Source organism: Hyla sarda, chromosome 2 (assembly GCF_029499605.1).
Source record: "Hyla sarda isolate aHylSar1 chromosome 2, aHylSar1.hap1, whole genome shotgun sequence".
Classification (NCBI taxonomy): domain Eukaryota; kingdom Metazoa; phylum Chordata; class Amphibia; order Anura; family Hylidae; genus Hyla; species Hyla sarda.
The window spans coordinates 2,639,648-2,770,468 of NC_079190.1; the positions used below are offsets into that span (position 1 = coordinate 2,639,648).

Sequence of the window (130,821 nt, forward strand, 5' to 3'; positions counted from 1 at the left end):
TCATAGACTATAGAGGAGAGAGGACACAGACATGACACCATGTGATAACCTCATAGACTATAGAGGAGAGAGGACACAGACATGACACCATGTGATAACCTCATAGACTATAGAGGAGAGAGGACACAGACATGACACCATGTGATAACCTCATAGACTATAGAGGAGAGAGGACACAGACATGACACCATGTGATAACCTCATAGACTATAGAGGAGAGAGGACACAGACATGACACCATGTGATAACCTCATAGACTATAGAGGAGAGAGGACACAGACATGACACCATGTGATAACCTCATAGACTATAGAGGAGAGAGGACACAGACATGACACCATGTGATAACCTCATAGACTATAGAGGAGAGAGGACACAGACATGACACCATGTGATAACCTCATAGACTATAGAGGAGAGAGGACACAGACATGACACCATGTGATAACCCCATAGACTATAGAGGAGAGAGGACACAGACATGACACCATGTGATAACCCCATAGACTATAGAGGAGAGAGAGGACACAGACATGACACCATGTGATAACCCCATAGACTATAGAGGAGAGAGGACACAGACATGACACCATGTGATAACCTCATAGACTATAGAGGAGAGAGGACACAGACATGACACCATGTGATAACCTCATAGACTATAGAGGAGAGAGGACACAGACATGACACCATGTGATAACCCCATAGACTATAGAGGAGAGAGGACACAGACATGACACCATGTGATAACCCCATAGACTATAGAGGAGAGAGGACACAGACATGACACCATGTGATAACCCCATAGACTATAGAGGAGAGAGGACACAGACATGACACCATGTGATAACCTCATAGACTATAGAGGAGAGAGGACACAGACATGACACCATGTGATAACCTCATAGACTATAGAGGAGAGAGGACACAGACATGACACCATGTGATAACCTCATAGACTATAGAGGAGAGAGGACACAGACATGACACCATGTGATAACCCCATAGACTATAGAGGAGAGAGGACACAGACATGACACCATGTGATAACCTCATAGACTATAGAGGAGAGAGGACACAGACATGACACCATGTGATAACCTCATAGACTATAGAGGAGAGAGGACACAGACATGACACCATGTGATAACCTCATAGACTATAGAGGAGAGAGGACACAGACATGACACCATGTGATAACCTCATAGACTATAGAGGAGAGAGAGGACACAGACATGACACCATGTGATAACCTCATAGACTATAGAGGAGAGAGGACACAGACATGACACCATGTGATAACCTCATAGACTATAGAGGAGAGAGAGACACAGACATGACACCATGTGATAACCTCATAGACTATAGAGGAGAGAGGACACAGACATGACACCATGTGATAACCCTCATAGACTATAGAGGAGAGAGGACACAGACATGACACCATGTGATAACCTCATAGACTATAGAGGAGAGAGGACACAGACATGACACCATGTGATAACCTCATAGACTATAGAGGAGAGAGGACACAGACATGACACCATGTGATAACCTCATAGACTATAGAGGAGAGAGGACACAGACATGACACCATGTGATAACCCCATAGACTATAGAGGAGAGAGGACACAGACATGACACCATGTGATAACCTCATAGACTATAGAGGAGAGAGGACACAGACATGACACCATGTGATAACCTCATAGACTATAGAGGATAGAGGACACAGACATGACACCATGTGATAACCCCATAGACTATAGAGGAGAGAGGACACAGACATGACACCATGTGATAACCCCATAGACTATAGAGGAGAGAGGACACAGACATGACACCATGTGATAACCTCATAGACTATAGAGGAGAGAGGACACAGACATGACACCATGTGATAACCTCATAGACTATAGAGGATAGAGGACACAGACATGACACCATGTGATAACCCCATAGACTATAGAGGAGAGAGGACACAGACATGACACCATGTGATAACCCCATAGACTATAGAGGAGAGAGAGGACACAGACATGACACCATGTGATAACCCCATAGACTATAGAGGAGAGAGGACACAGACATGACACCATGTGATAACCTCATAGACTATAGAGGAGAGAGGACACAGACATGACACCATGTGATAACCCCATAGACTATAGAGAGAGAGAGGACACAGACATGACACCATGTGATAACCCCATAGACTATAGAGGAGAGAGAGGACACAGACATGACTCCATGTGATAACCTCATAGACTATAGAGGAGAGAGGACACAGACATGACACCATGTGATAACCTCATAGACTATAGAGGAGAGAGGACACAGACATGACACCATGTGATAACCCCATAGACTATAGAGGAGAGAGGACACAGACATGACACCATGTGATAACCCATAGACTATAGAGGAGAGAGGACACAGACATGACACCATGTGATAACCTCATAGACTATAGAGGAGAGAGGACACAGACATGACACCATGTGATAACCTCATAGACTATAGAGGAGAGAGGACACAGACATGACACCATGTGATAACCTCATAGACTATAGAGGAGAGAGGACACAGACATGACACCATGTGATAACCCCATAGACTATAGAAGAGAGAGAGGACACAGACATGACACCATGTGATAACCTCATAGACTATAGAGGAGAGAGGACACAGACATGACACCATGTGATAACCTCATAGACTATAGAGGAGAGAGGACACAGACATGACACCATGTGATAACCTCATAGACTATAGAGGAGAGAGGACACAGACATGACACCATGTGATAACCTCATAGACTATAGAGGAGAGAGAGGACACAGACATGACACCATGTGATAACCTCATATACTATAGAGGATAGAGGACACAGACATGACACCATGTGAAAACCTCATAGACTATAGAGGAGAGAGAAGACACAGACATGACACCATGTGATAACCTCATAGACTATAGAGGAGAGAGGAGACAGACATGACACCATGTGATAACCCCATAGACTATAGAGGAGAGAGGACACAGACATGACACCATGTGATAACCTCATAGACTATAGAGGAGAGAGGACACAGACATGACACCATGTGATAACCTCATAGACTATAGAGGAGAGAGGACACAGACATGACACCATGTGATAACCTCATAGACTATAGAGGAGAGAGGACACAGACATGACACCATGTGATAACCTCATATACTATAGAGGATAGAGGACACAGACATGACACCATGTGATAACCCCATAGACTATAGAGGAGAGAGAAGACACAGACATGACACCATGTGATAACCCCATAGACTATAGAGGAGAGAGGACACAGACATGACACCATGTGATAACCTCATAGACTATAGAGGAGAGAGGACACAGACATGACACCATGTGATAACCTCATAGACTATAGAGGAGAGAGGACACAGACATGACACCATGTGATAACCTCATAGACTATAGAGGAGAGAGGACACAGACATGACACCATGTGATAACCTCATAGACTATAGAGGAGAGAGGACACAGACATGACACCATGTGATAACCTCATAGACTATAGAGGAGAGAGGACACAGACATGACACCATGTGATAACCCCATAGACTATAGAAGAGAGAGAGGACACAGACATGACACCATGTGATAACCTCATAGACTATAGAGGAGAGAGGACACAGACATGACACCATGTGATAACCCCATAGACTATAGAAGAGAGAGAGGACACAGACATGACACCATGTGATAACCTCATAGACTATAGAGGAGAGAGGACACAGACATGACACCATGTGATAACCTCATAGACTATAGAGGAGAGAGGACACAGACATGACACCATGTGATAACCTCATAGACTATAGAGGAGAGAGGACACAGACATGACACCATGTGATAACCTCATAGACTATAGAGGAGAGAGAGGACACAGACATGACACCATGTGATAACCTCATATACTATAGAGGATAGAGGACACAGACATGACACCATGTGAAAACCTCATAGACTATAGAGGAGAGAGAGGACACAGACATGACACCATGTGATAACCCCATAGACTATAGAGGAGAGAGGACACAGACATGACACCATGTGATAACCTCATAGACTATAGAGGAGAGAGGACACAGACATGACACCATGTGATAACCTCATAGACTATAGAGGAGAGAGGACACAGACATGACACCATGTGATAACCTCATAGACTATAGAGGAGAGAGGACACAGACATGACACCATGTGATAACCTCATAGACTATAGAGGAGAGAGGACACAGACATGACACCATGTGATAACCTCATAGACTATAGAGGAGAGAGGACACAGACATGACACCATGTGATAACCTCATAGACTATAGAGGAGAGAGGACACAGACATGACACCATGTGATAACCTCATAGACTATAGAGGATAGAGGACACAGACATGACACCATATGATAACCTCATAGACTATAGAGGAGAGAGAGGACACAGACATGACACCATGTGATAACCTCATAGACTATAGAGGAAGAGAGGACACAGACATGACACCATGTGATAACCTCATAGACTATAGAGGAGAGAGGACACAGACATGACACCATGTGATAACCTCATAGACTATAGAGGAGAGAGGACACAGACATGACACCATGTGATAACCTCATAGACTATAGAGGAGAGAGGACACAGATATGACACCATGTGATAACCTCATAGACTATAGAGGAGAGAGGACACAGACATGACACCATGTGATAACCCCATAGACTATAGAGGAGAGAGGACACAGACATGACACCATGTGATAACCCCATAGACTACAGAGGAGAGAGGACACAGACATGACACCATGTGATAACCTCATAGACGATAGAGGAGAGAGGACACAGACATGACACCATGTGATAACCCCATAGACTATAGAGGAGAGAAGGACACAGACATGACACCATGTGATAACCTCATAGACTATAGAGGAGAGAGGACACAGACATGACACCATGTGATAACCCCATAGACTATAGAGGAGAGAGGACACAGACATGACACCATGTGATAACCTCATAGACTATAGAGGAGAGAGGACACAGACATGACACCATGTGATAACCTCATAGACTACAGAGGAGAGAGGACACAGACATGACACCATGTGATAACCTCATAGACTATAGAGGAGAGAGGACACAGACATGACACCATGTGATAACCCCATAGACTATAGAGGATAGAGGACACAGACATGACACCATGTGATAACCCCATAGACTATAGAGGAGAGAGGACACAGACATGACACCATGTGATAACCTCATAGACTATAGAGGAGAGAGGACACAGACATGACACCATGTGATAACCTCATAGACTATAGAGGAGAGAGGACACAGACATGACACCATGTGATAACCTTATAGACTACAGAGGAGAGAGGACACAGACATGACACCATGTGATAACCTCATAGACTATAGAGGAGAGAGGACACAGACATGACACCATGTGATAACCTCATAGACTATAGAGGAGAGAGGACACAGACATGACACCATGTGATAACCCCATAGACTATAGAGGAGAGAGGACACAGACATGACACCATGTGATAACCTCATAGACTATAGAGGAGAGAGGACACAGACATGACACCATGTGATAACCTCATAGACTATAGAGGAGAGAGGACACAGACATGACACCATGTGATAACCTCATAGACTATAGAGGAGAGAGAGGACACAGACATGACACCATGTGATAACCTCATAGACTATAGAGGAGAGAGGACACAGACATGACACCATGTGATAACCTCATAGACTATAGAGGAGAGAGGACACAGACATGACACCATGTGATAACCTCATAGACTATAGAGGAGAGAAGACACAGACATGACACCATGTGATAACCCCATAGACTATAGAGGAGAGAGGACACAGACATGACACCATGTGATAACCTCATAGACTATAGAGGAGAGAGGACACAGACATGACACCATGTGATAACCTCATAGACTATAGAGGAGAGAGGACACAGACATGACACCATGTGATAACCCCATAGACTATAGAGGAGAGAGGACACAGACATGACACCATGTGATAACCTCATAGACTATAGAGGAGAGAGGACACAGACATGACACCATGTGATAACCTCATAGACTATAGAGGAGAGAGGACACAGACATGACACCATGTGATAACCTCATAGACTATAGAGGATAGAGGACACAGACATGACACCATATGATAACCTCATAGACTATAGAGGAGAGAGAGGACACAGACATGACACCATGTGATAACCCCATAGACTATAGAGGATAGAGGACACAGACATGACACCATGTGATAACCTCATAGACTATAGAGGATAGAGGACACAGACATGACACCATGTGATAACCTCATAAACTATAGAGGAGAGAGGACACAGACATGACACCATGTGATAACCTCATAGACTATAGAGGAGAGAGGACACAGACATGACACCATGTGATAACCTCATAGACTATAGAGGAGAGAGGACACAGACATGACACCATGTGATAACCTCATAGACTATAGAGGAGAGAGGACACAGACATGACACCATGTGATAACCCCATAGACTATAGAGGAGAGAGGACACAGACATGACACCATGTGATAACCTCATAGACTATAGAGGAGAGAGGACACAGACATGACACCATGTGATAACCCCATAGACTATAGAGGAGAGAGGACACAGACATGATACCATGTGATAACCTCATAGACTATAGAGGAGAGAGGACACAGACATGACACCATGTGATAACCTCATAGACTATAGAGGAGAGAGGACACAGACATGACACCATGTGATAACCTCATAGACTATAGAGGAGAGAGGACACAGACATGACACCATGTGATAACCCCATAGACTATAGAGGAGAGAGGACACAGACATGACACCATGTGATAACCCCATAGACTATAGAGGAGAGAGGACACAGACATGACACCATGTGATAACCTCATAGACTATAGAGGAGAGAGAGGACTCAGACATGACACCATGTGATAACCTCATAGACTATAGAGGAGAGAGGACACAGACATGACACCATGTGATAACCTCATAGACTATAGAGGAGAGAGAGGACACAGACATGACACCATGTGATAACCTCATAGACTATAGAGGAGAGAGGACACAGACATGACACCATGTGATAACCCCATAGACTATAGAGGAGAGAGGACACAGACATGACACCATGTGATAACCTCATAGACTATAGAGGAGAGAGAGGACTCAGACATGACACCATGTGATAACCTCATAGACTATAGAGGAGAGAGGACACAGACATGACACCATGTGATAACCCCATAGACTATAGAGGAGAGAGGACACAGACATGACACCATGTGATAACCTCATAGACTATAGAGGAGAGAGGACACAGACATGACACCATGTGATAACCTCATAGACTATAGAGGAGAGAGGACACAGACATGACACCATGTGATAACCTCATAGACTATAAAGGAGAGAGGACACAGACATGACACCATGTGATAACCTCATAGACTATAGAGGAGAGAGGACACAGACATGACACCATGTGATAACCTCATAGACTATAGAGGAGAGAGGACACAGACATGACACCATGTGATAACCTCATAGACTATAAAGGAGAGAGGACACAGACATGACACCATGTGATAACCTCATAGACTATAGAGGAGAGAGAGGACTCAGACATGACACCATGTGATAACCTCATAGACTATAGAGGAGAGAGGACACAGACATGACACCATGTGATAACCTCATAGACTATAGAGGAGAGAGGACACAGACATGGCACCATGTGATAACCTCATAGACTATAGAGGAGAGAGGACACAGACATGACACCATGTGATAACCCCATAGACTATAGAGGAGAGAGGACACAGACATGACACCATGTGATAACCTCATAGACTATAGAGGAGAGAGGACACAGACATGACACCATGTGATAACCTCATAGACTATAGAGGAGAGAGGACACAGACATGACACCATGTGATAACCTTATAGACTACAGAGGAGAGAGGACACAGACATGACACCATGTGATAACCCCATAGACTATAGAGGAGAGAGAGGACACAGACATGACACCATGTGATAACCTGATAGACTATAGAGGAGAGAGGACACAGACATGACACCATGTGATAACCCCATAGACTATAGAGGAGAGAGAGGACACAGACATGACACCATGTGATAACCCCATAGACTATAGAGGAGAGAGGACACAGACATGACACCATGTGATAACCTCATAGACTATAGAGGAGAGAGGACACAGACATGACACCATGTGATAACCCCATAGACTATAGAGGAGAGAGAGGACACAGACATGACACCATGTGATAACCCCATAGACTATAGAGGAGAGAGGACACAGACATGACACCATGTGATAACCCCATAGACTATAGAGGAGAGAGGACCGCCTTACTTGGCACCATGTGACATTTTGTCCCCATAGTGTTGCAGAGGTTTGTTACAATGTATCAGTGTTGATTATTCCCCCTCCTTGGAGTAGGTCCGGACCTGACGGGCACCATTTATAATCCTGGTGTCCTCTTATATTCAGAGGCATTTGTTTCCATTCACTGACAGCAAGCAGAGGTCTGAGATATCTGCAGAACATTTCTTACATAGGACTGCCTGTGTATTACCATTTGCTGATACCGTGTTGTACGCAGGACGGTCTGGTGAGCCGCTTCGTGCAGATCGACTGTATGTGGAAATACTACAACCTCTCGACCCACAGCAACCGGCCGCCCACATACGGTAAGGTCAGAGGTCATACTGTGCGGGGCCACATGGAGCAAGAGCAGAGATACTGCTGCCAGTGTCACATGATGTGTAGTGGGATGACTCTGTGGGATAATACACAATGTAACAGCAGAATACTGAGTGCAGCTCTGGAGGATAAGCCCACGGAACAGGAGAATACTGAGTGCAGCTCTGGAGGATAAGACACGATGTAACAGCAGAATAGTGAGTGCAGCTCTGGAGAATAAGACATGATGTAACAGCAGAATAGTGAGTGCAGCTCTGGAGAATAAGACATGATGTAACAGCAGAATAGTGAGTGCAGCTCTGGAGAATAAGACATGATGTAACAGCAGAATAGTGAGTGCAGCTCTGGAGGATAAGACACGATGTAAAAGCAGAATAGTGAGTGCAGCTCTGGAGAATAAGACATGATGTAACAGCAGAATAGTGAGTGCAGCTCTGGAGGATAAGACATGATGTAACAGCAGAATACTGAGTGCAGCTCTGGAGGATAAGACACAATGTAACAGCAGAATACTGAGTGCAGCTCTGGAGGATAAGACACGATGTAACAGCAGAATAGTGAGTGCAGCTCTGGAGAATAAGACATGATGTAACAGCAGAATAGTGAGTGCAGCTCTGGAGAATAAGACATGATGTAACAGCAGAATAGTGAGTGCAGCTCTGGAGGATAAGACACAATGTAACAGCAGAATACTGAGTGCAGCTCTGGAGGATAAGACACAATGTAACAGCAGAATAGTGAGTGCAGCTCTGGAGGATAAGACACGATGTAACAGCAGAATAGTGAGTGCAGCTCTGGAGGATAAGACATGATGTAACAGCAGAATAGCGAGTGCAGCTCTGGAGGATAAGACATGATGTAACAGCAGAATAGCGAGTGCAGCTCTGGAGGATAAGACATGATATAACAGCAGAATAGTGAGTGCAGCTCTGGAGGAGAAAACATGATGTAACAGCAGAATAGTGAGTGCAGCTCTGGAGGATAAGACATGATGTAACAGCAGAATAGCGAGTGCAGCTCTGGAGGATAAGACATGATGTAACAGCAGAATAGCGAGTGCAGCTCTGGAGGATAAGACATGATATAACAGCAGAATAGTGAGTGCAGCTCTGGAGGAGAAGACATGATATAACAGCAGAATAGTGAGTGCAGCTCTGGAGGATAAGACATGATATAACAGCAGAATAGTGAGTGCAGCTCTGGAGGATAAGACATGATGTAACAGCAGAATAGTGAGCGCAGCTCTGGGGGTGACTCATCCCTGTCCTCTTCATGCAGCTCAGATAAAGATGGGGGATCTGTTCTACACATCACATGTCAGGAGGAAGAGGAACGTACAGGCGGCGGTGGAGATGTATACGGCAGCAGCACTACAGCACGACCCGCAGGTATCAGCCGCACACAGCACGTCACCTGATGGCTGCAACTTTATATTCTGTACTCTGACTACAGAGAATGTATATGTGACCTGCAGTCCTATGTAACACCACAGATAACACAGTGATAACCCTCTGAGTACAGATAATGTAGTAGATGTGACCTGCAGTCCTATGTAACACTCCAGATAACACAGTGATAACTCTCTGAGTACAGATAATGTATAGATGTGACCTGCAGTCCTATGTAACACCACAGATAACACAGTGATAACTCTCTGAGTACAGATAATGCATAGATGTGACCTGCAGTCCTATGTAACACCACAGATAACACAGTGATAACTCTCTGAGTACAGATAATGTATAGATGTGACCTGCAGTCCTATGTAACACCACAGATAACAGTGATAACTCTCTGAGTACAGATAATGTATAGATGTGACCTGCAGTCCTATGTAACACCACAGATAACACAGTGATAACTCTGAGTACAGATAATGTATAGATGTGACCTGCAGTCCTATGTAACACCACAGATAACAGTGATAACTCTCTGAGTACAGATAATGTATAGATGTGACCTGCAGTCCTATGTAACACCACAGATAACACAGTGATAACTCTCTGACTACAGATAATGTATAGATGTGACCTGCAGTCCTATGTAACACCACAGATAACACAGTGATAACTATGAGTACAGATAATGTAGTAGATGTGACCTGCAGTCCTATGTAACACCACAGATAACACAGTGATAACTCTCTGAGTACAGATAATGTAGTAGATGTGACCTGCAGTCCTATGTAACACCACAGATAACAGTGATAACTCTCTGAGTACAGATAATGTATAGATGTGACCTGCAGTCCTATGTAACACCACAGATAACAGTGATAACTCTCTGAGTACAGATAATGTATAGATGTGACCTGCAGTCCTATGTAACACCACAGATAACACAGTGATAACTCTCTGAGTACAGATAATGTATAGATGTGACCTGCAGTCCTATGTAACACCACAGATAACAGTGATAACTCTCTGAGTACAGATAATGTATAGATGTGACCTGCAGTCCTATGTAACACCACAGATAACACAGTGATAACTCTCTGAGTACAGATAATGTATAGATGTGACCTGCAGTCCTATGTAACACCACAGATAACAGTGATAACTCTCTGAGTACAGATAATGTATAGATGTGACCTGCAGTCCTATGTAACACCACAGATAACAGTGATAACTCTCTGAGTACAGATAATGTATAGATGTGACCTGCAGTCCTATGTAACACCACAGATAACACAGTGATAACTCTTAGTACAGATAATGTATAGATGTGACCTGCAGTCCTATGTAACACCACAGATAACAGTGATAACTCTCTGAGTACAGATAATGTAGATGTGACCTGCAGTCCTATGTAACACCACAGATAACACAGTGATAACTCTTAGTACAGATAATGTATAGATGTGACCTGCAGTCCTATGTAACACCACAGATAACACAGTGATATCTCTCTGAGTACAGATAATGTATAGATGTGACCTGCAGTCCTATGTAACACCACAGATAACAGTGATAACTCTCTGAGTACAGATAATGTATAGATGTGACCTGCAGTCCTATGTAACACCACAGATAACACAGTGATAACTCTCTGAGTACAGATAATGTATAGATGTGACCTGCAGTCCTATGTAACACCACAGATAACAGTGATAACTCTCTGAGTACAGATAATGTAGATGTGACCTGCAGTCCTATGTAACACCACAGATAACACAGTGATAACTCTCTGAGTACAGATAATGTATAGATGTGACCTGCAGTCCTATGTAACACCACAGATAACACAGTGATAACTCTCTGAGTACAGATAATGTATAGATGTGACCTGCAGTCCTATGTAACACCACAGATAACACAGTGATAACTCTGAGTACAGATAATGTATAGATGTGACCTGCAGTCCTATGTAACACCACAGATAACAGTGATAACTCTCTGAGTACAGATAATGTATAGATGAGACCTGCAGTCCTATGTAACACCACAGATAACAGTGATAACTCTCTGAGTACAGATAATGTATAGATGTGACCTGCAGTCCTATGTAACACCACAGATAACAGTGATAACTCTCTGAGTACAGATAATGTATAGATGTGACCTGCAGTCCTATGTAACACCACAGATAACACAGTGATAACTCTTAGTACAGATAATGTATAGATGTGACCTGCAGTCCTATGTAACGCCACAGATAACAGTGATAACTCTCTGAGTACAGATAATGTATAGATGTGACCTGCAGTCCTATGTAACACCACAGATAACACAGTGATAACTCTTAGTACAGATAATGTATAGATGTGACCTGCAGTCCTATGTAACACCACAGATAACAGTGATAACTCTCTGAGTACAGATAATGTAGATGTGACCTGCAGTCCTATGTAACACCACAGATAACACAGTGATAACTCTTAGTACAGATAATGTATAGATGTGACCTGCAGTCCTATGTAACACCACAGATAACACAGTGATAACTCTCTGAGTACAGATAATGTATAGATGTGACCTGCAGTCCTATGTAACACCACATATAACACAGTGATATCGCTCTGAGTACAGATAATGTATAGATGTGACCTGCAGTCCTATGTAACACCACAGATAACAGTGATAACTCTCTGAGTACAGATAATGTATAGATGTGACCTGCAGTCCTATGTAACACCACAGATAACAGTGATAACTCTCTGAGTACAGATAATGTAGTAGATGTGACCTGCAGTCCTATGTAACACTACAGATAACACAGTGATAACTCTCTGAGTACAGATAATGTATAGATGTGACCTGCAGTCCTATGTAACACCACAGATAACACAGTGATAACTCTCTGAGTACAGATAATGTATAGATGTGACCTGCAGTCCTATGTAACACCACAGATAACACAGTGATAACTCTCTGAGTACAGATAATGTATAGATGTGACCTGCAGTCCTATGTAACACCACAGATAACACAGTGATAACTCTCTGAGTACAGATAATGTATAGATGTGACCTGCAGTCCTATGTAACACCACAGATAACACAGTGATAACTCTTAGTACAGATAATGTATAGATGTGACCTGCAGTCCTATGTAACACCACAGATAACAGTGATAACTCTCTGAGTACAGATAATGTATAGATGTGACCTGCAGTCCTATGTAACACCACAGATAACACTGTGATAACTCTTAGTACAGATAATGTATAGATGTGACCTGCAGTCCTATGTAACACCAGATAACACAGTGATAACTCTCTGAGTACAGATAATGTATAGATGTGACCTGCAGTCCTATGTAACAGCACAGATAACAGTGATAACTCTCTGAGTACAGATAATGTATAGATGTGACCTGCAGTCCTATGTAACACCACAGATAACACAGTGATAACTCTCTGAGTACAGATAATGTATAGATGTGACCTGCAGTCCTATGTAACACCACAGATAACACAGTGATAACTCTCTGAGTACAGATAATGTATAGATGTGACCTGCAGTCCTATGTAACACCACAGATAACAGTGATAACTCTCTGAGTACAGATAATGTATAGATGTGACCTGCAGTCCTATGTAACACCACAGATAACACAGTGATAACTCTCTGAGTACAGATAATGTATAGATGTGACCTGCAGTCCTATGTAACACCACAGATAACAGTGATAACTCTCTGAGTACAGATAATGTATAGATGTGACCTGCAGTCCTATGTAACACCACAGATAACAGTGATAACTCTCTGAGTACAGATAATGTATAGATGTGACCTGCAGTCCTATGTAACACCACAGATAACACAGTGATAACTCTCTGAGTACAGATAATGTATAGATGTGACCTGCAGTCCTATGTAACACCACAGATAACAGTGATAACTCTCTGAGTACAGATAATGTAGATGTGACCTGCAGTCCTATGTAACACCACAGATAACACAGTGATAACTCTCTGAGTACAGATAATGTATAGATGTGACCTGCAGTCCTATGTAACACCACAGATAACACAGTGATAACTCTGAGTACAGATAATGTATAGATGTGACCTGCAGTCCTATGTAACACCACAGATAACAGTGATAACTCTCTGAGTACAGATAATGTATAGATGTGACCTGCAGTCCTATGTAACACCACAGATAACAGTGATAACTCTCTGAGTACAGATAATGTATAGATGTGACCTGCAGTCCTATGTAACACCACAGATAACACAGTGATAACTCTCTGAGTACAGATAATGTATAGATGTGACCTGCAGTCCTATGTAACACCACAGATAACACAGTGATAACTCTTAGTACAGATAATGTATAGATGTGACCTGCAGTCCTATGTAACACCACAGATAACAGTGATAACTCTCTGAGTACAGATAATGTATAGATGTGACCTGCAGTCCTATGTAACACCACAGATAACACAGTGATAACTCTTAGTACAGATAATGTATAGATGTGACCTGCAGTCCTATGTAACACCACAGATAACAGTGATAACTCTCTGAGTACAGATAATGTAGATGTGACCTGCAGTCCTATGTAACACCACAGATAACACAGTGATAACTCTTAGTACAGATAATGTATAGATGTGACCTGCAGTCCTATGTAACACCACAGATAACACAGTGATAACTCTCTGAGTACAGATAATGTATAGATGTGACCTGCAGTCCTATGTAACACCACAGATAACACAGTGATAACTCTCTGAGTACAGATAATGTATAGATGTGACCTGCAGTCCTATGTAACACCACAGATAACACAGTGATAACTCTCTGAGTACAGATAATGTATAGATGTGACCTGCAGTCCTATGTAACACCACAGATAACACAGTGATAACTCTCTGAGTACAGATAATGTATAGATGTGACCTGCAGTCCTATGTAACACCACAGATAACGGTGATAACTCTCTGAGTACAGATAATGTATAGATGTGACCTGCAGTCCTATGTAACACCACAGATAACACAGTGATAACTCTCTGAGTACAGATAATGTATAGATGTGACCTGCAGTCCTATGTAACACCACAGATAACAGTGATAACTCTCTGAGTACAGATAATGTATAGATGTGACCTGCAGTCCTATGTAACACCACAGATAACACAGTGATAACTCTCTGAGTACAGATAATGTATAGATGTGACCTGCAGTCCTATGTAACACCACAGATAACACAGTGATAACTCTCTGAGTACAGATAATGTATAGATGTGACCTGCAGTCCTATGTAACACCACAGATAACACAGTGATAACTCTGAGTACAGATAATGTATAGATGTGACCTGCAGTCCTATGTAACACCACAGATAACAGTGATAACTCTCTGAGTACAGATAATGTATAGATGTGACCTGCAGTCCTATGTAACACCACAGATAACACAGTGATAACTCTCTGAGTACAGATAATGTATAGATGTGACCTGCAGTCCTATGTAACACCACAGATAACACAGTGATAACTCTGAGTACAGATAATGTATAGATGTGACCTGCAGTCCTATGTAACACCACAGATAACACAGTGATAACTCTCTGAGTACAGATAATGTATAGATGTGACCTGCAGTCCTATGTAACACCACAGATAACAGTGATAACTCTCTGAGTACAGATAATGTATAGATGTGACCTGCAGTCCTATGTAACACTATATACTGATTGTGTTGTGGTCTCAGGGTCTCTATAATTTGGGGGTCCTGGTAGAAGAAGGCGTTGCGCTCCCCCCATCTACGCTCCGTCTTCTGGGACTGAACAGCTCGGTGTCCGGCAGTAACTTCCCCATCATCATGGATCTGTACAGGAGGTGAGGGGGTGAGGGGATCGGCAGACTCCGCCCCATAATGAGGGGGTCACATACTTTTTATCCTCCATTACTTTTCTTTGTCAGATGTCGAGATCACGAGGAGGAGGATTCTTATGTCCCCTGCAGCCTGGCGCTCCTCAACGCCCATCTCCAGTACATCTGGACCTTCCACGGCTCCATACTGAAGGTAACCAGGGTGCCTCCAGCTGTTGCAAAACTACAACTCCCAGCATGCTCAGAACAGCCTATGCCATGCTCTAATGTGGTGTTTCCCAACCTGGGTACCTCCAGCTGTGGCAAAACTACAACCCCCAGCATGCCTGGAACAGCGTTTGACATGCTCTTATGTGGTGTTTCCCAACCAGGGTGCCTCCAGCTGTTGCAAAACTACAACTCCCAGCATGTCCGGACAGCCGTTGGCTGTCCGGGCATGCTGGGAGTTGTAGTTTTGCAACAGCTGGATGCTCCATGGTTTGGAAACACTGTCCTACAGGGTGAAATCATTTTTTTTCTGTGTATGGAGGCAGCCCAACTAGTAGTAGGATATAGTCCCTGGTGTTTAGTGTCTAGTGGGTGGAGGAATTAGTTATTTGTTATAGTTTCTAGTGTCCAGTGGGAGGAGAGTGGTGGCTTGTTGGTTATGTTTCCTGGTGTCCAGTGGGCGGAGAACGATGACTCTATGTTTACTTTCCCTGGTGTCCAGTGTTTGGACAACAGGGATAATATCTAAATATTCCCCATCACCTGTCTATGTACAACACCTAACACTGGACACCAGGGATAATATCCTAATATTCCCCATCACCTCTCTATGTACAACACTGGACACCAGGGATAATATCCTAATATTTCCCATCACCTGTCTATGTACAATACCAAACACTGGACACCAGGGATAATATCCAAATATTCATCATCACCTGTCTATGTACAACACTGGACACCAGGGATAATATCCTAATATTCCCCATCATCTGTCTATGTACAGCACCAAACACTGGACACCAGGGATAATATCCAAATATTTCCCATCACCTGTCTATGTACAACACCAAACACTGGACACCAGGGATAATATCCTAATATTTCCCATCACCTGTCTATGTACAACACCAAACATTGGACACCAGGGATAATATCCTAATATTCCCCATCCCCTCTCTATGTACAACACTGGACACCAGGGATAATATCCTAATATTCCCCATCATCTGTCTATGTACAGCACCAAACACTGGACACCAGGGATAATATCCTAATATTCCTCATCACCTGTCTATGTACAACACCAAACACTGGACACCAGGGATAATATCCTAATATTCCTCATCACCTGTCTATGTACAACACCAAACACTGGACACCAGGGATAATATCCTAATATTCCCCATCACCTGTCTATGTACAACACCAAACACTGGACACCAGGGATAATATCCAAATATTCTCCATCACCTGTCTATGTACAACACCAAACACTGGACACCAGGGATAATATCCTAATATTCCCCATCACCTGTCTATGTACAACACCAAACACTGGACACCAGGGATAATATCCAAATATTCCCCATCACTTGTCTATATACAACACCTAACACTGGACACCAGGGATAATATCCTAATATTCTCCATAACATGTCTATGTACAGCACCAAACACTGGACACCAGGGATAATATCCAAATATTCTCCATCATCTGTCTATGTACAGCACTGGACACCAGGGATAATATCCTAATATTCCCCATCACCTGTCTATGTACAACACCAAACACTGGACACCAGGGATAATATCCTAATATTCCCCATTACCTGTCTATGTACAACACCAAACACTGGACACCAGGGATAATATCCAAATATTCTCCATCATCTGTCTATGTACAACACCAAACACTGGACACCAGGGATAATATCCTAATATTCCCCATTACCTGTCTATGTACAACACCAAACACTGGACACCAGGGATAATATCCTAATATTCCCCATCACCTGTCTATGTACAATACCAAACACTGGACACCAGGGATAATATCCTAATATTCCCCATTACCTGTTTATGTACAACACCAAACACTGGACACCAGGGACAATATCCAAATATTCCCATCACTAGTCTATGTACAACACCAAACACTGGACACCAGGGATAATATCCAAATATTCTCCATCATCTGTCTATATACAACACCTAACACTGGACACCAGGGATAATATCCAAATATTCCCTATCACCTGTCTATGTACAACACCAAACACTGGACACCAGGGATAATATCCTAATATTCCCCATCACCTGTCTATGTACAACACCAAACAATGGACAACAGGGATAATATCCTAATATTCTCCATCACATGTCTATGTACAACACCAAGCACTGGACACCAGGGATAATATCCAAATATTCCCCATCACCTGTCTATGTACAACACCAAACACTGGACACCAGGGATAATATCCAAATATTCCCCATCACCTGTCTATGTACAACACCAAACACTGGACACCAGGGATAATATCCTAATATTCCCCATCACCTCTCTATGTACAACACCAAACACTGGACACCAGGGATAATATCCAAATATTCCCCATCACCTGTCTATGTACAACACCAAACACTGGACACCAGGGATAATATCCTAATATTCCTCATCACCTGTCTATGTACAACACCAAACACTGGACACCAGGGATAATATCCAAATATTCCCCATCACCTGTCTATGTACAACACCAAACACTGGACACCAGGGATAATATCCAAATATTCTCCATCACCTGTCTATGTACAGCACCAAACACTGGACACCAGGGATGATATCCTAATATTCCTCATCACCTGTCTATGTAGAACACCAAACACTGGACACCAGGGATGATATCCTAATATTCCTCATCACCTCTCTATGTACAACACTGGACACCAGGGATAATATCCTAATATTCCCCATCACCTGTCTATGTACAGCACCAAACACTGGACACCAGGGATGATATCCTAATATTCCTCATCACCTCTCTATGTACAACACTGGACACCAGGGATAATATCCTAATATTCCCCATCACCTGTCTATGTACAACACCAAACACTGGACACCAGGGATAATATCCAAATATTCCTCATCACCTGTCTATGTACAACACCTAACACTGGACACCAGGGATAATATCCAAATATTTCCCATCACCTGTCTATGTACAACACCAAACACTGGACAGCTGGGATAATATCCAAATATTCCCCATCACCTGTCTATGTACAACACCAAACACTGGACACCAGGGATAATATCCAAATATTCTCCATCACCTGTCTATGTACAACACCAAACACTGGACACCAGGGATGATATCCTAATATTCCCCATCACCTGTCTATGTACAACACCAAACACTGGACACCAGGGATGATATCCTAATATTCCCCATCACCTCTCTATGTACAACACTGGACACCAGGGATAATATCCTAATATTCCCCATCACCTCTCTATGTACAACACTAAACACTGGACACCAGGGATAATATCCTAATATTCCTCATCACCTCTCTATGTACAACACCAAACACTGGACACCAGGGATAATATCCAAATATTCTCCATCACCTGTCTATGTACAACACCAAACACTGGACACCAGGGATAATATCCAAATATTCCCCATCACCTGTCTATGTACAACACCAAACACTGGACACCAGGGATAATATCCAAATATTCTCCATCACCTGTCTATGTACAGCACCAAACACTGGACACCAGGGATGATATCCTAATATTCCTCATCACCTCTCTATGTACAACACTGGACACCAGGGATAATATCCAAATATTCTCCATCACCTGTCTATGTACAGCACCAAACACTGGACACCAGGGATGATATCCTAATATTCCTCATCACCTCTCTATGTACAACACTGGACACCAGGGATAATATCCTAATATTCCCCATCACCTGTCTATGTACAACACCAAACACTGGACACCAGGGATAATATCCTAATATTCCTCATCACCTCTCTATGTACAACACCAAACACTGGACACCAGGGATAATATCCTAATATTCCCCATCACCTGTCTATGTACAACACCAAACACTGGACACCAGGGATAATATCCTAATATTTCCCATCACCTGTCTATGTACAACACCAAACACTGGACACCAGGGATAATATCCTAATATTCCCCATCCCCTCTCTATGTACAACACTGGACACCAGGGATAATATCCTAATATTCCCCATCATCTGTCTATGTACAGCACCAAACACTGGACACCAGGGATAATATCCTAATATTCCTCATCACCTCTCTATGTACAACACTGGACACCAGGGATAATATCCTAATATTCCCCATCACCTGTCTATGTACAACACCAAACACTGGACACCAGGGATAATATCCAAATATTCTCCATCACCTGTCTATGTACAGCACCAAACACTGGACACCAGGGATAATATCCAAATATTTCCCATCACCTGTCTATGTACAACACCAAACACTGGACAACAGGGATAATATCCAAATATTCCTCATCACCTGTCTATGTACAACACCTAACACTGGACACCAGGGATAATATCCAAATATTTCCCATCACCTGTCTATGTACAACACCAAACACTGGACACCAGGGATAATATCCAAATATTCCTCATCACATGTCTATGTACAACACCAAACACTGGACAGCTGGGATAATATCCAAATATTCCCCATCACCTGTCTATGTACAACACCAAACACTGGACACCAGGGATAATATCCAAATATTCTCCATCACCTGTCTATGTACAGCACCAAACACTGGACACCAGGGATAATATCCAAATATTTCCCATCACCTGTCTATGTACAACACCAAACACTGGACACCAGGGATAATATCCAAATATTCCTCATCACCTGTCTATGTACAACACCAAACACTGGACACCAGGGATAATATCCAAATATTCCTCATCACATGTCTATGTACAACACCAAACACTGGACACCAGGGATAATATCCAAATATTTCCCATCACCTGTCTATGTACAACACCAAACACTGGACAGCTGGGATAATATCCAAATATTTCCCATCACCTGTCTATGTACAACACCAAACACTGGACACCAGGGATAATATCCTAATATTCCCCATCCCCTCTCTATGTACAACACTGGACACCAGGGATAATATCCTAATATTCCCCATCATCTGTCTATGTACAGCACCAAACACTGGACACCAGGGATAATATCCTAATATTCCTCATCACCTCTCTATGTACAACACTGGACACCAGGGATAATATCCTAATATTCCCCATCACCTGTCTATGTACAACACCAAACACTGGACACCAGGGATAATATCCAAATATTCTCCATCACCTGTCTATGTACAGCACCAAACACTGGACACCAGGGATAATATCCAAATATTTCCCATCACCTGTCTATGTACAACACCAAACACTGGACACCAGGGATAATATCCAAATATTCCTCATCACCTGTCTATGTACAACACCTAACACTGGACACCAGGGATAATATCCAAATATTTCCCATCACCTGTCTATGTACAACACCAAACACTGGACACCAGGGATAATATCCAAATATTCCTCATCACATGTCTATGTACAACACCAAACACTGGACAGCTGGGATAATATCTAAATATTCCCCATCACCTGTCTATGTACAGCACCAAACACTGGACACCAGGGATAATATCCTAATATTCCCCATCCCCTCTCTATGTACAACACTGGACACCAGGGATAATATCCTAATATTCCCCATCATCTGTCTATGTACAGCACCAAACACTGGACACCAGGGATGATATCCTAATATTCCTCATCACCTCTCTATGTACAACACTGGACACCAGGGATAATATCCTAATATTCCCCATCACCTGTCTATGTACAACACCAAACACTGGACACCAGGGATAATATCCTAATATTCCTCATCACCTCTCTATGTACAACACCAAACACTGGACACCAGGGATAATATCCTAATATTCCCCATCACCTGTCTATGTACAACACCAAACACTGGACACCAGGGATAATATCCTAATATTTCCCATCACCTGTCTATGTACAACACCAAACACTGGACACCAGGGATAATATCCTAATATTCCCCATCCCCTCTCTATGTACAACACTGGACACCAGGGATAATATCCTAATATTCCCCATCATCTGTCTATGTACAGCACCAAACACTGGACACCAGGGATAATATCCTAATATTCCTCATCACCTCTCTATGTACAACACTGGACACCAGGGATAATATCCTAATATTCCCCATCACCTGTCTATGTACAACACCAAACACTGGACACCAGGGATAATATCCAAATATTCTCCATCACCTGTCTATGTACAGCACCAAACACTGGACACCAGGGATAATATCCAAATATTTCCCATCACCTGTCTATGTACAACACCAAACACTGGACACCAGGGATAATATCCAAATATTCCTCATCACCTGTCTATGTACAACACCTAACACTGGACACCAGGGATATTATCCAAATATTTCCCATCACCTGTCTATGTACAACACCAAACACTGGACACCAGGGATAATATCCAAATATTCCTCATCACATGTCTATGTACAACACCAAACACTGGACAGCTGGGATAATATCCAAATATTCCCCATCACCTGTCTATGGACAACACCAAACACTGGACACCAGGGATAATATCCAAATATTCTCCATCACCTGTCTATGTACAGCACCAAACACTGGACACCAGGGATAATATCCTAATATTCCATATCCCCTCTCTATGTACAACACTGGACACCAGGGATAATATCCTAATATTCCCCATCATCTGTCTATGTACAGCACCAAACACTGGACACCAGGGATAATATCCTAATATTCCTCATCACCTCTCTATGTACAACACTGGACACCAGGGATAATATCCTAATATTCCTCATCACCTGTCTATGTACAACACCAAACACTGGACACCAGGGATAATATCCAAATATTCTCCATCACCTGTCTATGTACAGCACCAAACACTGGACACCAGGGATAATATCCAAATATTTCCCATCACCTGTCTATGTACAACACCAAACACTGGACACCAGGGATAATATCCAAATATTCCTCATCACCTGTCTATGTACAACACCTAACACTGGACACCAGGGATAATATCCAAATATTTCCCATCACCTCTCTATGTACAACACCAAACACTGGACACCAGGGATAATATCCTAATATTCCTCATCACCTCTCTATGTACAACACCAAACACTGGACACCAGGGATAATATCCTAATATTCCTCATCACCTGTCTATGTACAACACCAAACACTGGACACCAGGGATAATATCCTAATATTCCCCATCACCTGTCTATGTACAACACCAAACACTGGACACCAGGGATAATATCCAAATATTCTCCATCACCTGTCTATGTACAACACCAAACACTGGACACCAGGGATAATATCCTAATATTCCCCATCACCTGTCTATGTACAACACCAAACACTGGACACCAGGGATAATATCCAAATATTCCCCATCACTTGTCTATATACAACACCTAACACTGGACACCAGGGATAATATCCTAATATTCTCCATCACATGTCTATGTACAACACCAAACACTGGACACCAGGGATAATATCCTAATATTCCCCATCACCTGTCTATGTACAATACCAAACACTGGACACCAGGGATAATATCCTAATATTCCCCATCACCTGTCTATGTACAACACCAAACACTGGACACCAGGGATAATATCCAAATATTCCCATCACTAGTCTATGTACAACACCAAACACTGGACACCAGGGATAATATCCAAATATTCTCCATCATCTGTCTATATACAACACCTAACACTGGACACCAGGGATAATATCCAAATATTCCCTATCACCTGTCTATGTACAACACCAAACACTGGACACCAGGGATAATATCCTAATATTCCCCATCACCTGTCTATGTACAACACCAAACACTGGACACCAGGGATAATATCCTAATATTCTCCATCACATGTCTATGTACAACACCAAGCACTGGACACCAGGGATAATATCCAAATATTCCCCATCACCTGTCTATGTACAACACCAAACACTGGACACCAGGGATAATATCCTAATATTCCCCATCACCTCTCTATGTACAACACCAAACACTGGACACCAGGGATAATATCCAAATATTCCCCATCACCTGTCTATGTACAACACCAAACACTGGACACCAGGGATAATATCCAAATATTCTCCATCACCTGTCTATGTACAGCACCAAACACTGGACACCAGGGATGATATCCTAATATTCCTCATCACCTCTCTATGTACAACACTGGACACCAGGGATAATATCCTAATATTCCCCATCACCTGTCTATGTACAACACCAAACACTGGACACCAGGGATAATATCCTAATATTCCTCATCATCTCTCTATGTACAACACCAAACACTGGACACCAGGGATAATATCCTAATATTCCCCATTACCTGTCTATGTACAACACCAAACACTGGACACCAGGGATAATATCCTAATATTCTCCATCACATGTCTATGTACAACACCAAGCACTGGACACCAGGGATAATATCCAAATATTCCCCATCACCTGTCTATGTACAACACCAAACACTGGACACCAGGGATAATATCCAAATATTCCCCATCACCTGTCTATGTACAACACCAAACACTGGACACCAGGGATAATATCCTAATATTCCCCATCACCTGTCTATGTACAACACCAAACACTGGACACCAGGGATAATATCCTAATATTCCCCATCATCTGTCTATGTACAGCACCAAACACTGGACACCAGGGATAATATCCTAATATTCCTCATCACCTGTCTATATACAACACCAAACACTGGACACCAGGGATAATATCCAAATATTCCCCATCCCCTCTCTATGTACAACACTGGACACCAGGGATAATATCCTAATATTCCCCATCATCTGTCTATGTACAGCACCAAACACTGGACACCAGGGATAATATCCTAATATTCTCCATCACATGTCTATGTACAGCACCAAACACTGGACACCAGGGATAATATCCTAATATTCCCCATCCCCTCTCTATGTACAACACTGGACACCAGGGATAATATCCTAATATTCCCCATCATCTGTCTATGTACAGCACCAAACACTGGACACCAGGGATAATATCCTAATATTCTCCATCACATGTCTATGTACAACACCAAACACTGGACACCAGGGATAATATCCAAATATTCCTCATCACCTGTCTATGTACAACACCTAACACTGGACACCAGGGATAATATCCAAATATTTCCCATCACCTCTCTATGTACAACACCAAACACTGGACACCAGGGATAATATCCTAATATTCCTCATCACCTCTCTATGTACAACACCAAACACTGGACACCAGGGATAATATCCTAATATTCTCCATCACATGTCTATGTACAACACCAAACACTGGACACCAGGGATAATATCCAAATATTCCTCATCACCTGTCTATGTACAACACCTAACACTGGACACCAGGGATAATATCCAAATATTTCCCATCACCTCTCTATGTACAACACCAAACACTGGACACCAGGGATAATATCCTAATATTCCTCATCACCTCTCTATGTACAACACCAAACACTGGACACCAGGGATAATATCCTAATATTCCTCATCACCTGTCTATGTACAACACCAAACACTGGACACCAGGGATAATATCCTAATATTCCCCATCACCTGTCTATGTACAACACCAAACACTGGACACCAGGGATAATATCCAAATATTCTCCATCACCTGTCTATGTACAACACCAAACACTGGACACCAGGGATAATATCCTAATATTCCCCATCACCTGTCTATGTACAACACCAAACACTGGACACCAGGGATAATATCCAAATATTCCCCATCACTTGTCTATATGCAACACTTAACACTGGACACCAGGGATAATATCCTAATATTCTCCATCACATGTCTATGTACAACACCAAACACTGGACACCAGGGATAATATCCTAATATTATCCATCACATGTCTATGTACAACACCAAACACTGGACACCAGGGATAATATCCAAATATTCTCCATCATCTGTCTATGTACAGCACTGGACACCAGGGATAATATCCTAATATTCCCCATCACCTGTCTATGTACAATACCAAACACTGGACACCAGGGATAATATCCTAATATTCCCCATCACCTGTCTATGTACAACACCAAACACTGGACACCAGGGATAATATCCAAATATTCCCATCACTAGTCTATGTACAACACCAAACACTGGACACCAGGGATAATATCCAAATATTCTCCATCATCTGTCTATATACAACACCTAACACTGGACACCAGGGATAATATCCAAATATTCCCTATCACCTGTCTATGTACAACACCAAACACTGGACACCAGGGATAATATCCTAATATTCCCCATCCCCTCTCTATGTACAACACTGGACACCAGGGATAATATCCTAATATTCCCCATCATCTGTCTATGTACAGCACCAAACACTGGACACCAGGGATGATATCCTAATATTCCTCATCACCTCTCTATGTACAACACTGGACACCAGGGATAATATCCTAATATTCCCCATCACCTCTCTATGTACAACACTAAACACTGGACACCAGGGATAATATCCTAATATTCCTCATCACCTCTCTATGTACAACACCAAACACTGGACACCAGGGATAATATCCAAATATTCTCCATCACCTGTCTATGTACAACACCAAACACTGGACACCAGGGATAATATCCAAATATTCCCCATCACCTGTCTATGTACAACACCAAACACTGGACACCAGGGATAATATCCAAATATTCTCCATCACCTGTCTATGTACAGCACCAAACACTGGACACCAGGGATGATATCCTAATATTCCTCATCACCTCTCTATGTACAACACTGGACACCAGGGATAATATCCAAATATTCTCCATCACCTGTCTATGTACAGCACCAAACACTGGACACCAGGGATGATATCCTAATATTCCTCATCACCTCTCTATGTACAACACTGGACACCAGGGATAATATCCTAATATTCCCCATCACCTGTCTATGTACAACACCAAACACTGGACACCAGGGATAATATCCTAATATTCCTCATCACCTCTCTATGTACAACACCAAACACTGGACACCAGGGATAATATCCTAATATTCCCCATCACCTGTCTATGTACAACACCAAACACTGGACACCAGGGATAATATCCTAATATTTCCCATCACCTGTCTATGTACAACACCAAACACTGGACACCAGGGATAATATCCTAATATTCCCCATCCCCTCTCTATGTACAACACTGGACACCAGGGATAATATCCTAATATTCCCCATCATCTGTCTATGTACAGCACCAAACACTGGACACCAGGGATAATATCCTAATATTCCTCATCACCTCTCTATGTACAACACTGGACACCAGGGATAATATCCTAATATTCCCCATCACCTGTCTATGTACAACACCAAACACTGGACACCAGGGATAATATCCAAATATTCTCCATCACCTGTCTATGTACAGCACCAAACACTGGACACCAGGGATAATATCCAAATATTTCCCATCACCTGTCTATGTACAACACCAAACACTGGACAACAGGGATAATATCCAAATATTCCTCATCACCTGTCTATGTACAACACCTAACACTGGACACCAGGGATAATATCCAAATATTTCCCATCACCTGTCTATGTACAACACCAAACACTGGACACCAGGGATAATATCCAAATATTCCTCATCACATGTCTATGTACAACACCAAACACTGGACAGCTGGGATAATATCCAAATATTCCCCATCACCTGTCTATGTACAACACCAAACACTGGACACCAGGGATAATATCCAAATATTCTCCATCACCTGTCTATGTACAGCACCAAACACTGGACACCAGGGATAATATCCAAATATTTCCCATCACCTGTCTATGTACAACACCAAACACTGGACACCAGGGATAATATCCAAATATTCCTCATCACCTGTCTATGTACAACACCAAACACTGGACACCAGGGATAATATCCAAATATTCCTCATCACATGTCTATGTACAACACCAAACACTGGACACCAGGGATAATATCCAAATATTTCCCATCACCTGTCTATGTACAACACCAAACACTGGACAGCTGGGATAATATCCAAATATTTCCCATCACCTGTCTATGTACAACACCAAACACTGGACACCAGGGATAATATCCTAATATTCCCCATCCCCTCTCTATGTACAACACTGGACACCAGGGATAATATCCTAATATTCCCCATCATCTGTCTATGTACAGCACCAAACACTGGACACCAGGGATAATATCCTAATATTCCTCATCACCTCTCTATGTACAACACTGGACACCAGGGATAATATCCTAATATTCCCCATCACCTGTCTATGTACAACACCAAACACTGGACACCAGGGATAATATCCAAATATTCTCCATCACCTGTCTATGTACAGCACCAAACACTGGACACCAGGGATAATATCCAAATATTTCCCATCACCTGTCTATGTACAACACCAAACACTGGACACCAGGGATAATATCCAAATATTCCTCATCACCTGTCTATGTACAACACCTAACACTGGACACCAGGGATAATATCCAAATATTTCCCATCACCTGTCTATGTACAACACCAAACACTGGACACCAGGGATAATATCCAAATATTCCTCATCACATGTCTATGTACAACACCAAACACTGGACAGCTGGGATAATATCTAAATATTCCCCATCACCTGTCTATGTACAGCACCAAACACTGGACACCAGGGATAATATCCTAATATTCCCCATCCCCTCTCTATGTACAACACTGGACACCAGGGATAATATCCTAATATTCCCCATCATCTGTCTATGTACAGCACCAAACACTGGACACCAGGGATGATATCCTAATATTCCTCATCACCTCTCTATGTACAACACTGGACACCAGGGATAATATCCTAATATTCCCCATCACCTGTCTATGTACAACACCAAACACTGGACACCAGGGATAATATCCTAATATTCCTCATCACCTCTCTATGTACAACACCAAACACTGGACACCAGGGATAATATCCTAATATTCCCCATCACCTGTCTATGTACAACACCAAACACTGGACACCAGGGATAATATCCTAATATTTCCCATCACCTGTCTATGTACAACACCAAACACTGGACACCAGGGATAATATCCTAATATTCCCCATCCCCTCTCTATGTACAACACTGGACACCAGGGATAATATCCTAATATTCCCCATCATCTGTCTATGTACAGCACCAAACACTGGACACCAGGGATAATATCCTAATATTCCTCATCACCTCTCTATGTACAACACTGGACACCAGGGATAATATCCTAATATTCCCCATCACCTGTCTATGTACAACACCAAACACTGGACACCAGGGATAATATCCAAATATTCTCCATCACCTGTCTATGTACAGCACCAAACACTGGACACCAGGGATAATATCCAAATATTTCCCATCACCTGTCTATGTACAACACCAAACACTGGACACCAGGGATAATATCCAAATATTCCTCATCACCTGTCTATGTACAACACCTAACACTGGACACCAGGGATATTATCCAAATATTTCCCATCACCTGTCTATGTACAACACCAAACACTGGACACCAGGGATAATATCCAAATATTCCTCATCACATGTCTATGTACAACACCAAACACTGGACAGCTGGGATAATATCCAAATATTCCCCATCACCTGTCTATGGACAACACCAAACACTGGACACCAGGGATAATATCCAAATATTCTCCATCACCTGTCTATGTACAGCACCAAACACTGGACACCAGGGATAATATCCTAATATTCCATATCCCCTCTCTATGTACAACACTGGACACCAGGGATAATATCCTAATATTCCCCATCATCTGTCTATGTACAGCACCAAACACTGGACACCAGGGATAATATCCTAATATTCCTCATCACCTCTCTATGTACAACACTGGACACCAGGGATAATATCCTAATATTCCTCATCACCTGTCTATGTACAACACCAAACACTGGACACCAGGGATAATATCCAAATATTCTCCATCACCTGTCTATGTACAGCACCAAACACTGGACACCAGGGATAATATCCAAATATTTCCCATCACCTGTCTATGTACAACACCAAACACTGGACACCAGGGATAATATCCAAATATTCCTCATCACCTGTCTATGTACAACACCTAACACTGGACACCAGGGATAATATCCAAATATTTCCCATCACCTCTCTATGTACAACACCAAACACTGGACACCAGGGATAATATCCTAATATTCCTCATCACCTCTCTATGTACAACACCAAACACTGGACACCAGGGATAATATCCTAATATTCCTCATCACCTGTCTATGTACAACACCAAACACTGGACACCAGGGATAATATCCTAATATTCCCCATCACCTGTCTATGTACAACACCAAACACTGGACACCAGGGATAATATCCAAATATTCTCCATCACCTGTCTATGTACAACACCAAACACTGGACACCAGGGATAATATCCTAATATTCCCCATCACCTGTCTATGTACAACACCAAACACTGGACACCAGGGATAATATCCAAATATTCCCCATCACTTGTCTATATACAACACCTAACACTGGACACCAGGGATAATATCCTAATATTCTCCATCACATGTCTATGTACAACACCAAACACTGGACACCAGGGATAATATCCTAATATTCCCCATCACCTGTCTATGTACAATACCAAACACTGGACACCAGGGATAATATCCTAATATTCCCCATCACCTGTCTATGTACAACACCAAACACTGGACACCAGGGATAATATCCAAATATTCCCATCACTAGTCTATGTACAACACCAAACACTGGACACCAGGGATAATATCCAAATATTCTCCATCATCTGTCTATATACAACACCTAACACTGGACACCAGGGATAATATCCAAATATTCCCTATCACCTGTCTATGTACAACACCAAACACTGGACACCAGGGATAATATCCTAATATTCCCCATCACCTGTCTATGTACAACACCAAACACTGGACACCAGGGATAATATCCTAATATTCTCCATCACATGTCTATGTACAACACCAAGCACTGGACACCAGGGATAATATCCAAATATTCCCCATCACCTGTCTATGTACAACACCAAACACTGGACACCAGGGATAATATCCTAATATTCCCCATCACCTCTCTATGTACAACACCAAACACTGGACACCAGGGATAATATCCAAATATTCCCCATCACCTGTCTATGTACAACACCAAACACTGGACACCAGGGATAATATCCAAATATTCTCCATCACCTGTCTATGTACAGCACCAAACACTGGACACCAGGGATGATATCCTAATATTCCTCATCACCTCTCTATGTACAACACTGGACACCAGGGATAATATCCTAATATTCCCCATCACCTGTCTATGTACAACACCAAACACTGGACACCAGGGATAATATCCTAATATTCCTCATCATCTCTCTATGTACAACACCAAACACTGGACACCAGGGATAATATCCTAATATTCCCCATTACCTGTCTATGTACAACACCAAACACTGGACACCAGGGATAATATCCTAATATTCTCCATCACATGTCTATGTACAACACCAAGCACTGGACACCAGGGATAATATCCAAATATTCCCCATCACCTGTCTATGTACAACACCAAACACTGGACACCAGGGATAATATCCAAATATTCCCCATCACCTGTCTATGTACAACACCAAACACTGGACACCAGGGATAATATCCTAATATTCCCCATCACCTGTCTATGTACAACACCAAACACTGGACACCAGGGATAATATCCTAATATTCCCCATCATCTGTCTATGTACAGCACCAAACACTGGACACCAGGGATAATATCCTAATATTCCTCATCACCTGTCTATATACAACACCAAACACTGGACACCAGGGATAATATCCAAATATTCCCCATCCCCTCTCTATGTACAACACTGGACACCAGGGATAATATCCTAATATTCCCCATCATCTGTCTATGTACAGCACCAAACACTGGACACCAGGGATAATATCCTAATATTCTCCATCACATGTCTATGTACAGCACCAAACACTGGACACCAGGGATAATATCCTAATATTCCCCATCCCCTCTCTATGTACAACACTGGACACCAGGGATAATATCCTAATATTCCCCATCATCTGTCTATGTACAGCACCAAACACTGGACACCAGGGATAATATCCTAATATTCTCCATCACATGTCTATGTACAACACCAAACACTGGACACCAGGGATAATATCCAAATATTCCTCATCACCTGTCTATGTACAACACCTAACACTGGACACCAGGGATAATATCCAAATATTTCCCATCACCTCTCTATGTACAACACCAAACACTGGACACCAGGGATAATATCCTAATATTCCTCATCACCTCTCTATGTACAACACCAAACACTGGACACCAGGGATAATATCCTAATATTCTCCATCACATGTCTATGTACAACACCAAACACTGGACACCAGGGATAATATCCAAATATTCCTCATCACCTGTCTATGTACAACACCTAACACTGGACACCAGGGATAATATCCAAATATTTCCCATCACCTCTCTATGTACAACACCAAACACTGGACACCAGGGATAATATCCTAATATTCCTCATCACCTCTCTATGTACAACACCAAACACTGGACACCAGGGATAATATCCTAATATTCCTCATCACCTGTCTATGTACAACACCAAACACTGGACACCAGGGATAATATCCTAATATTCCCCATCACCTGTCTATGTACAACACCAAACACTGGACACCAGGGATAATATCCAAATATTCTCCATCACCTGTCTATGTACAACACCAAACACTGGACACCAGGGATAATATCCTAATATTCCCCATCACCTGTCTATGTACAACACCAAACACTGGACACCAGGGATAATATCCAAATATTCCCCATCACTTGTCTATATGCAACACTTAACACTGGACACCAGGGATAATATCCTAATATTCTCCATCACATGTCTATGTACAACACCAAACACTGGACACCAGGGATAATATCCTAATATTATCCATCACATGTCTATGTACAACACCAAACACTGGACACCAGGGATAATATCCAAATATTCTCCATCATCTGTCTATGTACAACACCAAACACTGGACACCAGGGATAATATCCTAATATTCCCCATCACCTGTCTATGTACAATACCAAACACTGGACACCAGGGATAATATCCTAATATTCCCCATCACCTGTCTATGTACAACACCAAACACTGGACACCAGGGATAATATCCAAATATTCCCATCACTAGTCTATGTACAACACCAAACACTGGACACCAGGGATAATATCCAAATATTCTCCATCATCTGTCTATATACAACACCTAACACTGGACACCAGGGATAATATCCAAATATTCCCTATCACCTGTCTATGTACAACACCAAACACTGGACACCAGGGATAATATCCTAATATTCCCCATCCCCTCTCTATGTACAACACTGGACACCAGGGATAATATCCTAATATTCCCCATCATCTGTCTATGTACAGCACCAAACACTGGACACCAGGGATGATATCCTAATATTCCTCATCACCTCTCTATGTACAACACTGGACACCAGGGATAATATCCTAATATTCCCCATCACCTGTCTATGTACAACACCAAACACTGGACACCAGGGATAATATCCTAATATTCCTCATCACCTCTCTATGTACAACACCAAACACTGGACACCAGGGATAATATCCTAATATTCCCCATCACCTGTCTATGTACAACACCAAACACTGGACACCAGGGATAATATCCTAATATTTCCCATCACCTGTCTATGTACAACACCAAACACTGGACACCAGGGATAATATCCTAATATTCCCCATCCCCTCTCTATGTACAACACTGGACACCAGGGATAATATCCTAATATTCCCCATCATCTGTCTATGTACAGCACCAAACACTGGACACCAGGGATAATATCCTAATATTCCTCATCACCTCTCTATGTACAACACTGGACACCAGGGATAATATCCTAATATTCCCCATCACCTGTCTATGTACAACACCAAACACTGGACACCAGGGATAATATCCAAATATTCTCCATCACCTGTCTATGTACAGCACCAAACACTGGACACCAGGGATAATATCCAAATATTTCCCATCACCTGTCTATGTACAACACCAAACACTGGACACCAGGGATAATATCCAAATATTCCTCATCACCTGTCTATGTACAACACCTAACACTGGACACCAGGGATATTATCCAAATATTTCCCATCACCTGTCTATGTACAACACCAAACACTGGACACCAGGGATAATATCCAAATATTCCTCATCACATGTCTATGTACAACACCAAACACTGGACAGCTGGGATAATATCCAAATATTCCCCATCACCTGTCTATGGACAACACCAAACACTGGACACCAGGGATAATATCCAAATATTCTCCATCACCTGTCTATGTACAGCACCAAACACTGGACACCAGGGATAATATCCTAATATTCCCCATCCCCTCTCTATGTACAACACTGGACACCAGGGATAATATCCTAATATTCCCCATCATCTGTCTATGTACAGCACCAAACACTGGACACCAGGGATAATATCCTAATATTCCTCATCACCTCTCTATGTACAACACTGGACACCAGGGATAATATCCTAATATTCCTCATCACCTGTCTATGTACAACACCAAACACTGGACACCAGGGATAATATCCAAATATTCTCCATCACCTGTCTATGTACAGCACCAAACACTGGACACCAGGGATAATATCCAAATATTTCCCATCACCTGTCTATGTACAACACCAAACACTGGACACCAGGGATAATATCCAAATATTCCTCATCACCTGTCTATGTACAACACCTAACACTGGACACCAGGGATAATATCCAAATATTTCCCATCACCTCTCTATGTACAACACCAAACACTGGACACCAGGGATAATATCCTAATATTCCTCATCACCTCTCTATGTACAACACCAAACACTGGACACCAGGGATAATATCCTAATATTCCTCATCACCTGTCTATGTACAACACCAAACACTGGACACCAGGGATAATATCCTAATATTCCCCATCACCTGTCTATGTACAACACCAAACACTGGACACCAGGGATAATATCCAAATATTCTCCATCACCTGTCTATGTACAACACCAAACACTGGACACCAGGGATAATATCCTAATATTCCCCATCACCTGTCTATGTACAACACCAAACACTGGACACCAGGGATAATATCCAAATATTCCCCATCACTTGTCTATATACAACACCTAACACTGGACACCAGGGATAATATCCTAATATTCTCCATCACATGTCTATGTACAACACCAAACACTGGACACCAGGGATAATATCCTAATATTCCCCATCACCTGTCTATGTACAATACCAAACACTGGACACCAGGGATAATATCCTAATATTCCCCATCACCTGTCTATGTACAACACCAAACACTGGACACCAGGGATAATATCCAAATATTCCCATCACTAGTCTATGTACAACACCAAACACTGGACACCAGGGATAATATCCAAATATTCTCCATCATCTGTCTATATACAACACCTAACACTGGACACCAGGGATAATATCCAAATATTCCCTATCACCTGTCTATGTACAACACCAAACACTGGACACCAGGGATAATATCCTAATATTCCCCATCACCTGTCTATGTACAACACCAAACACTGGACACCAGGGATAATATCCTAATATTCTCCATCACATGTCTATGTACAACACCAAGCACTGGACACCAGGGATAATATCCAAATATTCCCCATCACCTGTCTATGTACAACACCAAACACTGGACACCAGGGATAATATCCTAATATTCCCCATCACCTCTCTATGTACAACACCAAACACTGGACACCAGGGATAATATCCAAATATTCCCCATCACCTGTCTATGTACAACACCAAACACTGGACACCAGGGATAATATCCAAATATTCTCCATCACCTGTCTATGTACAGCACCAAACACTGGACACCAGGGATGATATCCTAATATTCCTCATCACCTCTCTATGTACAACACTGGACACCAGGGATAATATCCTAATATTCCCCATCACCTGTCTATGTACAACACCAAACACTGGACACCAGGGATAATATCCTAATATTCCTCATCACCTCTCTATGTACAACACCAAACACTGGACACCAGGGATAATATCCTAATATTCCCCATTACCTGTCTATGTACAACACCAAACACTGGACACCAGGGATAATATCCTAATATTCTCCATCACATGTCTATGTACAACACCAAGCACTGGACACCAGGGATAATATCCAAATATTCCCCATCACCTGTCTATGTACAACACCAAACACTGGACACCAGGGATAATATCCAAATATTCCCCATCACCTGTCTATGTACAACACCAAACACTGGACACCAGGGATAATATCCTAATATTCCCCATCACCTGTCTATGTACAACACCAAACACTGGACACCAGGGATAATATCCTAATATTCCCCATCATCTGTCTATGTACAGCACCAAACACTGGACACCAGGGATAATATCCTAATATTCCTCATCACCTGTCTATATACAACACCAAACACTGGACACCAGGGATAATATCCAAATATTCCCCATCCCCTCTCTATGTACAACACTGGACACCAGGGATAATATCCTAATATTCCCCATCATCTGTCTATGTACAGCACCAAACACTGGACACCAGGGATAATATCCTAATATTCTCCATCACATGTCTATGTACAGCACCAAACACTGGACACCAGGGATAATATCCTAATATTCCCCATCCCCTCTCTATGTACAACACTGGACACCAGGGATAATATCCTAATATTCCCCATCATCTGTCTATGTACAGCACCAAACACTGGACACCAGGGATAATATCCTAATATTCTCCATCACATGTCTATGTACAACACCAAACACTGGACACCAGGGATAATATCCAAATATTCCTCATCACCTGTCTATGTACAACACCTAACACTGGACACCAGGGATAATATCCAAATATTTCCCATCACCTCTCTATGTACAACACCAAACACTGGACACCAGGGATAATATCCTAATATTCCTCATCACCTCTCTATGTACAACACCAAACACTGGACACCAGGGATAATATCCTAATATTCTCCATCACATGTCTATGTACAACACCAAACACTGGACACCAGGGATAATATCCAAATATTCCTCATCACCTGTCTATGTACAACACCTAACACTGGACACCAGGGATAATATCCAAATATTTCCCATCACCTCTCTATGTACAACACCAAACACTGGACACCAGGGATAATATCCTAATATTCCTCATCACCTGTCTATGTACAACACTGGACACCAGGGATAATATCCTAATATTCCTCATCACCTGTCTATGTACAACACCAAACACTGGACACCAGGGATAATATCCTAATATTCCCCATCACCTGTCTATGTACAACACCAAACACTGGACACCAGGGATAATATCCAAATATTCTCCATCACCTGTCTATGTACAACACCAAACACTGGACACCAGGGATAATATCCTAATATTCCCCATCACCTGTCTATGTACAACACCAAACACTGGACACCAGGGATAATATCCAAATATTCCCCATCACTTGTCTATATGCAACACTTAACACTGGACACCAGGGATAATATCCTAATATTCTCCATCACATGTCTATGTACAACACCAAACACTGGACACCAGGGATAATATCCTAATATTATCCATCACATGTCTATGTACAACACCAAACACTGGACACCAGGGATAATATCCAAATATTCTCCATCATCTGTCTATGTACAGCACTGGACACCAGGGATAATATCCTAATATTCCCCATCACCTGTCTATGTACAATACCAAACACTGGACACCAGGGATAATATCCTAATATTCCCCATCACCTGTCTATGTACAACACCAAACACTGGACACCAGGGATAATATCCAAATATTCCCATCACTAGTCTATGTACAACACCAAACACTGGACACCAGGGATAATATCCAAATATTCTCCATCATCTGTCTATATACAACACCTAACACTGGACACCAGGGATAATATCCAAATATTCCCTATCACCTGTCTATGTACAACACCAAACACTGGACACCAGGGATAATATCCTAATATTCCCCATCACCTGTCTATGTACAACACCAAACACTGGACACCAGGGATAATATCCTAATATTCTCCATCACATGTCTATGTACAACACCAAGCACTGGACACCAGGGATAATATCCAAATATTCCCCATCACCTGTCTATGTACAACACCAAACACTGGACACCAGGGATAATATCCAAATATTCCCCATCACCTGTCTATGTACAACACCAAACACTGGACACCAGGGATAATATCCTAATATTCCCCATCACCTGTCTATGTACAACACCAAACACTGGACACCAGGGATAATATCCTAATATTCCTCATCACCTGTCTATGTACAACACCAAACACTGGACACCAGGGATAATATCCAAATATTCCCCATCACCTGTCTATGTACAACACCAAACACTGGACACCAGGGATAATATCCAAATATTCCCCATCACCTGTCTATGTACAACACCAAACACTGGACACCAGGGATAATATCCTAATATTCCCCATCACCTGTCTATGTACAACACCAAACACTGGACACCAGGGATAATATCCAAATATTCCCCATCACTTGTCTATATACAACACTTAACACTGGACACCAGGGATAATATCCTAATATTCTCCATCACATGTCTATGTACAACACCAAACACTGGACACCAGGGATAATATCCAAATATTCTCCATCATCTGTCTATGTACAGCACTGGACACCAGGGATAATATCCTAATATTCCCCATCACCTGTCTATGTACAATACCAAACACTGGACACCAGGGATAATATCCTAATATTCCCCATCACCTGTCTATGTACAACACCAAACACTGGACACCAGGGATAATATCCAAATATTCCCATCACTAGTCTATGTACAACACCAAACACTGGACACCAGGGATAATATCCAAATATTCTCCATCATCTGTCTATATACAACACCTAACACTGGACACCAGGGATAATATCCAAATATTCCCTATCACCTGTCTATGTACAACACCAAACACTGGACACCAGGGATAATATCCTAATATTCCCCATCACCTGTCTATGTACAACACCAAACACTGGACACCAGGGATAATATCCTAATATTCTCCATCACATGTCTATGTACAACACCAAGCACTGGACACCAGGGATAATATCCAAATATTCCCCATCACCTGTCTATGTACAACACCAAACACTGGACACCAGGGATAATATCCAAATATTCCCCATCACCTGTCTATGTACAACACCAAACACTGGACACCAGGGATAATATCCTAATATTCCCCATCACCTCTCTATGTACAACACCAAACACTGGACACCAGGGATAATATCCAAATATTCCCCATCACCTGTCTATGTACAACACCAAACACTGGACACCAGGGATAATATCCTAATATTCCTCATCACCTGTCTATGTACAACACCAAACACTGGACACCAGGGATAATATCCAAATATTCCCCATCACCTGTCTATGTACAACACCAAACACTGGACACCAGGGATAATATCCAAATATTCCCCATCACCTGTCTATGTACAACACCAAACACTGGACACCAGGGATAATATCCTAATATTCTCCATCACCTGTCTATGAACAACACCAAACACTGGACACCAGGGATAATATCCAAATATTCCCCATCACCTCTCTATGTACAACACCAAACACTGGACACCAGGAATAATATCCAAATATTCTCCATCACCTGTCTATGTACAGCACCAAACACTGGACACCAGGGATAATATCCTAATATTCCTCATCACCTCTCTATGTACAACACCAAACACTGGACACCAGGGATAATATCCTAATATTCCCCATCACCTGTCTATGTACAACACCAAACACTGGACACCAGGGATAATATCCTAATATTTCCCATCACCTGTCTATGTACAACACCAAACACTGGACACCAGGGATAATATCCTAATATTCCCCATCCCCTCTCTATGTACAACACTGGACACCAGGGATAATATCCTAATATTCCCCATCATCTGTCTATGTACAGCACCAAACACTGGACACCAGGGATAATATCCTAATATTCCTCATCACCTCTCTATGTACAACACTGGACCCCAGGGATAATATCCTAATATTCCTCATCACCTGTCTATGTACAACACCTAACACTGGACACCAGGGATAATATCCAAATATTTCCCATCACCTCTCTATGTACAACACCAAACACTGGACACCAGGGATAATATCCTAATATTCCTCATCACCTCTCTATGTACAACACCAAACACTGGACACCAGGGATAATATCCTAATATTCCTCATCACCTGTCTATGTACAACACCAAACACTGGACACCAGGGATAATATCCTAATATTCCCCATCACCTGTCTATGTACAACACCAAACACTGGACACCAGGGATAATATCCAAATATTCTCCATCACCTGTCTATGTACAACACCAAACACTGGACACCAGGGATAATATCCTAATATTCCCCATCACCTGTCTATGTACAACACCAAACACTGGACACCAGGGATAATATCCAAATATTCCCCATCACTTGTCTATATGCAACACTTAACACTGGACACCAGGGATAATATCCTAATATTCTCCATCACATGTCTATGTACAACACCAAACACTGGACACCAGGGATAATATCCTAATATTATCCATCACATGTCTATGTACAACACCAAACACTGGACACCAGGGATAATATCCAAATATTCTCCATCATCTGTCTAAGTACAGCACTGGACACCAGGGATAATATCCTAATATTCCCCATCACCTGTCTATGTACAATACCAAACACTGGACACCAGGGATAATATCCTAATATTCCCCATCACCTGTCTATGTACAACACCAAACACTGGACACCAGGGATAATATCCAAATATTCCCATCACTAGTCTATGTACAACACCAAACACTGGACACCAGGGATAATATCCAAATATTCTCCATCATCTGTCTATATACAACACCTAACACTGGACACCAGGGATAATATCCAAATATTCCCTATCACCTGTCTATGTACAACACCAAACACTGGACACCAGGGATAATATCCTAATATTCCCCATCACCTGTCTATGTACAACACCAAACACTGGACACCAGGGATAATATCCTAATATTCTCCATCACATGTCTATGTACAACACCAAGCACTGGACACCAGGGATAATATCCAAATATTCCCCATCACCTGTCTATGTACAACACCAAACACTGGACACCAGGGATAATATCCAAATATTCCCCATCACCTGTCTATGTACAACACCAAACACTGGACACCAGGGATAATATCCTAATATTCCCCATCACCTGTCTATGTACAACACCAAACACTGGACACCAGGGATAATATCCTAATATTCCTCATCACCTGTCTATGTACAACACCAAACACTGGACACCAGGGATAATATCCAAATATTCCCCATCACCTGTCTATGTACAACACCAAACACTGGACACCAGGGATAATATCCAAATATTCCCCATCACCTGTCTATGTACAACACCAAACACTGGACACCAGGGATAATATCCTAATATTCCCCATCACCTGTCTATGTACAACACCAAACACTGGACACCAGGGATAATATCCAAATATTCCCCATCACTTGTCTATATACAACACTTAACACTGGACACCAGGGATAATATCCTAATATTCTCCATCACATGTCTATGTACAACACCAAACACTGGACACCAGGGATAATATCCAAATATTCTCCATCATCTGTCTATGTACAGCACTGGACACCAGGGATAATATCCTAATATTCCCCATCACCTGTCTATGTACAATACCAAACACTGGACACCAGGGATAATATCCTAATATTCCCCATCACCTGTCTATGTACAACACCAAACACTGGACACCAGGGATAATATCCAAATATTCCCATCACTAGTCTATGTACAACACCAAACACTGGACACCAGGGATAATATCCAAATATTCTCCATCATCTGTCTATATACAACACCAAACACTGGACACCAGGGATAATATCCAAATATTCCCTATCACCTGTCTATGTACAACACCAAACACTGGACACCAGGGATAATATCCTAATATTCCCCATCACCTGTCTATGTACAACACCAAACACTGGACACCAGGGATAATATCCTAATATTCTCCATCACATGTCTATGTACAACACCAAGCACTGGACACCAGGGATAATATCCAAATATTCCCCATCACCTGTCTATGTACAACACCAAACACTGGACACCAGGGATAATATCCAAATATTCCCCATCACCTGTCTATGTACAACACCAAACACTGGACACCAGGGATAATATCCTAATATTCCCCATCACCTCTCTATGTACAACACCAAACACTGGACACCAGGGATAATATCCAAATATTCCCCATCACCTGTCTATGTACAACACCAAACACTGGACACCAGGGATAATATCCTAATATTCCTCATCACCTGTCTATGTACAACACCAAACACTGGACACCAGGGATAATATCCAAATATTCCCCATCACCTGTCTATGTACAACACCAAACACTGGACACCAGGGATAATATCCAAATATTCCCCATCACCTGTCTATGTACAACACCAAACACTGGACACCAGGGATAATATCCTAATATTCTCCATCACCTGTCTATGAACAACACCAAACACTGGACACCAGGGATAATATCCAAATATTCCCCATCACCTCTCTATGTACAACACCAAACACTGGACACCAGGAATAATATCCAAATATTCTCCATCACCTGTCTATGTACAGCACCAAACACTGGACACCAGGGATAATATCCTAATATTCCTCATCACCTCTCTATGTACAACACCAAACACTGGACACCAGGGATAATATCCTAATATTCCCCATCACCTGTCTATGTACAACACCAAACACTGGACACCAGGGATAATATCCTAATATTTCCCATCACCTGTCTATGTACAACACCAAACACTGGACACCAGGGATAATATCCTAATATTCCCCATCCCCTCTCTATGTACAACACTGGACACCAGGGATAATATCCTAATATTCCCCATCATCTGTCTATGTACAGCACCAAACACTGGACACCAGGGATAATATCCTAATATTCCTCATCACCTCTCTATGTACAACACTGGACCCCAGGGATAATATCCTAATATTCCTCATCACCTGTCTATGTACAACACCAAACACTGGACACCAGGGATAATATCCTAATATTCCTCATCACCTGTCTATGTACAACACCAAACACTGGACACCAGGGATAATATCCAAATATTCCTCATCACCTGTCTATGTACAACACCTAACACTGGACACCAGGGATAATATCCTAATATTCCTCATCACCTGTCTATGTACAACACCAAACACTGGACACCAGGGATAATATCCAAATATTCTCCATCACCTGTCTATGTACAGCACCAAACACTGGACACCAGGGATAATATCCAAATATTTCCCATCACCTGTCTATGTACAACACCAAACACTGGACACCAGGGATAATATCCAAATATTCCTCATCACCTGTCTATGTACAACACCTAACACTGGACACCAGGGATAATATCCAAATATTTCCCATCACCTGTCTATGTACAACACCAAACACTGGACACCAGGGATAATATCCAAATATTCCTCATCACATGTCTATGTACAACACCAAACACTGGACAGCTGGGATAATATCCAAATATTCCCCATCGCCTGTCTATGGACAACACCAAACACTGGACACCAGGGATAATATCCAAATATTCTCCATCACCTGTCTATGTACAGCACCAAACACTGGACACCAGGGATAATATCCTAATATTCCCCATCCCCTCTCTATGTACAACACTGGACACCAGGGATAATATCCTAATATTCCCCATCATCTGTCTATGTACAGCACCAAACACTGGACACCAGGGATAATATCCTAATATTCCTCATCACCTCTCTATGTACAACACTGGACCCCAGGGATAATATCCTAATATTCCTCATCACCTGTCTATGTACAACACCAAACACTGGACACCAGGGATAATATCCAAATATTCTCCATCACCTGTCTATGTACAGCACCAAACACTGGACACCAGGGATAATATCCAAATATTTCCCATCACCTGTCTATGTACAACACCTAACACTGGACACCAGGGATAATATCCAAATATTCCTCATCACCTGTCTATGTACAACACCTAACACTGGACACCAGGGATAATATCCAAATATTTCCCATCACCTCTCTATGTACAACACCAAACACTGGACACCAGGGATAATATCCTAATATTCCTCATCACCTCTCTATGTACAACACCAAACACTGGACACCAGGGATAATATCCTAATATTCCTCATCACCTGTCTATGTACAACACCAAACACTGGACACCAGGGATAATATCCTAATATTCCCCATCACCTGTCTATGTACAACACCAAACACTGGACACCAGGGATAATATCCAAATATTCTCCATCACCTGTCTATGTACAACACCAAACACTGGACACCAGGGATAATATCCTAATATTCCCCATCACCTGTCTATGTACAACACCAAACACTGGACACCAGGGATAATATCCAAATATTCCCCATCACTTGTCTATATACAACACCTAACACTGGACACCAGGGATAATATCCTAATATTCTCCATCACATGTCTATGTACAACACCAAACACTGGACACCAGGGATAATATCCTAATATTCCCCATCACCTGTCTATGTACAATACCAAACACTGGACACCAGGGATAATATCCTAATATTCCCCATCACCTGTCTATGTACAACACCAAACACTGGACACCAGGGATAATATCCAAATATTCCCATCACTAGTCTATGTACAACACCAAACACTGGACACCAGGGATAATATCCAAATATTCTCCATCATCTGTCTATATACAACACCTAACACTGGACACCAGGGATAATATCCAAATATTCCCTATCACCTGTCTATGTACAACACCAAACACTGGACACCAGGGATAATATCCTAATATTCCCCATCACCTGTCTATGTACAACACCAAACACTGGACACCAGGGATAATATCCTAATATTCTCCATCACATGTCTATGTACAACACCAAACACTGGACACCAGGGATAATATCCTAATATTCCCCATCACCTGTCTATGTACAACACCAAACACTGGACACCAGGGATAATATCCAAATATTCTCCATCACCTGTCTATGTACAACACCTAACACTGGACACCAGGGATAATATCCAAATATTTCCCATCACCTCTCTATGTACAACACCAAACACTGGACACCAGGTATAATATCCTAATATTCCTCATCACCTCTCTATGTACAACACCAAACACTGGACACCAGGGATAATATCCTAATATTCCTCATCACCTGTCTATGTACAACACCAAACACTGGACACCAGGGATAATATCCTAATATTCCCCATCACCTGTCTATGTACAACACCAAACACTGGACACCAGGGATAATATCCAAATATTCTCCATCACCTGTCTATGTACAACACCAAACACTGGACACCAGGGATAATATCCTAATATTCCCCATCACCTGTCTATGTACAACACCAAACACTGGACACCAGGGATAATATCCAAATATTCCCCATCACTTGTCTATATACAACACCTAACACTGGACACCAGGGATAATATCCTAATATTCTCCATCACATGTCTATGTACAACACCAAACACTGGACACCAGGGATAATATCCTAATATTATCCATCACATGTCTATGTACAACACCAAACACTGGACACCAGGGATAATATCCAAATATTCTCCATCATCTGTCTATGTACAGCACTGGACACCAGGGATAATATCCTAATATTCCCCATCACCTGTCTATGTACAATACCAAACACTGGACACCAGGGATAATATCCTAATATTCCCCATCACCTGTCTATGTACAACACCAAACACTGGACACCAGGGATAATATCCTAATATTCCCCATCACCTGTCTATGTACAACACCAAACACTGGACACCAGGGATAATATCCAAATATTCCCATCACTAGTCTATGTACAACACCAAACACTGGACACCAGGGATAATATCCAAATATTCTCCATCATCTGTCTATATACAACACCTAACACTGGACACCAGGGATAATATCCAAATATTCCCTATCACCTGTCTATGTACAACACCAAACACTGGACACCAGGGATAATATCCTAATATTCCCCATCACCTGTCTATGTACAACACCAAACACTGGACACCAGGGATAATATCCTAATATTCTCCATCACATGTCTATGTACAACACCAAGCACTGGACACCAGGGATAATATCCAAATATTCCCCATCACCTGTCTATGTACAACACCAAACACTGGACACCAGGGATAATATCCAAATATTCCCCATCACCTGTCTATGTACAACACCAAACACTGGACACCAGGGATAATATCCTAATATTCCTCATCACCTGTCTATGTACAACACCAAACACTGGACACCAGGGATAATATCCAAATATTCCCCATCACCTGTCTATGTACAACACCAAACACTGGACACCAGGGATAATATCCTAATATTCCCCATCATCTGTTTATGTACAACACCAAACACTGGACACCAGGGATAATATCCTAATATTCTCCATCACCTGTCTATGAACAACACCAAACACTGGACACCAGGGATAATATCCAAATATTCCCCATCACCTCTCTATGTACAACACCAAACACTGGACACCAGGAATAATATCCAAATATTCTCCATCACCTGTCTATGTACAGCACCAAACACTGGACACCAGGGATAATATCCTAATATTCCTCATCACCTCTCTATGTACAACACCAAACACTGGACACCAGGGATAATATCCTAATATTCCCCATCACCTGTCTATGTAGAACACCAAACACTGGACACCAGGGATAATATCCTAATATTTCCCATCACCTGTCTATGTACAACACCAAACACTGGACACCAGGGATAATATCCTAATATTCCCCATCCCCTCTCTATGTACAACACTGGACACCAGGGATAATATCCTAATATTCCCCATCATCTGTCTATGTACAGCACCAAACACTGGACACCAGGGATAATATCCTAATATTCCTCATCACCTCTCTATGTACAACACTGGACACCAGGGATAATATCCTAATATTCCTCATCACCTGTCTATGTACAACACCAAACACTGGACACCAGGGATAATATCCAAATATTCTCCATCACCTGTCTATGTACAGCACCAAACACTGGACACCAGGGATAATATCCAAATATTTCCCATCACCTGTCTATGTTCAACACCAAACACCGGACACCAGGGATAATATCCAAATATTCCTCATCACCTGTCTATGTACAACACCTAACACTGGACACCAGGGATAATATCCAAATATTTCCCATCACCTGTCTATGTACAACACCAAACACTGGACACCAGGGATAATATCCAAATATTCCTCATCACATGTCTATGTACAACACCAAACACTGGACAGCTGGGATAATATCCAAATATTCCCCATCACCTGTCTATGTACAACACCAAACACTGGACACCAGGGATAATATCCAAATATTCTCCATCACCTGTCTATGTACAGCACCAAACACTGGACACCAGGGATAATATCCTAATATTCCTCATCACCTCTCTATGTACAACACCAAACACTGGACACCAGGGATAATATCCTAATATTCCTCATCACCTCTCTATGTACAACACTGGACACCAGGGATAATATCCTAATATTCCCCATCACCTGTCTATGTACAATACCAAACACTGGACACCAGGGATAATATCCTAATATTCCTCATCACCTCTCTATGTACAACACTGGACACCAGGGATAATATCCTAATATTCCCCATCACCTCTCTATGTACAACACCAAACACTGGACACCAGGGATAATATCCTAATATTCCTCATCACCTCTCTATGTACAACACTGGACACCAGGGATAATATCCTAATATTCCTCATCACCTGTCTATGTACAACACCAAACACTGGACACCAGGTATAATATCCAAATATTCTCCATCACCTGTCTATGTACAACACCAAACACTGGACACCAGGGATAATATCCAAATATTCCCCATCACTTGTCTATATACAACACCTAACACTGGACACCAGGGATAATATCCTAATATTCTCCATCACATGTCTATGTACAACACCAAACACTGGACACCAGGGATAATATCCTAATATTCCTCATCACCTGTCTATGTACAACACCAAACACTGGACACCAGGGATAATATCCAAATATTCTCCATCATCTGTCTATGTACAGCACTGGACACCAGGGATAATATCCTAATATTCCCCATCACCTGTCTATGTACAATACCAAACACTGGACACCAGGGATAATATCCTAATATTCCCCATCACCTGTCTATGTACAACACCAAACACTGGACACCTGGGATAATATCCTAATATTCCCATCACTAGTCTATGTACAACACCAAACACTGGACACCAGGGATAATATCCAAATATTCTCCATCATCTGTCTATATACAACACCTAACACTGGACACCAGGGATAATATCCAAATATTCCCTATCACCTGTCTATGTACAACACCAAACACTGGACACCAGGGATAATATCCAAATATTCCCCATCACATGTCTATGTACAACACCAAACACTGGACACCAGGGATAATATCCAAATATTTCCCAACACCTGTCTATGTACAACACCAAACACTGGACACCAGGGATAATATCCAAATATTTCCCAACACCTGTCTATGTACAACACCAAACACTGGACACCAGGGATAATATCCTAATATTCCCCATCCCCTCTCTATGTACAACACCAAACACTGGACACCAGGAATAATATCCAAATATTCTCCATCACCTGTCTATGTACAGCACCAAACACTGGACACCAGGGATAATATCCTAATATTCCTCATCACCTCTCTATGTACAACACCAAACACTGGACACCAGGGATGATATCCTAATATTCTCCATCACATGTCTATGTACAACACCAAACACTGGACACCAGGGATAATATCCTAATATTCCCCATCACCTGTCTATGTACAACACCAAACACTGGACACCAGGGATAATATCCTAATATTCCCCATCACCTCTCTATATACAACACCAAACACTGGACACCAGGGATAATATCCTAATATTCTCCATCACCTGTCTATGTACAACACCAAACACTGGACACCAGGGATAATATCCTAATATTTTCCATCACCTGTCTATGTACAACACCAAACACTGGACACCAGGGATAATATCCTAATATTTTCCATCACCTGTCTATGTACAGCACCAAACTGTCACGATGCCGGCTGGCAGGTAGTGGATCCTCTGTGCCAGAGAGGGATTGGCGTGGACCGTGCTAGTGGACCGGTTCTAAGTCACTACTGGTTTTCACCAGAGCCCGCCGCAAAGCGGGATGGTCTTGCAGCGGCGGTAGTGACCAGGTCGTATCCACTAGCAACGGCTCAACCTCTCTGACTGCTGAAGATAGGCGCGGTACAAGGGAGTAGACAAGAGCAAGGTCGGACGTAGCAGAAGGTCAGGGCAGGCAGCAAGGATCGTAGTCAGGGGCAACGGCAGGAGGTCTGGAACACAGGCTAGGAACACACTAGGAAACGCTTTCACTGGCACAATGGCAACAAGATCCGGCAAGGAAGTACAGGGGAAGTGAGGTATAAATAGGGAGTGCACAGGTGATCACACTAATTGGAATCACTGCGCCAATCAGCGGCGCAGTGGCCCTTTAAATCGCAAAGACCCGGCGCGCGCGCGCCCTAGGGAGCGGGGCCGCGCGCGCCGGGACAGGACCGAGGGAGAGCGAGTCAGGTACGGGAGCCGGGGTGCGCATCGCGAGCGGGCGCTACCCGCATCGCGGATCGCATCCCGGCTGGAAGCGGAATCGCAGCGCCCCGGGTCAGTGGATCTGACCGGAGCGCTGCAGTGGGGAGAGTGTAGCGAGCGCTCCGGGGAGGAGCGGGGACCCGGAGCGCTCGGCGTAACACAAACACTGGACACCAGGGATAATATCCTAATATTCCCCATCACCTGTCTATGTACAACACCAAACACTGGACACCAGGGATAATATCCAAATATTCCCCATCACTTGTCTATATACAACACTGGACACCAGGGATAATATCCTAATATTCCTCATCACCTCTCTATGTACAACACCAAACACTGGACACCAGGGATAATATCCAATATTCCCCATCACCTCTCTATGTACAACACCAAACACTGGACACCAGGGATAATATCCTAATATTCCCAATCACCTGTCTATGTACAACACCAAACATTGGACACCAGGGATAATATCCTAATATTCCTCATCACCTGTCTATGTACAACACCTAACACTGGACACCAGGGATAGCATCCAATTATTTCCCATTACCTGTCTATGTACAACACCAAACACTGGACACCAGGGATAATATCCTAATATTCCCCATCACCTGTCTATGTACAACACCAAACACTGGACACCAGGAATAATATCCTAATATTCCCCATCACCTGTCTATGTACAGCACCAAACACTGGACACCAGGGATAATATCCTAATATTCCCAATCACCTGTCTATGTACAACACCAAACATTGGACACCAGGGATAATATCCTAATATTCCTCATCACCTGTCTATATACAACACCAAACACTGGACACCAGGGATAATATCCTAATATTCCTCATCACCTCTCTATGTACAACACTGGACACCAGGGATAATATCCAATTATTTCCCATTACCTGTCTATGTACAACAGCAGTTGTACATGCAGAATCTTTGGATATTATCCCTGGTGTCCAGTGTTTGGCATTGTACATAGACAGATGATGGGGAATATTAGGATATTATCCCTGGTGTCCAGTGTTAGGTGTTGTACATAGACAGATGATGGAGAATATTAGGATATTATTCCTGGTGTCCAGTGTTTGGTGTTGTACATAGACAGATGATGGGGAATATTTGGATATTATCCCTGGTGTCCAGTGTTAGGTGTTGTACATAGACAGGTGATGAGGAATATTAGGATATTATCCCTGGTGTCCAGTGTTTGGTGTTGTACATAAACAGATGATGGGGAATATTTGGATATTATCCCTGGTGTCCAGTGTTTGGTGTTGTACATAGACAGGTGATGAGGAATATTAGGATATTATCCCTGGTGTCCAGTGTTGTACATAGACAGGTGATGAGGAATATTTGGATATTATCCCTGGTGTCCAGTGCTTGGTGCTGTACATAGACAGGTGATGGGGAATATTTGGATATTATCCCTGGTGTCCAGTGTTTGGTGTTGTACATAGACTAGTTGTTACGCCGAGCGCTCCGGGTCCCCGCTCCTCCCCGGAGCGCTCGCTTCACTCCCTCCGCTGCAGCGCTCCGGTCACGTACTCTGACCCGGGGCGCTGCGATCCTGCTGCCAGCCGGGATGCGATTCGCGATGCGCACCCCGGCTCCCCTACCTGACTCGCTCCCCGTCTGTTCTGTCCCGGCGCGCGCGGCCCCGCTCCCTAGGGCGCGCGCGCGCCGGGTCTCTGCGATTTAAAGGGCCACTGCGCCGCTGATTGGCGCAGTGGTTCCAATTAGGGTTTTCACCTGTGCACTTCCCTATTTTACCTCACTTCCCTTGCACTCCCTTGCCGGATCTTGTTGCCTTAGTGCCAGTGAAAGCGTTCCTTGTGTGTTCCTTGCCTGTGTTTCCAGACCTTCTGCCGTTGCCCCTGACTACGATCCTTGCTGCCTGCCCCGACCTTCTGCTACGTCCGACCTTGCTTCTGCCTACTCCCTTGTACCGCGCCTATCTTCAGCAGCCAGAGAGGTGAGCCGTTGCTAGTGGATACGACCTGGTCACTACCGCCGCAGCAAGACCATCCCGCTTTGCGGCGGGCTCTGGTGAAAACCAGTAGTGGCTTAGAACCGGTCCACTAGCACGGTCCACGCCAATCCCTCTCTGGCACAGAGGGTCCACTACCTGCCAGCCGGCATCGTGACAGTAGATCCGGCCATGGATCCCGCTGAAGTTCCTTTGCCAGTTGTCGCTGACCTCACCACGGTGGTCGCCCAGCAGTCACAACAGATAGCGCAACAAGGCCAACAGCTGTCTCAACTGACCGTTATGCTACAACAGTTGCTACCACAGCTTCAGCAGTCATCTCCTCCGCCAGCTCCTGCACCTCCTCCGCAGCGAGTGGCCGCTCCTGGGCTACGCCTATCCTTGCCGGATAAATTTGATGGGGACTCTAAGTTTTGCCGTGGCTTTCTTTCCCAATGTTCCCTGCATCTGGAGATGATGTCGGACCTGTTTCCCACTGAAAGGTCTAAGGTGGCTTTCGTAGTCAGTCTTCTGTCCGGAAAAGCCCTGTCATGGGCCACACCGCTCTGGGACCGCAATGACCCCATCACTGCCTCTGTACACTCCTTCTTCTCGGAAATCCGAAGTGTCTTTGAGGAACCTGCCCGAGCCTCTTCTGCTGAGACTGCCCTGTTGAACCTGGTCCAGGGTAATTCTTCCGTTGGCGAGTATGCCGTACAATTCCGTACACTTGCTTCAGAATTGTCCTGGAATAATGAGGCCCTCTGCGCGACCTTCAAAAAAGGCCTATCCAGCAACATTAAAGATGTTCTGGCCGCACGAGAAATTCCTGCTAATCTACATGAACTTATTCACCTAGCCACTCGCATTGACATGCGTTTTTCTGAAAGGCGTCAGGAACTCCGCCAAGATATGGACTCTGTTCGCACGAGGCGTTTCGTCTCCTCGGCTCCTCTCTCCTCTGGTCCCCTGCAATCTGTTCCTGTGCCTCCCGCCGTGGAGGCTATGCAGGTCGACCGGTCTCGCCTGACACCTCAAGAGAGGACACGACGCCGTATGGAGAACCTCTGCCTGTACTGTGCTAGTACCGAACACTTCCTGAGGGATTGTCCTATCCGTCCTCCCCGCCTGGAAAGACGTACGCTGACTCCGCACAAAGGTGAGACAGTCCTTGATGTCTACTCTGCTTCTCCACTGTTACGCCGAGCGCTCCGGGTCCCCGCTCCTCCCCGGAGCGCTCGCTACACTTCCCTCACTGCAGCGCCCCGGTCGGTTCCACGGACCCGGGGCGCTGCGTTACCACCTCCGGCCGGGATGCGATTCGCGATGCGGGTAGCGCCCGCTCGCGATGCGCACCCCGGCTCCCGTACCTGACTCGCTCCCCGTCAGTTCTGTCCCGGCGCGCGCGGCCCCGCTCCCTAGGGCGCGCGCGCGCCGGGTCTTTGCGATTTAAAGGGCCACTGCACCGCTGATTGGTGCAGTGGTTCCAATTAGTGTTTACACCTGTGCACTTCCCTATATCACCTCACTTCCCCTTCACTCCCTCGCCGGATCTTGTTGCCCTAGTGCCAGTGAAAGCGTTCCTTGTGTGTTCCTTGCCTGTGATTCCAGACCTTCTGCCGTTGCCCCTGACTACGATCCTTGCTGCCTGCCCCGACCTTCTGCTACGTCCGACCTTGCTTCTGTCTACTCCCTTGTACCGCGCCTATCTTCAGCAGCCAGAGAGGTTGAGCCGTTGCTAGGGGATACGACCTGGTCACTACCGCCGCAGCAAGACCATCCCGCTTTGCGGCGGGCTCTGGTGAAAACCAGTAGTGACTTAGAACCGATCCTCTAGCACGGTCCACGCCAATCCCTCTCTGGCACAGAGGATCCACCACCTGCCAGCCGGCATCGTGACATCCACGTCTTACTGTGCCTGTGCGGATGTCTGCCTCTGCCTTCTCCTTCTCTACTGTGGCCTTCTTGGACTCTGGATCTGCAGGAAATTTTATTTTGGCCTCTCTCGTCAACAGGTTCAACATCCCAGTGACCAGTCTCGCCAGACCCCTCTACATCAATTGTGTAAATAATGAAAGATTGGACTGTACCATACGTTTCCGCACGGAGCCCCTTCTTATGAGCATCGGATCTCATCATGAGAGGATTGAACTTTTGGTCCTCCCCAATTGCACCTCAGAGATTCTCCTTGGACTTCCCTGGCTTCAACTTCATTCCCCAACCCTGGATTGGTCCACTGGGGAGATCAAGAGTTGGGGGTCCTCTTGTTCCAAGAACTGTCTAAAACCGGTTCCCAGTAACCCTTGCCGTAACTCTGTGGTTCCTCCAGTAACCGGTCTCCCTAAGGCCTATATGGACTTCGCGGATGTTTTCTGCAAAAAACAAGCTGAGACTCTACCTCCTCACAGGCCTTATGATTGCCCTATCGACCTCCTCCCGGGTACTACTCCACCCCGGGGCAGAATTTATCCTCTCTCTGCCCCAGAGACTCTTGCCATGTCCGAATACGTCCAGGAGAATCTAAAAAAGGGCTTTATCCGTAAATCCTCCTCTCCTGCCGGAGCCGGATTTTTCTTTGTGTCCAAAAAGGATGGCTCCCTACGTCCTTGCATTGACTACCGCGGTCTTAATAAAATCACGGTTAAGAACCGCTACCCCTTACCCCTCATCTCTGAACTCTTTGATCGCCTCCAAGGTGCCCACATCTTCACTAAATTGGACTTAAGAGGCGCCTATAACCTCATCCGCATCAGAGAGGGGGACGAGTGGAAAACGGCATTTAACACCAGAGATGGACACTTTGAGTATCTGGTCATGCCCTTTGGACTGTGCAATGCTCCTGCCGTCTTCCAAGACTTTGTCAATGAAATTTTTCGTGATCTGTTATACTCCTGTGTTGTGGTATATCTGGACGATATCCTAATTTTTTCTGCCAATCTAGAAGAACACCGCCAGCATGTCCGTATGGTTCTTCAGAGACTTCGTGACAACCAACTCTATGCCAAAATTGAGAAATGTCTGTTTGAATGCCAATCTCTTCCTTTTCTAGGATATTTGGTCTCTGGCCAGGGACTACAGATGGATCCAGACAAACTCTCTGCCGTCTTAAATTGGCCACGCCCCTCCGGACTCCGTGCTATCCAACGCTTTTTGGGGTTCGCCAATTATTACAGGCAATTTATTCCACATTTTTCTACCATTGTGGCTCCTATCGTGGCTTTAACCAAGAAAAATGCTGATCCCAAGTCCTGGCCTCCTCAAGCAGAAGACTCCTTTAAACGACTCAAGTCTGCCTTTTCTTCGGCTCCCGTGCTCTCCAGACCTGACCCTTCCAAACCCTTCCTATTGGAGGTTGATGCCTCCTCAGTAGGAGCTGGAGCTGTTCTTCTACAAAAAAATCCTTCCGGGCATGCTGTCACTTGTGGTTTTTTCTCTAGGACCTTCTCTCCAGCGGAGAGGAACTACTCCATCGGGGATCGAGAGCTTCTAGCCATTAAATTAGCACTTGAGGAATGGAGGCATCTGCTGGAGGGATCAAGATTTCCTGTTATTATCTACACTGACCACAAGAACCTCTCCTACCTCCAGTCGGCCCAACGGCTGAATCCTCGCCAGGCCCGGTGGTCTCTGTTCTTTGCCCGATTTAATTTTGAGATTCACTTTCGTCCTGCCGATAAGAACATTAGGGCCGATGCTCTCTCTCGTTCCTCGGATGCCTCAGAAGTTGATCTTCCTCCGCAACACATCATTCCACCTGACTGCCTGATCTCCACTTCTCCTGCCTCCATCAGGCAGACTCCTCCAGGAAAGACCTTTGTTTCTCCACGCCAACGCCTCGGAATCCTCAAATGGGGTCACTCCTCCCATCTCGCAGGTCATGCGGGCATCAAGAAATCTGTGCAACTCATCTCCCGCTTCTATTGGTGGCCGACTCTGGAGACGGATGTTGGGGACTTTGTGCGAGCCTGCACTATCTGTGCCCGGGATAAGACTCCTCGCCAGAAGCCCGCTGGTTTTCTTCATCCTCTGCCTGTCCCCGAACAGCCTTGGTCTCTGATTGGTATGGATTTTATTACTGATTTACCCCCTTCCCGTGGCAACACCGTTATTTGGGTGGTCGTTGATCGATTCTCCAAAATGGCACATTTCATCCCTCTTCCTGGTCTTCCTTCTGCGCCTCAGTTGGCTAAACAATTTTTTGTACACATTTTTCGTCTTCACGGGTTGCCTACGCAGATTGTCTCGGATAGAGGGGTCCAATTCGTGTCTAAATTCTGGAGGGCTCTCTGTAAACAACTCAAGATTAAATTAAATTTCTCCTCTGCATATCATCCCCAGTCCAATGGACAAGTAGAAAGAATTAACCAGATCCTGGGTGATTATTTGCGACATTTTGTTTCCTCCCGCCAGGATGACTGGGCAGATCTCCTTCCATGGGCCGAATTTTCGTATAACTTCAGGGTCTCTGAATCTTCCTCCAAATCCCCATTTTTCGTGGTGTACGGCCGTCACCCTCTTCCCCCCCTCCCTACCCCCTTGCCCTCTGGTCTGCCCGCTGTGGATGAAATTTCTCGTGACCTTTCCATTATATGGAGAGAGACCCAAAATTCTCTCTTACAGGCTTCTTCACGCATGAAGAGGTTCGCGGATAAGAAAAGAAGAGCTCCCCCCGTCTTTTCCCCTGGAGACAAGGTATGGCTCTCCGCTAAATATGTCCGCTTCCGTGTCCCTAGCTACAAGTTGGGACCACGCTATCTTGGTCCTTTCAAAATTTTGTGTCAAATTAATCCTGTCTCTTATAAACTTCTTCTTCCTCCTTCTCTTCGTATCCCTAATGCCTTTCACGTCTCTCTTCTCAAACCACTCATCCTCAACCGTTTTTCTCCCAAATCTGTTCCTCCCACTCCTGTTTCCGGCTCCTCGGACGTCTTCTCGGTCAAGGAAATTTTGGCTGCCAAAAAGGTCAGAGGGAAAAATTTTTTTTTAGTAGACTGGGAGGGTTGTGGTCCTGAAGAGAGATCCTGGGAACCTGAGGACAACATCCTTGACAAAAGTCTGCTCCTCAGGTTCTCAGGCTCCAAGAAGAGGGGGAGACCCAAGGGGGGGGGTACTGTTACGCCGAGCGCTCCGGGTCCCCGCTCCTCCCCGGAGCGCTCGCTTCACTCCCTCCGCTGCAGCGCTCCGGTCACGTACTCTGACCCGGGGCGCTGCGATCCTGCTGCCAGCCGGGATGCGATTCGCGATGCGGGTAGCGCCCGCTCGCGATGCGCACCCCGGCTCCCCTACCTGACTCGCTCCCCGTCTGTTCTGTCCCGGCGCGCGCGGCCCCGCTCCCTAGGGCGCGCGCGCGCCGGGTCTCTGCGATTTAAAGGGCCACTGCGCCGCTGATTGGCGCAGTGGTTCCAATTAGGGTTTTCACCTGTGCACTTCCCTATTTTACCTCACTTCCCTTGCACTCCCTTGCCGGATCTTGTTGCCTTAGTGCCAGTGAAAGCGTTCCTTGTGTGTTCCTTGCCTGTGTTTCCAGACCTTCTGCCGTTGCCCCTGACTACGATCCTTGCTGCCTGCCCCGACCTTCTGCTACGTCCGACCTTGCTTCTGCCTACTCCCTTGTACCGCGCCTATCTTCAGCAGCCAGAGAGGTGAGCCGTTGCTAGTGGATACGACCTGGTCACTACCGCCGCAGCAAGACCATCCCGCTTTGCGGCGGGCTCTGGTGAAAACCAGTAGTGGCTTAGAACCGGTCCACTAGCACGGTCCACGCCAATCCCTCTCTGGCACAGAGGGTCCACTACCTGCCAGCCGGCATCGTGACACTAGTGATGGGAATATTTGGATATTATCCCTGGTGTCCAATGTTTGGTGTTGTACATAGACAGGTGATTGGGAATATTAGGATATTATCCCTGGTGTCCAGTGTTAGGTGTTGTACATAGACAGGTGATGGGGAATATTAGGATATTATCCCTGGTGTCCAGTGTTAGGTGTTGTATATAGACAGGTGATGGAGAATATTAGGATATTATCCCTGGTGTCCAGTGTTTGGTGTTGTACATAGACAGGTGATGGGGAATATTAGGATATTATCCCTGGTGTCCAGTGTTTGGTGCTGTACATAGACAGGTGATGGGGAATATTTGGATATTATCCCTGGTGTCCAGTGTTTGGTGTTGTACATAGACAGGTGATGGAGAATATTAGGATATTATCCCTGGTGTCCAGTGATATGAACTTGTTCTAAGTTATAAGAAGTCCCCTCCAGTGCACCAGGGCCACTGGTAAAGATATTGCTAGGATGGTGCGTGGGATCTTGTGTATGAGGCCTCCAGAGTCCACATCAATTGTTAGTAAAAATGGACATGGTGGACATCAATTGCCCAACCCACTAGTCACATGACTACCACAACTACCATAACCCCCATTCTCTGCTGGTTTCCATAGCCCGATCCTCTAGTCACATGACTACCATAACCCCCATTCTCTGCTGGTTTCCATAGCCTGATCCTCAAGTCACATGATTACCATAACCCCCATTCTCTGCTGGTTTCCATAGCCCGATCCTCTAGTCACATGACTACCACAACTACCATAACCCCCATTCTCTGCTGGTTTCCATAACCCGATCCTCTAGTCACATGACTACCATAACCCCCATTCTCTGCTGTTTTCCATAGCCCGATCCTCTAGTCACATGACTACCATAACCCCCATTCTCTGCTGTTTTCCATAGCCCGATCCTCTAGTCACATGACTACCATAACCTCCATCCTCTGCTGGTTTCCATAGCCCGATCCTCTAGTCACATGACTACCACAACTACCATAACCCCCATTCTCTGCTGGTTTCCATAGCCCGATCCTCTAGTCACATGACTACCATAACCTCCATCCTCTGCTGGTTTCCATAGCCCGATCCTCTAGTCACATGACTACCACAACTACCATAACCCCCATTCTCTGCTGGTTTCCATAGCCCGATCCTCTAGTCACATGACTACCATAACCCCCATTCTCTGCTGTTTTGTTGCAGTGCTCCAGTGCCGCCGCCATCGCCATTGTCACCGCCCTCAGTTTAATGACAATATTTGGGAGATTACAGAACGTGGCTCAGAACTTCCATCTGTCGGTGTGAGGGGCCCCGGGGGCCACCACAATCTCTGTGATCTACAGCGAGGAGACATGGGCCCCAGGCTCAGGACGTTGGGCCCCTCAGGCTGCTCCTCCTGACACATATAATGGCTGCTCAGGTTCCGGATGTGATTGCCAAACATTTTTGTATTATTTGTATTAAATATGGCAAGAGGTAGAGGATCTCTAAAATAAACCAAAAAACATGTCTGTTCTCCCAAGATTTTATCGTGACACACGTCAGCGGGGGTGGGGGGGTTGGGGGGTTGGCACCGGGGGTGGGGGCGCCAGAGAGGAGCGTCAACCAACATCTCAGTAAGGGTTGGGAAGAGTCTATTCTACCTGGATAATCCAAATATGTCCAAGGATTAATGGTTTAGGTGGAAAAAGGTGGAAAACAATTTCTATCCAACAAAAGTATGTGAACCTCCTAGTTATTTACACACAGTCATGTGATCTCCATGGACCAAACCAACGAGCTCCGGGGGTGTAAATCAGCAAAAAGACTATTGGGAACCTCATGATATTGATCTCCATGATGAAGCAGATCCCCCTGAGATCAGCACAATGCCAGGTGTCTGCTGGAGTGGTGTAAAGCATGGCATCACTGTTCTCGTGGTCTGTGGAGTGGTGTAAAGCATGGCATCACTGTTCTCGTGGTGTAAAGCATGGCATCACTGTTCTCATGGTCTCTGGAGTGGTGTAAAGCATGGCATCACTGTTCTTGTGGTCTGTGGAGAGGTGTAAAGCATGGCATCACTGTACTCGTGGTCTGTGGAGTGGTGTAAAGCATGGCATCACTGTTCTCGTGGTGTAAAGCATGGCATCACTGTTCTTGTGGTCTGTGGAGTGGTGTAAAGCATGGCATCACTGTTCTCGTGGTCTGTGGAGTAAAGCATGGCATCACTGTTCTCGTGGTGTAAAGCATGGCATCACTGTTCTCGTGGTCTGTGGAGTGGTGTAAAGCATGGCATCACTGTTCTCGTGGTCTCCGGAGTGGTGTAAAGCATGGCATCACTGTTCTCGTGGTCTCTGGAGTGGTGTAAAGCATGGCATCACTGTTCTCGTGGTCTGTGGAGTGGTGTAAAGCATGGCATCACTGTTCTCGTGGTCTGTGGAGTGGTGTAAAGCATGGCATCACTGTTCTCGTGGTCTCCGGAGTGGTGTAAAGCATGGCATCACTGTTCTCGTGGTGTAAAGCATGGCATCACTGTTCTCGTGGTCTGTGGAGTGGTGTAAAGCATGGCATCACTGTTCTCGTGGTCTCCGGAGTGGTGTAAAGCATGGCATCACTGTTCTCGTGGTCTCTGGAGTGGTGTAAAGCATGGCATCACTGTTCTCGTGGTCTGTGGAGTGGTGTAAAGCATGGCATCACTGTTCTCGTGGTCTGTGGAGTGGTGTAAAGCATGGCATCACTGTTCTCGTGGTCTCCGGAGTGGTGTAAAGCATGGCATCACTGTTCTCGTGGTCTGTGGAGTGGTGTAAAGCATGGCATCACTGTTCTCGTGGTCTGTGGAGTGGTGTAAAGCATGGCATCACTGTTCTCGTGGTGTAAAGCATGGCATCACTGTTCTCGTGGTCTCCGGAGTGGTGTAAAGCATGGCATCACTGTTCTCGTGGTCTGTGGAGTGGTGTAAAGCATGGCATCACTGTTCTCGTGGTCTATAGAGTGGTGTAAAGCATGGCATCACTGTACTCGTGGTCTGTGGAATGGTATAAAGCATGATATCAATGTTCTCGTGGTCTGTGGAGGGGTGTAAAGCATGGCATCACTGTTCTCGTGGTCTGTGGAGTAAAGCATGGCATCACTGTTCTTGTGGTCTGTGGAGTGGTGTAAAGCATGGCATCACTGTACTCGTGGTCTGCGGAGAGGTGTAAAGCATGGCATCACTGTTCTCGTGGTCTCCGGAGTGGTGCAAAGCATGGCATCAATGTTCTCGTGGTCTGTGGAGTGGTGTAAAGCATGGCATCACTGTTCTTGTGGTCTGTAGAGCGGTGTAAAGCATGGCATCACTGTTCTCGTGGTCTGTGGAGTGGTGTAAAGCATTGCATCAATGTTCTCGTGGTCTCCGGAGTGGTGCAAAGCATGGCATCACTGTTCTCGTGGTCTCTGGAGTGGTGTAAAGCATGGCATCACTGTTCTCATGGTCTATGGAGAGGTGTAAAGCATGGCATCACTGTACTCGTGGTCTATGGAGAGGTGTAAAGCATGGCATCACTGTACTCGTGGTCTGTGGAGTGGTGTAAAGCATGGCATCACTGTTCTCATGGTCTATGGAGAGGTGTAAAGCATGGCATCACTGTTCTCGTGGTCTCTGGAGTGGTGTAAAGCATGGCATCAGTGTACTCGTGGTCTGTGGAGTGGTGTAAAGCATGGCATCACTGTACTCGTGGTCTGTGGAGAGGTGTAAAGCATGGCATCACTGTTCTCGTGGTCTCCGGAGAGGTGTAAAGCATGGCATCACTGTACTCGTGGTCTGTGGAGTAAAGCATGGCATCACTGTTCTCGTGGTCTGTGGAGTAAAGCATGGCATCACTGTTCTCGTGGTCTGTGGAGTGGTGTAAAGCATGGCATAACTGTTCTCGTGGTCTCCGGAGTGGTGTAAAGCATGGCATCACTGTTCTCGTGGTCTGTGGAGTGGTGTAAAGCAAGGCATCACTGTTCTCGTGGTCTGTGGAGTGGTGTAAAGCATGGCATCACTGTTCTCGTGGTCTGTGGAGTGGTGTAAAGCATGGCATCACTGTACTCGTGGTCTGTGGAGTAGTGTAAAGCATGGCATCACTGTTCTCGTGGTCTGTGGAGTGGTGTAAAGCATGACATCACTGTTCTCGTGGTGTAAAGCATGGCATCACTTTTCTTGTGGTCTGTGGAGTGGTGTAAAGCATGGCATCACTGTTCTCGTGGTCTGTGGAGTGGTGTAAAGCATGGCATCACTGTTCTCGTGGTCTGTGGAGTGGTGTAAAGCATGGCATCACTGTTCTCGTGGTCTGTGGAGAGGTGTAAAGCATGGCATCACTGTTCTCGTGGTCTGTGGAGTGGTGTAAAGCAAGGCATCACTGTTCTCGTGGTCTGTGGAGGGGTGTAAAGCATGGCATCACAGTTCTCGTGGTCTGCAGAGTGGTATAAAGCATGGCATCACTGTTCTCGTGGTCTGCAGAGTGGTATAAAGCATGGCATCACTGTTCTCGTGGTCTTTGGAGTGGTGTAAAGCATGGCATCACTGTTCTTGTGGTCTGTGGAGTGGTGTAAAGCATGGCATCACTGTTCTCGTGGTCTGTGGAGTGGTGTAAAGCATGGCATCACTGTTCTCGTGGTCTGTGGAGTAAAGCATGGCATCACTGTTCTTGTGGTCTGTAGAGCGGTGTAAAGCATGGCATCACTGTTCTCGTGGTCTGTGGAGTGGTGTAAAGCATTGCATCAATGTTCTCGTGGTCTCCGGAGTGGTGCAAAGCATGGCATCACTGTTCTCGTGGTCTCTGGAGTGGTGTAAAGCATGGCATCACTGTTCTTGTGGTCTGTGGAGTGGTGTAAAGCATGGCATCACTGTTCTCGTGGTCTGTGTAGTGGTGTAAAGCATGGCATCACTGTTCTTGTGGTCTGTGGAGTGGTGTAAAGCATGGCATCAGTGTTCTCGTGGTCTGTGGAGTGGTGTAAAGCATGGCATCACTGTTCTCGTGGTCTGTGGAGTAAAGCATGGCATCACTGTTCTCGTGGTCTGTGGAGAGGTGTAAAGCATGGCATCACTGTTCTTGTGGTCTGTGGAGGGGTGTAAAGCATGACATCACTGTTCTTGTGGTCTGTGGAGCGGTGTAAAGCATGGCATCACTGTTCTTGTGGTCTGTGGAGTGGTGTAAAGCATGGCATCACTGTTCTTGTGGTCTGTGGAGCGGTGTAAAGCATGGCATCACTGTTCTTGTGGTCTGTGGAGTGGTGTAAAGCATGCCATCACTGTTCTCGTGGTCTCCGGAGTGGTGTAAAGCATGGCATCACTGTTCTCGTGGTCTCCGGAGTGTTGTAAAGCATGGCATCACTGTTCTCGTGGTCTCCGGAGTGTTGTAAAGCATGGCATCACTGTACTCGTGGTCTGTGGAGAGGTGTAAAGCATGGCATCACTGTTCTTGTGGTCTGTGGAGTGGTGTAAAGCATGGCATCACTGTTCTTGTGGTCTGTGGAGTGGTGTAAAGCATGGCATCACTGTTCTTGTGGTCTGTGGAGCGGTGTAAAGCATGGCATCACTGTTCTCGTGGTCTCCGGAGTGTTGTAAAGCATGGCATCACTGTACTCGTGGTCTGTGGAGTGGTGTAAAGCATGGCATCACTGTTCTCGTGGTCTGCAGAGTGGTAAAAAGCATGGCATCACTGTTCTCGTGGTCTGCAGAGTGGTATAAAGCATGGCATCACTGTTCTCGTGGTCTGTGGAGTGGTGTAAAGCATGGCATCACTGTTCTCGTGGTCTCCGGAGTGGTATAAAGCATGGCATCACTGTTCTCGTGGTCTGTGGAGTGGTGTAAAGCAAGGCATCACTGTTCTCGTGGTCTGTGGAGTAAAGCATGGCATCACTGTTCTCGTGGTCTGTGGAGTGGTGTAAAGCATGGCATCACTGTTTTCGTGGTCTGTGGAGTGGTGTAAAGCATGGCATCACTGTTCTCGTGGTCTGTGGAGTGGTGTAAAGCATGGCATCACTGTTCTCGTGGTCTGTGGAGTGGTGTAAAGCATGGCATCACTGTTCTCGTGGTCTCCGGAGTGGTGTAAAGCATGGCATCACTGTACTCGTGGTCTGTGGAGTGGTGTAAAGCATGGCATCACTATCCTTGTGGTCTCTGGAGTCGTGTAAAGCATGGCATCACTGTTCTCGTGGTCTGTGGAGTGGTGTAAAGCATTGCATCACTGTACTCGTGGTCTGTGGAGTGGTGTAAAGCATGGCATCACTGTTCTTGTGGTCTGTGGAGTGGTGTAAAGCATGGCATCACTGTTCTCGTGGTCTGCAGAGTGGTATAAAGCATGGCATCACTGTTCTCGTGGTCTGTGGAGTAGTGTAAAGCATGGCATCACTGTTCTCGTGGTCTGTGGAGTGGTGTAAAGCATAGCATCACTGTTCTTGTGGTCTGTGGAGTGGTGTAAAGCATGGCATCACTGTTCTCGTGGTCTGTGGAGTGGTGTAATGCATGGCATCACTGTTCTCGTGGTGTAAAGCATGGCATCACTGTTCTCGTGGTCTGTGGAGTGGTGTAAAGCAAGGCATCACTGTTCTCGTGGTCTGTGGAGTGGTGTAAAGCATGGCATCACTGTTCTCGTGGTCTGTGGAGGGGTGTAAAGCATGGCGTCACTGTTCTCGTGGTCTGCAGAGTGGTATAAAGCATGGCATCACTGTTCTCGTGGTCTGCAGAGTGGTATAAAGCATGGCATCACTGTTCTCGTGGTCTGCAGAGTGGTATAAAGCATTGCACCACTGTTCTCGTGGTCTGTGGAGTGGTGTAAAGCATGGCATCACTGTTCTCGTGGTCTGTGGAGTAAAGCATGGCATCACTGTTCTCGTGGTCTGTGGAGAGGTGTAAAGCATGGCATCACTGTTCTTGTGGTCTCCGGAGTGGTATAAAGCATGGCATCACTGTTCTCGTGGTCTCCGGAGTGGTGTAAAGCATGGCGTCACTGTTCATGTGGTCTGTGGAGTGGTGTAAAGCATGGCATCACTGTACTCGTGGTCTGTGGAGTGGTGTAAAGCATGGCATCACTGTTCTCGTGGTCTGCAGAGTGGTAAAAAGCATGGCATCACTGTTCTCGTGGTCTGCAGAGTGGTATAAAGCATGGCATCACTGTTCTCGTGGTCTGTGGAGAGGTGTAAAGCATGGCATCACTGTACTCGTGGTCTGTGGAGTGGTGTAAAGCATGGCATCACTGTTCTCGTGGTCTGTGGAGTGGTGTAAAGCATTGCATCAATGTTCTCGTGGTCTGTGGAGTGGTGTAAAGCATGGCATCACTGTACTCGTGGTCTGTGGAGAGGTGTAAAGCATGGCATCACTGTTCTCGTGGTGTAAAGCATGGCATCACTGTTCTCGTGGTCTGTGGAGTGGTGTAAAGCATTGCATCAATGTTCTCGTGGTCTGTGGAGTGGTGTAAAGCATGGCATCACTGTTCTCGTGGTCTGTGGAGTGGTGTAAAGCATGGCATCAATGTTCTCGTGGTCTGTGGAGTGGTGTAAAGCATGGCATCACTGTTCTCGTGGTCTCTGGAGTGGTGTAAAGCATGGCATCACTGTTCTCGTGGTCTCCGGAGTGGTGTAAAGCATTGCATCACTGTACTCGTGGTCTGTGGAGTGGTGTAAAGCATGGCATCACTGTACTCGTGGTCTGTGGAGTGGTGTAAAGCATGGCATCACTGTTCTTGTGGTCTGTGGAGGGGTGTAAAGCATGGCATCACTGTTCTCATGGTCTGTGGAGGGGTGTAAAGCATGGCATCACTGTTCTCGTGGTCTGTGGAGCGGTGTAAAGCATGGCATCACTGTTCTTGTGGTCTGTGGAGCGGTGTAAAGCATGGCATCACTGTTCTTGTGGTCTGTGGAGTGGTGTAAAGCATGGCATCAATGTTCTCATGGTCTGTGGAGTTGTGTAAAGCATGGCATCACTGTTCTCGGGGTCTGCAGAGTGGTATAAAGCATGGCATCACTGTTCTCGTGGTCTGCAGAGTGGTATAAAGCATGGCATCACTGTTCTCGTGGTCTGTGGAGTGGTGTAAAGCATGGCATCACTGTTCTCGTGGTCTGTGGAGTGGTGTAAAGCATGGCATCACTGTTCTCGTGGTCTCTGGAGTGGTGTAAAGCATTGCATCAATGTTCTCGTGGTCTGTGGAGTGGTGTAAAGCATGGCATCACTGTACTCGTGGTCTGTGGAGTGGTGTAAAGCATGGCATCACTGTTCTCGTGGTCTGTGGAGTGGTGTAAAGCATGGCATCACTGTTCTCGTGGTCTGTGGAGTGGTGTAAAGCATGGCATCACTGTTCTCGTGGTCTGTGGAGTGGTGTAAAGCATGGCATCACTGTACTCGTGGTCTATGGAGTGGTGTAAAGCATGGCATCACTGTACTCGTGGTCTGTGGAGTGGTGTAAAGCATGGCATCACTGTTCTCGTGGTCTGTGGAGTGGTGTAAAGCATGGCATCACTGTTCTCGTGGTGTAAAGCATAGCATCACTTTTCTTGTGGTCTGTGGAGTGGTGTAAAGCATGGCATCACTGTTCTCGTGGTCTGTGGAGTGGTGTAAAGCATGGCATCACTGTTCTCGTGGTCTGTGGAGAGGTGTAAAGCATGGCATCACTGTTCTCGTGGTCTCCGGAGTGGTGTAAAGCAAGGCATCACTGTTCTCGTGGTCTGTGGAGTGGTGTAAAGCATGGCATCACTGTTCTCGTGGTCTGTGGAGTGGTGTAAAGCAAGGCATCACTGTTCTCGTGGTCTGTGGAGGGGTGTAAAGCATGGCGTCACTGTTCTCGTGGTCTGCAGAGTGGTATAAAGCATGGCATCACTGTTCTCGTGGTCTTTGGAGTGGTGTAAAGCATGGCATCACTGTTCTTGTGGTCTGTGGAGTGGTGTAAAGCATGGCATCACTGTTCTCGTGGTCTGTGGAGTAAATCATGGCATCACTGTTCTCGTGGTCTGTGGAGAGGTGTAAAGCATGGCATCACTGTTCTTGTGGTCTGTGGAGTGGTGTAAAGCATGGCATCACTGTTCTTGTGGTCTGTGGAGCGGTGTAAAGCATGGCATCACTGTACTCGTGGTCTGTGGAGTGGTGTAAAGCATGGCATCACTGTTCTCGTGGTCTGCAGAGTGGTAAAAAGCATGGCATCACTGTTCTCGTGGTCTGCAGAGTGGTATAAAGCATGGCATCACTGTTCTCGTGGTCTGTGGAGTGGTGTAAAGCATTGCATCAATGTTCTCGTGGTCTCCGGAGTGGTGCAAAGCATGGCATCAATGTTCTCGTGGTCTGTTGAGTGGTGTAAAGCATGGCATCACTGTTCTCGTGGTCTCTGGAGTGGTGTAAAGCATGGCATCACTGTACTCGTGGTCTGTGGAGTGGTGTAAAGCATGGCATCACTGTTCTCGTGGTCTCCGGAGAGGTGTAAAGCATGGCATCACTGTACTCGTGGTCTGTGGAGAGGTGTAAAGCATGGCATCAATGTTCTCGTGGTCTGTGGAGTAAAGCATGGCATCACTGTTCTCGTGGTCTGTGGAGTGGTGTAAAGCATGGCATCACTGTTCTCGTGGTCTGTGGAGTGGTGTAAAGCATGGCATCACTGTTCTCGTGGTCTCCGGAGTGGTATAAAGCATGGCATCACTGTTCTCGTGGTCTGTGGAGTGGTGTAAAGCAAGGCATCACTGTTCTCGTGGTCTGTGGAGTAAAGCATGGCATCACTGTTCTCGTGGTCTGTGGAGTGGTGTAAAGCATGGCATCACTGTTCTCGTGGTCTGTGGAGTGGTGTAAAGCATGGCATCACTGTTCTCGTGGTCTCCGGAGTGGTGTAAAGCATGGCATCACTGTACTCGTGGTCTGTGGAGTGGTGTAAAGCATGGCATCACTATCCTTGTGGTCTCTGGAGTCGTGTAAAGCATGGCATCACTGTACTCGTGGTCTGTGGAGTGGTGTAAAGCATGGCATCACTGTTCTTGTGGTCTTTGGAGTGGTGTAAAGCATGGCATCACTGTACTCGTGGTCTGTGGAGTAGTGTAAAGCATGGCATCACTGTTCTCGTGGTCTGTGGAGTGGTGTAAAGCATGGCATCACTGTTCTCGTGGTCTGTGGAGTGGTGTAATGCATGGCATCACTGTTCTCATGGTGTAAAGCATGGCATCACTTTTCTTGTGGTCTGTGGAGTGGTGTAAAGCATGGCATCACTGTTCTCGTGGTCTGTGGAGTGGTGTAAAGCATGGCATCACTGTTCTCGTGGTCTGTGGAGTGGTGTAAAGCATGGCATCACTGTACTCGTGGTCTGCGGAGGGGTGTAAAGCATGGCATCACTGTTCTTGTGGTCTGTGGAGGGGTGTAAAGCATGGCATCACTGTTCTCATGGTCTGTGGAGTGGTGTAAAGCAAGGCATCACTGTTCTCGTGGTCTGTGGAGTGGTGTAAAGCATGGCATCACTGTTCTCGTGGTCTGTGGAGGGGTGTAAAGCATGGCGTCACTGTTCTCGTGGTCTGCAGAGTGGTATAAAGCATGGCATCACTGTTCTCGTGGTCTGCAGAGTGGTATAAAGCATGGCATCACTGTTCTCGTGGTCTGCAGAGTGGTATAAAGCATGGCATCACTGTTCTCGTGGTCTGTGGAGTGGTGTAAAGCATGGCATCACTGTTCTCGTGGTCTGTGGAGAGGTGTAAAGCATGGCGTCACTGTTCTCGTGGTCTGTGGAGTGGTGTAAAGCATGGCATCACTGTTCTCGTGGTCTGTGGAGTGGTTGTAAAGCATGGCATCACTGTTCTTGTGGTCTCCGGAGTGGTGTAAAGCATGGCATCACTGTTCTTGTGGTCTCCGGAGTGGTGTAAAGCATGGCATCACTGTTCTTGTGGTCTGTGGAGCGGTGTAAAGCATGGCATCACTGTACTCGTGGTCTGTGGAGTGGTGTAAAGCATGGCATCACTGTTCTCGTGGTCTGCAGAGTGGTGTAAAGCATGGCATCACTGTTCTCGTGGTCTGCAGAGTGGTATAAAGCATGGCATCACTGTTCTCGTGGTCTGTGGAGTGGTGTAAAGCATTGCATCAATGTTCTCGTGGTCTGTGGAGTGGTGTAAAGCATGGCATCACTGTACTCGTGGTCTGTGGAGTGGTGTAAAGCATGGCATCACTGTTCTCGTGGTCTGTGGAGTGGTGTAAAGCATTGCATCAATGTTCTCGTGGTCTGTGGAGTGGTGTAAAGCATGGCATCACTGTTCTCGTGGTCTGTGGAGTGGTGTAAAGCATGGCATCAATGTTCTCGTGGTCTGTGGAGTGGTGTAAAGCATGGCATCACTGTACTCGTGGTCTGTGGAGTGGTGTAAAGCATGGCATCACTGTTCTCGTGGTCTCTGGAGTGGTGTAAAGCATGGCATCACTGTTCTCGTGGTCTCCGGAGTGGTGTAAAGCATGGCATCACTGTTCTCGTGGTCTGTGGAGTGGTGTAAAACATGGCATCACTGTACTCGTGGTCTGTGGAGTGGTGTAAAGCATGGCATCACTGTTCTCGTGGTCTGTGGAGTGGTGTAAAGCATGGCATCACTGTTCTCGTGGTCTCCGGAGTGGTGTAAAGCATGGCATCACTGTTCTTGTGGTCTGTGGAGGGGTGTAAAGCATGGCATCACTGTTCTCATGGTCTGTGGAGTGGTGTAAAGCATGGCATCACTGTTCTCGTGGTCTGTGGAGTGGTGTAAAGCATGGCATCACTGTTCTCGTGGTCTGCAGAGTGGTATAAAGCATGGCATCACTGTTCTCGTGGTCTGTGGAGTGGTGTAAAGCATTGCATCAATGTTCTCGTGGTCTGTGGAGTGGTGTAAAGCATGGCATCACTGTTCTCGTGGTCTGTGGAGTGGTGTAAAGCATGGCATCACTGTTCTCATGGTCTGTGGAGTGGTGTAAAGCATGGCATCACTGTTCTCGTGGTCTGCAGAGTGGTATAAAGCATGGCATCACTGTTCTCGTGGTCTGTGGAGTGGTGTAAAGCATTGCATCAATGTTCTCGTGGTCTGTGGAGTGGTGTAAAGCATGGCATCACTGTTCTCGTGGTCTGTGGAGTGGTGTAAAGCATGGCATCACTGTACTCGTGGTCTGTGGAGTGGTGTAAAGCATGGCATCAGTGTTCTCGTGGTCTCCGGAGTGGTGTAAAGCATGGCATCACTGTTCTCATGGTCTGTGGAGTGGTGTAAAGCATGGCATCACTGTTCTCGTGGTCTGCAGAGTGGTATAAAGCATGGCATCACTGTTCTCGTGGTCTGTGGAGTGGTGTAAAGCATGGCATCAGTGTTCTCGTGGTCTCCGGAGTGGTGTAAAGCATTGCATCACTGTTCTCATGGTCTGTGGAGTGGTGTAAAGCATGGCATCACTGTTCTCGTGGTCTGCAGAGTGGTATAAAGCATGGCATCACTGTTCTCGTGGTCTGTGGAGTGGTGTAAAGCATTGCATCACTGTTCTCGTGGTCTGTGGAGTGGTGTAAAGCATGGCATCACTGTACTCGTGGTCTGTGGAGTGGTGTAAAGCATGGCATCACTGTTCTCGTGGTCTGTGGAGTGGTATAAAGCATGGCATCACTGTTCTCGTGGTCTGTGGAGTGGTGTAAAGCATGGCATCACTGTTCTTGTGGTCTGTGGAGGGGTGTAAAGCATGGCATCACTGTTCTCGTGGTCTATAGAGTGGTGTAAAGCAAAATTCTGAAATAGGATGTCCAACAAGCTCATGCATATAGTGGGGGGTTCACATACTTTTGCCCCTATAGATTACAACCTAACACTTATCCTATAAGGAGCCTGAATCCAATAGATGACCCTGAAGAGTAGTTTAATCACCACATGGTAAGGGCGACCCCCCCCCCCCCTGTAACATTACAACCTGTGTATTAGCCTCTCCCCCCCCCCCCCCCCCCGTATCCTCACAACCTGTGTATTAGCCCCTCTGGTCGTCCTCGTACAGTATATACAGTAATTCACACGTTATGGATGGAAATGGGGAAACAGGAAACAAAGAGATTCCAGACATTGGGGCCACGTCCCGTAGCTGATGACCGCGTGGCCTCCGTTATATAAGAAGGATCCGTCCCAGGAAGTCTTGGCCGTCAGTAGAAGTGCAGACATGTTATGCCACCATGATGTCCCCTCTCACCCTCTTCTCAGAGTCGGGGTCACAGGTCACAGGTGGAGGACCTGACCCAGTATTTGTGATAGGATCAGCAGCGCACCGACCAGAACCACCACCGGAGTCTCCACTGTGATCGGGATACTGGAGGCTGGTGGGAAAAAACATAAAGCAAAATCAACCTCTTACCCTATATACATGTAAGTGCGGGGTCAGATACTATGGGATGGGAATTAATCGAGGGGAGGAGCAAACAATTACTAGGACCAAGGTCTGTGCCCCCAACCTTTCCCACTACTGCCGGTATATTACTGATCCAGGGGCCCAATATACATCGTATTATTTATAGGGCTCCGAGGTGTTACCATAACCTCTGCATCCCCTATAGCTGAGCCCCTGACCAGTATTAGGATCAAACTGGGATTAAAATAAGGTGCTACTTACCCCCCTGATCTTCCCCTGTGGTACAGGTCACCACTGATCTTTCTGGTCCTCGCTCGACACACAGGAAATGACTGGGAATGTCTGCTCAGCCAATCACTGAGGCCGGTCACTGCTGCTGCCAGTGACTGTCTAAGCGCCCGCCATCTTCTGTGTGTTCAGAGGAGACCAAGAAATGATGATCGGCAGAGAACAAAGGGCATCGGTACAGGAGCTGTCGGGGAGTTGCGGTACAGCGGTGGGGGGGTACTCTTACAGATCCAGTGCGGCCCCACAACATCAGGGGCAGCAGTGAGAGGGGCAGCGGTGGGGGAGGCGTCTGGCACTTACCTGAATTGTAAGGACACCAGTTCAATCTGCATGTTCGGTCTGTAAAAAAACCAAAAAAAAATTATAATACATGTGAGGATATACAGATAGTCCAAGGCTGGTATCTCATCTACATATAGTCCAAGGCTGGTATCTCATCTACGTATAGTCCTAGGCTGGTATCTCATTTACGTATAGTCCTAGGATGGTATCTCATCTATATATAGTCCAAGGCTGGTATCTCATCTACGTATAGTCCTAGGCTGGTATCTCATCTACAGATAGTCCAAGGCTGGTATCTCATCTACGTATAGTCCTAGGCTGGTATCTCATCTACATATAGTCCTAGGCTGGTATCTCATCTACGTATAGTCCTAGGCTGGTATCTCATCTACGTATAGTCCTAGGCTGGTATCTCATCTACGTATAGTCCTAGGATGGTATCTCATCTACGTATAGTCCTAGGCTGGTATCTCATCTACATATAGTCCTAGGCTGGTATCTCATCTACGTATAGTCCTAGGCTGGTATCTCATCTACGTTTAGTCCTAGGCTGGTATCTCATCTACGTATAGTCCTAGGATGGTATCTCATCTACGTATAGTCCTAGGCTGGTATCTCATCTACGTATAGTCCTAGGCTGGTATCTCATCTACGTATAGTCCAAGGCTGGTATCTCATTTACGTATAGTCCTAGGATGGTATCTCATCTACAGATAGTCCAAGGCTGGTATCTCATCTGCGTATAGTCCGAGGCTGGTATGTCATCTACATATAGTCCAAGGCTGGTATCTCATCTACGTATAGTCCTAGGCTGGTATCTCATCTACGTATAGTCCAAGGCTGGTATCTCATTTACGTATAGTCCTAGGATAGTATCTAATTTACGCATAGTCCTAGGATGGTATCTCATCTACAGATAGTCCAAGGCTGGTATCTCATCTGCGTATAGTCCGAGGCTGGTATCTCATCTACATATAGTCCAAGGCTGGTATCTCATTTACGTATAGTCCTAGGATAGTATCTCATTTACGTATAGTCCTAGGATGGTATCTCATCTACAGATGGTCCAAGGCTGGTATCTCATCTACGTATAGTCCGAGGCTGGTATCTCATCTACGTATAGTCCTAGGATGGTATCTCATCTACGTATAGTCCAAGGCTGGTATCTCATCTACATATAGTCCAAGGCTGGTATCTCATCTACGTATAGTCCTAGGCTGGTATCTCATCTATGTATAGTCCTAGGCTGGTATCTCATCTACAGATAGTCCAAGGCTGGTATCTCATCTACGTAAAGTCCTAGGCTGGTATCTCATCTACGTATAGTCCTAGTATGGTATCTCATCTACGTATAGTCCTAGTATGGTATCTCATCTACGTATAGTCCTAGGCTGGTATCTCATCTACAGATAGTCCAAGGCTGGTATCTCATCTACGTAAAGTCCTAGGCTGGTATCTCATCTACGTATAGTCCTAGTATGGTATCTCATTTACGTATAGTCCTAGGCTGGTATCTCATCTACGTATAGTCCTAGGCTGGTATCTCATCTACGTATAGTCCTAGGCTGGTATCTCATCTACGTATAGTCCTAGGCTGGTATCTCATCTACGTATAGTCCTAGGCTGGTATCTCATCTACAGATAGTCCAAGGCTGGTATCTCATCTACAAATAGTCCAAGGCTGGCATCTCATCTACGTATACTCCTAGGCTGGTATCTCATCTACAGATAGTCCAAGGCTGGTATCTCATCTACGTATAGTCCTAGGCTGGTATCTCATCTACATATAGTCCAAGGCTGGTATCTCATCTACGTATAGTCCTAGGATGGTATCTCATTTACGTATAGTCCTAGGCTGGTATCTCATCTACATATAGTCCAAGGCTGGTATCTCATCTACGTATAGTCCAAGGCTGGTATCTCATCTACGTATAGTCCTAGAATGGTATCTCATTTACGTATAGTCCTAGGCTGGTATCTCATCTACGTATAGTCCTAGGCTGGTATCTCATCTACATATAGTCCAAGGCTGGTATCTCATCAACGTATAGTCCTAGGATGGTATCTCATTTACGTATAGTCCTAGGCTGGTATGTCATCTACGTATAGTCCTAGGCTGGTATCTCATCTACGTATAGTGCAAGGTTGGTATCTCATCTACGTATAGTCCTAGGCTGGTATCTCATTTACGTATAGTCCTAGGCTGGTATCTCATCTACGTATAGTCCTAGGCTGGTATCTCATCTACGTATAGTCCAAGGCTGGTATTTCATCTACGTATAGTCCTAGGCTAGTATCTCATCTACGTATAGTCCTAGGCTGGTATCTCATCTACATATAGTCCTAGGCTGGTATCTCATGTACGTATAATCCTATGATGGTATCTCATCTACGTATAGTCCTAGGCTGGTATCTCATCTACGTATAGTCCTAGGCTGGTATCTCATCTACGTATAATCCTAGGATGGTATCTCATCTATGTATAGTCCTAGGCAGGTATCTCATCTACATATAGTCCAAGGCTGGAAACTCATCTACATATAGTCCTAGGATGGTATCTCATCTACGTATAGTCCAAGGCTGGTATCTCATCTACATATAGTCCAAGGCTGGTATCTCATCTACGTATAGTCCTAGGATGGTATCTCATCTACGTATAGTCCTAGGATGGTATCTCATTTACGTATAGTCCTAGGCTGGTATGTCATCTACGTATAGTCCTAGGCTTGTATCTCATCTACATATAGTCCAAGGCTGGTATCTCATCTACGTATAGTCCTAGGATGGTATCTCATCTACGTATAGTCCTAGGATGGTATCTAATCTACGTATAGTCCTAGGATGGTATCTCATTTACGTATAGTCCTAGGCTGGTATGTCATCTACGTATAGTCCTAGGCTTGTATCTCATCTACTTATAGTCCAAGGCTGGTATCTCATCTACGTATAGTCCTAGGCTGGTATCTCATCTACGTATAGTCCTAGGATGGTATCTCATTTACGTATAGTCCTAGGCTGGTATCTCATCTACATATAGTCCAAGGCTGGTATCTCATCTACGTATAGTCCTAGGATGGTATCTCATTTACGTATAGTCCAAGGCTGGTATCTCATCTACGTATAGTCCTAGGCTGGTATCTCATCTACATATAGTCCAAGGCTGGTATCTCATCTACATATAGTCCTAGGATGGTATCTCATCTACGTATAGTCCTAGGCTGGTATCTCATCTACGTATAGTCCTAGGCTGGTATCTCATCTACGTATAGTCCAAGGCTGGTATTTCATCTACGTATAGTCCTAGGCTGGTATCTCATCTACGTATAGTCCAAGGCTGGTATCTCATCTACGTATAGTCCTAGGCTGGTATCTCATCTACGTATAGTCCTAGGCTAGTATTTCATCTACGTATAGTCCAAGGCTGGTATCTCATCTACGTATAGTCCAAGGCTGGTATCTCATCTACGTATAGTCCTAGGATGGTATCTCATCTACGTATAGTCCTAGGCTGGTATCTCATCTACGTATAGTCCTAGGCTGGTATCTCATCTACGTATAGTCCAAGGCTGGTATTTCATCTACGTATAGTCCTAGGCTGGTATCTCATCTACGTATAGTCCAAGGCTGGTATCTCATCTACGTATAGTCCTAGGCTGGTATCTCATCTACGTATAGTCCTAGGCTAGTATTTCATCTACGTATAGTCCAAGGCTGGTATCTCATCTACGTATAGTCCAAGGCTGGTATCTCATCTACGTATAGTCCTAGGATGGTATCTCATCTACATATAGTCCAAGGCTGGTATCTCATCTACGTATAATCCTAGGCTGGTATCTCATCTACATATAGTCCTAGGATGGTATCTCATCTACGTATAGTCCAAGGCTGGTATCTCATCTACATATAGTCCAAGGCTGGTATCTCATCTACGTATAGTCCTAGGCTGGTATCTCATCTACGTTTAGTCCTAGGATGGTATCTCATCTACGTATAGTCCTAGGCTGGTATCTCATCTACGTATAGTCCTAGGATGGTATCTCATCTACTTGTAGTCCTAGGTTGGTATCTCATCTACGTATAGTCCTAGGATGGTATCTCATCTACGTATAGTCCTAGGCTGGTATCTCATCTACATATAGTCCAAGGCGGGTATCTCATCTACGTATAGTCCTAGGCTGGTATCTCATCTACTTATAGTCTTAGGATGGTAACTCATCTACGTATAGTCCTAGGATGGTATCTCATTTATATATAGTCCAAGGCTGGTATCTCATCTACGTATAGTCCTAGGCTGGTATCTTGTCTTTGTATAGTCCTAGGATGGTATCTCATCTTTTTATAGTCCTAGGCATGTATCTAATCTCTGTATAGTCCCAGGCTGGTATCTAATCTACGTATAGTCCTAGGCTGGTATCGCATCTACTTATAGTCTTAGGATGGTATCACATCTACTTATAGGCTGGTGTCTCATCTACTTATAGTCCTAGGCTGGTATCTCATCTACGTATAGTCCTAGGATGGTATCTCATCTACGTATAGTCCAAGGCTGGTATCTCATCTACGTATAGTCCTAGGCTGGTATCTCATCTACATATAGTCCTAGGCTGGTATCTCATCTACGCTTAGTCCTAGGCTGGTATCTCATCTACGTTTAGTCCTAGGCTGGTATCTCATCTACGTTTAGTCCTAGGCTGGTATCTCATCTACGTTTAGTCCTAGGCTGGTATCATGTCTTTGTATAGTCCTAGGCATCTATCTCAACTCTGTATTGTCTGGTATCTCATCTAAGTATAGTCCAAGGCTGGTATCTCATCCACATATAGTCCTAGGCTGGTATCTCATCTACGTATAGTCCTAGGATGGTTTCTAGTCTTTGTATAGTCCTAGGATGGTATCTCATCTTTTTATAGTCCTAGGATTGTATCTCATCTATGTATAGTCCTAGGCTGGTATCTCATCTACGTATAGTCCTAGGCTTGTATCTCATCTACGTATAGTCCTAAGCTGGTATCTCATCTACGTATAGTCCTAGGCTGGTATCTCATCTACGTATAGTCCTAGGCTTGTATCTCATCTACGTATAGTCCTAGGCTTGTATCTCATCTACGTATAGTCCTAGGATGGTATCTCATCTACGTATAGTCCTAGGATGGTATCTCATCTACATATAGTCCTAGGATGGTATCTCATCTACGTATAGTCCTAGGATGGTATCTCATCTACGTATAGTCCTAGGCTGATATCTCATCTACGTATAGTCCCAGGCTGGTATCTCATCTACGTATAGTCCTAGGCTAGTATCTCATCTACTTATAGTCTTAGGATGGTATCTCATCTACTTATAGTCTTAGGATGGTATCTCATCTACTTATAGGCTGGTATCTCATCTACGCTGAGTCCTAGGCTGGTATCTCATCTACGTTTAGTCCTAGGCTGGTATCTTGTCTTTGTATAGTCCTAGGATGGTATCTCATCTTTTTATAGTCTTAGGCATCTATCTCAACTCTGTATAGTCTGGTATCTCATCTAAGTATAGTCCAAGGCTGGTATCTCATCCACGTATGGTCCTAGGCAGGTATCTCATCTACGTATAGTCCTAGGATGGTATCTCATCCACGTATAGTCCTAGGATGGTTTCTAGTCTTTGTATAGTCCTAGGCTGGTATCTCATCTTTTTATAGTCCTAGGATGGTATCTCTTCTACGTATAGTCCTAGGCTGGTATCTCTTCTACGTATAGTCCAAGGCTGGTATCTCATCTACGTATAGTCCTAGGATGGTATCTCTTCTACGTATAGTCCTAGGCTGGTATCTCATCTTTTTATAGTCCTAGGATGGTATCTCTTCTACGTATAGTCCAAGGCTGGTATCTCATCTACGTATAATCCTACGATGGTATCTCATCTACGTATAGTCCTAGGCTGGTATCTCATCTACGTATAGTCCTAGGCTTGTATCTCATCTACGTATAGTCCTAGGCTGGTATCTCATCTACGTATAGTCCTAGGCTGGTATCTCATCTACGTATAGTCCTAGGCTTGTATCTCATCTACGTATAGTCCTAGGCTTGTATCTCATCTACGTATAGTCCTAGGATGGTATCTCATCTACGTATAGTCCTAGGATGGTATCTCATCTACATATAGTCCTAGGATGGTATCTCATCTACGTATAGTCCTAGGATGGTATCTCATCTACGTATAGTCCTAGGCTGATATCTCATCTACGTATAGTCCCAGGCTGGTATCTCATCTACGTATAGTCCTAGGCTAGTATCTCATCTACTTATAGTCTTAGGATGGTATCTCATCTACTTATAGGCTGGTATCTCATCTACGCTGAGTCCTAGGCTTGTATCTCATCTACGTTTAGTCCTAGGCTGGTATCTTGTCTTTGTATAGTCCTAGGATGGTATCTCATCTTTTTATAGTCTTAGGCATCTATCTCAACTCTGTATAGTCTGGTATCTCATCTAAGTATAGTCCAAGGCTGGTATCTCATCCACGTATGGTCCTAGGCTGGTATCTCATCTACGTATAGTCCTAGGATGGTATCTCATCCACGTATAGTCCTAGGATGGTTTCTAGTCTTTGTATAGTCCTAGGCTGGTATCTCATCTTTTTATAGTCCTAGGATGGTATCTCTTCTACGTATAGTCCAAGGCTGGTATCTCATCTACGTATAGTCCTAGGATGGTATCTCTTCTACGTATAGTCCTAGGCTGGTATCTCATCTACGTATAATCCTACGATGGTATCTCATCTACGTATAGTCCTAGGCTGGTATCTCATCTACGTATAGTCCTAGGCTGGTATCTCATCTACGTATAGTCCTAGGCTGGTATCTCATCTACATGTAGTCTAAGGCTGGTAACTCATCCAGGTATAGTCCTAGGCTGGTATCTCATCTACGTATAGTCCTAGGCTGGTATCTCATCTACGTATAGTCCTAGGCTGGTATGTCATCTACGTATAGTCCTAGGCTGGTATCTCATCTACGTATAGTCCTAGGCTGGTATCTCATCTACGTATAGTCCTAGGCTGGTATCTCATCTACGTATAGTCCAAGGCTGGTATCTCATCTACATATAGTCCTAGGCTGGTATCTCATCTACGTATAGTCCTAGGCTGGTATCTCATCTACGTATAGTCCTAGGCTGGTATCTCATCTACGTATAGTCCTAGGCTGGTATCTCATCTATGTATTATCCTAGGATGGTATCTCATCTACGTATAGTCCTAGGATGGTATCTCCTCTACATATAGTCCTAGGCTGGTATCTCATCTACGTATAGTCCTAGGCTGGTATCTCATCTACGTGTAGTCCAAGGCTGGTATCTCATCTACTTATAGTCCTAAGCTGGTATCTCATCTACTTATAGTCCTAGGCTGGTATCTCATCTACATATAGTCCTAGGCTGGTATCTCATCTACGTATAGTCCTAGGCTGGTATCTCATCTACTTATAGTCCAAGGCTGGTATTTCATCTACGTATAGTCCTAGGCTGGTATCTCATATACGTATAGTACTAGGCTGGTATCTCATCTACGTATAGTCCTAGGCTGGTATCTCATCTACGTATAGTCCAAGGCTGGTATCTCATCTACGTATAGTCCTAGGCTGGTATCTCATCTACGTATAGTCCTAGGCTGGTATCTCATCTACGTATAGTCCTAGGCTGGTATCTCATCTACGTATAGTCCTAGGCTGGTATCTCATCTACGTATAGTTCATGGCTTGTATCTCATCTACGTATAGTCCTAGGCTGGTATCTCATCTACGTATAGTCCTAGGCTGGTATCTCATCTACGTATAGTCCTAGGCTGGTATCTCATCTACGTATAGTCCTAGGCTGGTATCTCATCTATGCATAGTCCTAGGCTGGTATCTCATCTACGTATAATCCTAGGATGGTATCTCATCTACATATAGTCCTAGGCTGGTATCTCATCTACGTATAGTCCTAGGCTGGTATCTCATCTACATATAGTCCTAGGCTGGTATCTCATCTACGTATAGTCCTAGGCTGGTATCTCATCTACGTATAGTCCTAGGCTGGTATCTCATCCACATATAGTCCTAGGCTGGTATCTCATCTACGTATAATCCTAGGATGGTATCTCATCTACGTATAGTCCTAGGCTGGTATCTCATCTCTGTATAGTCCTAGGCTGGTATCTCATCTACATATAGTCCTAGGCTGGTATCTCATCTGTGTATAGTCCTAGGATGGTATCTCATCTACGTATAGTCCTAGGATGGTATCTCATCTACGTATAGTCCTAGGCTGGTATCTCATCTACGTATAGTCCTAGGCTGGTATCTCATCTGCGTATAGTCCTAGGCTGGTATCTCATCTATGTATAGTCCTAGGATGGTATCTCATCTACATATAGTCCAAGGCTGGTATCTCATCTACGTATAGTCCTAGGCTGGTATCTCATCTACGTATAGTCCTAGGCTGGTATCTCATCTGCGTATAGTCCTAGGCTGGTATCTCATCTACGTATAGTCCTAGGCTGGTATCTCATCTACGTATAGTCCTAGGCTGGTATCTCATCTACGTATAGTCCTAGGCTGGTATCTCATCTACGTATAGTCCTAGGCTGGTATCTCATCTACGTATAATCCTAGGATGGTATCTCATCTACGTATAGTCCTAGGCTGGTAACTCATCTACATATAGTCCTAGGCTGGTATCTCATCTCTGTATAGTCCTAGGCTGGTATCTCATCTACATATAGTCCTAGGCTGGTATCTCATCTGTGTATAGTCCTAGGATGGTATCTCATCTACGTATAGTCCTAGGATGGTATCTCATCTACATATAGTCCTAGGCTGGTATCTCATCTACGTATAGTCCTAGCCTGGTATCTCATCTGCGTATAGTCCTAGGCTGGTATCTCATCTACGTATAGTCCTAGGCTGGTATCTCATCTACGTATAGTCCTAGGATGGTATCTCATCTACGTATAGTCCTAGGATGGTATCTCATCTACGTATAGTCCTAGGATGGTATCTCATCTACGTATAGTCCTAGGCTGGTATCTCATCTACGTATAGTCCTAGGATGGTATCTCATCTACTTATAGTCCTAGGCTGGTATCTCATCTACGTATAGTCCTAGGATGGTATCTCATCTACGTATAGTCCTAGGCTGGTATCTCATCTATGTATAGTCCTAGGCTGGTATCTCATCTACGTATAGTCCTTGGCATGTATCTAATCTATGTATAGTGCGGTATCTCATCTACTTATAGTCCTAGGATGGTATCTCATCTATGAATAGTCCTTGGCATGTATCTAATCTATGTATAGTGCGGTATCTCATCTACGTATAGTCCTAGTCCTGTTTGTGATGGCCGTCGCTCACTTTTCACCAGTTCGCAGTTGTAGACGCTGGACTTCTCCAGGGACTGCAGAGCGATCACGTTCCGGTCTCTTTCTCGGGTGAAGTTCGTCACTTTAAACTTTTCAAATGGCGGAATCAGAACCTCCTCCTCCCCGGGGAAGAAGGAGAAGTTCTTGATGTTGACGCCATAACACGTCCGGATGCTGAAGAAAGTGTCTTCTCCAAACTGCAAAGCATTCTGGTCGTTCTTGGATGAAGAGGTGAATTGACCGAACCGTATGGGTTTACGGGACTCTGACTTAAACCTGACCCCTCTGATCCCTCTGAAGACCATGTGACAGGCCGGGGTGTCCACCTCATCCAGGACCTGCAGAGCCTTGGTCAGATAGAAGTGAAGGACCTTGAAGTTGAAGTTCCTGAGGTAATACTGCTTGGACTGGCCGGCCTCCCGCACCGCCTCATTGAAGACCTTGTGCAGAGGACCATTAATGGTGTACGCGAACAGCGCGATGGCGTATTCATCCCTGAAGCCCTTCGGTAAATTCACATATCTCTGCTTATCCTGCTGCCACTTAAAGGTGGCCGTGTCCCAACCATCAGCAAACTCCTTATTGGTGGCGTACTCCTCCCGGAACAGCTGGGGGATCTCCTTCTCCATGGCGTCACTGCACCCTCTGTACTGGTCATCAAAGGATGTGGGAGCCATGTCCAGAATGGATTCCTTAGGAGAAAAGATGTCTCTTCTGGAAACCCTGCGACCGCCAACCTGGTGAAGGTAGATATAGTGTCAGACGTCTCTATATCATACGTATTATATATGACTACTCATAAGACTACTATAATACTGCTCCTATATACAATAATATAACTACTATAATACTGCCCCTATATACAAGAATATAACTACTATAATACTGCCCCCTATATACAAGAATATAACTACTATAATACTGCTCCTATATACAAGAATATAACTACTATAATACTGCTCCTATATACAATTATATAACTACTATAATACTGCCCCTATATACAAGAATATAACTACTATAATACTGCTCCTATATACAAGAATATAACTACTATAATACTGCTCCTATATACAATAATATAACTACTATAATACTGCCCCTATATACAAGAATATAACTACTATAATACTGCTCCTATATACAAGAATATAACTACTATAATACTGCCTCCTATGAACAAGAATATAACTACTATAATACTTCTCCTATATACAAGAATATAACTACTATAATACTGCTCCTATATACAAGAATATAACTACTATAATACTGCTCCTATATACAAGAATATAACTACTATAATACTGCTCCTATATACAAGAATATAACTACTATAATACCGCTCCTATATACAAGAATATAACTACTATAATACTGCCTCCTATATACAAGAATATAACTACTATAATACTGCTCCTATATACAAGAATATATCTATTATAATACTGCTCCTATATACAAGAATATAACTACTATAATACTGCTCCTATATACAAGAATATAACTACTATAATACTGCCTCCTATATACAAGTATATAACTACTATAATACTGCTCCTGTATACAAGAATATAACTACTATAATACTACTCCTATATACAAGAATATAACTACCATAATACTGCCCCCAATATACAAGAATATAACTACTATAATACTGCTCCTATATACAAGAATATAACTACTATAATACTGCTCCTATATACAAGAATATAACTACTATAATACTGCCCCTATATTCAAGAATATAACTACTATAATACTGCCCCTATATACAAGAATATAATTACTATGATACTGTCTCCTATGTACAGGAATATAACTACTATAATACTGCTCCTATATACAAGAATATAACTACTATAATACTGCTCCTATATACAAGAATATAACTACTATAATACTGCTCCTATATACAAGAATATAACTACTATAATACTGCTCCTATATACAAGAATATATCTACTATAATACTGCTCCTATATACAAGAATATAACTACTATAATAGTGCCTCCTATATATAAGAATATAACTACTATAATACTGCTCCTATATACAAGAATATAACTACTATAATACTGCCTCCTATATACAAGAATATAACTACTATAATACTGCTCCTATATACAAGAATATGACTACTATAATACTGCCTCCTATATACAAGAATATAACTTCTATAATACTGCTCCTATATACAAGAATATAACTACTATAATACTGCTCCTATATACAAGAATATATCTATTATAATACTGCTCCTATATACAAGAATATAACTACTATAATACTGCTCCTATATACAAGAATATAACTACTATAATACTGCCTCCTATATACAAGTATATAACTACTATAATACTGCTCCTGTATACAAGAATATAACTACTATAATACTACTCCTATATACAAGAATATAACTACCATAATACTGCCCCCAATATACAAGAATATAACTACTATAATACTGCTCCTATATACAAGAATATAATTACTATAATACTGCTCCTATATTCAAGAATATAACTACTATAATACTGCTCCTATATACAAGAATATAACTACTATAATACTGCTCCTATATACAAGAATATAACTACTATAATACTGCCCCTATATTCAAGAATATAACTACTATAATACTGCCCCTATATACAAGAATATAATTACTATGATACTGTCTCCTATGTACAGGAATATAACTACTATAATACTGCTCCTATATACAAGAATATAACTACTATAATACTGCTCCTATATACAAGAATATAACTACTATAATACTGCTCCTATATACAAGAATATAACTACTATAATACTGCTCCTATATACAAGAATATATCTACTATAATACTGCTCCTATATACAAGAATATAACTACTATAATAGTGCCTCCTATATATAAGAATATAACTACTATAATACTGCTCCTATATACAAGAATATAACTACTATAATACTGCCTCCTATATACAAGAATATAACTACTATAATACTGCTCCTATATACAAGAATATGACTACTATAATACTGCCTCCTATATACAAGAATATAACTTCTATAATACTGCTCCTATATACAAGAATATAACTACTATAATACTGCTCCTATATACAAGAATATAACTACTATAATACTGCCCCTATATACAAGAATATAACTACTATAATACTGCTCCTATATACAAGAATATAACTAATATAATACTGCTCCTATATACAAGAATATAACTACTATAATACTGCTCCTATATACAAGAATATAACTGCTTTAATACTGCTCCTATATACAAGAATATAACTACTATAATACTACCTCCAATATACAAGAATATAACTACTATAATACTGCCCCTATATTACAAGAATATAATTACTATAATACTGCTCCTATATACAAGAATATAACTACTATAATACTGCTCCTATATACAAGAATATAACTACTATAATACTGCTCCTATGTACAGGAATATAACTACTATAATACTGCTCCTATATACAAGAATATAACTACTATAATACTGCTCCTATGTACAGGAATATATCTACTATAATACTGCTCCTATATACAAGAATATAACTACTATAATACTGCCCCTATATACAAGAATATAACTACTATAATACTGCCCCTATATACAAGAATATAATTACTATAAAACTGTCTCCTATGTACAGGAATATAACTACTATAATACTGCTCCTATATACAAGAATATAACTACTATAATACTAACCCTATATACAAGAATATAACTACTATAATACTACCCCTATATACAAGAATATAACTACTATAATACTGCCCCCTATGGACAGGAATGTATGCTCAGTGGTATCTCACCTGTATAATGGTGCTCAGTATAATCAGGGTTATGATGATGGGGGTTGTAGTATAATATTCTGCAGATTTCGTCCCCATTTTCCTGCGGTGACATAGACAGGTATTAGAGACTTTATTACCTATAGACATCACATTATAGTATAAGATATAAGAGCAGAACCTCTGGATTATTAGGTGACAATGGCGCCAATTGTGAGGAACAAATGGCCGGTCAGTCCTGTTTGTGCTGTAACAACTGTGACCGGGGCTGAATAGTGATGTGTAGACCAATTGGGTCAGATCATCTCTAGACCGGCTGGTCATGTGGGATGTTCCCGGTATGTAGTGGTTGTTGCCTACCAAAAATGCTCCAAGAAAGGACAACTGGTGGCCAGGACAGGGTCATGGGGCCCAAAAAAGGCCAACATTTACTGGGAACAGGGTCATGAGGCCCAGGGAAGCACAATGGGTGACTGGGGACAGGGTCATTTGGCCCGAGGAAGGACAACCAGTGACGGGGCAGGGTCATGGGGCCAAATGAAGGACAGCCAGTGACTGGGGACAGGGTCATGGAGGTCCAAAAAAGGACAACAAGTGACCAGGGAAGGAAAAACAATGATTGGGGACAGGATAATGGGGCCCAGGAAAGGACAACCAGTAACTTGGGACATGGTCATGGGGCCCAGGGCTCATTGATGTGTGGGGATGAAGGCTGCTGTAGAGGAAATTGTTGAAAATCCTCCTTCTTTCCAGGATACATATGAATCAGATCACACAGGACATAATGTATGTAATAATGCACATGGAGGTATCAGAAGACGCAATGGGTTTTTCCAAGTATTCAATGGATTATTCATTTTGGGAGTTGCACAATAGTGAGGGAGAAATAGCTTTTGTATAGAAAAGTAAAAAAAAATATATATATATATCCCTTTTTTGGGGCTCATGGATTGTGTATGTGTAGGCCTGGCTGGTAGTAACAGCAGCAGCAGCAGCAAGGGTGATGGCAGACTGGTTGGATGGGTGACACGTGTAGATTCTGGAGAGTAGATGGGTGACACGTGTAGATGTTGGAGGGTGGATGGGTGACAGGTGGAGATTCTAAAGGGTGGATGGGTGACACAGGTAGATGTTGGAGGGTAGATAGGTGACAGTTGGAGATTCAGATGGGTGGATGGGCGACACGTGTCGATTCTAGAAGATGGATGGGTGACACGTGTAGATTCTGGAAAATGGATGGGTGACACATGTAGATTCTGAAGGGTGGATGGGTGACACGTGTGGATGTTGGAGGGTATATAGGTGACAGGTGGAGATTCTGGTGGGTGGATGGGTGACACGTGTAGGTTCTGGAGGGTAAATGGGTGACACGTGTAGATGTTGAAGGATGGATGGGTGACCGGTGGAGTTTCTGGAGGGTGGATGGGTGACATGTGTAGATTCTGGAGGGTGCATGGGTGACACATGTAGTTTCTGGAGGGTGGATGGGTGACACGTGTAGTGTGAGGAAGAAATAGCTTTTGTATAGAAAAGTTAAAAACAAATATATATCCCTTTTTTGGGGATCATGGATTGTGTATGTGTAGGCCTGGCTGGTAGTAACAGCAGCAGCAGTAGTAGCCAGTGGAAAGGACAGCAGGCAGTGGTGAAATGTTGGTGTATTAGTAGAGCCAGCGTGCAGCAGGAGGTGGTGGACTGATGGGAGTAGTAGTATTCAGCGTACAGCAGGAGGTGGTGGACTGGTGGCATTTGTAGTATCCAGTGTACAGCAGGAGGTGGTGGACTGATGGGAGTTTTAGTAGCCAGCATACAGGAGGTGGTGGACTGCTGGGGGTTGCAGTTGCCAGCGGACAGGATAGCAGGCAGTGGTGGGCTGGTGAGAGTAGTAGTAGCCAATGTACAGCAGGTGTGAAAGTACAGGTCAGCCCACCGCACAATGCTTTGCTCAAATTGCTTTGTGTTGAAGTGTGATAGTTTTTTTTTATGAACTCGTCATGCAATCGCTCTGCTAGGACTTGCAGTGTATCAACTGGACACAGCAATATGGGTCACTGAGGTCCGCCCACTGAACAATTCTTTGCTTTATGTTGTAGTATAAAAGCTTTCTGGGTCCAGCAGTTCCACAGTGAGATCTTCTCTGCGTTGCTTACTTCTCAGCTTTCTAGCCAAGATGGGCGCTGCAACACAGCGCATAAGGTTTTATCACTCCTGATTGGCCTGGGTGGCTGTATGCAAACAATGATATGCTAACCTGCGGTCATGTGATCTTGCTGCTAGCTGCAAAGTATGTTGGGCTACCCTGACATGGTGTTGCCCATGTGGTCTGCAGATCAATCTTTGGCTATCATTATGTTTGAGACAAAAGCAGGACTCAGCGCTAAAAACAATAGCCTTTCACTAAAAATAATAAATGTACACCCTTAGAAATACACTGACAGTACACGTGCCACCCATCCACCCTCCAGAATCTTCACATGTCACCCATTCACCATCCAGAATCTACACGTGTCACCCATCCACCCTCCAGAATCTCTACCTGTCACCATCCACCCTCCAGAATCTCTACCTGTCACCATCCACCCTCCAACATCTACACATGTCACCCATCCATCTTCTAGAATCTACATGTGTCACCCATCCACCCTCCAGAATATCCACCTGTCACCTATATACCCTCCAACATTCACACGTGTCACCCATCCACTCTTCAGAATCTACACGTGTCACCCATCCATCTTACAGAAAATACACGTGTCACCCATCCATCTTCTACAATCTACACGTGTCGCCCATCCATCTTCTAGAATCTCCACCTGTCACCCATCCACCCTCCAACATCTACACGTGTCACCCATCTACCCTCCAGAATCTACACGTGTCACCCATCCACCTTCCAGAATCTCCACCTGTGACCATCCACCCTCCAACATCTACACGTGTCACCCATTCATCTTCTAGAACCTACATGTCACCTATCCACCCTTCGGAATCTACACGTGTCACCCATACATCTTTCAGAATCTCTACCCGTCACCCATCCATCTTCCAGAATACACGTGTTACCCATCCATCTTCTAGTGTCGCCCATCCATCTTCTAGAATCTACATGTGTCACCCATCCACCCTCCAACATCTACATGTGTCACCCTTCCACCCTTCAAAATCTACACGTGTCACCCATCCACCCTCGAGGATCTACACGTGTCACCCATCCACCCTCCAACATCTACACGTGTCACCCATCCATCTTCTAGAATCTACAAGTGTCACCCATCCACCCTCCAACATCTACACGTGTAACCAATCAACCCACCAGAATCTCCACCTGTCACCTATCTACCCTCCAACATCTAAACATGTCACCCATCCACCCTTCAGAATCTACACGTGTTACCAGTACATCTTTCAGAATCTACACTTATGTCCCATCCTCCAGAATCTACAGGGTGCGCCATTTCTATGGATACACCTTAATAAAATGGGAATGGTTGGTGATAACTTCCTGTTTGTGGCACATTAGTATATGTGAGGGGGGAAACTTTTCAAGATGTGTGGTGACCATGGCGGCCATTTTGAAGTCGGCCATTTTGAATTTAACTTTTGTTTTTTCAATAGGAAGAGGGTCATGTGACACATTAAACTTATTGGTAATTTCACAAGAAAAACAATGATGTGCTTGGTTTTAACGTAACTTTATTCTTTCATGAGTTATTTACAAGTTTCTGACCACTTATAAAATGTGTTCAATGTGCTGCCCATTGTGTTGGATTGTCAATGCAACCCTCTTCTCTATATACTACTATATACTGTTACGCCGAGCGCTCCAGGTCCCTGCTCCTCCCCAGAGCGCTCGCGGCGTTCTCCTCTCTGCAGCGCCCCGGTCAGACCCGCTGACCGGGAGCGCTGCACTGACACTCACGACGGGGATGCGATTCGCATAGCGGGACGCTCCCGCTCGCGAATCGCATCCCAAGCCACTTACCTGTCCCGGTCCCTGGCTGTCACTTTCTGGCGCGCGTGGCTCCGCTCTCTAGGGTGCGCGCGCGCCAGCTCTCTATGATTTAAAGGGCCAGTGCACCAATGATTGGTGCCTGGCCCAATCAGTCTAATTAGCCTCCACCTGCTCCCTGCTCATATAACCTCACTTCCCCTTCACTGCTTTGCCGGATCTTGTTGCCATTGTGCCAGAGAAAGCGTTTTGTGTATGTCCCAAGCCTGTGTTCCAGACCTTCTGCTGTTGCCCCTGACTACGACCCTTGCTGCCTGCCCTGACCTTCTGCTACGTCCGACCTTGCTCTTGCCTTGTCCTTTTGTACCCCGCCTGTCTCAGCAGTCAGAGAGGTTGAGCCGTTACCGGTGGATACGACCTGGTTGCTACCGCCGCAGCAAGACCATCCCGCTTTGCGGCGGGCTCTGGTGAATACCAGTAGCAACTTAGAACCGGTCCACCGACACGGTCCACACCAATCCCTCTCTGACACAGAGGATCCACCTCCAGCCGGCCGAATCCTAACAGTACATCCAGCCATGGATCCCGCTGAGGTGCCGCTGCCAAGTCTTGCTGACCTACCCACGGTGGTCGCCCAGCAATCCCAACAAATCGCCCAACAAGGACAGCAGCTGTCGCAGTTGACCGCCATGCTACAGCAACTTCTGCCACTGCTACAGCAGCAACCATCTCCTCCGCCAGCTCCTGCACCTCCTCCGCAGCGAGTGCCCGCTCCTAGCCTCCGCTTGTCCCTGCCGGACAAATTTGATGGGGACTCTAGACTCTGCCGTGGTTTCCTGTCTTAATGTTCCCTACATATGGAGATGTTGTCGGACCAATTTCCTACAAAACGGTCTAAGGTGGCTTTTGTAGTTAGTCTTCTGTCTGGAAAGGCCTTGTCTTGGGCCACACCGCTCTGGGACCGCAATGATCCTGCCACAGCCTCTGTCCAGTCCTTCTTCGCTGAAGTCCGTAGTGTCTTCGAGGAGCCAGCCCGGGCCTCCTCTGCCGAGACTGCCTTGTTGAACCTAGTCCAAGGAACTTCTTCCGTAGGCGAATACGCCATCCAGTTTCGTACCCTTGCCTCAGAGCTAGCCTGGAACAATGAGGCCCTCTGCGCGACCTTCAAGAAAGGCTTATCCAGCAACATCAAGGATGTACTGGCCGCACGAGAAATTCCAGCTAACCTGCATGAACTTATCCATTTGGCCACCCGCATCGACAAGCGTTTTTCTGAAAGACACCAGGAGCTCTGCCAGGAAAAGGACCTTGATCTCTGGGCACCTCTCTCCCAGTATCCTTTGCAATCTACCCCTGTGCCTCCCGCCGAGGAGGCTATGCAAGTGGATCGGTCTCGCCTGACCCATGAAGAGAGGACTTGCCGCAGAGATAAAAATTTATGTCTGTACTGCGCTAGTACCAAACATTTCTTGGTGGATTGCCCTATTCGTCCTCCGCGTCTGGGAAACGCACGCACCCTGTTCAAATGGGAGTGGTGTCCCTTGGTGTGAATTCTGCTTCTCCACGTCTCACTGTGCCCGTGCGGATTGCTCCTTCTGCCAACTCCTCCCTCTCAGCCGTGGCCAGCTTGGACCCTGGTTCTGCTGGAAATTTTATTCTGGCCTCTTTGGTTAATAGGTTCTGCATCCCGGTGACCCCTCTCGTCAAGCCGCTCTACATTTCTTCGGTCAACGGAGTAAAATTGGACTCCACTGTGCATTACCGCACAGAACCCCTGCTCATGAGCATTGGACTGCATCACGAGAAAATTTAATTTTTTGTTCTGCCCAACTGCACCTCTGAAGTCCTCCTCGGTCTGCCATGGCTCCAACGTCATTCTCCTACCCTTGACTGGACCACCGATCAAGAATTGGGGTCCTGCTTGTCACAAATGATGCCTCACATCTGCTCCTCATAGCCCCCTTCCTGGTAACACTCTGCCCCGTGACAAGCTTCACCCTCTGCCCCCCCCTCCCCATTCCCACTTCTTCTGGATTGCCTGCCGCTGATGTTGCTTCCCAGGACTTCTCTTTTTTCCGGAAGGAAACTCAAGAGTCGCCCCCTATGTTCTCATCTCATTTGAAGGGACAAGGAGACAAAAAGAGGGGGAGATCTAAGGGGGGGGGGGTGTACTGTTACGCCGAGCGCTCTGGGTCCCTGCTCCTCCCCAGAGCGCTTGCGGCGTTCTCCTCTCTGCAGCGCCCCGGTCAGACCCGCTGACCGGGAGCGCTGCACTGACACTCACGAAGGGGATGCGATTCGCATAGCGGGACGCGTCTGCTCGCGAATCGCATCCCAAGCCACTTACCTGTCCCGGTCCCCGGCTGTCACGTTCAGGCGCGCGCGGCTCCGCTCTCTAGGGCGCGCACGCCAGCTCTCTAAGATTTAAAGGGCCAGTGCACCAATGATTGGTGCTTGGCCCAATCAGTCTAATTAGCCTCCACCTGCTCCCTGCTCATATAAGCTCACTTCCCCTTCCCAGCATTGCCGGATCTTGTTGCCATTGTGCCAGAGAAAGCATTTAGTGTATGTCCCAAGCCTGTGTTCCAGACCTTCTGCTGTTGCCCCTGACTACGACCCTTGCTGCCTGCCCTGACCTTCTGCTACGTCCGACCTTGCTCTTGCCTTGTCCTTTTGTACCCCGCCTGTCTCAGCAGTCAGAGAGGTTGAGCCGTTACCGGTGGATACGACCTGGTTGCTACCGCCGCAGCAAGACCATCCCGCTTTGCGGCGGGCTCTGGTGAATACCAGTAGCAACTTAGAACCGGTCCACCGACACGGTCCACACCAATCCCTCTCTGACACAGAGGATCCACCTCCAGCCGGCCGAATCCTAACAGTACATCCAGCCATGGATCCCGCTGAGGTGCCGCTGCCAAGTCTTGCTGACCTACCCACGGTGGTCGCCCAGCAATCCCAACAAATCGCCCAACAAGGACAGCAGCTGTCGCAGTTGACCGCCATGCTACAGCAACTTCTGCCACTGCTACAGCAGCAACCATCTCCTCCGCCAGCTCCTGCACCTCCTCCGCAGCGAGTGGCCGCTCCTAGCCTCCGCTTGTCCCTGCCGGACAAATTTGATGGGGACTCTAGACTCTGCCGTGGTTTCCTGTCTTAATGTTCCCTACATATGGAGATGTTGTCGGACCAATTTCCTACAAAACGGTCTAAGGTGGCTTTTGTAGTTAGTCTTCTGTCTGGAAAGGCCTTGTCTTGGGCCACACCGCTCTGGGACCGCAATGATCCTGCCACAGCCTCTGTCCAGTCCTTCTTCGCTGAAGTCCGTAGTGTCTTCGAGGAGCCAGCCCGGGCCTCCTCTGCCGAGACTGCCTTGTTGAACCTAGTCCAAGGAACTTCTTCCGTAGGCGAATACGCCATCCAGTTTCGTACCCTTGCCTCAGAGCTAGCCTGGAACAATGAGGCCCTCTGCGCGACCTTCAAGAAAGGCTTATCCAGCAACATCAAGGATGTACTGGCCGCACGAGAAATTCCAGCTAACCTGCATGAACTTATCCATTTGGCCACCCGCATCGACAAGCGTTTTTCTGAAAGACACCAGGAGCTCTGCCAGGAAAAGGACCTTGATCTCTGGGCACCTCTCTCCCAGTATCCTTTGCAATCTACCCCTGTGCCTCCCGCCGAGGAGGCTATGCAAGTGGATCGGTCTCGCCTGACCCATGAAGAGAGGACTTGCCGCAGAGATAAAAATTTATGTCTGTACTGCGCTAGTACCAAACATTTCTTGGTGGATTGCCCTATTCGTCCTCCGCGTCTGGGAAACGCACGCACCCTGTTCAAATGGGAGTGGTGTCCCTTGGTGTGAATTCTGCTTCTCCACGTCTCACTGTGCCCGTGCGGATTGCTCCTTCTGCCAACTCCTCCCTCTCAGCCGTGGCCAGCTTGGACCCTGGTTCTGCTGGAAATTTTATTCTGGCCTCTTTGGTTAATAGGTTCTGCATCCCGGTGACCCCTCTCGTCAAGCCGCTCTACATTTCTTCGGTCAACGGAGTAAAATTGGACTCCACTGTGCATTACCGCACAGAACCCCTGCTCATGAGCATTGGACTGCATCACGAGAAAATTTAATTTTTTGTTCTGCCCAACTGCACCTCTGAAGTCCTCCTCGGTCTGCCATGGCTCCAACGTCATTCTCCTACCCTTGACTGGACCACCGATCAAGAATTGGGGTCCTGCTTGTCACAAATGATGCCTCACATCTGCTCCTCATAGCCCCCTTCCTGGTAACACTCTGCCCCGTGACAAGCTTCACCCTCTGCCCCCCCTCCCCATTCCCACTTCTTCTGGATTGCCTGCCGCTGATGTTGCTTCCCAGGACTTCTCTTTTTTCCGGAAGGAAACTCAAGAGTCGCCCCCTATGTTCTCATCTCATTTGAAGGGACAAGGAGACAAAAAGAGGGGGAGATCTAAGGGGGGGGGGGTGTACTGTTACGCCGAGCGCTCTGGGTCCCTGCTCCTCCCCAGAGCGCTTGCGGCGTTCTCCTCTCTGCAGCGCCCCGGTCAGACCCGCTGACCGGGAGCGCTGCACTGACACTCACGAAGGGGATGCGATTCGCATAGCGGGACGCGTCTGCTCGCGAATCGCATCCCAAGCCACTTACCTGTCCCGGTCCCCGGCTGTCACGTTCAGGCGCGCGCGGCTCCGCTCTCTAGGGCGCGCACGCCAGCTCTCTAAGATTTAAAGGGCCAGTGCACCAATGATTGGTGCTTGGCCCAATCAGTCTAATTAGCCTCCACCTGCTCCCTGCTCATATAAGCTCACTTCCCCTTCCCAGCATTGCCGGATCTTGTTGCCATTGTGCCAGAGAAAGCATTTAGTGTATGTCCCAAGCCTGTGTTCCAGACCTTCTGCTGTTGCCCCTGACTACGACCCTTGCTGCCTGCCCTGACCTTCTGCTACGTCCGACCTTGCTCTTGCCTTGTCCTTTTGTACCACGCCTGTCTCAGCAGTCAAAGAGGTTGAGCCGTTACCGGTGGATACGACCTGGTCACTACCGCCGCAGCAAGACCATCCCGCTTTGCGGCGGGCTCTGGTGAATACCAGTAGCAACTTAGAACCGGTCCACCGACACGGTCCACGCCAATCCCTCTCTGACACAGAGGATCCACCACCAGCCGGCCGAATACTAACATATACTACTATATACACCGCAGGAGAAATGCTTGCACAGGCTTCCAGTATCTGTATACACTGCTATATACTACTATATACACACCGCAGGAGAAATGCTAGCACAGGCTTTCAGTATCCGTATACACTGCTATATACTACTATATACACACCGCAGGAGAAATGCTAGCACAGGCTTCCAGTATCCGTATACACTGCTATATACTACTATATACACCGCAGGAGAAATGCTAGCACAGGCTTCCAGTATCTGTATACACTGCTATATACTACTATATACACCGCAGGAGAAATGCTAGCACAGGCTTCCAGTATGCGTATACACTGCTAACATATACTACTATATACACCGCAGGAGAAATGCTAGCACAGGCTTCCAGTATCCGTATACACTGCTATATACTACTATATACACCGCAGGAGAAATGCTAGCACAGGCCTCCAGTATCCGTATACACTGCTATATGCTACTATATACACCGCAGGAAAAATGTTAGAACAGGCTTCCAGTATCCGTATACACTGCTATATACTACTATATACACCGCAGGAGAAATGCTAGCACAGGCTTCCAGTATCCGTATACACTGCTATATACTACTATATACACCGCAGGAGAAATGCTAGCACAGGCTTCCAGTATCTGTATACACTGCTATATACTACTATATACACCGCAGGAGAAATGCTAGCACAGGCTTCCAGTATGCGTATACACTGCTATATACTACTATATACACCGCAGGAGAAATGCTAGCACAGGCTTCCAGTATCCGTATATACTGCTATATACTACTATATACACCGCAGGAGAAATGCTAGCACAGGCTTCCAGTATCCGTATATACTGCTATATACTACTATATACACCGCAGGAGAAATGCTAGCACAGGCTTCCAGTATCCATATACACTGCTATATACTACTATATACACCGCAGGAGAAATGCTAGCACAGGCTTCCAGTATCCGTATACACGGCTATATACTACTATATACACCGCAGGAGAAATGCTAGCACAGGCTCCCAGTATCTGTATACAATGCTATATACTACTATATACACCACAGGAGAAATGCTAGCACGGGCTTCCAGTATCCGTATACACTGCTATATACTACTATATACACTGCAGGAGAAATGCTAGCACAGGCCTCCAGTATCCGTATACACTACTATATACTACTACTATATACACCGCAGGAGAAATGCCAGCACAGGCTTCCAGTATCTGTAGTTTCAGGTGCTGCACATCTCGTATCTTCACAGCATAGACAATTGCCTTCAGATGACCCCAAAGATAAAAGTCTAAGGGGGTCAGATCGGGAGACCTTGGGGGCCATTCAACTGGCCCACGACGACCAATCCACTTTCCAGGAAACTGTTCATCTAGGAATGCTCGGACCTGACACCCATAATGTGGTGGTCACCATCTTGCCGGAAAAACTCAGGGAACGTGCAGCTTCAGTGCATAAAGAGGGAAACATCATCATCATGGAACAATTTCACATATCCAGTGGCCTTGAGGTTTCCATTGATGAAGAATGGCCCCACTATCTTTGTACCCCATATACCACACCAGACCATACATTTTTGTGTTCCAACAGTCTTGGAGGGATCTATCCAATGTAGGTTAGTGTCAGACCAATAGCGCTGGTTTTGTTTGTTATCTTCACCATTCACATAAAAGTTTCCTCATCACTGAACAAAATCTTCTGTGTAAACTGAGGGTCCTGTTCACATTATTGTTTTTCCCATTCTGCAGCACCTGAAACTACGGATACTGGAAGCCTGTGCTAGCATTTCTCCTGCGGTGTATATAGTAGTATATAGCAGTGTATACAGATACTGGAAGCCTGTGCTAGCATTTCTCCTGCGGTGTATATAGTAGTATATAGCAGTGTATACGGATACTGGAAGCCTGTGCTAGCATTTCTCCTGCAGTGTATATAGTAGTATATAGCAGTGTATATGGATACTGGAAGCCTGTGCTAGCATTTCTCCTGCGGTGTATATAGTAGTATATAGCAGTGTATACAGATACTGGAAGCCTGTGCTAGCATTTCTCCTGTGGTGTATATAGTAGTATATAGCAGTATATAGAGAAGAGGGTCGCATTGACAATCCAACACAATGGGCAGCACATTGAACACTGTCACGATGCCGGCTGGCAGGTAGTGGACCCTCTGTGCCAGAGAGGGATTGGCGTGGACCGTGCTAGTGGACCGGTTCTAAGCCACTACTGGTTTTCACCAGAGCCCGCCGCAAAGCGGGATGGTCTTGCTGCGGCGGTAGTGACCAGGTCGTATCCACTAGCAACGGCTCACCTCTCTGGCTGCTGAAGATAGGCGCGGTACAAGGGAGTAGGCAGAAGCAAGGTCGGACGTAGCAGAAGGTCGGGGCAGGCAGCAAGGATCGTAGTCAGGGGCAACGGCAGAAGGTCTGGAAACACAGGCAAGGAACACACAAGGAACGCTTTCACTGGCACTAAGGCAACAAGATCCGGCAAGGGAGTGCAAGGGAAGTGAGGTAATATAGGGAAGTGCACAGGTGAAAACCCTAATTGGAACCACTGCGCCAATCAGCGGCGCAGTGGCCCTTTAAATCGCAGAGACCCGGCGCGCGCGCGCCCTAGGGAGCGGGGCCGCGCGCGCCGGGACAGAACAGACGGGGAGCGAGTCAGGTAGGGGAGCCGGGGTGCGCATCGCGAGCGGGCGCTACCCGCATCGCGAATCGCATCCCGGCTGGCAGCAGGATCGCAGCGCCCCGGGTCAGAGGACGTGACCGGAGCGCTGCAGCGGAGGGAGTGAAGCGAGCGCTCCGGGGAGGAGCGGGGACCCGGAGCGCTCGGCGTAACAGTACCCCCCCCCTTGGGTCTCCCCCTCTTCTTGGAGCCTGAGAACCTGAGGAGCAGACTTTTGTCAAGGATGTTGTCCTCAGGTTCCCAGGATCTCTCTTCAGGACCACAACCCTCCCAGTCTACTAAAAAAAATTTTTTCCCTCTGACCTTTTTGGCAGCCAAAATTTCCTTGACCGAGAAGACGTCCGAGGAGCCGGAAACAGGAGTGGGAGGAACAGATTTGGGAGAAAAACGGTTGAGGATGAGTGGTTTGAGAAGAGAGACGTGAAAGGCATTAGGGATACGAAGAGAAGGAGGAAGAAGAAGTTTATAAGAGACAGGATTAATTTGACACAAAATTTTGAAAGGACCAAGATAGCGTGGTCCCAACTTGTAGCTAGGGACACGGAAGCGGACATATTTAGCGGAGAGCCATACCTTGTCTCCAGGGGAAAAAACGGGGGGAGCTCTTCTTTTCTTATCCGCGAACCTCTTCATGCGTGAAGAAGCCTGTAAGAGAGAATTTGGGGTCTCTCTCCATATAATGGAAAGGTCACGAGAAATTTCATCCACAGCGGGCAGACCAGAGGGCAAGGGGGTAGGGAGGGGGGGAAGAGGGTGACGGCCGTACACCACGAAAAATGGGGATTTGGAGGAAGATTCAGAGACCCTGAAGTTATACGAAAATTCGGCCCATGGAAGGAGATCTGCCCAGTCATCCTGGCGGGAGGAAACAAAATGTCGCAAATAATCACCCAGGATCTGGTTAATTCTTTCTACTTGTCCATTGGACTGGGGATGATATGCAGAGGAAAAATTTAATTTAATCTTGAGTTGTTTACAGAGAGCCCTCCAGAATTTAGACACGAATTGGACCCCTCTATCCGAGACAATCTGCGTAGGCAACCCGTGAAGACGAAAAATGTGTACAAAAAATTGTTTAGCCAACTGAGGCGCAGAAGGAAGACCAGGAAGAGGGATGAAATGTGCCATTTTGGAGAATCGATCAACGACCACCCAAATAACGGTGTTGCCACGGGAAGGGGGTAAATCAGTAATAAAATCCATACCAATCAGAGACCAAGGCTGTTCGGGGACAGGCAGAGGATGAAGAAAACCAGCGGGCTTCTGGCGAGGAGTCTTATCCCGGGCACAGATAGTGCAGGCTCGCACAAAGTCCCCAACATCCGTCTCCAGAGTCGGCCACCAATAGAAGCGGGAGATGAGTTGCACAGATTTCTTGATGCCCGCATGACCTGCGAGATGGGAGGAGTGACCCCATTTGAGGATTCCGAGGCGTTGGCGTGGAGAAACAAAGGTCTTTCCTGGAGGAGTCTGCCTGATGGAGGCAGGAGAAGTGGAGATCAGGCAGTCAGGTGGAATGATGTGTTGCGGAGGGAGATCAACTTCTGAGGCATCCGAGGAACGAGAGAGAGCATCGGCCCTAATGTTCTTATCGGCAGGACGAAAGTGAATCTCAAAATTAAATCGGGCAAAGAACAGAGACCACCGGGCCTGGCGAGGATTCAGCCGTTGGGCCGACTGGAGGTAGGAGAGGTTCTTGTGGTCGGTGTAGATAATAACAGGAAATCTTGATCCCTCCAGCAGATGCCTCCATTCCTCAAGTGCTAATTTAATGGCTAGAAGCTCTCGATCCCCGATGGAGTAGTTCCTCTCCGCTGGAGAGAAGGTCCTAGAGAAAAAACCACAAGTGACAGCATGCCCGGAAGGATTTTTTTGTAGAAGAACAGCTCCAGCTCCTACTGAGGAGGCATCAACCTCCAATAGGAAGGGTTTGGAAGGGTCAGGTCTGGAGAGCACGGGAGCCGAAGAAAAGGCAGACTTGAGTCGTTTAAAGGAGTCTTCTGCTTGAGGAGGCCAGGACTTGGGATCAGCATTTTTCTTGGTTAAAGCCACGATAGGAGCCACAATGGTAGAAAAATGTGGAATAAATTGCCTGTAATAATTGGCGAACCCCAAAAAGCGTTGGATAGCACGGAGTCCGGAGGGGCGTGGCCAATTTAAGACGGCAGAGAGTTTGTCTGGATCCATCTGTAGTCCCTGGCCAGAGACCAAATATCCTAGAAAAGGAAGAGATTGGCATTCAAACAGACATTTCTCAATTTTGGCATAGAGTTGGTTGTCACGAAGTCTCTGAAGAACCATACGGACATGCTGGCGGTGTTCTTCTAGATTGGCAGAAAAAATTAGGATATCGTCCAGATATACCACAACACAGGAGTATAACAGATCACGAAAAATTTCATTGACAAAGTCTTGGAAGACGGCAGGGGCATTGCACAGTCCAAAGGGCATGACCAGATACTCAAAGTGTCCATCTCTGGTGTTAAATGCCGTTTTCCACTCGTCCCCCTCTCTGATGCGGATGAGGTTATAGGCGCCTCTTAAGTCCAATTTAGTGAAGATGTGGGCACCTTGGAGGCGATCAAAGAGTTCAGAGATGAGGGGTAAGGGGTAGCGGTTCTTAACCGTGATTTTATTAAGACCGCGGTAGTCAATGCAAGGACGTAGGGAGCCATCTTTTTTGGACACAAAGAAAAATCCGGCTCCGGCAGGAGAGGAGGATTTACGGATAAAGCCCTTTTTTAGATTCTCCTGGACGTATTCGGACATGGCAAGAGTCTCTGGGGCAGAGAGAGGATAAATTCTGCCCCGGGGTGGAGTAGTACCCGGGAGGAGGTCGATAGGGCAATCATAAGGCCTGTGAGGAGGTAGAGTCTCAGCTTGTTTTTTGCAGAAAACATCCGCGAAGTCCATATAGGCCTTAGGGAGACCGGTTACTGGAGGAACCACAGAGTTACGGCAAGGGTTACTGGGAACCGGTTTTAGACAGTTCTTGGAACAAGAGGACCCCCAACTCTTGATCTCCCCAGTGGACCAATCCAGGGTTGGGGAATGAAGTTGAAGCCAGGGAAGTCCAAGGAGAATCTCCGAGGTGCAATTGGGGAGGACCAAAAGTTCAATCCTCTCATGATGAGATCCGATGCTCATAAGAAGGGGCTCCGTGCGGAAACGTATGGTACAGTCCAATCTTTCATTATTTACACAATTGATGTAGAGGGGTCTGGCGAGACTGGTCACTGGGATGTTGAACCTGTTGACGAGAGAGGCCAAAATAAAATTTCCTGCAGATCCAGAGTCCAAGAAGGCCACTGTAGAGAAGGAGAAGGTAGAGGCAGACATCCGCACAGGCACAGTAAGACGTGGAGAAGCAGAGTAGACATCAAGGACTGTCTCACCTTTGTGCGGAGTCAGCGTACGTCTTTCCAGGCGGGGAGGACGGATAGGACAATCCCTCAGGAAGTGTTCGGTACTAGCACAGTACAGGCAGAGGTTCTCCATACGGCGTCGTGTCCTCTCTTGAGGTGTCAGGCGAGACCGGTCGACCTGCATAGCCTCCACGGCGGGAGGCACAGGAACAGATTGCAGGGGACCAGAGGAGAGAGGAGCCGAGGAGACGAAACGCCTCGTGCGAACAGAGTCCATATCTTGGCGGAGTTCCTGACGCCTTTCAGAAAAACGCATGTCAATGCGAGTGGCTAGGTGAATAAGTTCATGTAGATTAGCAGGAATTTCTCGTGCGGCCAGAACATCTTTAATGTTGCTGGATAGGCCTTTTTTGAAGGTCGCGCAGAGGGCCTCATTATTCCAGGACAATTCTGAAGCAAGTGTACGGAATTGTACGGCATACTCGCCAACGGAAGAATTACCCTGGACCAGGTTCAACAGGGCAGTCTCAGCAGAAGAGGCTCGGGCAGGTTCCTCAAAGACACTTCGGATTTCCGAGAAGAAGGAGTGTACAGAGGCAGTGACGGGGTCATTGCGGTCCCAGAGCGGTGTGGCCCATGACAGGGCTTTTCCGGACAGAAGACTGACTACGAAAGCCACCTTAGACCTTTCAGTGGGAAACAGGTCCGACATCATCTCCAGATGCAGGGAACATTGGGAAAGAAAGCCACGGCAAAACTTAGAGTCCCCATCAAATTTATCCGGCAAGGATAAGCGTATCCCAGGAGCGGCCACTCGCTGCGGAGGAGGTGCAGGAGCTGGCGGAGGAGATGACTGCTGAAGCTGTGGTAGCAACTGTTGTAGCATAACGGTCAGTTGAGACAGCTGTTGGCCTTGTTGCGCTATCTGTTGTGACTGCTGGGCGACCACCGTGGTGAGGTCAGCGACAACTGGCAGAGGAACTTCAGCGGGATCCATGGCCGGATCTACTGTCACGATGCCGGCTGGCAGGTAGTGGACCCTCTGTGCCAGAGAGGGATTGGCGTGGACCGTGCTAGTGGACCGGTTCTAAGCCACTACTGGTTTTCACCAGAGCCCGCCGCAAAGCGGGATGGTCTTGCTGCGGCGGTAGTGACCAGGTCGTATCCACTAGCAACGGCTCAACCTCTCTGGCTGCTGAAGATAGGCGCGGTACAAGGGAGTAGGCAGAAGCAAGGTCGGACGTAGCAGAAGGTCGGGGCAGGCAGCAAGGATCGTAGTCAGGGGCAACGGCAGAAGGTCTGGAAACACAGGCAAGGAACACACAAGGAACGCTTTCACTGGCACTAAGGCAACAAGATCCGGCAAGGGAGTGCAAGGGAAGTGAGGTAATATAGGGAAGTGCACAGGTGAAAACCCTAATTGGAACCACTGCGCCAATCAGCGGCGCAGTGGCCCTTTAAATCGCAGAGACCCGGCGCGCGCGCGCCCTAGGGAGCGGGGCCGCGCGCGCCGGGACAGAACAGACGGGGAGCGAGTCAGGTAGGGGAGCCGGGGTGCGCATCGCGAGCGGGCGCTACCCGCATCGCGAATCGCATCCCGGCTGGCAGCAGGATCGCAGCGCCCCGGGTCAGAGGACGTGACCGGAGCGCTGCAGCGGAGGGAGTGAAGCGAGCGCTCCGGGGAGGAGCGGGGACCCGGAGCGCTCGGCGTAACAAACACATTTTATAAGTGGTCAGAAACTTGTAAATAACTCATGAAAGAATAAAGTTAAGTTAAAACCAAGCACATCATAGTTTTTCTTGTGAAATTCCCAATAAGTTTGATGTGTCACATGACCCTCTTCCTATTGAAAAAACAAAAGTTGGATTCAGAATGGCCTACTTCAAAATGGCCGCCATGGTCACCACCCATCTTGAAAAGTTTCCCCCCTCTTATATACTAATGTGCCACAAACAGGAAGTTATCACCAACCATTCCCATTTTATTAGGGTGTATCCATAGAAATGGCCCACCCTGTACATGTGTCACCCATCCACCCTCCAGAATCTACACGTGTCACCCACGTGTCACCCATCCATCCTCCACAATCTACACGTGTCACCCATCCATCCTCCAGAATCTACACGTGTCACCCATCCATCCTCCAGAATCTACACGTGTTACCCATCCATCTTCCATAATCTACACGTCGCCCATCCACCCTCCAGAATCTACACGTCACCCATCCACCCTCCAGAATCTACATGTCGCCCATCCACCCTCCAGAATCTACACGTCACCCATCCACCCTCCAGAATCTACATGTCGCCCATCCACCCTCCAGAATCTACATGTCGCCCATCCACCCTCCAGAATCTACATGTCGCCCATCCACCCTCCAGAATCTCCACCTGTCACCCATCTACCCTCCAGAATCTACACCTGCCACCCCTCCACCCTCCAGAATCTACACCTGCCACCCCTCCACCCTCCAGAATCTACACCTGCCACCCCTCCACCCTCCAGAATCTACTCCTGCCTGTCACGATTCGGCTTACAGGTTGTGGATCCACTGTGTCAGCGAGGGATTGGCGTGGACCGTGCTGGTGGACCGGTTCTAAGAGGCTACTGGTGTTCACCAGAGCCCGCCGCAAAGCGGGGTGGTCTTGCTGCGGCAGTAGCAACCAGGTCGTATCCACTAGCAACGGCTCAACCTCGCTGACTGCTGAGAAGGCGTGGGACAGAAGGACTAGGCAGAGGCAAGGTCAGACGTAGCAGAAGGTCGGGGCAGGCGGCAAGGTTCGTAGTCAAGATGGATAGCAGGAGATCAGGTAACACAGGCTTGGACAACACTAAACGCTTTCACTGGCACAAGGCAACAAGATCCGGCAAGGAAGTGCAGGGGAAGTGATGTGATATAGCCAGGGAGCAGGTGGAAGCTAATTAAGCTAATTGGGCCAGGCACCAATCATTGGTGCACTGGCCCTTTAAGTCTCAGAGAGCTGGCGCGTGCGCGCCCTAGAGAGCGGAGCCGCGCGCGCCAGCACATGACAGCCGGGGACCGGGACGGGTAAGTGACTTGGGATGCGATTCGCGAGCGGGCGCGTCCCGCTATGCGAATCGCATCCCCGCCGGCAATGTCAGTGCAGCGCTCCCGGTCAGCGGGTCTGACCGGGGCGCTGCAGGGAGAGAGACGCCGTGAGCGCTCCGGGGAGGAGCAGGGACCCGGAGCGCTCGGCGTAACACTGCCACCCATCCACCCTCCAGAATCTACGGCTGTCACCCATCTACCCTGCAGAATCTGCACGTGTCGCCCATCTACCCTCCAGAATCTACACGTGTTGCCCATCTACCGTCCAGAATCTAAAAGTGTCGCCCATCTACCCTACAGAATCTACACGTGTCGCCCATCTACCCTACAGAATCTACACGTGTCGCCCATCTACCCTACAGAATCTACACGTGTCGCCCATCTACCCTCCAGAATCTAAAAGTGTTGCCCATCTACCCTCCAGAATCTACACGTGTCGCCCATCTACCCTCCAGAATCTACACGTGTCGCCCATCTACCCTCCAGAATCTACACGTGTCGCCCATCCACCCTCCAGAATCTACACGTGTCGCCCATCTACCCTCCAGAATCTACACTATCCATTTTAATGGAAAACAGCTAATATGCATATTTTTTCCCATGTAGCATTGCCTGCAAGATTCAATCAGCCACCTGAATCTCCCCAGTGAGAACCATCCTCCCCTCCTCCATATAAATCTAATGACAGTGATGAGGAGCCCCCAATCACAACTTACAGGTGGACAGAGAGACATTTGGGCTCCATAAATTAGGGCCCCCGGCCCTTTATCAGCCCCCACAGCTCCCATACACATCCTGTAGCCAAATACATTGTTACTGAAGAGACATAGTCCTTGCAATAGTTCTTGCTGGTCCTGATAATGAACTTCAGTGACTGTTGGGCTGTGGGTGCTGCCCGTCTGCCCCCCCAAAACACAGAGGGCCCCCTGTCATACCCCCCATAACATATATGGCCCCCTGTCCCTTATGTTTACCTGCTGCCCGTCTGACCCCCATAACATATATTGCCCCCTGTCCCTTATGTTTACCTGCTGCCCGCCTGACCCCCATAACATATATGGCCCCCTGTCCCTTATATTTACCTGCTGCCCGTTTGCCCCCCATAACCCCCCATAACATATATGGCCCCTGTCCCTTATGTTTACCTGCTGCCCGTTTGCCCCCCCCCCCCATAACTGCCCATAACACATATGGCCCCTGTCCCTTATGTTCACCTGCTGCCCGTCTGACCCCCATAGCCCCATAACATATATGGCCCCCTGTCCCTTATGTTTACCTGCTGCCCGTTTGCCCCCCATAACACAGATGGCCCCTGTCCCTTATGTTTACCTGCTGCCCATTTGTGCCCCCACCCATAACACCCCATAACACAGATGGCCTCTGTCCCTTGTGTTTACCAGCTGCCCATTCCCCCCCCCCATAACCCCCATAACACATATGGCCCCTGTCCCTTATGTTTACCTGCTGCCCGTTTGCCCCCCCCCCATAACCCCCCATAACACAGATGGCCCCTGTCCCTTATGTTTACCTGCTGCCCATTTGCCCCCCCCCATAACCCCCCATAACACAGATGGCCCCTGTCCCTTATGTTTACCTGCTGCCCGTTTGCCCCCCCCCCATAACCCCCCATAACACATATGGCCCCTGTCCCTTATGTTTACCTGCTGCCCATTTCCCCCCCCCCATAACCCCCCATAACACAGATGGCCCCTGTCCCTTATGTTTACCTGCTGCCCATTTGCCCCCCCCCCCATAACACAGATGGCCCCTGTCCCTTATGTTTACCTGCTGTCCGTTTGCCCCCCCCCCATAAATGCCCATAACACATATGGCCCCTGTCCCTTATGTTTACCTGCTGCCCATTTGCCCCCCCCCCCCATAACCCCCCATAACACAGATGGCCCCTGTCCCTTATGTTTACCTGCTGTCCGCTCTGTAGACCCTCAGCTGCCTGTGACACCCCCGGCCCTGGCACCCAGCTCAGACGCCTGACAGCTCGTTCTTAATATAGAAAGACGACGACTATCAGATGTCACCAACACCAGTAATAGTCAGATAATAATCCAGACAGAAGAGCCGAGCTGGGGGCCGGGCGCTTCACAACTACAACATATAAAGAAAGTCTTCAGACCCTTCCACGTCTTGTTACGTTGCTCCTTGTGCTCCCCATCATTCTGCCCTAAATACCCCATAAGGCCAAAGTGATCACAGAATGTTAGACATGTTAGAAAATATAAAATTATACATTTATGCAATAATACATAATAAAAAAAATTCTTATATGTATCAATATGAGGAGGGAAAACTGCCTGCAAAGCTCAGAGAAAGGATTGTGTCACAGATCTGGAGAAGAGGACAAGACAATTCTGCTTCACTGAACGTTCCCAAGAGCTCAGTGATCTCCATAATTCTTACATAGAAGAAGAAGGAACAACCAGGACTCTTCCTAGAGCCGCCGCCGACCAAACTAAGTAATCGGGGATAGTGTTGCTCACGAATATTCGCAATTCGAATATTCGTTGCGAATATCGCATATTCGCGAATATTACGAATTTCGCGATTAAAATTCGCTATTTCGAATATTCGTCTTTTTCTCAAACTGTTTTTTAAAAACTGAGCACATTGTAGGGATCTCCTTCGACTGATAAATGCAATGATTGTATCATTAAAGACCCAGGATGAGACTGTGAGGCGAAAGGTTTATGCAATGCGAATATTCGTGGAAATTCCGCCCTACTTATGCCTGTGAGCCAATGAGAGTTCTGCAAGCACAGTCGTCAGAGCTTAGCAACATCCCTAGTAACGTCCCTCGCATGATGTTATAGCGCGCATGCGCAGACGAGCGAAATGTCGCTATTAATTTCGCATTCGCAATAGCGAAATTTCGCAATTCAAAAAATCATCAGGAATATAACGAATACTTGAATTTCACGAATATGGGATGAATATTCGTCCTCAAATTCACGAAATATCGCAAATGCCATTATGGCATATGCCGCTCATCACTAATCGGGGAGAAGGGTCTTGGTAATAGAAGAATGGAAAGAAGATCCCGGCACTATATTGTTTCTTTGAAGAAATGCTTTTACTTATGTAGATGACTATATTACAGCACACTAGAAACAATCGAGTGCCGGGATCTTATTTCCATTACTACATTCATCAGTCCATGGGCACCGGACTTACCTGCAGTGACGACCAACTCTCTTATTGTGGTAATATAGGAGACCAAGAACCCAATGGTCACTGTGACTGAGCTCTGAACATCCTGCGTGCAGATGGGAGAAACTTCCAGAAGGTCCAGAACATCACTGCAGCCTCCACAATCTGGACAAAAAGAAGCCGCCTCACTAATAACATGGAAGATGCTTAGAGGAAACCAGGCACTGCCCATCACCCGCCCAATACCATCCCTACAGTGATCATGGTGGGGGCAGCATCATGTCTGGGGGAAACCAGGCAGTGCCCATCACCTACCCAATACCATCCCTACAGTGATCATGGTGGGGGCAGCATCATGTCTGGAGGAAACCAGGCACTGCCCATCACCTACCCATTACCATCCCTACAGTGATCATGGTGGGGGCAGCATCATGTCTAGGGGAAACCAGGCACTGCCCATCACCTGCCCAATACCATCCCTACAGTGATCATGGTGGGGGCAGCATCATGTCTGGGGGAAACCAGGTACTGCCCATCACCTACCCAATACCATCCCTACAGTGATCATGGTGGGGGCAGCATCATGTCTGGAGGAAACCAGGCACTGCCCATCACCTACCCATTACCATCCCTACAGTGATCATGGTGGGGGCAGCATCATGTCTAGGGGAAACCAGGTACTGCCCATCACCTGCCCAATACCATCTCTACAGTGATCATGGTGGGGGCAGCATCATGTCTGGAGGAAACCAGGCACTGCCCACCACCTGCCCAATACCATCCCTACAGTGATCATTGTGGGGGCAGCATCATGTATAGAGGAAACCAGGCACTGCCCATCAACTGCCCAATACCATCCCTACAGTGATCATGGTGGGGGCAGCATCACGTCTGGGGGAAACCAGGTACTGCCCATCACCTGCCCAATACCATCCCTACAGTGATCATTGTGGGGGCAGCATCATGTCTGGGGGAGACCAGGCACTGCCATCACCTGCCCAATACCATCCATACAGTGATCATGGTGGGGGCAGCATCATGTCTGGGGGAGACCAGGCACTGCCCATCACCTGCCCAATACCATCCATACAGTGATCATGGTGGGGGCAGCATCATGTCTGGGGGAAACCAGGCACTGCCCATCACCTGCCCAATACCATCTCTACAGTGATCATGGTGGGGGCAGCATCATGTCTGGAGGAAACCAGGCACTGCCCATCACCTACCCATTACCATCCCTACAGTGATCATGGTGGGGGCAGCATCATGTCTAGGGGAAACCAGGCACTGCCCATCACCTGCCCAATACCATCCCTACAGTGATCATGGTGGGGGCAGCATCATGTCTGGGGGAAACCAGGTACTGCCCATCACCTACCCAATACCATCCCTACAGTGATCATGGTGGGGGCAGCATCATGTCTGGAGGAAACCAGGCACTGCCCATCACCTACCCATTACCATCCCTACAGTGATCATGGTGGGGGCAGCATCATGTCTAGGGGGAAACCAGGTACTGCCCATCACCTGCCCAATACCATCTCTACAGTGATCATGGTGGGGGCAGCATCATGTCTGGAGGAAACCAGGCACTGCCCACCACCTGCCCAATACCATCCCTACAGTGATCATTGTGGGGGCAGCATCATGTATAGAGGAAACCAGGCACTGCCCATCAACTGCCCAATACCATCCCTACAGTGATCATGGTGGGGGCAGCATCACGTCTGGGGGAAACCAGGTACTGCCCATCACCTGCCCAATACCATCCCTACAGTGATCATTGTGGGGGCAGCATCATGTCTGGGGGAGACCAGGCACTGCCATCACCTGCCCAATACCATCCCTACAGTGATCATGGTGGGGGCAGCATCATGTCTGGAGGAAACAAGGCACTGCCCATCACCTGCCCAATACCATCCCTACAGTGATCATGGTGGGGGCAGCATCATGTCTGGAGGAAACCAGGCACTGCCCATCACCTGCCCAATACCATCCCTACAGTGATCATGGTGGGGGCAGCATCATGTCTGGAGGAAACCAGGTACTACCCATCACCTGCCCAATACCATCCCTACAGTGATCAAGGTGGGGGCAGCATCATGTATAGAGGAAACCAGGCACTGCCATCACCTGCCCAATACCATCCATACAGTGATCATGGTGGGGGCAGCATCATGTCTGGGGGAAACCAGGCACTGCCCATCACCTGCCCAATACCATCTCTACAGTGATCATGGTGGGGGCAGCATCATGTCTGGGGGAAACCAGGCACTGCCCATCACCTGCCCAATACCATCCCTATGGTGATCATGGTGGGGGCAGCATCATGTCTGGGGGAAACCAGGCTCTGCCCATCACCTGCCTAATACCATCCCTACGGTGATCATGGTGGGGGCAGCATCATGTCTGGGGGAAACCAGGTACTGCCCATCACCTGCACAATACCATCCTACAGTGATCATGGTGGGGGCCGCATCATTTCTGGGGGAAACCAGGTACTGCCCATCACCTGCCCAATACCATCCCTACAGTGATCATGGTGGGGGCAGCATCATGTCTGGAGGAAACCAGGTACTGCCCATCACCTGCCCAATACCATCCCTACAGTGATCATGGTGGGGGCAGCATCATGTCTGGAGGAAACCAGGGCACTGCCCATCACCTGCCCATCACCTGCCCAATACCATCCCTACAGTGATCATTGTGGGGGCAGCATCATGTCTGGGGGAAACCAGGCACTGCCCGATACCATCCCTACAGTGATCATGGTGGGGGCAGGCATCATGTCTGGAGGAAACCAGGCACTGCCCATCACCTGCCCAATACCATCCCTATGGTGATCATGGTGGGGCAGTGTCATGTCTGGGGAAACCAGGCACTGCCCATCACCTGCCCATCACCATTGCTACAGTGATCATGATGGGGGCAGCATCCTGTCTGAAGGAAACCAGGCACTGCCCATCACCTGCCCAATACCATCCCTACAGTGATCATGATGGGGGCAGCATCCTGTCTGAAGGAAACCAGGTACTGCCCATCACCTGCCCTATACCATCCCTACAGTGATCATGGTGGGGGCAGCATCATGTACCATCAAGTACTCTTCCAGTACTCATCAGCTGCTGTATGCTCCACAGGAAGTTCTTTTCTTTTTTAATTTCCTTTCTGTCTGACCACAGTGCTCACTGCTGACACCTCTGTCCATATCAGGAACTGTCCAAAAAAGGAGAGGTTTACTATGTGAATTTTCTCCTGCTCTGGACAGTTCCTGACAGGAACACAGGTGTCAGCAGAGAGCACTGTGGTTAGACAGAAAGGAAATAAAAAAAAAAAGAACATCCTCTGTAGTATACAGCAGCTGATTAAGTACCAGAAGGTTTAAAAATTAAGATTTACAAATCTGTTTAACTTTCTGACACATGTTGAGCAAAAAAAAAAAAAAAAAAACGGAAAAAGCATTAATATAAAATATATCGCACCCTTATTAGTAAACTTTGCAAGGACCCAAAAATTTTCAAGGACCCAAAAATGTCAGGTAATAAATCAGACATAGCTCTGAACAGCTGTGACATAGATTTGCATTGGGGGGGGGGGGGGGGGGCGTGACATCATGAGGGGGGCAGGGCTATGATGTCACAAGCTCCCGGCTCCTGCGTTCGGAACAGTTTGTTCCAAACCTTGAGCAGCGGTAAATGATAAAAACTAAAAACTAACAAAATAGAGTAGCACTGGATATGTGACAGGATTTCAGAAACCTCATATGTGTTCCAAGCCACAGCGTATAACAGCAATAGTGGTGGACAGAGAGTCTGAAGACGTGACAGGTAGTATATACACAATATTAAAACGTAAGCCTGAAGACGTGACGAGTGATATATACACCGTACTAAAATGTAAGCCTAGAGACGTGACCAGCAAAAAAATACATCACAATAGAACGCAAGCCTGAAAACGTGACCAGCAAAAAATACATCACAATAGAACGTAAGCCTGAAGACTGTGACCAGCAAAAAATACATCACAATAGAACGTAAGCCTGAAGACGTGACCAGCAAAAAAATACATCACAATAGAACTTAAGCCTGAAGACGTGACCAGCAAAAAATACATCACAATAGAACGTAAGCCTGAAAACGTGACCAGCAAAAAATACATCACAATAGAATGTAAGCCTGAAGACGTGACTAGCAAAAAATACATCACAATAGAACGTAAGCCTGAAGACGTCACCAGCAAAAAATACATCACAATAGAATGTAAGCCTGAAGACGTGACCAGCAAAAAAAAATACATCACAATAGAACGTAAGCCTGAAGACGTGACCAGCAAAAAATACATCACAATAGAACGTAAGCCTGAAGACGTGACCAGCAAAAAATACATCACAATAGAACGTAAGCCTGAAGACGTGACCAGCAAAAAATACATCACAATAGAACGTAAGCCTGAAAACGTGACCAGCAAAAAATACAGCACAATAGAACGTAAGCCTGAAGACGTCACCAGCAAAAAATACATCACAATAGAACGTAAGCCTGAAGACGTCACCAGCAAAAAATACATCACAATAGAATGTAAGCCTGAAGACGTGACCAGCAAAAAAATACATCACAATAGAACGTAAGCCTGAAGACGTGACCAGCAAAAAATACATCACAATAGAACGTAAGCCTGAAGACGTGACCAGCAAAAAATACATCACAATAGAACGTAAGCCTGAAAACGTGACCAGCAAAAAATACATCAAAATATGAACGTAAGCCTGAAGACGTGACCAGCAAAAGATACATCACAATAGAACGTAAGCCTGAAGACGTGACCAGCAAAAAATACATCACAATAGAACGTAAGCCTGAAGACGTGACTAGCAAAAAATACATCACAATAGAACGTAAGCCTGAAGACGTGACCAGCAAAAAATACATCACAATAGAACGTAAGCCTGAAGACGTGACCAGCAAAAAATACATCACAATAGAACGTAAGCCTGAAGACGTGACCAGCAAAAAATACATCACAATAGAACGTAAGCCTGAAAACGTGACCAGCAAAAAATACATCAAAATATGAACGTAAGCCTGAAGACGTGACCAGCAAAAAATACATCACAATAGAACGTAAGCCTGAAGACGTGACCAGCAAAAAAATACATCACAATAGAACGTAAGCCTGAAGACGTGACCAGCAAAAAATACATCACAATAGAACGTAAGCCTGAAAACGTGACCAGCAAAAAATACATCAAAATATGAACGTAAGCCTGAAGACGTGACCAGCAAAAAATACATCAAAATATGAACGTAAGCCTGAAGACGTGACCAGCAAAAAATACATCACAATAGAACGTAAGCCTGAAGACGTGACCAGCAAAAAATACATCACAATAGAACGTAAGCCTGAAGACGTGACCAGCAAAAAATACATCACAATAGAACGTAAGCCTGAAGACGTGACCAGCAAAAAATACATCACAATAGAACGTAAGCCTGAAGACGTGACCAGCAAAAAATACATCAAATACATCACAATAGAACGTAAGCCTGAAGACGTGACCAGCAAAAAATACATCACAATAGAACGTAAGCCTGAAGACGTGACCAGCAAAAAATACATCACAATAGAACGTAAGCCTGAAAACGTGATCAGCAAAAAATACATCACAATAGAACGTAAGCCTGAAGACGTGACCAGCAAAAAATACATCACAATAGAACGTAAGCCTGAAGACGTGACCAGCAAAAAATACATCACAATAGAACGTAAGCCTGAAGACGTGACTAGCAAAAAATACATCACAATAGAACGTAAGCCTGAAGACGTGACCAGCAAAAAATACATCACAATAGAACGTAAGCCTGAAGACGTGACTAGCAAAAAATACATCACAATAGAACGTAAGCCTGAAGACGTGACCAGCAAAAAATACATCACAATAGAACGTAAGCCTGAAGACGTGACAAGTAACATATGTCAAAATAACAAGTAAACAAATATGAGAAAAGCTACTTGATATGCAGATATTATATTCAAACATGAGCAAAAAAGTGACAGTCTTCTTTGTTAGATGATGCTGAATATATGAGAAGCTTTGCAAACTTGTCGTGCGTGAAATCTGAATCCCCAGGTCAGATACCGTAATCTACCATTCAGGAAACCCCTAGCTCCCATGAGGTACCCATAAACCGGATCGACCAAACGTACCCACTTCCTAACAGGATGCATCTGCCGAATGAAAATGTAAGCGCTGACTCATACAGGCCATGTAGTAAACCTTACAGGCCCCCTGAACCGTGTCCCACCCGACAGCAACCGGAAAGAGCCGAGCCAGTACTTACCTGCATCAAAACCTGGCAAGGTGACTGTCAACTAATAATGCAACAACGAAAACCGAAGAAGGTCTAAAGTGCCCAATCGCTGAGGTGATCGGAAAACAAAGAATCTGAACCTGGACCAAGTGATACAAACCCAAAATAATACGGACCTGGAGCTGATGTCTGACTGGAACAAATTCTGCTTCAAATACAATATATATATATGGAATATAACAAACTATCTTATCTATTCATCATAGTAAAACACATTCCTGAAGACTAGACAGACAAAACATTTTTTCTTTTTATTTTTTTTATAAATATTGTAAATTAATGATGATGTGACATCCTAAAAATATGAAACATGCCCAAGCAGATATCGTGACAGCCCGAAGAGCGCGAGAGATCAGATTTCATAAACCGTAAAGGTAATGATATACATATGTGACACCCTGAAGATACGAAACGGAGTATGTGAAAAAATGTCACCAAGAAGTTATCAAGACAGCCTAAAAAGTTACCGGACCGTCATTTATTAACAGTGGTGCCAGTATGACTACCTAAAACCTGATGACCCTAAATAGCTGACAAAATGAAGTATTACCTGATGACTTGTCATGTCCGAGTATAAAAGACCTGACCAACTGATATTGTGACGCCTGAAGCCAACAGTAAAGCTATCCTAACAACCTTAAAGGGGTATTCCAGAAACTGGCTTCAGAAAGTTAAACAAATTTGTAAATGACTTCTATTAGAAAATCTTCCTCCTTCCAATAATTATCAGCTGCTGAAGTTGAGTTGTTCTTTTCTGTCTGACAACAGTGCTCTCTGCTGACACCTCTGTCTGTCTCAGGAACTGCACAGAGTAGAAGAGGTTTGCTATAGGGATTTGCTTCTACTCTGGACAGTTCCCGAGACAGGTGTCATCAAAGAGCACTTAGACAGAAAAGAACAACTCAATTTCAGCAGCTCATAAGTACTGAAAGGATTAAGATTTTTAATAGAAGTAATTAACAAATCTGTTTAACTTTCTGGAGCCAGTTGATATATATAAAAAAAAGTTTTTTCCTGGAATACACCTTTAACGTGACAGACATAAGTACCTAAAACTGCACTGGTGATGCTATGTGACAGCCTAAAACAGAACAACCTAAAATACATGAGAAAGAAACAAATACAGCTATTGTTGTCACGATTCGGCTGGCAGGAGGTGGATCCTCTGTGCCAGAGAGGGATTGGCGTGGACCGTGCTAGTGGACCGGTTCTAAGTTACTACTGGTATTCACCAGAGCCCGCCGCAAAGCGGGATGGTCTTGCAGCGGCGGTAGTAACCAGGTCGTATCCACTAGCAACGGCTCAACCTCTCTGACTGCTGAAGATAGGCGCGGTACAAGGGAGTAGACAAGAGCAAGGTCGGACGTAGCAGAAGGTCGGGGCAGGCAGCAAGGATCGTAGTCAGGGGCAACGGCAGGAGGTCTGGAACACAGGCTAGGAACACACTAGGAAACGCTTTCACTGGCACAATGGCAACAAGATCCGGCGAGGGAGTGCAGGGGAAGTGAGGTATACATAGGGAGTGCACAGGTGAACACACTAATTAGACCAACTGCGCCAATCAGTGGCGCAGTGGCCCTTTAAATCGCAGAGACCCGGCGCGCGCGCGCCCTAGGGAGCGGGGCCGCGCGCGCCGGGACAGGACCAACGGAGAGCGAGTCAGGTACGGGAGCCGGGGTGCGCATCGCGAGCGGGCGCCACCCGCATCGCGAATCGCATCCCGGCTGGGGGCGGTATCGCAGCGCACCCGGTCAGTAGGTCTGACCGGGGCGCTGCAGTAGCGAGGATGTTGCGAGCGCTCCGGGGAGGAGCGGGGACCCGGAGCGCTCGGCGTAACAGTACCCCCCCCCTTGGGTCTCCCCCTCTTCTTGGAGCCTGAGAACCTGAGGACCAGACTTTTGTCTAGGATGTTGTCCTCAGGTTCCCAGGATCTCTCTTCAGGACCACAGCCCTCCCAATCAACCCAAAAAATTTTTTTCCCTCTGACCGTCTTGGAGGCCAGTATCTCCTTCACGGAGAAGATGTCAGAAGAACCGGAAACAGGAGTGGGAGAAACAAGTTTGGGAGAGAAACGTTGATGATGAGTGGTTTAAGGAGAGAGACATGAAAGGCATTGGGAATACGAAGAGAAGGAGGAAGAAGAAGTTTGTAAGAGACAGGATTAATTTGGCACAAGATTTTGAAAGGACCCAGATAGCGTGGTCCCAGTTTGTAACTGGGGACACGGAAGCGGACATATTTAGCGGAGAGCCATACCTTGTCTCCGGGAGCAAAAATGGGGGAAGCTCTTCTTTTCTTATCGGCAAACTTTTTCATGCGAGAAGAAGCCTGTAAAAGAGAATTTTGGGTCTCTTTCCATATGGTGGAAAGATCACGAGTCACTTCATCCACAGTGGGCAAACCAGAGGGCAAGGGGGTAGGGAGGGGGGGAAGAGGGTGACGGCCGTACACCACGAAAAATGGGGATTTAGCAGAAGATTCAGAGACTCTGAAGTTGTACGAGAATTCGGCCCATGGTAGAAGATCTGCCCAGTCATCCTGGCGGGAGGAAACAAAATGCCGTAAATAGTCACCCAGGACCTGGTTAATTCTTTCTACTTGCCCATTGGATTGAGGATGATAAGCAGAAGAGAAGTTTAATTTAATCTTGAGTTGTTTACAGAGAGCCCTCCAGAATTTTGACACGAATTGGACGCCTCTATCCGAGACGATCTGCGTGGGCAAACCGTGAAGACGAAAAATGTGTACAAAAAATTGTTTTGCCAACTGAGGCGCTGAAGGAAGACCAGGAAGAGGAATAAAATGTGCCATCTTGGAAAATCGATCAACGACCACCCAAACAACAGTGTTGCCACGGGATGGGGGTAAGTCTGTAATAAAGTCCATACCAATCAGAGACCAAGGCTGTTCGGGGACAGGCAGAGGATGAAGAAGACCAGCGGGCTTCTGGCGAGGAGTCTTATCCCGGGCACAGACAGTGCAGGCCCGCACAAAATCAACAACATCCGTCTCCAGAGTCGGCCACCAATAGAAACGAGAGATGAGTTGCAAGGACTTTTTGATGCCCGCATGGCCTGCGAGGTGGGAGGAGTGACCCCATTTGAGAATCCCGAGACGTTGGCGTGGAGAAACGAAGGTCTTCCCTGGAGGAGTTTGCCTGATGGAGACTGGAGAAGTGGAGATCAGACAGTCAGGAGGAATGATGTGTTGCGGAGAGACCTCTACTTCCGAGGCATCCGAGGAACGAGAGAGAGCATCAGCCCTAATGTTCTTGTCGGCAGGGCGAAAATGAATTTCAAAGTTAAAACGGGCAAAGAACAGAGACCACCTGGCCTGGCGAGGATTCAGCCGTTGGGCAGACTGGAGATAGGAGAGATTCTTGTGATCGGTGTAAATGATAACTGGAAATTTTGATCCCTCCAGCAGATGCCTCCATTCCTCAAGTGCCAATTTAATGGCCAGTAGTTCTCGATCCCCGATGGAGTAGTTCCTCTCCGCCGGAGAGAAGGTCCTAGAAAAAAACCCACAAGTAACAGCATGCCCGGAAGAATTTTTTTGTAGAAGGACCGCTCCAGCTCCCACTGAGGAGGCATCAACCTCCAATAGGAAGGGTTTAGATGGGTCAGGTCTGGAGAGCACGGGAGCAGAAGAAAAGGCAGACTTGAGCCGTTTAAATGCGTCTTCCGCTTGGGGAGACCAGGACTTAGGATTGGCATTCTTCTTGGTTAAAGCCACGATAAGAGCCACAAGAGTGGAAAAATGTGGAATAAATTGTCTGTAATAATTGGCGAACCCCAAAAAACATTGGATAGCACGGAGTCCGGAGGGGCGTGGCCAATCTAAGACGGCAGAGAGTTTATCTGGGTCCATTTGTAGTCCCTGGCCAGAGACCAAGTATCCTAGGAAAGGAAGAGATTGACATTCAAACAGACATTTCTCCATTTTGGCATAAAGTTGATTGTCTCGAAGTCTCTGAAGAACCATGCGGACATGCTGGCGATGTTCTTCTAAGTTGGCAGAAAAAATCAGAATATCGTCCAGATACACAACAACACAGGAATATAAGAGATCACGAAAAATTTCATTAACAAAGTCTTGGAAGACGGCAGGGGCGTTGCACAGGCCAAAGGGCATGACTAGATACTCAAAGTGTCCATCTCTGGTGTTAAATGCAGTTTTCCATTCGTCCCCCTCCCTGATGCGGATGAGATTATATGCACCTCTTAAGTCCAGTTTGGTAAAGATGTGGGCACCTTGAAGGCGATCAAAGAGTTCTGAGATAAGAGGTAGAGGGTAGCGGTTCTTTACCGTGATTTTATTAAGTCCGCGGTAGTCAATGCAAGGACGTAGGGAGCCATCTTTTTTGGACACAAAGAAAAATCCAGCTCCGGCAGGAGAGGAGGATTTGCGGATAAACCCCTTTTTTAAATTTTCCTGGATGTATTCAGACATAGCAAGAGTCTCTGGGGCGGACAGAGGATAAATTCTGCCCCGGGGTGGAGTAGTGCCCGGGAGGAGGTCAATAGGACAGTCATAAGGCCTGTGAGGGGGTAAAGTCTCAGCTTGTTTTTTGCAAAATACGTCAGCATAGTCCATATAAGCCTTAGGGAGACCGGTTACAGGGGGACCCACAGGGTCACGGCAGGGAGTACTGGGAACCGGTTTAAGACAGTCCTTGAAACAAGAAGTACCCCAGCTCTTGATCTCTCCTGTGGACCAATCAAGGGTTGGGGAATGGCGTTGAAGCCACGGTAGTCCAAGGAGAATTTCGGAAGTGCAATTGGAGAGGACCAAAAACTCAATTTTTTCGTGATGAGGTCCGATGCACATTAGGAGGGGCTCCGTGCGGTAACGCACGGTACAGTCCAATCTTTCATTGTTAACACAATTGATGTAGAGGGGTCTGGCGAGACTGGTCACCGGGATGTTGAACCTGTTGATGAGAGAGGCCAAAATAAAATTTCCTGCAGATCCGGAATCCAAGAAGGCCATAGTAGAGAAGGAGAAGGTAGAGGCAGATATCCGCACAGGCACAGTAAGGCGTGGAGAAGCAGAGTTGACATCAAGAACTGTCTCACCTTTGTGCGGAGTCAGCGTACGTCTTTCCAGGCGGGGAGGACGGATAGGACAATCCTTCAGGAAGTGTTCGGTACCGGCACAGTACAGGCAAAGATTCTCCATGCGGCGTCGTGTCCTCTCTTGAGGTGTCAAGCGAGACCGGTCAACTTGCATAGCCTCCACGGCGGGAGGCACAGGAACGGATTGCAGAGGACCAGAGGAGAGAGGAGCCGGGGAGAAAAAACGCCTCGTGCGAACAAAGTCCATATCCTGGCGGAGCTCCTGACGCCTTTCGGAAAAACGCATGTCAATGCGAGTGGCTAGATGAATGAGTTCATGTAGGTTAGCAGGGCCAGAACATCTTTAATGTTGCTGGATAGGCCTTTTTTAAAGGTCGCGCAGAGGGCCTCATTATTCCAGGATAATTCGGAAGCAAGAGTACGGAATTGTATGGCGTACTCGCCAACGGAAGAATTACCCTGGACCAGGTTCAGCAGGGCAGTCTCAGCAGAAGAGGCTCGGGCAGGTTCCTCAAAGACACTTCGAATTTCCGAGAAGAAGGAGTGTACAGAGGCAGTGACGGGGTCATTGCGGTCCCAGAGCGGTGTAGCCCATGACAGAGCTTTCCCAGACAGAAGGCTGACTACGAAAGCCACCTTAGACCTTTCAGTAGGAAACTGGTCCGACATCATCTCCAAGTGCAGGGAACATTGCGAAAGAAAGCCACGGCAAAACTTAGAGTCCCCATCAAATTTATCGGGCAAGGATAGTCGTAGGCCGGAGGCGGCCACTCGCTGCGGAGGAGGTGCAGGAGCTGGCGGAGGAGATGATTGCTGGAGCTGTGGTAGTAGCTGCTGTAGCATCACGGTCAGTTGAGACAGCTGGTGGCCTTGTTGCGCTATCTGTTGTGACTGCTGGGCGACCACCGTGGTGAGGTCGGCGACAACTGGCAGTGGAACTTCAGCGGGATCCATGGCCGGATCTACTGTCACGATTCGGCTGGCAGGAGGTGGATCCTCTGTGCCAGAGAGGGATTGGCGTGGACCGTGCTAGTGGACCGGTTCTAAGTTACTACTGGTATTCACCAGAGCCCGCCGCAAAGCGGGATGGTCTTGCAGCGGCGGTAGTAACCAGGTCGTATCCACTAGCAACGGCACAACCTCTCTGACTGCTGAAGATAGGCGCGGTACAAGGGAGTAGACAAGAGCAAGGTCGGACGTAGCAGAAGGTCAGGGCAGGCAGCAAGGATCGTAGTCAGGGGCAACGGCAGGAGGTCTGGAACACAGGCTAGGAACACACAAGGAAACGCTTTCACTGGCACAATGGCAACAAGATCCGGCGAGGGAGTGCAGGGGAAGTGAGGTATACATAGGGAGTGCACAGGTGAACACACTAATTAGACCAACTGCGCCAATCAGTGGCGCAGTGGCCCTTTAAATCGCAGAGACCCGGCGCGCGCGCGCCCTAGGGAGTGGGGCCGCGCGCGCCGGGACAGGACCGACGGAGAGCGAGTCAGGTACGGGAGCCGGGGTGCGCATCGCGAGCGGGCGCCACCCGCATCGCGAATCGCATCCCGGCTGGGGGCGGTATCGCAGCGCACCCGGTCAGTAGGTCTGACCGGGGCGCTGCAGTAGCGAGGATGTTGCGAGCGCTCCGGGGAGGAGCGGGGACCCGGAGCGCTCGGCGTAACAATTGTGAAGCCTAAAACGTGACCGACCTGAGCAAATGAAAGAACAGCAACAGATCAGAGTACATAAGAAACAAATGTTATTGTGGCCTAAAAACATAAAGTTATGCATAAAAAATATACAATAGTAACAGAAGCCGGGCCTAGACGCCAGGGTAAGCGTAAGCAAGGAATGTATGATATAGTAACGTGTGCGTGATGTGTGTACATGGTATATATGCTGTAGTGACATATACATGATGTATGCTACAGTAAAGTGTACATGGTATATATATATATATATATATGCTGTAGTGACATATACATGATGTGTGCTATAGTAAAGTGTACATGGTATATATATATATGCTGTAGTGACATATACATGATGTGTGCTATAGTAAAGTGTACATGGTATATATATATATATATATATATGCTGTAGTGACATATACATGATGTATGCTATAGTAAAGTGTACATGGTATATATATATATGCTGTAGTGACATATACATGATGTGTGCTATAGTAAAGTGTACATGGTATATATATATATATATATGCTGTAGTGACATATACATGATGTATGCTATAGTAAAGTGTACATGGTATATATATATATATATATATATATATATATATATGCTGTAGTGACATATACATGATGTGTGCTATAGTAAAGTGTACATGGTATATATATATATATATATATATATGCTGTAGTGACATATACATGATGTGTGCTATAGTAAAGTGTACATGGTATATATATATATATGCTGTAGTGACATATACATGATGTATGCTATAGTAAAGTGTACATGGTATATATATATATATATATATATATATATATATATATATGCTGTAGTGACATATACATGATGTGTGCTATAGTAAAGTGTACATGGTATATATATATATATATATATATATATATATGCTGTAGTGACATATACATGATGTATGCTATAGTAAAGTGTACATGGTATATATATATATATATATATATATATATATATATATGCTGTAGTGACATATACATGATGTATGCTATAGTAAAGTGTACATGGTATATATATATATATATATATATATGCTGTAGTGACATATACATGATGTGTGCTATAGTAAAGTGTACATGGTATATATATATATATATGCTGTAGTGACATATACATGATGTGTGCTATAGTAAAGTGTACATGGTATATATATATATATGCTGTAGTGACATATACATGATGTGTGCTATAGTAAAGTGTACATGGTATATATATATATATGCTGTAGTGACATATACATGATGTGTGCTATAGTAAAGTGTACATGGTATATATATATATATGCTGTAGTGACATATACATGATGTGTGCTATAGTAAAGTGTACATGGTATATATATATATGCTGTAGTGACATATACATGATGTGTGCTATAGTAAAGTGTACATGGTATATATATATATATATATATATATATATATATATATATATATATGCTGTAGTGACATATACATGATGTGTGCTATAGTAAAGTGTACATGGTATATATATATATATATATGCTGTAGTGACATATACATGATGTGTGCTATAGTAAAGTGTACATGGTATATATATATATATATATATATATATATGCTGTAGTGACATATACATGATGTATGCTATAGTAAAGTGTACATGGTATATATATATATATATATATATATATATATATATATATGCTGTAGTGACATATACATGATGAATGCTATAGTAAAGTGTACATGGTATATATATATGCTGTAGTGACATATACATGATGTGTGCTATAGTAAAGTGTACATGGTATATATATATATATATATATATATATATATATATATATATATATATATGCTGTAGTGACATATACATGATGTGTGCTATAGTAAAGTGTACATGGTATATATATATATATATATATATATATATATATATATATATATATATATATATGCTGTAGTGACATATACATGATGTATGCTATAGTAAAGTGTACATGGTATATATATATATATGCTGTAGTGACATATACATGATGTGTGCTATAGTAAAGTGTACATGGTATATATATATATATATATATATATATATATATATGCTGTAGTGACATATACATGATGTGTGCTATAGTAAAGTGTACATGGTATATATATATATATGCTGTAGTGACATATACATGATGTATGCTATAGTAAAGTGTACATGGTATATATATATATATGCTGTAGTGACATATACATGATGTATGCTATAGTAAAGTGTACATGGTATATATATATATATATATATATATATATATATATATATATATATATATATGCTGTAGTGACATATACATGATGTATGCTATAGTAAAGTGTACATGGTATATATATATATATATATATATATATATGCTGTAGTGACATATACATGATGTGTGCTATAGTAAAGTGTACATGGTATATATATATATATGCTGTAGTGACATATACATGATGTATGCTATAGTAAAGTGTACATGGTATATATATATGCTGTAGTGATGCATTTATGATGTGTTACAGTGAATATATATATTTGTGTAAGTTTATAACTTCAGTATGTGGTGGAGTCTGTCTGTATGTAAGAAGTGGTATGAAAGTCAGTGTGAACGATGCCATAGTGTGTGATGATTCTGAGGAGGTGGAATCACTGTGGGTAGAATTACAAAAGGAGGGAAATACTGAAAAAATAGTATTTGGTGTAATTTACAGACCCCCTAATATCACTGAAGAGATAGAAGGTCGGCTGTATAAACAAATAGAGAGGCCGCCCGGGCAGGTACAGTGGTAATAATGGGAGATTATAACTATCCAGATATAGATTGGGGTCCGGGGTTGGCTAAAACTACAAAGGGGCGACAATTCCTAAATTTATTACAGGATAATTTTCTGGGCCAGTTTGTGGAGGACCCAACAAGAAGTGATGCCTTGTGGGATCTGATCATTTCCAACAACGCAGAGCTGGTTGGGAATGTAACTGTGCGGGAAAACCTTGGGAATAGCGACCACAATATAGTTACTTTTCACTTAAAATGTAGAAAACAAAGACAGACGGGGAAGGCAAAAACATATAACTTTAAAAAGGCAAATTTCCCTGGGCTGAGGGCTGCACTACAGGACATAGACTGGGGGAGGGGTTGTCAAATACTGATACAGAAGGGAAATGGGACATCTTTAAATCAACTCTAAATAACTATACAGCTAAATATATACCAAAGGGGAACAAATATAAACCATTAAAACTAAATCCTACATGGCTGACAAATGAGGTTAAAAGAGCAATAAACAACAAAAAAATAGCCTTCAAAAAATACAAATCTGATAGGTCAGCGATAACATTTATACAGTACAAGGAGCTTAATAAAATCTGTAAAAATGTAATAAAAACTGCAAAAATTCAAAATGAGAGACAGGTGGCCGAAGAAAGCAAAACTAATCCTAAATATTTTTTTAGATATATAAATGCAAAAAAACCAAGGACAGAGCATGTAGGACCCCTTAATAATGATAATGGGGAGGTTGTCATGGGCGATCAAGAGAAGGCGGAGCTACTGAATGGGTTCTTTAGTTCTGTATACACTATGGAAGAAGGAGCTGACATTGGACAGGTCAGTGCTGGTAACACATCATGTACAGGTCAGTGCTGGTAACACATCATGTACAGGTCAGTGCTGGTAACACATCATGTACAGGTCAGTGCTGGTAACACATCATGTAATGTACTGAATTGGTTCTTTAGTTCTGTATACACTATGGAAGAAGGAGCTGACATTGGCCAGGTCAGTGCTGGTAACACATCATGTACAGGTCAGTGCTGGTAACACATCATGTACAGGTCAGTGCTGGTAACACATCATGTACAGGTCAGTGCTGGTAACACATCATGTAATGTACTGAATTGGCTTAATGTAGAGATGGTACAAGGTAAGTTAAGTGATATAAATGTAAGCAAATCTCCAGGGCCGGATGGACTACACCCAAGAGTTCTTAGAGAGGTAAGTTCAGTAATATCTGTACCCCTGTTCATGATATTTAGAGATTCTCTGGTGTCTGGTATGGTGCCAAGGGACTGGCGCAAGGCGAATGTGGTGCCAATCTTCAAAAAGGGCTCTAGGTCTTCCCCAGGAAACTATAGACCGGTAAGTCTAACGTGCATTGTGGGTAAATTGTTTGAAGGACTTATAAGGGATTACATACAGGAATACATAGGGGATAATTGTATTATAAGTGATAGCCAGCATGGGTTTACTAAGGATAGAAGTTGTCAAACCAATCTAATTTGCTTTTATGAAGAGGTGAGTAGAAGCCTTGACAGAGGAATGGCTGTGGATATAGAGGGGGGCTGTGTATATAGAGGGGGGCTGTGTTTATAGAGGGGGGCTGTGTATATAGAGGGGGGGGGCTGTGTATATAGAGGGGGGCTGTGTATATAGAGGGGGGCTGTGTATATATAGAGGGGGGGCTGTGTATATAGAGGGGGGCTGTGTATATAGAGGGGGGCTGTGTATATAGAGGGGGGGCTGTGTATATATAGAGGGGGGGCTGTGTATATAGAGGGGGGCTGTGTATATAGAGGGGGGCTGTGTATATAGAGGGGGGGCTGTGTATATAGAGGGGGGCTGTGTATATAGAGGGGGGCTGTATATATAGAGGGGGGCTGTGTATATAGAGGGGGGCTGTGTATATAGAGGGGGGCTGTGTATATAGAGGGGGGGCTGTGTATATAGAGGGGGGCTGTGTATATAGAGGGGGGGCTGTGTATATAGAGGGGGGCTGTGTATATAGAGGGGGGCTGTGTATATAGAGGGGGGCTGTGTATATATAGAGGGGGGGCTGTGTATATAGAGGGGGGGCTGTGTATATAGAGGGAGGGCTGTGTATATAAAGGGGGGGCTGTGTATATAGAGGGGGGGCTGTGTATATAGAGGATGTGTATATAGAGGGGGGCTGTGTATATAGAGGGGGGCTGTGTATATATAGAGGCGGGGCTGTGTATATAGAGGGGGCTGTGTATATAGAGGGGGGCTGTGTATATAGAGGGGGGGCTGTGTATATAGAGGGGGGCTGTGTATATAGAGGGGGGCTGTGTATATAGAGGGGGGGCTGTGTATATAGAGGGGGGCTGTGTATATAGAGGGGGGGCTGTGTATATAGAGAGGGGGGCTGTGTATATAGAGGGGGGGCTGTGTATATAGAGGGGGGCTGTGTATATAGAGGGGAGCTGTGTATATAGAGGGGGGCTGTGTATATAGAGGGGGGGCTGTGTATATAGAGGGGGGCTGTGTATACTAATAACCTGCAGCGTCGTATGTCTTAGGGGGGCTGTGTATATAGAGGGGGGCTGTGTATATAGAGGGGGGGCTGTGTATATAGAGGGGGGCTGTGTATATAGAGAGGGGGGCTGTGTATATAGAGGGGGGGCTGTGTATATAGAGGGGGGCTGTGTATATAGAGGGGAGCTGTGTATATAGAGGGGGGCTGTGTATATAGAGGGGGGGCTGTGTATATAGAGGGGGGCTGTGTATACTAATAACCTGCAGCGTCGTATGTCTTAGGGGGGCTGTGTATATAGAGGGGGGCTGTGTATATAGAGGGGGGGCTGTGTATATAGAGGGGGGCTGTGTATATAGAGGGGGGGCTGTGTATATAGAGGGGGGCTGTGTATATATAGGGGGGCTGTGTATATAGAGGGGGGCTGTGTATATAGAGGGGGGCTGTGTATATAGAGGGGGGCTGTGTATATAGAGGGGGGGCTGTGTATATAGAGGGGGGCTGTGTATACTAATAACCTGCAGCGTCGTATGTCTTAGGGGGGCTGTGTATATAGAGGGGGGCTGTGTATATAGAGGGGGGCTGTGTATATAGAGGGGGGGCTGTGTATATAGAGGGGGGCTGTGTATATAGAGGGGGGCTGTGTATATAGAGGGGGGCTGTGTATATATAGGGGGGCTGTGTATATAGAGGGGGGCTGTGTATATAGAGGGGGGCTGTGTATACTAATAACCTGCATGCGTCGTATGTCTTAGGGGGGATTAAACTGTCAGAGTCACTGGTAGAGAAGGATCTGGGTGACTTGTAGATCACAGACTACAGAATAGCATGCAATGTCAGGCTGCTGCTTCCAAGGCCGGCAGGATATTGTCATGTATAAAAAGAGGCCTGGACTCCAGGGACAGGGACATAATACTCCCCCTTTATAAAGCATTGGTACGGCCTCACCTGGAATATGCTGTTCAGTTTTGGGCACCTGTCCATAAAAGGGACACTGCGGAGTTGGAAAGGGTGCAGAGACGCGCGACTAAAGTAATATGGGGCATGGAACATCTTAGCTATGAGGAGCGATTAAAGGAGTTACAATTGTTTAGTCTTGAGAAGAGACGTATAAGGGGGGATATGATAAACATATATAAGTATATAAATGGCCCATACAAAAAATATGGAGAAAAACTGTTCCAGGTTAAACCCCCCCAAAGGACGAGGGGGCACTCCCTCCATCTGGAAAAGAAAAGGTTTAGTCTAAAGGGGCGACACGCCTTCTTTACCGTGAGGACTGTGAATTTATGGAACGGTCTACCTCAGGAACTGGTCACAGCAGGAACAATTAACAGCTTTAAAACAGGATTAGATACATTCCTGGAACAAAATAACTTTAATGCTTATGAAGAAATATAAAATCCCATCCCTTCCCCAATATCGCGCCACACCCCTACCCTTCAATTCCCTGGTTGAACTTGATGGACATATGTCTTTTTTTGACCGTACTAACTATGTACCTCACAACCACAACCCCCGAACCACTGGTGCCTTCTACCTGAAGTCGTGTCAGGTACTGTGGAAATACAACCACCTACATATCAAGATGTTATTTTTTTGAAGATAAGATAAGTTTCAGTAACAATAGCTAAAAATGGCACATCCCACTTAACGACATGTCAGGTACCATGAAAATACAATAACCAATATGTCTAGATGTTATTGTTCTGAAGACGTGTCAGTAAAAATACCTATGAGTAGGCGCATCCAATCTGAAGACGTGTCAGGTACCGCAGGTATACTGCCACCTGTATGGTGAGATGATATTGCTCTGAAGACATGTTACTCTACCCTTCTACAGTGATATACACGTTACTGAACTCACGCATGCGCACCTGGCATACAACCCCCAATTGTCCTTTCCTCCCGCACCCTTTGTCTGCCAGCCACGAAGCTTATCTCAGCTGAGATCATCTCTTACCCACTGCTGTGGATTTCAATAGAAGCTCAAAGCTCCACTTCAGTCCAACAGGAGAGATTCCATATTGGAAGCAACTACCGCGGCTCCGCCTGCAGCACTCACCCCATGTATAAGGTAGAGCAGGAAAGCCTGGGATAGTGTTGAGGATAGCCGGGATTAGTAAGTAGAGATCCCCTCACCAGCAGCGCTGATCTGAGCTCCGACAGCCTGGAGCAAGCACTCACGCAACCTACAGCCAGCTCACCGGCTGAAGCCATGACTAGTGTTGAGCGGCATAGGCCATATTCGAATTCGCGAATATTTGCGAATATATGGACGAATATTCGTCATATATTCGCGAATATTTGCATATTCGGAATATTCTCGATTTATTTTCGCATATGCATAAAATTCACGTATGAGAAAATTAACATATGCGAAAATTAGCATATACAAAATGAACATAAGCGAAAATTCGCAAATGCGAAAATTAGCATACACAAATTTTCGCATATGCGAACATTCGCACACCAGTCTCAAACAGTAGTATTAGAGTCTTCTTTACACCACATAAGCTGGAAGCAGAGAGGGATGATCACTGTGATGTGTACTGTGAAAAAAAAACGAATATTCGTAATTACGAATATATAGTGCTATATTCGCGAATATTCGCGAATTCGCGAATACACGATATTCGCGAATAAAATTTGCATTGCGAATATTCGCGAGCAACACTAGCCATGACACGTGCAAACACCGGAGCCGCGCAGAGATGCCACCTGCTGCAATAAAAACTAACCCCACAGCTGCAAACGCTGCTGCTGAACAGCTGTGAGTCTGGTCAAAACTCCCGCCAAACGGAACGTACGTCGCATTGACGATGCCTACTGCAAAATGTACGCCCCTAACAGAAGTGCTAGGGGTACAAAGACCCACAAATACAGCCCGGCAGGCTTAATACTAATATACATATGGTATACTGCTCCGGTATATTATATGGTTAGGAGGAGTTTAGCGCCTAATCAGTCCCAGCCAATCAGCTGCAGAACCTCTTTGAGAATGTCAGTGACTCCTATCTCACACTCACTCTCTGGACAGGTCAGATCTGTGTTATCATAGCCTGTACACAGCACCCTCCTGTGAGATGTCAGTATACAGGTGTCCCCACGCCTAGGCCCTCTATAATAGAGTACAGAGATGGGACTGGGAGGAGACGCTATGTATTAAGCCTATCAGGCTGTATTTGTGCGAGGGGCGTGAGTATTTTCCACCCCCTGCATTTCTAGGTGGGGCGTTAAGGAGTTGTGGGTAGGAGACGGGGGTATATAGCGCCCTGCACCTACTGGCGGGGCGTATGTGACGTTTTGTGTATCAGGGCGTCACTGTTACGTCTGCCATTGGAATCCTCCCGCCACATTCTGAAGCTCCGTTGGTCGCTTCCCCTCTCGGAGCCCTACTTTTACTGAAGGCTATGTTAGACGCGGTCTCGGCATTTCCCATAGCCCCGACAGCCGCCTCCCTCTCAGTAAGGTTGTGGCTTATCACCAGTGCTGGGGTCGTCGTGAATGTGCTGTTATACAAGTACAGGTTTGGGGAGCTCGCACAATGCTTGTCAGCCAGGGTGGTTACATCGGTGGGTCTGGTGCATATCTGAAGTGTGTTTTGACAAGTGGTTTGGGCGCTTTTTGATGATGTCATGCGGGCTGATCTGCAAGTGCTGTTGGTTGAGCTCGGCACAGCAGCAGCTGCGGAGCAGAAGAGCGCACGTCCGGCCTACATGCAGACAGCACAAAGTCCTTCTCGTGCAAAGCTGACAGTGTCTTTCCTTTCTCCCGGTACAGCACTATATCCCAGTGGCCTGACCTGCGCTCGTTACCCCGGTACACCCGCCCATGTCATAGCTGCCGCTTCTCTCCTGTGTCTCTCACGTCAATCTAGTGCACCCGTGTCGAATACTGCAGCCTCATCAGAGCTCGTATACACCGCCTGCCTATTACCGCCTGTGTAGTTCTTATTCCCTGTAGACCTGTGTGCACAGTGCAGTGTTACAGTGTATGCATATTGTATGGTCCTGTTACCTTTTGTGTTACAAGCCCTTCATATTTTCAATGTAATTTACACTACATCTTTTCTATATGCCTCTGCAACATACATTTCCATATACTGATGTATTGTATTCAAGGTATTTATACTGTTCATACGCTCATGTATTTATAACGTTCATACACCCATGGCATTCGTACTGTTCATACGCTCATGGCATTCGTACTGTTCATACGCTCATGTATTTATAACGTTCATATACCCATGGCATTCGTACTGTTCATATGCTCATGGCATTCGTACTGTTCATATGCTCATGGCATTCGTACTGTTCATACGCTCATGTATTTATAACGTTCATATACCCATGGCATTCGTACTGTTCATATGCTCATGGCATTCGTACTGTTCATACACTCATGTATTTATAATGTTCATACACCCATGGCATTTATATTTTTCACACATTTATGGTATTTATACTGTTCATACACTCTCATTGTTCATACGTTTATAGTATTTATGCTGCACATGTACTCTTGGCGTTTTGTGCTGCGCATGCGCTCCTTGGCATTTGTGTTCATGTGCTCATGGCGTTTGTGCTGTGTGCGCTTGCGGTGTTTGTGTTGTGCATACGCTCATAGTATTACTTTGCATAGTGATCGGCATCTATGCTCTATACATTCACATCATTTATAATGTACATATACTCATAGCATTTATACGACACATACGCTTGTAGTTTTATACTATGCACATGCTTAGTATTTATACTGTACATACAGTCATAGCTTATACAGTACTTTCAAGCATATCGGCACATATGCTCATAGCTTTATACTGTTTTATAGGCTCATAGAATTCATACGGTACATAACTGCATAGCATTTATTCCGGGCATACATTTATAATATTTATACTACTATACTGTATTGATAGCATTTTATGTTCTTTTACACTGTGCATTCTTACACAGCATTTTTACTGTACATAGGTTCTTAGCTTTCATATCATTCATACGTCCATGACCATTTACTGTGCATAGATAGGTTTACATACAGATGCCGATGCTAGAATTTACATGCATACTCCTGATAGTTTAATTACATCTATACATTGAATAGCACACTCGCACTACTATAGGTGTTACCCTATGCATATGTTTTCCAGTTGAGCTACTATGTCTGTTAGTTTCAGCGGAAGTTCCGGCTATTTATTACTATTACAGCAGTCTTATATTTACTAGCAATCCTAATTGTATCATGTACGCCACCAAGTCAGTCCCACTCATTGCTAGGATTGGAG

The 130,821-nt window shown here is 45.4% G+C and overlaps 2 protein-coding genes across 2 annotated transcripts; one reads left to right on the plus strand and one right to left on the minus strand.

Moving 5' to 3' along the window:
- The first annotated feature begins 8,780 nt into the window (after positions 1-8,780).
- LOC130357553 (protein sel-1 homolog 3-like) lies at positions 8,781-60,123 on the plus strand. Its single transcript, XM_056560252.1, has 5 exons — positions 8,781-8,869; positions 10,161-10,270; positions 16,046-16,173; positions 16,258-16,360; positions 59,818-60,123. The coding sequence occupies exons 1-5, from the start codon at positions 8,818-8,820 to the stop codon at positions 59,917-59,919; spliced, it is 495 nt and encodes a 164-aa protein (XP_056416227.1). The 5' UTR covers positions 8,781-8,817; the 3' UTR covers positions 59,920-60,123.
- Positions 60,124-71,569: 11,446 nt separating this feature from the next.
- On the minus strand, positions 71,570-85,774 carry ART1 (ADP-ribosyltransferase 1). The gene is made up of 4 exons (XM_056560253.1): positions 85,697-85,774; positions 81,839-82,583; positions 72,485-72,523; positions 71,570-71,864 (listed from the first exon to the last, which is right to left on the minus strand). The coding sequence occupies exons 1-4, from the start codon at positions 85,772-85,774 to the stop codon at positions 71,767-71,769; spliced, it is 960 nt and encodes a 319-aa protein (XP_056416228.1). The 3' UTR covers positions 71,570-71,766.
- Between the last annotated feature and the right edge of the window lie 45,047 nt (positions 85,775-130,821).

Coding starts and splice junctions, on each gene's coding strand:
- LOC130357553 (XM_056560252.1), top strand. CDS start 8,818: ATGTGGAAATACTACAACCTCTCGACCCACAGCAACCGGCCGCCCACA. Junction 16,174..16,257: donor ATCATGGATCTGTACAGGAG/GTGAGGGGGTGA, acceptor TTTCTTTGTCAG/ATGTCGAGATCACGAGGAGG. Junction 16,361..59,817: donor TCCACGGCTCCATACTGAAG/GTAACCAGGGTG, acceptor GTTTTGTTGCAG/TGCTCCAGTGCCGCCGCCAT.
- ART1 (XM_056560253.1), bottom strand. CDS start 85,774: ATGGGGACGAAATCTGCAGAATATTATACTACAACCCCCATCATCATA. Junction 72,524..81,838: donor CAACTGCGAACTGGTGAAAA/GTGAGCGACGGC, acceptor GTTTTTTTACAG/ACCGAACATGCAGATTGAAC. Junction 71,865..72,484: donor CTGGTGTCCTTACAATTCAG/GTAAGTGCCAGA, acceptor TTTTCCCACCAG/CCTCCAGTATCCCGATCACA.